Source organism: Elaeis guineensis, chromosome 12 (genome assembly GCF_000442705.2).
Source record: "Elaeis guineensis isolate ETL-2024a chromosome 12, EG11, whole genome shotgun sequence".
Classification (NCBI taxonomy): domain Eukaryota; kingdom Viridiplantae; phylum Streptophyta; class Magnoliopsida; order Arecales; family Arecaceae; genus Elaeis; species Elaeis guineensis.
Window position 1 is genome coordinate 38,609,316 of NC_026004.2, and position 144,179 is coordinate 38,753,494.

Here is a 144,179-nt window from a genome sequence, read left to right on the forward strand (position 1 = left end):
AATTTTCAGTCAGATCATGACGATAGTAAGAGCATGTCGGAATATATTTATACCCTGAATGATGGAGCAATCTGCTGGAAGAGTTCTAAGCAGCACACTGTGGCCAACTTTACTTGTGAGGCAAAATATATCGTGGCATCCGATACCGTGAAAAAATCTATGTGGTTATGAAAATTTATCAACGAGCTCAGAGTGGCACCCTCTCTTGATGGCCCTATCTTGTTGTACTGTGACAGCACTGGCACCATTGCTCAAACAAAGGAACTGAAGTCACATCAGCAGACCAAGCATATTCTGTGTTGCTACCATCTGGTCCAAAAAATCATAGATCAAGGTGACATCGACCTTCAAAAGATCGATGGAAAGGAGAACCTGGCCGACCTATTAACTAAAGCTCTTACGGTGAAGGAGTTCGAAGATCATAAAATGAAGATGGATATACGATACTGTACCAATTGACTTTAGTACAAGTGGGAGTTGTTGAAAAATATGTCCCAAAATCAACCGTCAATCTGTTGATGATTATACTATTTGATGCAATTATATATGAATTAATTAATAAAATATTTATTTGATATTTTTCATCATAAGCATGTACATCTTCTATATCGAACTTCTGTGTTATGATGAAAGTCTTTGGACTATTTTAAATTGATAAAAGAGGATTTATTATTTAGTTTTTAAATGAGTTTATGACCAAATAATATGCTATTATTAGGATAATAGACATATCAAGTGTAGGTCATTGTGTGTCATATAAGTTGTTTGTCCTCTTAATCAAGGAGTGTGGAGATGCTGGTATGGCATGTAGGTGAAATGTAAGAGTACATTTCACTGAACGTGACCAACTTTGGAGCACTCTACTGTCAAGAGTCACTCCGAAGCGATATGGATATAAGTGTCCCTCCGACCTGAGATCACCACGGTGACTTGCAAGCAACTCACTATGCTTTGGTGCTGGACTACCTAAATTTCTAATTCAGGATCGTAAGGTTTCTGAGCACAGTCAAGTACTCGTGAAGTCAGTGCGTGAGTCAAGATGGAATTGACCACTCCAAGAGATTGGAGAGAATGCTTTGTATTTCAATTTAGTAAGATCTTAGCTAGGACAATCCTTGTGAGGAGTCACAAGATTTATCAAGTTGAGATACATAATGGATGTACTATTAAGAGTTGACAGTTTAAACTCTGTCATCCTAGCATCAAAGGTCAAAAAGATGAATTATACGGTAACTATATCCAAATATATTTTTAAGTATTACTTTGCATACATTCGGCCTATCCGGATGCCGGGTATCATTGCTAGATGGTTACTCCGATTAGCACAGAAATCAGTTTCTGTGCTACCAGCTTAAGTTCGAACCTATGGGGTCACACACATTAGAAGTTCCTCTCCGATCACATGGCTAATGATAAATGGTATATTCTTGTATTTATTGATAGTATTTTTGGTAATTTATGGTGCTAACATCTTCTTAAAAATCTAATTTCATTAATAAATTAGATTTTCTTACAAAAAATAAATAATTTTGAAAAAATATGAAATTAGAATATATTTATGAAAAATAAATTAAGTAATTTAAGCATCAAAATAATAAAAAAATTTTGAAAAAATTAATGCATATTATTTTTTATTTTTCAGGAAAAAATCAAAGCAAAAATCAAGAAAATATCCTAAAAAATAAAAAATACTACCTCCGATGCATGGTGAATCAGTCGCTCGGTGTACAGAGCCAGGGTGCAGTCCATAGGAAACTTCACATGGTCCATGAGCATGGCTTATAGTGAGAGAAGGATTCTGAGCGTGATCCAATGGCTGACATTCCCGACCCAGATCCGACAGTCAGCACCCATTGTCATTTTATAAGAGGGGTTTTTGCATGATCTAATGGTCAAAAATGAATCCATCATCAGATTCGACGGTCCAGATGCATTGCCGACATTGAATAGGAATCTTCTGCATGATCGGACGGGCCAAAAATGATCCATCAAGTGATCGAACGATTGAGGATGTTTCTGACTTTGAATAAGAGATCTTTTGTGCGATCCGATAGCCAGAACTTTATCAAAACCCAAATCAGATGGCTGAGAATGAATCCAACTGAGAGAAAGATTAAAACTATAGATTTTGATCAGATCTGGGCAGTCCAAGCCTCATCCGACGGTCAAGAATATTCCTAAGGGGATTAATATGATTTCTAAGGGTTTTAGGACTCCTTTTCATATCAAAAAAATATGAAACATTCACCTATAAATAGGAGGTCCGAGAATCAATCTTGGGAGTAGAAAAAATCAGTAGAAAGTGAGGAAAAAAATAGAGAAAAAATAAAATAACTTTAGGAACCTAAGGAGAAGAAAGAGAAAAGCTGGTTCGCTCTACAGAGTATGATGGAAGAAGGAGAGGTCATCAACTATCTTTCTGACAAGGCTGTGCTGATCAACTTCAGATTCTTGTTATAATTTTATTTTTATTTTATTTTATTATTCTTTTTAAATTCTCTGTACTTGAATTTTAATTTTAATTAATGTAAAATTTATCTTTTTGCACTTTAAATTCTTGTCTTTTATTTTTATTGCAATTAGATGCTAGGATCTAGATAGTAGATCTTAGTATCAATTTATTTTATATATTTTAAATTTTTATTATTTATTTTTATTGCAAGTAGATGCTAAGATCTAAATAGTAGATCTTAGTATCTAATTTATTTTTTATACTTTTAATTTTTATTTTCTGACTTAAATTACTTTCTCTAAATTTTTTTTTTTATAAAATTAAAGATTTCAAGTTAAAATCCTAACTTCCCTATGGATTTGACCTGACTCATTATTTTTTATATATTTTTAATTTTTATTGAAGTCAAAATTTGATGGATAATCATGGTGTCCTAATGACAACATCGTGATCGTATTAATTTTTGACACCGTTATCGAAGAAGGTAAAAATTTTAATATTTAATTTCTTTGATTTTTTTATAAATATATCTTACTAACTTTTTTATTTTTTTTATCTTTGTACAGAAAAAAAAATTCAAAAAAGAGATAGAAAGCTTCCAATTTTGCTTGGTGAGATCAATCCTAACCCTAACCCTAACTATTTTTTTTAGTATTAATTACTGTATTTTTTTTAAATTAACCTAAAATTTATCCACATAAACCTAATAAAAATCACATGACAAGAGTAAAAATTTAATTATTTAGAAGCATTCATCATCTTAGATTTTCTTTTGATGATCGCTAGAGACAAGGTAAGCCTTCAAGTTTGATTAATTTCATGCATCTAATTTAGTTGCATAGAATTCTTTGTTTGAAATTGGTTGTGTATATTCATCTCAAATCAATTTAAGGGCAACATCTATAACAAGATAAAGTAGAGATTTCATAACCTTTTTTTAGCCCAAAAACAACCAAACCAGCATTCATATTAATCCAAACCTAACTAAAATCAAGTAGACGTTGACCCCTAGGATCAATTGAGTTTAGTTTGAATATTGTGGTGAAGTCAAGTACAATGTAAGTTTGGACTCACCCCAAAAACTAGCGTCTAAGGCAACAGATTACAAAGGCTCAACCTAAGTGGACTCATGGTTATTTAATTAATTCTGTTAGCTTACTTGGCTAATTTAATTGGTGTCCAAGGCAAGCAATGGGGGGACCCCACGACCCCACTTCTTACCTGACGAGTTGAAAGAAGTGAGAACAAACCCAATTTGTATTTAGGCTAAGCCATGTTAGATGTGTGCCCTAGATGCTAGATCGGCTGACACATTCCTGTACAGATCTAAGGGCAAATTTATAATTTTGACTATAAATGAATAAAAGGGTTATTCTTCTATCACATTGTGCACATTGTGTCTGTGATATATCTTTTGAGTTAGTAGGAATGTAAATTCATATTTTTAAGAGTTGAAAATTTAAGGCATGAATTTATATAACTCATAAACAGCTCCTGACCATAGGATCATCACGAGGATGGTGATCGATCCGGAAGGTTGGTGTATGATCACTTTTCTAGGGTAGATGTGTCTTGAGTCTACGGTGTGGACACACCAGAGCGAGAGTATAGGTATTCATTAAGAACGAGAGTACTGAGCGTGACCACTTCAAGCAGTCATAAGGAAGTCTACCTTCTCGTCAATGACTAGCTCGATGCTGCAGTTGTGTGTCTAGTTCTTTGACCTGAGGTGCATCGACAGTTCACCTTGAGTGTGTTATAGTTTGACTATACTATAACTTAGTCTCCTAGCCATTCAGAATCCTGAGGTGTATGTTGGCTGTAGCATATTCATTGTAGGAACTAAGTCACACCAAGATGGGATCTATCAACCTTGATAGATGAGAAGAGTAGTCCTATGACAATTGAAAGATCGAGTCCTTAAGCCCATGGCCGTGGTAGAGTGAAATAATGAAAAAAAGTTTTTCATTAAGGTTTCACATCGGACTCGGATCGATCGATTAACTCAAATGACTGATGTTGGGTTTGACGAGTTCACCTTAATCTTAATTTAGACGGGACTCATGATAGAGGAATTCAATCACACAGGTAGCTGCACCGAGAGGTTCATCTTCAGTTCTGATGGGTTGCCATCACATACTGTTAGGTGTCACTGATACATTTTGAAAGTAATTAGAATGATATTGATGATCGATCATTCTAATTATCTGAATCAGAAGAGTTCTGGTCCATCAAAAAGAGTTTCGATGATGTCGATGATGAGATCACGACATATCTCATTACCATATAGAATTGAACCTAACAAGATCATACAAATAAGGGTTAGGATCTGGATGTCATCAATTGGGCTAACCCAATTGATTTGGATAAGATCCAATTAGGTTCAAGGAAATCATGCTAGCACACGATTGAGCCTAACTTTCTCCTTGTGTAATCTTATCTGTCTCTACTGAGTCAAATATGATTTGACTCATCCAGAGAACCTTAGAAAGGTTTTTCTCAGTCTAAATGAAGCTTATCCAGCTTAGAAAAGGCTTGTCTTAATTCATGAGATGAATTTAAGATAACACCTGCTAATTCCTAGCACCTGCCAATTTTATTTTAGGACATCTATCAAAAGTTGACATATGGGTCTTAAACTGAAGAGGGCTCATTGAAAGATTTTGTAGAGTGTCCACAAGCCAAGCCACATCAAATTGGACACCATAATCAGATTATGGTGTGAGCCCAATTGGATTAAAGTGGGCACCCCAAGTGGATAAGGATTGGAGAGTCTTGATCAATTTAAACTCTTGGGCGCCATCTCTATTTGTGCTTATCCAATGTTGGCACCATCTTTTGGAGATAAGGTAGGGTTCTTATCTGATATGATCAGATGATATCACTCTACCAATCAGAATTTTTTCAAAATTTATTGGAATTTTTTGATTGGTTGAATGATGTGGCACTACGCAACATATAGGGTCTATATAAACCCTGCTGCACCTAGGGTTTCATGGAAGAAGTTGTTTTATTTACAAAACCCAATAGCTGCCACCCCCTCCCCTCTTCTCCATGTTCTCCCTGCTCTCCTTCTTCTCCTCTTCACGTCCAAAGAGTTGGACATCTATCTGGCAAAGATCCAAGGCGTGGTCACGCCTGGAACAGAAGGCTGCAGGACTTCTTCGACAAGCTGCTGCTCCAACTTCAGGAAGACTTTTGAAGATCTTCCTAATCAGATTTAGATCTAATTTTTGGAGCATAGATTTACAAAGAGAAGTTGTTCTAGATCCTACCTAAGTGGATACTGGTAGAGGCCAAGCACTTGCATGGCTACATCAGAACTTTGGGCTGTGCAGAGATCATCTAGAGGGTAATCAGATTACCCTTGAGGTATTACTTGTTTCCTCATCCCTTTAGATTTATTTTAGATTTAATATCAGATATGAAGATTAGATCTAGAGACTTAGATCTAAAATATATGTAAGATAATTTTTTTTAAATTATTCTACCTCAGATTTGATGAAATCTGAAAGATCCTATAGAGGAAAAGCGATTTTCCTCCTTCAACTGGTATCAGAGCCAGGTTGTTGGTTCTATTTCAAATCTAATTTAGATATAATTTTAATTTTTATTTATCTAATATTAAAGATTTTAGATATCACATCATATGTGACAGGATCTAAAATCAAAATATTTAAAAATTAAATCTAAGAAGATCTAACATGCATAAGATGCATGACTAGACTAGGATTAGTTGAATCCATGAATAGTCTTAAGTCTTATGTTTTAATGAGATTAAAATATGAATTAAATCTAATTTATTCTTTGTTTTTCTGATATTATGAGTATTATAATCAGATCAAAAAATAGAAAATAAAATTTTAGTTTTTTCATAAAATTGATCTGCTGCATGCCTAGACTAGTTATAGAATTGTTCTAGTAACTTGTCTAGAATAGATGTAATTTTAAATAGTTTAATTTAAATTTTATTTTTTAGATATTATATGTGATGTATCAGATCTGAAAGCAAGTTAATTAGATTAATTTTTGATACATGAGATGTATGCAAAGCATGTATTAGTTAGATCTTAAATTGTAAATGTGATATGTTAATTTAGATCTAACTAGTTTTGTAGTTAAATTTATATTTCTGATTAAGGTGTTCCTCATGGCCGTCCGGTCATAAGAACGAAGTAGGATTTTAAGACCCTCTCTTCCCATTCAATGGGGTGTTCATATGACGTGTAGGGGTGCCACGCATTCATCCTTAATCAGAAATCAAAACTTACTTTTCTGCAAAACCCTAGATCTTGAAATCCTAAGATTTATTTTACATACTTTATTTATGAACCCAAACTTAATTAATGAATTAAGCTTATAAAATTAAGTTAGGTCTAAAATTAAAAAATTTAGATCTAAGATATTTTCATAAAATTAGGTTCGGGCTTGGGTAGCTCAATTAGGTCTAGCGGTTGATCAAAACGAATCAAGAGTTGGTTAGGTGAGATCATGAAAGCTAATAATTGACCAGCCTAATAGGATTAAGTCTGGGTCAAGGTCAAATCACATTTAGATGTGACTCGATCAAGTTAAGACCTAATTTGGCTCAGTGGTTAAAGCCTGGATTGTAGGCTAACCCAATTAGTTCTGGTTTGACAATTTAGTGTCTAAGATAAGTTGGGCAGATGTGACCGACTAATTTTTAATTGGGAGCTACTCGACTCGAATGCGTTCTTGTCGAGTTAATGGCATATCCCTCCCACCGGTCTCACTTACCTGGCCATATGTGTCGACTCAGTTCTGATTAGAGGTGGCTAATAATTCGAGCTAACCCATACCACTAGGTTAGTCATAATTGTTATGACTATGTTAAGTCAAGTTTAATGAGACCTACATCAAATCTTCCTAAAAAAAATATTAAGTCTAGGTCTTCCACCATTGTGGATGTGCAGGCCCTTCCCGAGGTTGATTGTTCTCAGCTGGTTATAGTGGCTCAGTTGCATCGAGAAGACGCAACCATGTCCATTAGGCATTGGATGCTACAAATTAGAGGATGGGTTGGGCTCAATAATTCGGATATGGTGAGGGACCCAATCAGGAATCTAGTTCGTGCAAATGATGGGTCTGACTAAACTAAAGATTAGAGCAATATCCCGGACATGGTGAGCTTCGTGAATTAGAGACCAAGTTTTGGGTGCACCATGATTAGAAAATTATTGAACAAGAGTTGTCCACTCATCAGTTGACCCATCACCAATAACTGTTAGGTGAGGTGGTGAGCCAGTCGGTGAGACCGCACCACCCATTAAAAATCACTGATCACAAAGATTTTTACATCTCTACCAAGGGAGTATAGGGATCTAAGAAAATAGTGGGAACCTAATTTATTTTAAAATAAAATTCCTAAATAAATTGGTTAAGTCTAATTACAAAATCTAACTAGAAACTTTTGACTCTCTACAGGAAACATATCTGCCTCAAACCCCCTGATCAAAATACTAGACACCCACAGATTGACTGAACTCAATTTCAAGGACTAGTTGATGAACTACAGGATTATTCTGGATTTTAAAAAATTGACTCATATCTTGGATCAGGACCCACCTGCCATGCCAGCACGTCTGACTGCTGAACAGAGAGGGTCTTTGGAAAAGTGGATGGATGATGATAACAAAGCAAGGTACTACATGTTGGGTGCAATGTCTGATGACTTGCAGCGCCAACATGAGAATATTTTGACTACCTGCCAAATGTTGGCTCACCTGCAAGAGTTGTTTGGTGAACAGAGTCGTATGGCCAAGTATCAAGTCTGTCAAAAATTTTTTAAGACCAAGATGCGTGATGGGCAGTCAGTCCAAGATCATTGTTTCATAATGATCAAAGATCTTGAGGAGCTTGAGAAACTCGGTATCATCTTAGATAAGGATTTTTAGATAGATGTGATCCTTCAGTCCTTGTCCAATGCATATGGTCAGTTCATCATGAACTTTCATATGCATAAGATGCAGTGTACCTTGGCCGAGTTAATGAACATGCTGGTTACGGTTGAGCTTTCTATGAAGGGTTCAAAAGGTTCAGTTCTTATTGTGGAGCGGACTTCTTCCAAGAGAAAGTCTTTTGGAAAGAAAAAGAAGTCTGCGAAAAAGCAGATGGTGGATGGCAAGAAGAAGAAGAGGACAGAACCGAAGAAGAAGGCTGCTGATAAGGAAAAATATTTTCACTACCAATCAGACAGCCATTGGAAGCGAAACTGTCCTCAGTACCTGACCACCCTGAAGAACAAGAAGGATAGTCCTTCTGGAGGTATGCTCATTTTAGAGTCTAATCTTACGATTTCTTCTGCATCCAGTTGGGTGCTTGACTCTGGTTCTAGTGCTCATTTGTGCACTTCTATGCAGGATCTTGAGGAGAGCAGGAGGCTGAGGAATGGGGAGATGATCCTACGTGTCAGAAATGGAGCAAGAGTTGCTGTTGTGGCTGTGGGAACCTATCCTCTGTGATTACCAGTAGGATTAGATTTATTTCTTAGAGATTGTTATTATATGCCTGCAGCAAGCAGGAATTTGATTTCTGTTTCATGTTTAGCACAAGAAGGCTATGTGATTAGCTTTCATAAGGACTATTGTAATATTTTTTATGAAAATAATAAAGTTACAGATGGTTTTCTTATTAACGATCTCTATCAGCTACATATTGATGTATCTATATTTAATATTGAGCAAAATGTAAATGCCATAGGAATTAAAAGGCCTAGAGATAGTCTAAATGATAAGTATCTGTGGCACTTAAGGCTAGGTCATATAGCGGAAGACAGGGTTAACAAATTGAAGAAATCCAGGCTATTGAGTCCGTTGACTTTCAAGTCATATCTAGTTTGTGAATCATGCCTTCAAGGCAAAATGACCAAGCTTCCTTTTGTGGGACATGGGGAAAGTGCCACAGACCTACTTGCCCTAGTACATACGGATGTGTGCGGCCCATTTGATATGTCGGTCAGAGGCAACTACATCTACTTCATTACCTTTACCGATGATATGTCTAGATACAGGTATGTATTTCTAATGAAACACAAGTCTGAAGTTTTTGAAAGATTCAAAGAATTCAGACATGAGGTAAAAAAATAAACAGAAAAGCCCATTAAGGTTCTTCGATCAGATCGAGGAGGTGAATACCTTAGTCGGGAGTTTCTAGACTATCTTAAGGATAATGGCATAGTCTCTCAATGGACTCCACCTGAAACACCTCAACTCAATGGTGTTTCAGAATGGAAAAATCGGACCCTATTAGATATGGTCCATTCCATGATAAGCTTCACGGACCTCTCTGAATTTTTTTGGGGACATGGTCTCATGACAGCAATTTATGTATTGAATAGGATTTTCTCTAAAATCATTCTTACCACACCATATGAGATATGACATGGTAAGAAGCCAAGTTTGAATCATCTCAGAATTTGGGGTTGTTCGGCTCATGTCAAGAGACAGCAAGCGGGCAAGTTAGAGTTCAGGTCTTTTAGAGCTCGGTTCATAGGATATCCTAAAGAGTCATTAGGATACTATTTCTATATTTTGGAAGACCACAATGTGATTATGAGTCGAAATGCTATTTTTTTTGAAAAAGAGTTTATTCAAGATGGTGGCATCGGAAGAATAATTAAGCTCAAGGAGAATATCTCCCAAGAGCAACGAGCTAAAGAACCTGAGGAATCTTATCAATCAGAACCAGTCTTAACACAACCTGATCCACCTCATAGATTGACTAGGATTTTTCATCCTCTTGAAAGGTACTTAGGTACCATACAAGAGGATGTAGAGGAAATATTCCTCACGAAAAATGGAGCTCATGGTGATGACCCCAAGACCTATGACGAGGCGATATTAGATATCGACTTCGAGAAATGGTTAGAGGCAATGAGATCAGAAATTGACTCGATGCACTCAAACCAAGTCTGAACCTTGGTAGATCCACCAGAAGGTATTGTACCTATTGAGTGTAAATAGATCTTCAAGAGAAAGATAGATGCAGATGGAAATGTAGAGACATCTTTCTGATGAGGCAGTGCTGATCAACTTTAGATTTTTGTTATAATTTTATTTTATTTTTATTTTATTATTATTTTTAAATTATCTATACTTGAATTTTAATTTTAATTAATACAAAATTTATTTTTTTTATATTTTAAATTTTTATCTTTTATTTTTATTACAATTAGATGCTAGGATCTAGTTAGTAGATCTTAGTACCAATATATTTTATATACTTTAAATTTTTATTATTTATTTTTATCGCAAGTAGATACTAGGATCTAAATAGTAGATCTTAGTATCTGATTTATTTTTTATACTTTAAATTTTTATTTTTTGACTTAAATTATTTTCTCTAAAATTTTATTTTTTTTTGCAAAATCAAAGATTTCAAATCAAAATCTTGCCTTTTTTTGTGGATTCGACCTGACTCACTACTTTCTACGTATTTTTAATTTTTATTGAAGTAAAAATTTGATTGATAATTATAATATCCTAATGACAACATCACGATCATATCAGCTAATCTGAAGAGTCTCAGTGGATGAAGACCCTGGTGAAGAGTCCCAGTAGATGGAGACTTTGCTAAAGAGACTCACTAGATGGGGACTCCACTGAAGAGTCTCACTAGATGGAGACTCTGCTGAAGAGTCTCACTAGACTTGAACTCTATCAGTAATAGAGGATTAATTAGTAATTTGATCACTAATTAGCTTAATTTGATTGAGCATTAAAGTCTAGATCAAGTCTGATTGAATTTGATTCAATCAGGTCAGGTCTGATTAGGTTATGAGATGATCTAATCGATAAGGAAGAAATGATCCTGATTTGATTGGGTCTATGACTCAATTAATTTATTAATTTGATTAAATTTAATTAAGATTATAGGAGCCTAATTAGATTAGGTTTATCATATTTTATTTGGGTCTAATTGGAATGGATTTGAAAAAAATCTAATTGGTTAAACCCTAGAGTTCCCAATGAATAGGACTCTCTCCTTTGCGCCACCTAAATTATCTCATGCCTTTTCTCACCATACAAAATCAATTTATACATGAGAAAATCAGATAGTAACCCTTCTTTTGTCATCCATTAAGGATAGGATTTGGTTGGTTTTGATTTGAATTCAAAATTATTTGAATTTTAACTTGAAACCTTATCCCTTTCCTCCCACACATCGGCTTCTTCTAAAGGTGCCCATTGTGTGCGAGAAAAGGAAGTCTTCCCAATTGATTTTCATATCTAATTTTTTTGGTAAGTCCCTCTTTAGGTTAGATAAGATTGAGAAAAAATTAGAGTCAAATTAAAATTTAAAATAGTTTGAATTGCAACAAACTCCAGCCCTTATTTTGTATTATCTTGTTTGTGCGACAACCATAAAAAGGCCATAATTTTGTGCACTAAACTAAGAGAGCTTTTTACCCATGAGATACCAGAGAGAAAGAGGGTCGAAAATCTTTCTTTGGGGCATGAGGTTTGGGTGGGTTTCCCTCTTCCTTGGCATGAACAAAAGAGGAGATCGATCTTCTCTCGGGTGAGCGACCAGAGCTGTTCTAGGATTTTGGGTGAGAGAAAAATCATAGAGAAGAGAGTCTTCATTAGATTTTTCTCCACCATCCAGCATCTCCTCTACTCCATCTTTGACATTGGAAAGGTCTGAGGTGATCGATGTTGGGATGCGCAGGGGTTTCATCCAAGCATTTCAAAATTTTCAGCGAAAGAACATTAGATTAAACTATTTAATCTATAAATATATGTATAAGATTTGATCTTAAAACTCCTACAACTGATTCTATGACATAAATTTATATGCATAAAAATCTGAATCTAAAATGACAAGCATGTGAATCAAAAAATAGCATTTAGTAATAGATCTAATCTACCACTTTTAGGATCCAAACCCAATACCTGAGCATGGATAGTCAAACTCCATGATTGAGAATATAGATCTAAAAGTCCTCTCTGATCACTCATAACTGCATAAGCATCTGACCTTTACGAATGGTCCACATGAAGCCCCTCAAACCGATCAGCCCTCTGCAGGAGTGCTAGCTTGCGCAGCCGACTTCTAATGGCATGTCTGACTTGATCTCCTTCTTTGATCACCTTGCATCTTTTCAATGTTGAAGATGGATCAGAGGAGGATGCTGGATGGTAGAGAAAAATTAGATGAAAACTCTCTTCTCTTTAGTTTTTACCTCACCTAAGAACCTAGAACAGTTCTAGGTCTCTCACCCAAGAGGAGATTGGTCTCCTCTTTTGTTCACATCAAGGAAGAAAGAAATGTTAGATGTGTGCCCTAGATGCCAGATTGGCTGACACATTTCTATACAAATCTAAGGGCAAATTTATAATTTTGACTATAAATCAATAAATGGGTTATTCTTCTATCACATTGTGTACATTGTGTCTGTGATACATCCTTTGAGTTAGAAGGAATGATAATTCATATTTTCAAGAGTTGAAAATTTAAGGCATGAATTTACATAACTAACTCATAAACAGCTCCTGACCATAGGATCATCACGAGGATGGTGATCGATCTGAAAGGTTGGTGTACGATCGCTTCCTTAGGGTAGATGTGTCTTGAGTCTACGGTGTGGAGACACCGAAGCGAGAGTATAGATATTCATTAAGAATGAGAGTACTGAGCGTGACCATATCGAGCAGTCATAAGGAAGTCTACCTTCTCATCCACGACTAGCTCGATGCTGCAGTTGTGTGTCTGGTTCTTTGATCTGAGGTGCATCGACAGTTTACCTTGAGTGTGTTATAGTTTGACTACACCATAACTCAGCCTTCTAGCCATTCAAAATCTTGAGGTGTATGTTGGCTGTAGCATATTCATTATAGGAACTAGGTCACACGAAGATGGGATCTATCAACCTCGGTAGATGAGAGGAGTAGTCCTATGATAATCAAAAGATCAAGTCCTTAAGCCCATGGCCATGGTAGAGTGAAATAATGGAAAAAGAGTTTTTCATTGGAGTTTCACATTAGACTCAGATCGATCGATTGATTCATATGACTGATGTTGGATCTGACGAGTTCACCTTAATCTTAATTTAGTCGGGACTCATGATAGAGATACTCAATCACACAGGTAGCTGCATTGAGAGATTCATCTTCAGTTCTGATGTGTTACCACCACATACTGCTAGGTATTACTGGTAGATTTTGAGAGCAATTAGAATGATATTGATGATCGATCATTCTAATTGTCTGAATCAGAAGAGTTCTAATCCATCGAAAGGAGTTTCGATGATGTCGATGATGAGATCACGACATGTCTCATTACCATACGAAATTGAACCTAACTGGGTCACACAAATAAGAGTTAGGGTCTAGATGTCATCAATTGGGCTAGCCCAATTGATTTAGATAAGATCCAATAAGGTTCAAGGAAATCGTGCTGGCACACGATTGAGCCTAACTTTCTCCTCGTGTAATCTTTTCTATCTCGACTGAGTCAAATGTGATTTGACTCACCTAAAGAACCTTGAGAAGGTTTCTCTCAGTCTAAATGAAGCTTGTCCAGCTTAGAAAAGGCTTGTCTTAATTCATGAGATGAATTTAAGACAAGCACCTGCTAATTCCTGTCACCTGCTAATTTCATTTTAGGACATCTGTCAAATATTGACATATGGATCTTAAACTGAAGAAAGCTCATTGGAGAATTTTTATGGAGTGTCCACATGCCCAAACTATATTGAATTGGGCACCATAATCAAATTATGGCGTGAGCCCAATTGGATTAAAGTGGGCACCCCAAATGGATAAGGATGAAGAGTCCTGATTAACATAGACTCTTTGGCGCCAACCCTTGCTTGTGCTTATCCAAAGATGGTGCCAACATAGGAGAGAGGGTGGGGGTTCTTATTTGATGTGATCAGATGACATCACTCTACCAATCAAAATTTTTCCAAACTTAATTTGAATTTTTTGATTGGTCGAATGATGTGCCACTGCGCAGCGCAGCAAGGTCTATATAAACCCCATCTGCGCCTAGGGTTTTAAAAATTTTTATGAAGAACCATCAAAGCTACCACCCCCTCCCTTCTTCTCCACATCCTTCCTGTTCTCCTATCTCCCCTCTTCATGTCCAAGGAGTTGGACGTTCATCTGGTGCAAGGAAAAGGCATGGTGACACCTGGAATAGGAAGGCTGCAGGACATCTTCGACAGGCTGCTACTCCAAATTCAGAAGGAGTTCTGAAGCACTTCCAAATTAGATAGAGATCTAATTTTTGGAGCATAGATTCATGAGGAGAAGACATTTCAGGTCTTGCCTGAGTGGATACTGGTAGAGGCCAGGCACTTGCGTCGCTACATCAGAACCTCGGGCAGTGCAGAGATCATCTACAGGGTAATCAGATTACCCTTGAGATATGTCTATACTTCTCATACTTTTAGATTTAATTTTAGATTTTAAATATCAGATAATAAAATTAGATCTAATAGATATTAAATCTAAAATAGTATAGGATAAAATTTTTAAATTATTTTATCCTAGATTTGATGAAATCTGGAAGATCCTACAAAGGAAAAAGGCAGTTTCTCCTTCAACTGGTATCAGAGCCAGGTTGATGGCTCAGTTTCAGATCTAATTTAGATATAATTTTAATTTTAATTTATTTGATATTAAAAGATTTCAGATGTTACATCAGATATGATAGGATCTAAAATTAAAATATTTAAAATTAAATCTAAGAAGATCTAACATGCATGAGATGCATGACTAGACTAGGATTAGTTGAATCCACGAACAGTCTTAAGTTTTTTATTTTAATGAGATTAAAATATGATTAAATTTAATTTATTCTTTATTTTTTTGATATTATAAATATTATAATTAGATAGAAAAATAAAAAATAAAATTTTAATTTTTTCATAAAATTGATCTGTTGCATGCCTAGACTAGTTGTAGAATTGTTCCAGTAACCTATCTAGAATAGATTTAATTTTAAATAGTTCAATTTAAATCTTATTTTTTAGATATTACATGTGATGTATCAAATCTAAAAGCATATTAATTAGATCAATTTTTAATACATGAGATGTATGCAAAGCATATATTAGTTAGATCTTAAATTGTATATGTGATATGTTAATTTAGATCTAACTAGTTTTGTAGTTAAATTTATATTTTTGATTAAGGTGTTCCTCATGGCTGTCCATTCATAAGAATGAAGTAGGGCTTTAAGACCCTCTCTTCCCATTCAATGGGGTGTTCTTATGACGTGTAGGGGTGCCACACGTTCATCCTTAATCAGAAATCAAAAACTTACTTTTCTGCAAAATCCTAGATCATGAAACCCTAGGATTTATTTTATATATTTTATTTATGAACCCAAACTTAATTAATGAATTAAGTTAATGAAATCAATTTGGTCTAAAATTGAAAATTTTAGATCTAAGATATTTTCATAAAATTGGGTTCGGGCTTGGGTAGCTCAATTAGGTCTAGCGGTTGATCAAACCGAAATAAGAGTTGGTTAGGTGGGATCATGAAAGCTAATAATTGACCAGCCTAACATGATTAAGTTTGGGTCAAGGTCGAATCACATTTAGATGTGACTCGATCAAGTTAAGACCTAATTTGGCTCAATGGTTAGAGTCTGGATTGTAGGCTAACCCAATTGGTTCTGATTCGACAATTTGGTGTCTAAGGTAAGTTGGGCAGATATGACCGACTGATTTTTAATTAGGAGCTACTGGACTCGAATGCATTCTTGTCGAGTTAATGGCATATCCCTTCCACCGATCTCACTTACCTAGCCATATGTGTCGATCCAGTTTTGATTTGAGGTGGCTAACAATTCGAGCTGACCCATGCCATTAGGTTAGTCATAATTGTTATGACTATGTCAAGTCAAGTTTAATGAGAACTAAATCAAATCTCTCTAAGAAAATATTAAGTCTAGGTCTTCCACCATTGTGAATGTGCGGGCCCTTCCCGGGGTTGATTGTTCTCGGTTGGTTACAGTGGCTCAGTTGCATCGAAAAGATGCAACCATGTCCATTAGGCATTGGATGCTACGAATTAGAGGATAGATTGGGCTCAATATTTTAGATACGGTGAGGGACCCAATCAGGAATCTAGTTCGTACAAATGGTGGGTCTGACTTAACTAAGGATTTGAGCAATATTTCGGATACGGTTAGCTTCATGAATTAGAGACTAAGTTTTAGGTGCACCATGATTAGAGAATCATTGGACAAGAGTTGTCCACTCATCGGTTGACCCATCACCAATAACTGTTAGGTGAGGTGGTAAGCCAGTCGGTGAGACCGCACCACCCACTAGAAATCACTAATCACGGAGATTTTCACATCTCTACCAAGGGAGTGTAGGGATCTGAGAAAATAGTGGGAGCCTAATTTGTTTAAAAATAAAACTCCTAAATAAATTGGTTAAGTCTGATTACAAAATCTAACTAAAAATTTTTGACTCTCTACAGGAAACATGTCTGCCTCAAATCCCCTGACCAAAATATTAGACACCCACAGATTGACTGGACCTAATTTCAAAGACTGGTTGAGGAACTACAAAATTATTCTGGGTTCTAAAAAATTGACTCATGTCTTGAACCAGGACCCACCTGCCATGCCAGCACGTCTGACTACTGAACAGAGAGCGTCTCTGAAAAAGTGGATGGATGATGATAACAAAGCAAGGTACTACATGTTGAGTGCAATGTCTGATGACTTGCAGCACCAACATAAGAACATTTTGACTATCCGCCAAATGTTGGCTCACCTACAAGAGTTGTTTGGTGAACAAAGTTGTTGGTGCAAAAACCCGCTTGCACCGGAGAAGCTGGAGTCGAGGGAGTCGCGGTCGCCACCGAAACTTGCAAAGGAAGTCTAAACCGGAGGTGGGGTTGCTCCGGCAAGACCCTTCGACGCTCAAGTCAGTTCTCTGCCTCAACAAGAATGGAGTGCTCGAATAGAGAATTTAGCAGAGTTTTGAGATGAAAAGTGAGAGCTTATAGAATAACGTATCTGAGGTCCCCCTTATATAGGCGGTGGGCTCAACAGACTGATAGTGACGTTCATAACCGTCTCGTAATGGGCTGCCCACCGTCAGGAGGAATTTGCTGCGAGGAGTAGTGGAGTAGACCCGTGGCCCTCACTGCAGCGTGCCACGTGGAGTCTGCTGCAGGGAGTGGAGCGGCATCTATTGTCGCGACTTGTCAGCGGATGGGAGAATCGCGCTGCATCCGTCGCAGGAAGTGGAGCAGGATCGTGGCTGTTATTATGGCCTGCCAGGGAGTAGTGGAGCTGCGCGGGATCCGTCATAGGAAGTGGAGCAGTACTATGACCGTTACTGTAGCCTGTCAGGGAGTGATAAAGCTACGCGGGATCCGTCAAAGGAAGTGGAGCAGTGCTGTGACCGTTATCATGGCCTGCTTGGGAGTGCAGATCCGTCGATTGGAGTTCGATAGCGGTCGGAGCTGATGACGGAGCCCGGTTCCCATGGGGGTCCGGGCGGAGTTCCCCTTGAGGTTGGAGTCGTGTGCGGAGTCTGGCTCCCGTGGGAGTCCGGGCGGAGTCCCCTGCAATTAAAGTCAGGTGTGAAGTCCGGCTTCCGTAGGAGTCTGGACTGATCTTACCGGCAGTCGAAGTTGGCGACGGAGCCCGGCTCCCGTGAGAGTCCGGGCGGAGTCCCCCTTGAGGTTGAAGTCACGAGCGGAGCCCGGCTCCCGTAGGAGTCCGGGCGGAGTCCCCTGCAATTAAAGTCAGGTGCGAAGTTCGGCTCCCGTAGGAGTCCGGACTGATCTTATCGGCAGTCGAAGTTGGCGACGGAGCCCGGCTCCCGTGAGAGTCTGGGCGGAGTCCCCCTTGAGGTTGAAGTCGCGAGCGGAGCCCGGCTCCCGTAGGAGTCCGGGCGGAGTCCCCTGTAATTAAAGTCAGGTGCGAAGTCCGGCTCCCGTAGGAGTCTGGACTGATCTTACCGACAGTCGAAGTTGGCGACGGAGCTCGGCTCCCGTGAGAGTCCGGGCGGAGTCCCCCTTGAGGTTGAAGTCGCGAGCGGAGCTCGGCTCCCGTAGGAGTCCGGGCGGAGTCCCCTGCAATTAAAGTCAGGTGCAAAGTCCAGCTCCCGTAGGAGTCCGGACTGATCTTACCGGCAGTCGAAGTTGGCAACGGAGCCCGACTCCCGTGAGAGTCCGAGCAGAGTCCCCCTTGAGGTTGAAGTCACGAGCAGAGCCCGGCTCCCGTAGGAGTCCGGGCAGAGTCTCCTGCAATTAAAGTCAGGTGCGAAGTCCGGCTCCCGTAGGAGTCCGGACTGATCTTACCGGCAGTCGAAGTCGGCGACAGAGCCCGGCTCCCGTGAGAGTCCGGGCGGAGTCCCCCTTGAGGTTGAAGTCACGAGCGGAGTCCGGCACCCGTAGGAGTCCGGGCAGAGTCCCCTGCAATTAAAGTCAGGTGCGAAGTCCGGCTCCCGTAGGAGTCCGGACTGATCTTACCGGCAGTCGAAGTCGGTGACGGAGCCCGGCTCCCGTGAGAGTCCGGGCGGAGTCCCCCTTGAGGTTGAAGTCACGAGCGGAGCCCGGCTCCCGTAGGAGTTCGGGCGGAGTCCCCTGCAATTAAAGTCAGGTGCAAAGTCCGGCTCCCGTAGGAGTCCGGACTGATCTTACCGACAGTCGAAGTCGGCGACGGAGCCCAGCTCCCGTAGAAGTCCGAGTGGAGTTGTCCTGTAGTCGATGTCGGCGACAGAGCCTGGCTCCCGTAGGAGTCCGGGCGGAGTTGTCCTGTAGTCGATGTCGGCGATGGAGCCTGACTGCCGCAGGAGTTTGGGTGGAGTTGTCCTATAGTCGATGTCGGTGACGGAGCCCGGCTCCCGTAGGAGTCCGGGCGGAGTTGTCCTGTAGTCGATGTCGACGACGGAGCCCGGCTCCCGTAGGAGTCCGGGCGGAGTTGGCTTCTTGCTGAGAACTTCGGCTGTGGGTATTTTATACCCAACACCAGTCCCCCTACTTCTGAGTTTGAATTTCGAATGAAGGAAGTACAAAGAGACTGGCGCAGCCGAAGTTATCCCCTCGAATCCTGCGCACGACCGCCTCCAGATATTTTGGCATTAAATGTGCGCGTGCTGGAGTCTTTTTGAATCGGGGCGATACGAAGGGACTCTTCGAAATTCCCGCAGGTACACTGGCCCAGGTATGGTGCAATAATAGTCCTGCCAACCGTCAGCCGCTTTCATCTGCCTGCCATGGTGAGTGGGGCACGTGTCGAGCACGGGCTGGCCTGGGGGGATTCACGATCATCATAGCATCGGATCCCAGGGTCTATTTAAACCCGCGCTCCCGCTTTTGGGGCCCTTACCCTGCTTCAGAATTTTAACAGTGTCTGCCTTCCCTTCGAGAGCCCTGATTCAGTTGATATCTTCTCGAGCCATAGGCACCCTCCAAATCATCCCTGTCTTCATCCCTCTGGTCCCTCAAAGCGGTCTAGGTTAGTTCCGGCACCTTCAACCTTCTCCCCACCACTTAGGGACTTCTTTTTTGTCATTATTTTTTGTATTCCTCCGAGTTAGTTTCCTGTGACCTCTCGCCCCTCATCCGGTCCGTCTTCTTAGGGATCTTTAGAGCTCTCCTTCAAACCTACCTGAAATGTCGTCTGGCTCTTCTACTCCCTGCAGTTCTGGGTGCTCCTCCGCTTCAAACCCCCAGGTCCCTCGCTCTGCAGACGAACCTGCGTCTGGGGCTGGGCTCCGCCCGGTTTTTGCACCGGGCGCCATTCCATGTTCCTTGACTCCGGAGGAACTCCTTCTGATAAGGGTTCAGTACGGAGTTCCTCCGGAGTACGACCTGGAGCTGCCTGGCCCTTCTGACCGAGCCAGCACTCCCCCATCCGGTCATTTTTGTCTGTATCAGGAAGCGTTCCGTGCCGGACTCCGACTTCGGCTTCCTTCCTTTGTTGTTGCCCTCTTCCGCTTCTTAGACATCTCCTTGGCTTCTGTGGCCCCAAATTCTTTTAGGTTTTTGATAGGATTTCTCTTCTTTTGCCATGTAGTCGAGGTCCAACCGTCCCTCTCCCTGTTCAGGCACTTCTATACTTTCAAGCGCCATCCTTCGACGAAGGACTGATGGTACTTTTCCCCCCAGTTCGGTAAGAAGGGGTTGCTGAAAGGTGCCCCTTCTTCAATCCACAATTGGAAGGAGAAATACCTCTTCGTCCACTGCTCGACCCTGAGGCTGGGCCTGCCCCCGTGGGGCTCTCTGAGGGATTCTGTTCGTCGGGCCCCTAGTCTGGGGGAGGATGACCTCCAGGCTGCCCGGAAGCTTCTAGCCTATTCTGCTCCTTCCCTTTCCAATCTTCTGAGGGAGCAATTTCTTTTCAACATCGACCTGAGCCCTCAGGATCCTGCGAGTATTCATCTTTTCCTTTATCTTCTCTTTTCATGCCTTTCTTCTTTTTCTTTCCCTTTTTATCTCTTCTTCCTTCTCTCTCTTTTTCCCCTCTGTTTCTTTCTTCCTTTCTTTCTTTCTTTTTTTCTTTCTCTTTTTTTTTTTTTTGACTCTTGATTGATTGGTTCGCTTCTTTTTCTTCTTTCTCTTTTTTTTTTTTTTTTTTTTTTTTTAAGGGATGGACGCCGAAGCAGCGCGGATGCTTGCCAGGGGCCTCAGGGCTCACAAGAGAAAGGGCGTCGCAACCTCCGGATCGACGAAGAGGGCCAGGGCGGAGGAGTCGAGCTTGGCCGCACCTGCCCAGGTGGCCCCAGTGATTAACATTTCCTCGGATGCCGAGGCAACGGCTCCCCGGGCCTCCTCGAGGAGTCCGCCGGCTGGGGCCCCTGTTTCGAGGGTCTGCTCCACGGAGGCGCCCGTGGCCGAGAGGGGGAAGAGGAGGAAATTGATGGCCCGCAGGGTGAGTAGCCGTCGAACTGCTGCCGATGAGTCCCTCTGCTCCGAAGAGGGACTGGAGAATCTCTTCAATGACAGGGATTTGATCAGGCGGTTGATCGATGACTGCATTCTGCCCGACGTCGTCGAGAGGATCGACCGCGCCGATCCTGAGCAGCGAGCTTGGGACTCTTTGGGGTCCTTGCTTGAGGTAAGCAAATCTTTATTTACCTGGTTACTCGACCTTTGTTCTGATTCCCTAGCTGTCCTTGCAGATTGGGCACCAGCTCCTCACCAATATCGAGGTGGTGAACCATGCGAGGAGGGACATCCTCCAGGTGGAGGAGCGCTGCCAGGCCGAGGTTGCTCGCCTCCAAGCGAAGACGGCCAAAGTAGCCGCCCTCCAAGAGGCCCTGGAAAGAGAGAGACAAGCCCGGGAGGAGGAGAGGCAGACCTTGGAGGAGTCGGCGAGAAGGGCGGAGGCCGAGGTCGCCAACTTGGCTGAGCAGATTCTGGTCTTGGTCTCGGAGGCCAGAGTCCTTGCGGTAGAGGAATTCAAGGCTTCCACGAAGATGAGGGACCTGAACGTCCAATTCGGCCAGGAGGCGTTCATCAAGGGGTTTGAGCTCTGCCAAGAGAAGGTGGCCAAAAATTTTCGGAGCTCATCCTCAGCTTCCTAGGCGAGGAGTCCGAAGACGAGGCCGGTCCCTCGCCAGCCACCACCGCAATTGCAGTCCCCTCGCCGGGGATGCCGAATTCTCCAACCCCCGCCCCCGAGGTCTGAGACCTCTGGCCTTGTATTTTTATTCCATCGCAAATTTTCTTTTTTTTTTTTTTTTTTTGTCTTCAAAAAATCATCCAATCAATAAAGTTGAAATTTTTTGTCGCGGATGGCTTCTCCTCCCTCCCCTTCTTTTCCCTGCTTTTCTTCCTACGATGAATCATGCTTTGACGCTTTTGCCTTCCGATGGCAGTGTCCTGCAGAAGCACTTCCCCTGCCCCTGGGGATCCCGCTGAAGTCGACGATCCAGCGGCTGAAGAAGGAAGTTCTTCACTTGACAAAGAAGTCGAAGAAGATGGAAGGTGAGCTTCGCAGATTGAGAGAAGGTCATTCTGAAGCCACCGCGGAGGCCACCCACTTTCGAAATCTCCACGTGAAGGGGATCATGGAGTATAGCCGGAGGAAAGCGGCTTTCGCGAAGGAGCTTGATGAATGCAAGAAGAGCGCCAACGACCGAATTTAGGCTTAGGCCGCCAGGATTAGCGCCCTCAAGGTGAAACTGTCAACCGCGAAGGGGAAGATCGGCCAGCTGGAAGGAGGTTCGTCCCGACCCTTGGCCCGGGTCGACGGTGACCAGGCATGGTCGAAGAAGGTCTCCGACCTCCAGCAGCAGCTTCAAGATGCCGAAGTGAGCCACGACGTGCATCGGGCTAGCTGGCGCAGGCAGGTGGAGGAATATAAAGGGAGACTCAGGGCGACGACCGATGAAGTCGCTCATCTCCAGAGGCAGCTGGCCAGCAGGGCTCAGCTTACTTCCGCCCGAGATTTTGATGAGCTCCAGTCCTTAAGAGGAATCGTTGAAAGGATTTCAGTCGCCCTCAGGGAAAAGATAGCCGAGCTGCAACAACTGAAGATTCAACTGGCATACGAGCAGCGGGCCGTCGCGGACGCGAAGGCGGAATCCGAGGTCTTGAGGAAGAGGCGTCGAGAGGCGGAGGCCGAGAGCCAGCGACTTCATCGGGCGCTCCAGGATGCGCTGCAGAAAAGGGAAGAGCTAGAAGAAGAAATTAAGAATCTAAGGCAGTCCTGGTTGAGAGGTGGAGCAGACAACTCTAGGTCAGAAGGAGCAGAGCCTCCTTAGAGCTCTTTTCATCCTTCTATCTTTTCATGTATTTACTTTCCTTTTTGTCGTTTTGCTTTTCTTTCCTTGGCCTTCCGGGCTTTGTAGTGTGTATTACGGAAATGGAATGAAAAGGGTGTTTTGTGTTATCTCGTCTGCGCGTTGTGTTAAATTATCGTCCGCCGAACTTTTCTTGTCGTTCGATTTGTTCGATGTAGACGTCGTTGGAGAGGTGCCCAGTCGTCGATGCGTTATCTCGCCTTCCTCGTCGTACGTGGCCATGAGCCCGAGCTTGGCGGTCTGAACTCTGCATTACTTCAGGGATGTCACTGTCTTCCTGACCTATGTCGGGAGTCTTCTTAGAAGTCGGGGGTATTTGGTAGGAACTCCCCATCTCCGTTGGGACAAAGTCCTTTAGGTCTTTGGGGCGGTTCGTCCTTCATCTGTTTCCACCATGGTTCGTCACCCTTCCTTTTTAATTTTTCTCCTCTTTTTCGAGTGAGGACCCTTCCTTCACTTTTGTGGGGTTGCATAGGAGCGCGGAGGTGTCACTAGGGGGCTTTTTCCCTTCATCCGATCTTGTTGGGCGGCCGGGTTTCGTTACCGTCAGGGCGAGGTTTTCCTCCCGTTCCCGCGAGGGCATGTAAGGGTTATTGCCAGGGCGGGTGGAGTCTTCCTTGCTGCAAAAGTCATGGACGGAGCCCGGCTCCCGTAGGAGTCTGGGTGGAGTTTTCCTGGGCGTCGTGGATGGAGCCCGGCTCCCGTAGGAGTCCAGGTGGAGTCTTCCTGGGCGTCATGGATGGAGCCCGGCTTGCGTAAGAGTCCGGGTGGAGTCTTCCTGGGCATCGTGGATGGAGCCTGGCTCCCGTAGGAGTCCGGGTGGAGTCTTCCTTGGCATCGTGGATGGAGCCCAGCTCCCATAGGAGTCCGGGTGGAGTCTTCTTTGGCATCGTGGATGGAGCCCGACTCCCGTAGGAGTCCGGGTGGAGTCTTCCTTGGCATCGTGGATGGAGCCCGGCTCCCGTAGGAGTCCGGGTGGAGTCTTCCTTGGCGTCGTGGATGGAGCCCGGCTCCCGTAGGAGTCCGGGTGGAGTCTTCTTTGGCATCGTGGACGGAGCCCGGCTCCCGTAGGAGTCCGGGTGGAGTCTTCCTGGGCATCGTGGATGGAGCCCGGCTCCCGTAGGAGTCCGGGTGGAGTCTTCCTTGGCGTCGTGGACGGAGCCCGGCTCCCGTAGGAGTCCGGGTGGAGTCTTCCTGGGCGTCGTGGATGGAGCCTGACTCCCGTAGGAGTCCGGGTGGAGTCTTCTTTGGCGTCGTGGATGGAGCCCGGCTCCCGTAGGAGTCCGGGTGGAGTCTTCTTTGGCATCGGGGATGGAGTCCGGGCTCCCGTAGGAGTCTGGGTGGAGTCTTCCTAGGCGTCATGGATGGAAATTGGCTCCCGTAGGAGTCCAGGTGGAGTCTTCCTTGGCGTCGTGGATGGAGCCCGGCTCCCGTAGGAGTCCAGGTGGAGTCTTCTTTGGCATCGTGGATGGAGCCCGGCTCCCATAGGTGTCCGGGCCTTCCACTTTGCTCAAGCCAGGGCAAGGTTCTCCTCTCGTTCCCGACTTGGCTGTGGGGGCACGTTAGGGCGCTGTAAGGCCTCTCCCCCCATCCGGTCTAAAAGAACCGGGCCTTCGACTTTGCTCATGTCAGGATGAGGTTCTCCTCCTGTTCCTGACATGGCTATGGGGGCACAATAGGGCGCTGTAAGGCCTCTCCCCCCATCCGATCTAAAAGAATCGGGCCTTTGACTTTGCTCATGTCAGGATGAGGTTCTCCTCCTGTTCCTGACATGGCTGTGGGGGCGCTGTAAGGCCTCTCCCCCCATCCGGTCTAAAAGAACCGAGCCTTTGACTTTGCTCATGTCAGGACGAGGTTCTCCTCCTGTTCCTGACATGGCTGTGGGGGCGCATTAGGGCACTATAAGGCCTCTCCCCCCATCCGGTCTAAAAGAACCGGGCCTTTGACTTTGCTCATATCAGGAGGAGGTTCTCCTCCTATTCCTGACATGGCTGTGGGGGCACATTAGGGCACTGTAAGGCCTCTCCCCCCATCCGATCTAAAAGAATCGGGCCTTTGACTTTCCTCATGTCAGGACGAGGTTCTCCTCCTATTCCTGACATGGCTGTGGGGGCACATTAGGGCACTGTAAGGCCTCTCCCCCCATCCGGTCTAAAAGAACCGGGCCTTCGACTTTGCTCATGTCAGGACGAGGTTCTCCTCATGTTCCTGACATGGATGTGGGGGCACATTAGGGTGCTGTAAGGCCTCTCCCCCCATCCGATTTTGAGATAGTCAAACTTTCATGTTAGGTATGTTAAGATAGGGTTCTCCCTCGGTTCCTAACATACCTTTGTTTCAGGCGTTTGGAGGAGTCATATCCAGTCATGACAAATTGTTAAGTAGAAAGAAATTTAGATTCAAGGTGAAATCGTAAGTGATACATTTACAGATTTTTCGAGTTCCATGGTTGCGGGAGGCCTGCTCCTCCTTGAGGCCCTCTGGTGATGGAGTCGATGGTCCCGATGGGAGGCCGGTCCCCGGGTTGCTCCTCCCTTCTTGGCGGTTCAAGCTGCGGAAGGGCCCTTGGTCGATCTCCTCTACCCTCAAGCCTGCGTCGGATGAACCTGTAGAGTCGACCTCGCCGAATGAGCTCCTCGATCTCGTCCCGGAACTGGATGCATTCCTCTGTGTCATGGCCGTGGTCGCGGTGGTAAAGGCAAAACTTGTTGGGGTTGCACTTTTCGGGGTGTGTGTGCATCCTCTCCGGCCTAGAGAGCTGCTCCTTGACCTCCATCAGTACCTGGGCCTTGAGGCGTTGAGGGGGGCGTAGTTGCGAAATCTCCCTGGTGGGGAACCCCGCCGAACCACGTGATCCGGACTTCTTTGCCTGCGCACCCGGGGTAGAGTATGGGCGCGCCTGTGCCCAGGAGGGGATCGAGAACGTGGCCGGGCTTCCCTTGGCCTTTTTTCAATTGCGGGCTTACTCGAGTTTCCCGCTTGCCGTTCCCTCGCTGTCTCTTCATCCTTCATTTTGAAGGCTTCTTCTGCTCGGGCGTATCCTTCGGCCCGAGCTAGCAGATCAGCAAAATTTTTGGGGTACTTCTTCTCTAGGGAGAACAAAAGGTCGTTCTTCTGAAGGCCACCCTTCAAGGCGACCATCGTGACTGATTGGTCCAAGTTCCGGACCTCCAGCACCGCGACGTTGAAACGGTTGATGTAGGCCCGAATGGACTTTCCTTCCCTCTGCTTGATGTTGATGAGGGACTCTGAACCCTTTCGGAGGTGCTGGCTGCTGACGAAATGGGCCACAAATTGGTGGCTCATTTGATCGAAGGAAAAGATGGTACCCGATTTCAAAGCCGAGTATCAGTTCCTCGTCGCTCCCTTCAAGGTGGACGGGAAGGCCCAGCATAGGATGTCATCAGGAGCGCCGTGAAGCAACATCATCATCCGGAAGGCCTCCAGATGATCAACCGGGTCCGAAGTCCCGTCGTAGCTCTCGAACTGGGGAAGCTTGAAGTTTGGCGGGATCGGTTCCTGCATGATCATTTGAGAGAAGGGAGGGTCAGTACAAATATCCTCTCCATAAGCGGGGGGTGCATGGCAGAGTTCTTCGATCCGTCGGTTCATCTCCTGGAGCCTCTGGTCTAGGAAGTCCTCCCGGCTTCGAGTCTCAAGGGTCCTCTGGCAGAATGGGGGTAGGGATCTTTCAGGGGTGGAGTCATGGTCCAATTGAGGGCTCTCCACCCTCGGGTTCGCTTTCCCAGGAAGGATGGGGCGGCTGGCCCAGGTGGCGCACCCTGTCGCAGGATCCTGGTGTTTCGGGGACACCCTTTCCAGGCGTGCTGATGCCTGTGGCTGCTGCTGCTGCATAGCCTGCAAAGCTTCTGTGAGGCCTTTGACCTGCTGCGCCAGCAGGTCAAACTGCTCCGCATCGACCGTCACCGTCGGAGGAGGAGGAAGAGGAGGTTGAGAAACAGAAGGGGAGGCCGGAGCCTGAGATCTGGCTGCGGAGGCCATGGACCGTCGCGTGGATGCCTTGCGGGGAGGCATCGAGTAAGGATCCCGAAGGGGAGACAGGGAGTGGGTGCCGGAGGAGACGATCGGAGGTGGCTCCGTTGAGCGCTCCTTTAAGAACAAGGGTACTGCGAAGACACAACGCCCTTTTTCTAGCGCCAATCCTGTTGGTGCAAAAATCCGCTTGCACCGGAGAAGCTGCAGTCGAGGGAGTCGTGGTCGCCGTCGGGACCTGCAAAGGAAGTCTAAATCGGAGGTGGGGTTGCTCCGGCAAGACCCTCCGACGCTCAAGTCAGTTCTCTGCCTCAACAAGAATGGAGTGCTCGAACGGAGAATTTAGCAGAGTTTTGAGATGAAAAGTGAGAGCTTATAGAATAACGTATCTGAGGTCCCCCTTATATAGGCGGTGGGCTCAACAGACTGATAGTGACGTTCATAACCGTCTCGTAGTGGGCTGCCCACCATCAGGAGAAATTTGCTGCGAGGAGTAGTGGAGTAGACCCGTGGCCCTCACTGCAGCGCGCCACGTGGAGTCTGCTGCAGGGAGTGGAGCGGCGTCTGTTGTCGTGACTTGTCAGCGGATGGGAGAATCGCGCTGCATCCGTCGCAGGAAGTGGAGCAGGATCTGATCGTTATTATGGCCTGCCAAGGAGTAGTGGAGCTGCGTGGGACCCGTCATAGGAAGTGGAGCAGTACTATGACCGTTATTACGGCCTGTCAGGGAGTGATGGAGCTGCACGGGATCCATCATAGGAAGTGGAGCAGTGTTGTGACCGTTATCGTGGCCTGCTTGGGAGCGCAGATCCGTCGATTGGAGTTCGGCAGCGGTCGGAGCTGATGACGGAGCCCGGTTCCCATGGGGGTCCGGGTGGAGTTCCCCTTGAGGTTGGAGTCATCTGCAGAGTCCGGCTCTCGTGGGAGTCCGGGCGGAGTCCCCTGCAATTAAAGTCAGGTGCGAAGTCCGGCTCCCGTAGGAGTCTGGACTAATCTTACCGGCAGTCGAAGTTGGTGACGGAGCCCGGCTCCCATGAGAGTCCGGGCGGAGTCCCCCTTGAGGTTGAAGTCGCGAGCGGAGCCCGGCTCCCGTAGGAGTCCGGGCGGAGTCCCCTGCAATTAAAGTCAGGTGCGAAGTCCGGCTCCCGTAGGAGTCCGGACTGATCTTACCGGCAGTCGAAGTTGGCGACGGAGCCCGGCTCCCGTGAGAGTCTGAGTGGAGTCCCCCTTGAGGTTGAAGTCACGAGCGGAGCCCGGCTCCCATAGGAGTCCGGGCGGAGTCCCCTGCAATTAAAGTCAGGTGCGAAGTCTGGCTCCCGTAGGAGTCCGGACTGATCTTACCGGCAGTCGAAGTTAGCGACGGAGCCTGGCTCCCGTGAGAGTCCGGGCAGAGTCCCCCTTGAGGTTGAAGTCGCGAGCGGAGCCCGACTCCCGTAGGAGTCCGGGCGGAGTCCCTTGCAATTAAAGTCAGGTGCGAAGTCCGGCTCCCGTAGGAGTCCGGACTGATCTTACCGGCAGTCGAAGTTGGCGACGGAGCCCGACTCCCGTGAGAGTCCGGGCGGAGTCCCCCTTGAGGTTGAAGTCGCGAGCGGAGCCCGACTCCCGTAGGAGTCTGGGCGGAGTCCCCTGTAATTAAAGTCAGGTGCGAAGTCCGGCTCCCGTAGGAGTCCGGACTGATCTTACCGACAGTCGAAGTCGGCGATGGAGCCCGGCTCCCGTGAGAGTCCGGGCAGAGTCCCCCTTGAGGTTGATGTCGCGAGCGTAGCCCGGCTCCCGTAGGAGTCCGGGCGGAGTCCCCTGCAATTAAAGTCAGGTGCGAAGTCTGGCTCCCGTAGGAGTCCGGACTGATCTTACCGGCAGTCGAAGTCGGCGACAGAGCCCGGCTCCCGTGAGAGTCCGGGCAGAGTCCCCCTTGAGGTTGAAGTCGCGAGCGGAGCCCGGCTCCCGTAGGAGTCCGGGCGGAGTCCCCTGCAATTAAAGTCAGGTGCGAAGTCTGGCTCCCGTAGGAGTCCGGACTGATCTTACCGGCAGTCGAAGTCGGCGACGGAGCCCAGCTCCCATAGGAGTCCGGGCGAAGTTGTCCTGTAGTCGATGTCGGCGACGGAGCCTGGCTCCCATAGGAGTCTGGGCAGAGTTGTCCTGTAGTCGATGTCGGCGACGGAGCCCGGCTCCCGCAGGAGTCCGGGCAGAGTTGTCCTGTGGTCGATGTCGGCGACGGAGCCCGGCTCCCGTAGGAGTCCGGGCGGAGTTGTCCTGTAGTCGATGTCGGCGACGGAGCCCGACTCCCGTAGGAGTCCGGGCGGAGTTGTCCTGTAGTCGATGTCGGTGATGGAGCCCGGCTCCCGTAGGAGTCCGGGCGGAGTTGTCCTGTAGTCGATGTTAGCGACGGAGCCCGGCTCCCGTAGGAGTCCAGGCGGAGTTGGCTTCTTGCTGAGAACTTCGACTGAGGGTATTTTATACCCAACAAGAGTCATGCGGCCAAGTATCATGTCTGTCAAAGACTTTTTAAGGCTAAAATACGTGATGAACAGTCAGTCCAAGATCATTGTTTGACAATGATCAAGGATCTTGCGGAGCTTGAGAAGCTCGGTATCATCTTAGATAAGGATTTTCAGATTGATGTGATCCTTCAGTCCTTGTTCGATGCATATGGTCAGTTCATCATGAACTTCCATATGCATAAGATGCAGTGTACCTTGGCCGAGTTAATGAATATGCTGGTTACGGCTGAGCTTTCTATGAAGGGTTCAAAAGGCTCAGTTCTTACAGTGGAGCAGATTTTTTTCAAGAGAAAATCTTTTGAAAAGAAAAAGAAGTCTGTGAAGAAGCAGAAGGTGGATGGCAAGAAGAAGAAGACAGAACCATAGAAGAAGGCTGCTGATAAGAAAAAATATTTCCACTACCAATCAGACGACCATTGGAAGCGAAACTGTCCTCAGTACCTGGCCACCCTGAAGAACAAGAAGGATGGTCCTTCTGGAGGTATGCTCATTTTAGAATCTAATCTTACGATTTTTTCTGCATCCAGTTGGGTGCTTGACTCTGATTCTAGTGCTCATTTGTGCACTTCTATAAAGGATCTTGAGGAGAGTAGGAGGCTGAGGGATGGGAAGATGATCCTATGCATCGGGAATGGAGCAAGAGTTGCTGCTATGACTATGAAAACCTACCCTTTGCGATTACCATTAGGATTAGATTTATTTCTTAGATATTATTATTATGTGCCTGCAGCAAGTAGAAATTTGATTTCTATTTCATGTTTAGCATAAGAAGGCTTTGTGATTAGCTTTCATAAGGACCATTGTAACATTTTTTATGAAAATAATAAAGTTACAGATAGTTTTCTTATTAACGGTCTCTATCAGCTACATATTGATGTATCTGTATTTAATATCGAGCAAAATGTGAATGCCGTAGGAACTAAAAGGCCTAGAGATAGTCTAAATGATAGGTATCTGTGGCACCTAAGGTTAGATCATATAGCGAAAGACAGGATTAACAAATTAGAAAAATCTGGGCTATTGAGTCCGTTGACTTTCGAGTCATATCCAGTTTGTGAATCATACTTTCAAAGAAAAATAATCAAGCTTCCTTTTATGGGATATGGGGAAAGGGCCACAGACCTACTTGCCCTAGTACATACGGATGTGTGCGGCCCATTTGATGTGCCGGCTAGAGGCAACTATGTCTACTTTATTACCTTTATCGATGATATGTCTAGGTACGGGTATGTATTTCTAATGAAACATTAGTCTGAAGCTTTTGAAAGGTTCAAAGAATTCAGATATGAGGTAGAAAAATAAATAGGAAAGCCCATTAAGGTTCTTCGATCAGATCGAGGATGTGAATACCTTAGTCGGGAGTTCTTAGACTATCTTAAGGATAATGGTATTGTCTCTTAATGGACTCCACTTGGAATGCCTCAACTCAACAGGGTTTCAGAATAGAGAAATCGGATCCTATTAGATATGGTCCATTCCATAATGAGCTTCACGAACCTCCCTGAATTTCTTTGGGGATATTGTCTCATGACAGTAATTTATGTATTGAATAGGGTTTCCTCTAAAACCGTTCCTACCACACCATATGAGATATGGCATGGTAAGAAGCTAAATCTGAATCATCTCAGAATTTGGGATTGTTCGGCTCATGTCAAGAGACAGCAGACAGACAAGTTAGAGTTCAGATCTTTTAGAGCTCAGTTCATAGGATATCCTAAAGAATCATTAGGATACTATTTTTATATTCTGAAAGACCACAATATGATTGTGAGTCCAAATGCTATTTTTTTTGAAAAATAGTTTATTCAAGATGGTGGCATCAGAAGAATAATTAAGCTCAAGGAGAATATCTCCTAAGAGCAATGAGCTAAAGAACCTGAGGAACCAAATCAATTAGAACCAGTCCTAACACAACCTCTTCTACCTCATAGATCGACTAGAGTTTTCCATCCTCCTGAAAGGTACTTACGTACCATATAAGAGGATATAGAAAAAATGTTCCTCACGAAAAATGGGGCTCATGGTGATGATCCCAAGACCTATGACGAGGCAAAATCAAATATCGACTCTGAGAAATGGTTAGAGGCAATGAGATCAGAAATTGACTCGATGCATTCAAACCAAGTCTGGACCTTGGTAGATCTACCTAAAGGTATTGTACCTATTGGGTGTAAATGGATCTTTAAGAGAAAGATAGGTGCAGATGGGAATGTAGAGACGTTCAAGGCTAGGCCCGTAGCGAAAGGTTATAGTCAGCGTGAAGGCATTGACTATCAGGATACCTTCTCGTCGGTAGCCATGCTAAAATTCATCCGCACATTGCTTGCTGTTGCAGCCAATTTCGATTATGAAATATGACAGATGGACATGAAAATGACATTCTTAAATGGACATCTTGAGGAAGATATCTATATAGAACAGCCACTTGGTTTCACATATAGTGATGATGATCACAAGGTTAGCAAGCTGCAAAGGTCCATTTATGGACTTAAGTAAGCATCTCAGAGCTGGAATACTTGTTTCAATGATGTGATCAAAACTTTTGATTTCATCAAGAACGAGGAGGAACCATGTATGTTCAAAAGGGTCAGTGGGAGCGCAGTTGTCTTCCTCGTATTGTATGTAGATGACATTCTCCTAATTGAGAATGACATTCCCATATTGACCTCAGTCAAAGTATGGTTGTCTAAGGAGTTCTCTATGAAAGATCTAGGTGAGGCATCCTTTATACTGGGTATTAAGATCTATAGAGATAGACCAAATAGGATGCTTGGACGTTCACAGAAGATGTACATAGAGGAGGTGCTAAAAAGGTTTAGCATGGAAAACTCCAAAAGAGGTTTAATATCCATTAGACATGACATTCATCTCTCCAAGAAGATGTGCCCTAGCACACCTGAGGAGATTGAACGCATGAGCAAGATCCCTTATGCTTTAGCAATAGGGAGCCTCATGTATGCCATGCTATGTACATGACCTGATATAGCCCATGCTGTGAGTGTCACAAGCAGATATCAGTCGAATTCAGGCAAAGAGCACTGGACTTCTGTGAAATATATCCTTAAGTACTTGAGAAGGACTAAGAATATGTTTCTAGTCTTTGGAAATGGAGAACTCCAGATTTAGGGATATACAAACTCAGACTTTATGTCTGATATAGATAATCAAAAGTTGACATTTGGTAGTCTGTTCATTTGCAATGATGGTGCAGTCAGCTGGAAGAGTTCCAAGCAGACGGTGATTGCTGATTCCACCATGGAGGTAGAGCACATTGCTACATCAGAAGCTATGAAGGAGGCATTCTGGTATAAAAAGTTTGCCGTAGAGCTTGGAGTGATGTCATCGGATGCCATACCTCTTTACTGTGACAATAACAGCGCCATAGCCCTAGCTAAGGAGCCAAGGTCTCATCAGAAGTCCAAGTACATCGAGTGGCGATTCCATTTGATCCATGATTACCTCGAAAAGGATTATGTCGAGGTCAAGAGGGTCGACTCCACAGACAATGTGGTAGACCCGCTGACTAAGCCATTGGGCCAGCAACAGATTGAAGCCCACCTTGAGAAGATGGGATTTAGATATGTAGCCAATTGATATTAGGTCAAGTGGGAGTTTGTTAGATGTGTGCCCTAGATGCCAGATTGACTGATACATTCCTGTACAAATCTAAGGGCAAATTTATAATTTTAACTATAAATCAATAAATGAGTTATTCTTCTATCACATTGTGTATATTGTGTCTGTGATACATCATTTGAGTTAGTAAGAATTTCAATTCATATTTTCAAGAGTTGAAAATTTAAGGCATGAATTTACATAACTAACTCATAAACAGCTCCTGACCATAGGATCATCACGAGGATGGTGATTGATCCGAAAGGTTGGTATACGATCGCTTCCTTAGGATATATGTGTCTTGAGTCTATGATGTGGAGACACCGAAGCGAGAGTACAGATATTCGTTGAGAATGAGAGTACTGAGCATGACCATATCGAGCAGTCATAAGGAAGTCTACCTTCTCGTCGATGACTAGCTCGATGCTGCAGTTGTGTATCTAGTTCTTTGACCTGAGATGCATCGACAGTTCACCTTGAGTGTGTTATAGTTTGACTACACCATAACTCGATCTCCTAGCCATTCGAAATCCTGAGGTATATGTTGGCTGTAGCATATTCATTGTAGGAACCAGGTCACACCAAGATAGGATCTATCAACCTCGGTAGATGAGAGGAGTAGTCCTATGATAATCGAAAGATCAAGTCCTTAAGCCCATGGCTATGGCAGAGTGAAATAATGAAAAAAAAGTTTTCCATTGGGGTTTCACATCAGACTCGGATCGATCGATTGATTCATATGACTGATGTTGGGTTTGACAAGTTCACCTTAACCCTAATTTAGTCGGGACTCATAATAGAGATACTCAATCACACAGGTAGCTGCATCGAGAGGTTCATCTTCAGTTCTGATGTGTTGCCACCACATACTACTAGGTGTCACTGATAGATTTTGAGGGCAATTAGAATGATATTGATGATCGATCATTCTAATTATCTGAATCAGAAGAGTTCTGATCCATCGAAAGGAGTTTCGATGATGTCGATGGTGAGATCATGACATGTCTCATAACCATACGAAATTGAATCTAACTAGGTCACACAAATAAGGGTTAGGGTCTGGATGTCATGAATTAAGCTAGCCCAATTGATTTGGATAAGATCCAATTAGGTTCAAGAAAATTGTGCTAGCACACGATTGAGCCTAACCTTCTCCTCGTGTAATCTTTTCTATCTCGACTGAGTCAAATATGATTTGACTCACCCAAAGAACCTTGAGAAGGTTTTTCTCAGTCTAAATGAAGCTTGTCCAGCTCAGAAAAGGTTTGTCTTAATTTATAAGATGAATTTAAGACAATCACCTGCTAATTCCTGTCACCTGCCAATTTTATTTTAGGACATCTGTCAAATATTGACATATGGGTCTTAAACTGAAGAAAGCTCATTAGAAGATTTTTGTGGAGTGTCCACATGCCAAAACTATATTAAATTGGGCACCATAATCAGATTATGACGTGAGCCCAATTGGATTAAAGTGGGCACCCCAAATGGATAAGGATGAAGAGTCCTGATTAACATGGACTCTTTGGCGCCAACCCTTGCTTGTGCTTATCCAAAGATGATGCCAACATAGGAGAGAGGGTGGGGGTTCTTATCTGATGTGCTCAAATAACATCACTCTACCAATCAAAATTTTTTCAAAATTAATTAAAATTTTTTGATTGGTCGAATGATGTGGCACTGTGCAGCGCAGCAGGGTCTATATAAACCCTGTTTGCGCCTAGGGTTTTAAAAGTTTTTGTGAAAAACTATCAAAGCTGCCACCCCCTCTCTTCTTCTCCACATCCTCCCTGCTCTCCTATCTCCCCTCTTCATGTCCAAGGAGTTGGACGTTCATCTGGTGCAAGAAAAAGGCATGCTGGTGCCTGGAACAGGAAGGCTGCAGGATATCTTAGACAGGCTGCTGCTCCAACTTCAGAAGGAGTTCTGAAGCACTTCCAAATCAGATAGAGATCTAATTTTTGGAGCATAAATTTATGAGGAGAAGATATTCCAGGTCCTACCTGAGTGGATACTGGTAGAGGTTAGGTTCTTGCGTGGCTATATCAGAACCTCGGGCTGTGCAGAGATCATCTACAGGATAATCAGATTATTGATAAACACTTAATTTAAGTCATTTAAAGCAGAAAATTATATTTAATTTATTTTATTTATTAAAAATTTGATGCTTCTTTTTATATTTTACAGGAAAGATGATCGTCGATACAAAGAGTCCGATTCATAGATAAAAAAGACTCAAGTTTGAAGAAAATTAGACTTAAAACAAAATTTAAATAAAAGAAGGATGCATACATGTGGGGAAATTCAGTGCAGGGGTAAAATGGTAATTTTAAAATTTTTTCAAAATCATAATTTTATAGCAGAAAAATATTAATTAATCTAATTAATTAACATAAATTTATCCTACACTAGGATCTAAATATGATATATAGCATGCATGCATTTAAATTTGAAATTCGAATTTGAACAATAAACACTTTATTGTAATGTGTTTAGAACACAATACCTTTGTGCGGATAGTAGATCGCCGCAATCTGATCACCATCGAGAGAGTCTGATCATCGCGATGTAGCCACAGCATGTCTGGCCTCTACGGATCGTCCACACGAAGCTCCCGGTCTGATCGACTCCTCACGAGTGCTAGCTCGTTGTAGAGCCCTTTTGACAGTCGATGCTGATCGAACTCCTTTGATCGATGTCTGTTGATTCTTCGGATGCTCTGAATCATCAACAGACATGCTTGTGAGGATGTTGAAGATCTTCCTGAGATTTTGTGGGCTCACGACACTCGTAGCTCACTTTCTCACTTCCCGAACCCCAGGCTAAAACTCTAGGGAACTCACTAGAAACCTTGCACCCACTTTTCTTTCTTTTTTTTCCTTTTCTCTTGGAAGGATATGGACTTCCTTCTCATGCACAAGACTTTTCACACCCCAGAATTTTTCTCCAAAAATCTTCTTATTGCATGCCCCACTCTTCTCCTCCTTTTATAACAACGTCAAACGTCTTATCCAAAAGAAAAGATAAAGATGAGTAATTGCACATTTGAATTCAAATCAAATTTTGAATTCAAATGGACACCAAATCATCCCTTATCCACTAAAGGCGTGAGGTGTGGCTTAAATTGTGCATGGAGTGATTGCATGAGAAAACTTTTCTCATGTAATAAATGGGGTGTAAAATAAAGGATAATGTGCAAAGATTGATTGCCCATTCAAATTCAAACTTTATTTTGAATTTGAATGGCCAACCAATCATCCTTATCCATTCATATGGCACATTAATGTGGGGTGTGGAGAGGGCTTTGCATGAGAAAAAAATTCATGAGAAGTTCCTTCTCATGAATTCAAATGGGTGCAATGGAAGTGAGGTGGCGCATGGAGATTGGGTCAAGGTGGTTTAATTATTTAAACCAACCTAATTGAACCAAATAAGTTAGGTCCAATTAGACTAATTTAAACCCAACTTAATTAGGCTTAATAAAATCCTAATTAAATCAGGAATTGACTAAGCCCAACCCCCGATCAAATCAGGGACCAAACCATCTTGACGATTAAGTCAACTCTTAACCTAATCGGGTCAAACCCAACTGAATCCAATTCAATTGGACTTGATCCAAAAATAATTACTCAATCAAATTGAGTTAATTAGTGATCAAATCACTAATTAAACCTCTCATAAATATTGAGTCCAAATCCGATGGGCAATCAGGCATCAGAATTCATCGATATGTAATCCAGATCGAAAAGTCCCAACCAGTGGGACTCTTGACCCCGGTACCCATAATGTGTGGAACTCGTGATTAGAGAATCCTGATTCTCGATCATTGAGTCCCAAATATGTAGGATTCTATATCAGCCATCAGATCAGATAGGAACCTCTAATGTGTGTGACCCCGCAGGTTCAATCCTAAGCCGGTAGCACAGGAACCAATTCCTGTACTAATCGAAGTGACCATCTAGCAATGGTACCCGACGTCCAGATAGATCGAATAGTCACAATCGCAACACTCAGAACCTACATGAATATGGTTACTATATAATTCATCCTTTTGACCCATGTGTTTAGGATAACTCAGGGTTAAACTGTCAACCCTGATCAGATCATCCGAATCGTGCTCAACTCAAATAGTCCTGTGACTCCTCACAAGGACTACCCTGGCCAAGGTTTTGCTAAATTGAAATATGACTGTACACAGCTCCTAAACTGGAGTGGTCAATCCCATCTTGACACACGCACCGACAAGTCAAGTACTTGACTACACCCAGCAGCCTTCCATCACTGAATTAAAAATTCAGGTAGTCCAGTGCCTAAGTGCAGTGAGTTGCTTGCAAGTCACCGTGGCAGTCTCAGGTCGGAGGGATATTTATACCCATATTCTATCAGAGCAAATCTTGATAGCAGAAATAGTTCTGGAGTCGGTCACGTTCAGTGCAGATGTACCCTTACATCTCACCTGTATACCATACTAGTGTCTCCACACTCATTGGTTAAGAGGACAACCAACCTATATGGCACACAACGACCTATGCTTGATAAACGTTGTCATCCTTGGTAACAACATATCATTTGGTCGCGAACAGATTTAAGGACTAAACGATAAATCTTCCTTTGTCGAGTCTAAAAAGTCCTAAGGACTTCACCACAACATAGGAGTTCTTTAGAAGATGAAATATTTTGTGATGAAAAAATACCAAAATAATTTTTATTAATTCATAATTCATGTACAAATACAAAAATGAGTACAACCATCAACAGGCTGACGATTGGCTTTGGGACACTATTTCCAACAATCTCCCACTTGTCCAAAAGCCAATCGATGCAGTATCTAATACCCATCTTCGACTTGTAGTCATCGAACTCCTTCACCGCAATGGCTTTAGTGAATGGATCGGCCAGGTTCTCCTTTCCATCGATCTTCTGAAGATCGACATCATCTCGATCCATAATTTTCCGGATGAGATGGTAGCGGCACAGAATATGCTTCGTTCACTGGTGTGCCTTTGGTTCCTTCGCCTGAGCAATGGCTCCAGAGCTGTCACAGTAGAGCAGAACTGGACCAACAAGGGAGGGTGCTACTCCGAGCTCGGTGATGAATTTTTTTAGCCACACCACTTCTTTGGCAGTATCTGATGCAGTGATATACTCCGCCTTGCAAACTGAATCAGCCACTGTGTGCTGCTTGGAACATTTCCAGCAGATAGCCCCACCATTAAGGGTAAAAATAAATCCCGACACACTTTTGCTGTCATCGTGATCAGACTAGAAACTAGAGTCTGTAAACCCTATAAGTCTCAAGTTTGATTCACCATAAACAAGCCACTGGTCTTTAGTATTTTTTAAATACTTCAGGATAGTTTTAACAACCTTCTAGTGATTCTCCCCTGGATCAGATTGGTATCTACTCACTATCCCTAGTGAGTATGCCACATCTGGTCGTGTACATGTCATGGCGTCCATGATAGATCCCACTGCCGAAGCATATGGAATCCTACCCATACGCTCTCTCTCTTGAGGTGTTGTCGAACAATCCCTCTTCGAGAGAGAAATTTCATGGCCTATTGGAATATAGCCTTTCTCAAAATTCTCCATGCTGAACCTCTTCAGCATAGTATCAATGTACGTGGACTATGATAAACCAAGCAATCTTTTAGATCTATCCCTATAGATCCTCATCCCTAGGATGTAGGAAGCTTCTCCCAGATCCTTCATGGAGAACTGTGACGACAGCCAAATCTTTATTCCCTGTAATGCAGGGACATCATTCCCGATTAAGAGAATGTCATCCACATACAATACAAGAAATACTACTACTGGACCATTAGCCCACTTATAAATGCATGGCTCTTCTCCGTTCTTAACGAAGCCATACGTCTTGATCGTCTTATCAAAATGTATGTTCCAACTCTGTGATGTCTGCTTAAGTCCATAAATGGACCTCTGTAGCCTGCACACCTTAGACTCATCTGTGGATGTGAATCCTTCAGGTTGTATCATATACACCTCTTCATCCAACTCTCCATTTAGGAAAGCTGTCTTCACATCCATCTGCCAGATTTCATAGTCTAGATGGGCAGCTATTGCAAGCATAATCCGAATGGATTTGAGCATTTTCACAGGAGAAAATGTCTCGTCATAGTCTATACCATAACGTTGACGATATCCCTTGGCAACCAGATGGGCTTTATAGGTTTTCACCATTCCGTCTGCGCCTCTCTTCCTCTTGAAGACCCACTTACACCCTATGGGTTTTACTCCTTTGGGTGAGTCAACCAATGTCCACACATCGTTGACCTTCATGGACTCCATTTCGGATTTCATAGCCTCTAGCCATTTCTCAGAGTCAGGTCTCTACATTGCATCCATGTAGGTGATCGGATCCTCATCATTTTCATCATGTTCGATAGGATCGTCGTCCCGGACCAAGAAACCATAGTATCTATCTGGTTGATGTGGTACTCTACCAGATCGCCTTAAGGGTGCTTGAACAATGGGCTCCGGATCTGATCTAACCAAATCTGGTTCAGGTTCAGCAACTTGTGTCGATTTTTCTACCTGCTGAACTTTGTCAAGTTCGACCTTAGAGGCAACAGTCCCTTCACCAAGGAACTTCTTTTCCAAAAAGATTGCCTTAAGGCTGACAGACACTTTTTACTCATCAGCTAGGTAGAAATAATACCCTTTGGTCTCTTTTAGGTACCCTATAAAATTATACTTGTCAGACCTAGGTCCAAGCTTATCTGTAATTAAATATTTAACATAAGTCGGACACCACCAAACCCTAAGGTGCGAGAGTACTGGCTTACGTCCTATCCATATCTCATATGGCGTTTTGGTTACAGACTTACTTGAAACTCTATTTAGAAGGTAACAAGCCAATTCGAGTGCATATCCCCAGAGGGAGATGGACAGACCAGCAAACCCCATCATGGATCAAACCATGTCCAACAAGGTCCGATTCCTCCTTTCAGATACATCATTATGTTGTGGTGTTCCAGGAGGAGTCCACTGAGAGAGAATCCCATTCTCCCCAAGATATGTCAGAAAATCATTGGAAAGGTATTCACCTCCTCGATCAGATCGAAGAGTTTTAATACACTTTTCAGTTTGTTTTTCTACCTCATTTCGAAATAGTTTGAACATTTCAAATGACTCTGATTTATGCTTCATTAAATAGACATACCCATATCTCGATAGGTCGTCTGTGAAGGTTATGAAGTAGAAATATCTACCTCTTGCACTTGAGCTCATGGGTCCACATACATCAGAATGTACCAAACCCAAGAGTTCACTGGCTCGCTCACCTTTTCCAGTAAAAAATGATTTGGTCATTTTACCAAGAAGATAGGACTCAGAGGTTGGAAGTGATGCACAATCACCTACTTCAAGAATTCATTCTTGAGCCAACCTGTTTATCCTATTCTTATTGATATGACCTAGCCTACAGTGCCAAAGGTAGACTTCTGACACATTATCTATTCTAGGGCATTTACCGAAGGTTTGAACCATATTAATAGGTTGTGATAGAAAGTAAATTCCATTATTAAGTTGTCCAACAAACATTGTAACACCATTCAAAATGATATTACAAATATTTTCTTTTATTAAAAATTGATAACCGTTCATGGCCAAAAGGCCTACAGAAATAATATTTAATAAAAAGCTTGGACAATAGTGACATTCACTCAGAATTACGTTTCGAGAATTGATTACAAGGTTCATGATTCCTAATGCTAGAACTGGAACTTTGCTTCCATCTCCAACGTTCAGGAATCTATCACCTTCATCAAATCTCATACTGACCTACAGACCCTGCATCGAATTGCAAATATGATAACGACTTCCGGTATCCAATACCCAGGCATTAGTATCACAAATGGAAAAGTTGCAAGGTGTTATCATATAAGTACCTTGCTTTTTCTTCGGCCTGTTCGGATCCAGGGAGGCAATGTATAGAGGGCAGTTCCTCTTCCAGTGCCCCTGCTTCTTGCAAAAGAAGCGCTCCGCCTGGCTCTGATCGGGCTTGCGCTTCTTGGTCTGACCCTGTGCAGACATCCCAGCATGCAGCTGCACCTTCTTATTCTTCTTCTTCTTGTTCTTCTTCTTTCCTTTCTTAAAGGGTCGACGATCAGAAGAAGACCCTCCCACAACATTCATCGACTCCTTATGGAGCTGGTGATCCTTCTCAAAGTTCTGCAGCAACCCTAACAAGTCGTGGTAGTTCACTGCAGGCTTTGTCATCCAAAAATGAGTAAGGAAGGGGAGGAAGGACATGAACAATGAATTAAGGATCGCATCCTTACCGAGCTACTCGTGCAGGGGGAAATCCAGTTTACTTAGGCACTCAATCATTTCGATCATGTACAGTACATGATCAGTGACTGAGGCTCCATCCCTCATCCGAGCATTGAAAATGGCACAACTAGTTTTGTGCCTTTCAACATCGTCAGGCGTGCCAAAAGAGTCGTTCAATATTTGAAGCATCTCCTGTGGCTGGGCGTTCTCGAACCTGCGGCTGAACTCATCATTCATTGCCGCCAGCATAATGCATCGAACGGTGGGGCGATCATTGAACCACTTCTAATAAGTGTCTCAGACCATCCCTCTAACGTTCGGGGCTGGCTCCTCAGGTGTCAGATCCGTTACTATATAAAGGATCCGCTCATGCTCAAGGACAATTTTTAATTTTTGATACCAGCTATCGAAATTAGGTCCCATGAGCTTGTCATTATCTAATAATGATCGGAGGCACAGGGTAGTGGCCATACATAAAGAAAAACTAGACCTCTATTAGTACATAAATTATAAATACTAAAGACTTGGACTTTAGTCTAAAATTTCTCTCAGTATTTTTACGAACTGGTAGCCTCAACCTCCAATTCGTTAATTCCTTAGTGGGTACTAGAATCCACACAGACTACACACGAGCCCAACTTTGGTTGGTCAACCCATGTGCATCTATGGGTAGGTTCATAACCAGTTGTTTCTCTAAACAACTTCTAGTAATTGATTTTGCCCCAGACCCTAATCAGTAGGCTTTGGCCTCCACTGAAAAGATCTGGTTAGGTCCAACCATTAACATGATTTGATTTGGTGAATCGGACCAATAAATGATCAGGCCCGACTTTGGCCGGCCAACCTGATCACCATCAGAAAGGCTAAAACCAAATTATCATATTATGAATGATAATTCCATTAGTCAATAAGCACCAGGCCTTTGGGCCTCCAATGATTATTAAACTAGTGGACTCATTATCACTCACTTAATGGGAGGCTATGACTTAGTTATCAATATAACTTAATCATTTTTAGGGACCTAATAATTTTTGAGAATTTTATTAAAAGATAGATGAGAAGAAAATATCCGACCAATTTCAATCCTCCCACTGACTTCACCAAGTCAGATTAAAAAAGATTTAATTAAAGCTGGCATTAGGAGTACCTAAATCAGTCAAACTGATTTACCTAATGACATGGGTGAGCCCTAATCACAAAGTGATCTAATCAAAACCTAATTCACCAGGTTGGTCAGGTAAGTGAGATCAGTGGTAGGGATATGCCATTAACTCGTCAGAGATCGAATCACTGCGAGTAGCTCCCGCTTAAAAATCACTGGTCAAACTGCCAAACTTACCTTAGACACCAATCGATTTATTAGTTTTAATTTGATCAACTTAGTAAATAGGGTTCCACCGCATAGCCATGAATTAAGTCCATCTTGGTCTAGTTAAAGACATGGACCCATTCAACTACAACTATTGGAGTTGAGTCTAGAGTATCCTTGACCTAATCTAATTCAACTTTTGATTAGATTTGACCAATTACTCTAATTTAGTCCATTTCTTTAAGCTAACCTTAGGTCTAACCCAATTATGGACCTAATCCATCTAACCCATTGATCCACAAGTTTATGCAATTGTCTTAGGTCTTAATTCACAATTCTAGACCTACTAGACAATACTTAATTCTTTTAATTAAGTATTTGGATTGATGGGTCAGGGTTTGGCATTTCAAAAATAATTTTCAAATTTGAAAGGTTTTATTTTCTGTTCACCAAATATGTTAACTCATTTCACAAATAGATCAGCACATTTCATAAATAGCAATCCTATTGCTAATTACATAACAGAAAATAACTCAATCAAAATAAATCATAAATATTCTTTTAGATCTAATCTAACACATTCATGATAAATTTTATAATTGAACCTTTACAATTAATTTTTTTCACTGCTTCATCTGCATGGGATATAATTACAGCAGCACCTCCACCGCCATAGGAGACCCTATCGAATGGAAGGAGAGGGCCTTAAAACCCTACTTTTCTCCTATGATCGGACGGCCATGGCAACCAACCCAATTCGATTACTTACTACTTGGATCAAGTATATCTAAATATACCAATTTTAAAATTTAAATTTCAAATTTTAAATTTTAAATTTTGAATTTCAAATTTCAAACAAATTTCAAATTTCAAATTTTAAATTTTTGAACTTCAAATTTTGAATTTAAAATTTTGAATTTAAAATTTGAAATTTCAACCAAATTTTAAATTTTAAATTTTAAATTTTGAATTTTAAATTTTGAATTTTAAATTTTTAAATTTTGAATTTCAAATTTCAAAATTCAAAATTTAAATTTTAAATTTTAAATTTTTGAATTTTGAATTTTGAACAACTTTCAAATTTCAAATTTCAAATTTTAAATTTCAAATTTTTGAATTTTGAACAACTTTCAAATTTCACATTTTTGAATTTCAAATTTCAAATTTAAACTTTTAGATTATAACTTAATCTACGCATGTAAATATATATATCATATCTAAGAACCCACTCTGATACTATTTATGGGAAAATTCAGTGCAGGGGTAAAATGATAATTTTAAAACTTTTTTAAAATCATGATTTTATAGTGGAAAAATATTAATTAATCTAATTAATTAACATGAATTATCCTACACTAGGATCTAAATATGATATATAGCATACATGTATTTAAATTTGAAATTTGAATTTGAACAATAAACACTTTATTGTAATGTGTTCAGAACACAATACCTTTGTGCGGGTAGTAGATCGTCGCAATCTGATCATCGTCGGGAGAGTCTGATTATTGCGACACAGCCACACAACATGTCTGGCCTCTGTGGATCATCCACATGAAGCTCCCGATCTGATCGACTCCTCACGAGTGCTAGCTCGTTGTAGAGCCCTTTTGACGGTCGATGCTGATCGAACTCCTTCGATCGATGTCTGTCGATTCTTCAGATGCTTCAGATTATCAACAGACATGCTTGAGAGGATGTTAAAGACCTCCCTGAGATTTTGTGGGCTCACGACACTCGTAGCTCACTTTCTCACTTCTCGAACCCCAGACTAAAACTCTAGGGAACTCACTGAAAACCTTGCACCCACTTTTCTTTCTTTTCTTTCTTTTTCTCTTGGAAGGATATGGACTTCCCTCTCACACAAAAGACTTCTCATGCCCCAAAATTTTTCTCCAAAAATCTTCTTATTGCACGCCCCACTCTTCTCCTCCTTTTATAACAACGTCAAATGTCTTATCCAAAAGAAAGGATAAAGATGAGTAATTGCACATTTGAATTCAAATCAAATTTTGAATTCAAATGGACACCAACTCATCCCTTATCCACTAAAGGTGTGAGTCGTGGCTTAAATTATGCATGGAGTGACTTCATGAGAAATCTTTTCTTATGTAATAAATGGGGCATAAAAAAAGGGATAAAGTGCAAAGATTGATTGCCCATTCAAATTTAAACTTTATTTTGAATTTGAATGGCCAACCAATCATCCTTATCCATTCATATGGCACATTAATGTGGGGCGTGGAGAGGGCTTGGCATGAGAAAAAAATTCATGAGAAGTTCCTTCTGATGAATTCAAATGGGTGCAATGGAAGTGAGGTGGCGCATGGAGATTGGGTCAAGGTGGTTTAATTATTTAAACCAACCTAATTAAACCAAATAAGTTAGGTCCAATTAGACTAATTTAAATCCAACTTAATTAGGCTTAATTAGACTTAATAAAATCTTAATCAAATCAAAAATTAACTAAGCCTAACCCCCGTTCAAATCAGGGACCAAACCATCTTGACGATTAGGTCAACTCTTAACCTAATCGGGTCAAACCCAATTGAATCCAATTCAATTGGACTTGATCCAAAAATAATTACTCAATCAAATTGAGTTAATTAGTGATCAAATCACTAATTAAACCTCTCATAAATATTGAGTCCAAATCCGATGGGCAATCGGGCATCAGAATTCATCGATATGTAACCCTGATCGAAAAGTCCCAACCAGTGGCACTCTTGACACCAGTACCCATAATGTGTGGAACTCATGATCAGAGAATCCTGATTCTCGATCACTGAGTCCCAAACATATAGGATTCTACATCAACCATCAGATCAAATAGGAACCTCTAATATGTGTGACCCCACAGGTTCGAACCTAAGTCGGTAGCACAGGAACCAATTCCTGTACTAATCGAAGTGACCATCTAGCAATGGTACCCGATGTTTGGATAGATCGAATAGTCGCAATCGCAACACTCAGAACCTACATAAATATGGTTACTATATAATTCATCCTTTTGACCCCTGTGTTTAGGATGACTCAGGGTTAAACTGTCAACCCTGATCAGATCATCCGAATCGTGCTCAACTCAAACAGTCCTGTGACTCCTCACAAGGACTATCCTGGCCAAGGTTTTACTAAATTAAAGCATGACTGTACACAGCTCCTAAATTAGAGTGGTCAATCCCATCTTGACACATGCACTGACAAGTCAAGTACTTGACTACACCCAGCAACCTTCCATCACTGAATTAAAAATTCAGGTAGTCCAGTGCCTAAGTGCAGTGAGTTGCTTGCAAGTCACCGTGGCGGTCTCAGGTCGGAGAGATATTTATACCCATATTCCATCGAAGCAAATCTTGACAGTAGAAATAGCTCCGGAGTCGGTCACGTTCAGTGTAGATGTACCCTTACATCTCCCCTGTATGCCATACCAGTGTCTCCACACTCATTGGTTAAGAGGACAACCAACCTATATGGCACACAATGACCTATGCTTAATAAACGTTGTCATCCTTGGTAATAACATATTATTTGGTCGCGAACAGATTTAAGGACTCAATGACAAATCTTCCTTTGTCGAGTCTAAATAGTCCTATGGACTTCACCACAACATAGGAGTTCATTAGAAGATGAAATATTTTGTGATGAAAAAATACCAAAATAATTTTTATTAATTCATAATTCATGTACAAATACAAAAATGAGCACAACCGTCAACAGGCTGACGATTGACTTTGGGATACTATTTTCAACAATACGGTATTATAGAAAATGAAGATACTATGCAAGGAACCCAAAAAGGATATAGACATCATTTTAAAGAAACAAAAGTTTCTTTTTGTAAAGGAGTGTAAACAGTTAATGGGTTCACGCGGAAGGAGCGCACGGGCGGATGCGCGGGCACGGGCGTAGGCGGACGTGCGGGCGCGGCATCATGGCATCGAGCACGGCATCGCGGCATCGGGCACGGCATCGGGCATGGCAACACGGGCGCACGGGTTCGCGGGGAGTTTGGCAAGGCGGACACAATGGCGAACAGAGGGATCTTAAAATTAAAGGAAAAAATTTAATACTTGAAAATATTTCAAGAAGAAGAATTTGTATTTTCTTTATCTGCTTGTGATCTTTTTATCTCATCCATTCATCTTGTAGTCCTTAGTATTTTCTTTAGTCCCACATCAGAAAATCATGTAAAACTCCTCCCTCCTAACACCTATAAAAAGGCTTTTGTACTCTCATTGGAGGGGGAGTCCAAAAATTCTTCTAGAGCCTTGTATAGAGGAAGAAAAAGGGACTACTCCATGAGCAGCTAGGCTAGCAGTCTCGAAAGTGGAGAAGAAATTTTGTAACGACATAGAGTGGGTTTATTGTTCTAAACTTTCTTGTATTTCTTTATATGCAATAAAGATTATACTTTTTATTTAAATTGTCATGAGTTCTTTATTTGCTCTCTTTCATATGCTTTTATTTATGCTTTCCTATTAGATTAATATTAGGAACAACTTTTACTTTCCGAAGATGCACCATGATCTACGGGTATGGGGCGTGCCGAGGAAAGAAGAATTGTTTACCTAGTATTTTCCAGAGACGTGCCATGATCTACGTGTATGGGGCGTGCCGAGGAAAGATAGGTATTTTTTCTAAGATTAATCACATCTATTTAAATATAAAAAAAAGAGATACAACTCTACTAGTGCAAAATTAATTCAAAACTCCCGAGCTCTTTATTTTTTAATTACATCAATTTTAAGATAATTTATTTTTTAAATCAAAACAATGCATCTTTCTTTTATTTTGCAATCTCAACTTAGCCCAAGGTCCCTGAGGATACGATCTCGACTCATCCTACCTACGTAGTGAGTAGAGTTATTTTTGGTGCTATCAACGACTACGCATCAAATTTTGGCACCGTTGCCGGAGACCTTGGCACGGTTGAATTAAAAAAAAAAACCACTGACATTTCATAACATTTAACTAAAATAGCGTAACCTCAAATATAAAAATTTTTAATTTGATTGGACACCTTGTTTCTTTGCATTGCATCTCCATAATTAACTTTAAGGGTGCAACCCATTAACTAAGATAAGGTGGAGATTTGATCACCCTTTCTTAGCCCACAAATCACCCCCTTGCATTTGCATAACCTAGACCTTAATCTAAAATTAATTAGACGTTGACCCCTAAGGATTTCGAGCTCATTAGGATAAGTGACCCTGAGAGTTGAACCAGGTTAGACTTGGTCAGCTAGCAGGTGTCTAGGCAAGTGGTTTGCGGGATGATTGGGCTCGAAGGAAGGTGGTTTTTAATTGGTTCTGTTTGCTGACCTGGCCAATTTAATTGGTGTCTAAGGAAAGCAACGGGGGGACTCCCACCATTCTTACACTTATCTGGCCAGTTGGTTGGTCAAGCTCCGACTTGGAGGGCTTGAAGGCTAACTACAGTTAGGAGCTGTCTAGAACTAGGATAACTTTAAGATAGAGAGTCCACTGTGTGCTAACTTGATTGTAATTAAAATCTAACCACAACTAATTCTTCTATTAGTTTTAGGACTTCTTAGAATCTCTTCTTTAGAACTCTTTTCTCTCTTCTCTTCTCCTCTTAAAATAATAATAATAATAATAATAATAATAATAATAATAATAATCCTTAACAGACTAGGATAGTCCTATATAGATCTTTTAGTTGCATGTTAGGTCGACGATCATTAAAACCCAACTTGCAACCATTAGACGAGGAATTAGAAAAGACTCTTAGGACTATCTGAGTTAGAAACATGGCTGCACCTGGTGAGGCTAATCCTCCACGCCCATTGAGAGAATATTTCACTCCATCCTCGTATACCTACTCTCCATACATTCAAGCACCTCCAGTAGAAGCTACCCAATATGAGATTAAGTCTAGCATTATTCAAATGTTGCCATCATTCTATGGACTTAGTAACGAGGACCTATACAAACACTTGGATGAATTTCTTAAAATTTGTTCCACAATAAAAGTCCAAAACTTCTCCGATGATGCACTTAGGTTGAAACTGTTCCCCTTCTCACTTAAGGACAAAGCCAAGCATTGGTTAAACTCCTTAGACTCTATAACCATTTCAACTTGGGAACATCTTCAGAGAGAATTTCTCAAGAAATACTTTCCAATTGGAAAAACAAATCAAATAAGAAAAGCTATCACTAGTTTTTCCCAATTGGAGGGTGAGTAGATACCAGTCCGATCTTGGTGAGAACCACTGGAAGGTCATAAAGATCATCCTTAAGTATTTGAGAAATACTAAGGATCAGTGGCTTATCTATGGAGAATCTGACTTAAAACTTGTGGGGTTACTGACTTCAATTTTCAGTCAGATCATGATGACAGTAAGAGCATGTCGGAATATATTTATACCCTGAATGGTGGAGCAATCTGCTAGAAGAGTTTTAAGCAGCACACTGTGGCCAACTTTACTTGTGAGGCAAAATATATCGTGGCATCCGATGCTGTGAAAAAATCTATGTGGTTATGAAAATTTATCAACGAGCTCAGAGTGGCACCCTCTCTTGATGGCCCTATCTTGTTGTACTATGACAGCACTGGCGCCATTACTCAAACAAAGGAACTGAAGTCACATCAACAGACCAAGCATATTCTGTGTCGCTACCATCTGGTCCGAAAAATCATGGATCAAGGTGACATCGACCTTCAACAGATCGATGGAAAGGAGAACCTGGTCGACCTATTAACTAAAGCTCTTGTGGTGAAGGAGTTCGAAGATCATAAAATGAAGATGGATATACGATATTATATCGATTGACTTTAGTACAAGTGGGAGTTATTGAAAAATATGTCCCAAAATCAATCATTAATCTGTTGACGATTATACTATTTGATGCAATTGTATATGAATTAATTATTAAAATATTTATTTGATATTTTTCATCATAAGCATGTACATCTTCTATATCGAACTTCTGTGTTATGATGAAAGTCTTTGGACTATATTAAATTGATAAAAGAAGATTTATCATTTAGTTCTTAAATGAGTTTATGACCAAATAATATGCTATTATTAGGATAATAGACATATCAAGTGTAGGTCATTGTGTGTCATATAAGTTGTTTGTCCTCTTAACCAAGGAGTGTGGAGATGCTAGTATGGCATGTAGGTGAAATGTAAGAGTACATTTCACTGAACGTGACCAACTTCGGAGCACTCTGCTGTCAAGAGTCACTCTGAAGTGATATGGATATAAGTGTCCCTCTGATCTGAGATCACCATGGTGACTTGCAAGCAACTCACTATGCTTTGGTGCTGGACTACCTAAATTTCTAATTCAGAATTGTAAGGTTTCTGAGCACAGTCAAGTACTCGTGAAGTCAGTGCATGAGTCAAGATGGAATTGACCACTCCAAGAGATTGGAGAGAATGCTTTGTATTTCAATTTAGTAAGATCTTAGCCAGGACAATCCTTGTGAGGAGTCACAAGATTTATCAAGTTGAGACACATAATGGATGTACTATTAAGAGTTGACAGTTTAAACTCTAAGTCATCCTAGCATCAAAGGTCAAAAAGATGAATTATATGATAACTATATCCAAATAAATTTTTAAGTATTGCTTTGCATACATTCAGCCTATCCGGATGTTGGGTATCATTGCTAGATGGTTACTCCGATTGGCACAGAAATTAGTTCCTGTGCTACCAGCTTAAGTTCGAACCTATGGGGTCACACACATTAGAAGTTCCTCTCCGATCACATGGCTAATGATAAATGGTATATTTTTGTATTTATTGATAGTATTTTTGATAATTTATGGTGTTAACATCTTCTTAAAAATCTAATTTCATTAATAAATTAGATTTTCTTATAAAAAATAAATAATTTTGAAAAAATATGAAATTAGAATATATTTATGAAAATAAATTAAATAATTTAAGCATCAAAATAATAAAAAAATTTTGAAAAATTTAATGCATATTTTTTTTTTATTTTTCAGGCAAAAATCCAAGCAAAAATCAAGCAAAATATCCTAAAAAATAAAAAATACTACCTCCGATGCATGGTGAATCGATCGCTCGGTCTACAGAGCCAGGGTGCAGTCCATAGGAAACTTCACATGGTCCATGAGCATGGCTTATAGTGACAGAAAGATTCTGAGCGCAATCCAATGGCTGACATTCCCGACCCAGATCCGACAGTCAGCACCCATTGTCAGTTTATAAGAGGAGTTTTTGCATGATCTAATGGTCGAAAATGAATCCATCATCAGATTCGACGGTCCAGATGCATTGCTGACTTTGAATAGGATTCTTCTACATGATCGGATGGCCCAAAAGTGATCCATCAAGTGATCAAATGGTTGAGGATGTTTCCGACTTTGAATAAGAGATCTTTTGTGCGATCCGATAGCCAGAACTTTATCAAAACCCAGATCAAATGGCTGAGAATGAATCCAACTGAGAGAAAGATTAAAACTGTGGATTTTGATCAGATCTAGGTGGTCCAAGCCTCATCTGACGGTCAAAAATATTCCTAAGAGGATTAATATGATTTCTAAGGGTTTTAGTAATCCTTTTCATATCAAAAAAATATGAAACATTCACCTATAAATAGGAGGTCCGAGAATAAGTCTTGGGAGTAGAAAAAATCAGTAGAAAGTGAGGAAAAAATAGAGAAAAAAATAAAATAGCTTTAGGGACCTAAGGAGAAGAAAGAGAAAAGTTGGTTCGCTCTACGGAGTATGATGGAAGAAGGAGAGGTCATCAACCATCTTTCTGACAAAGTTGTGCTGATCAACTTCAAATTCTTATTGTAACTTTATTTTTATTTTATTTTATTATTCTTTTTAAATTCTCTGTACTTGAATTTTAATTTCAATTAATGCAAAATTTATTTTTTTGCACTTTAAATTCTTGTCTTTTATTTTTATTGCAATTAGATGTTAGGATCTAGATAGTAGATCTTAGTACCAATTTATTTTATATATTTTAAATTTTTATTATTTATTTTTATTGCAAGTAGATGCTAGGATCTAAATAGTAGATCTTAGTATCTAATTTATTTTTCATACTTTTAATTTTTATTTTCTGACTTAAATTACTTTCTCTAATTTTTTTTTATAAAATCAAAGATTTTAAATCAAAATCCTAACTTCTCTATGGATTTGACCTGACTCACTACTTTTTATATATTTTTAATTTTTATTGAAGTCAAAATTTGATGGATAATCATGGTGTCCTAATGACAACATCATGATCGTATCAATTTTTGACACCGTTATCGGAGAAGATAAGAATTTTAATATTTGATTTCTTTGATTTTTTTATAAATATAGCTTACTAACTTTTTTATCTTTTTTATCTTTGTACAAAAAAAGAGAAAAATTCAAAAAAGAGATAGAAAGCTTCCAATTTTGCTTGGTGAGATCAATCCTAACCCTAACCCTAACTATTTTTTTTAGTATTAATTACTGTATTTTTTTTAAATTAACCTAAAATTTATCCACATAAACCTAATAAAAATCACATGACAAGAGTAAAAATTTAATTGTTTAGAAGCATTCATCATCTTAGATTTTCTTTTGATGATCGCTGGAGACAAGGTAAGCCTTCAAGTTTGATTAATTTCGTGCGTCTAATTTAGTTGCATAGAATTTTTTATTTGAAATTGGTTGTGCGTATTCATCTCAAATCAATTTAAGGGCAACATCTATAACAAGATAAAGTAGAGATTTCATCACCTTTTTTTAGCCCAAAAACAACCAAACCAGCATCCCGTATTAATCCAAACCTAACTAAAATCAAGTAGACGTTGACCCCTAGGATCATTTGAGTTTAGTTTGAATATTGTGGTGAAGTCGAGTACAAAGTAAGTTTGGACTCACCCCTAAAACTAGTGTCTAAGGCAACAGATTACAAAGACTCAACCTAAGTGGACTCATGGTTATTTAATTAGTTCTGTTAGCTTACTTGGCTAATTTAATTGGTGTCCAAGGCAAGCAATGGGGGGACCCCTACGATCCCACTTCTTACCTGGCGAGTTAAAAGAAGTGAGAACAAACCCAATTTGTATTTAGGCTAAACCATGTTAGATGTGTGCCCTAGATGCCAGATCGGCTGACACATTCCTGTACAGATCTAAGGGCAAATTTATAATTTTGATAATAAATGAATAAAAGGATTATTCTTCTATCACATTGTGCACATTGTGTCTGTGATACATCCTTTGAGTTAGTAGGAATGTAAATTCATATTTTTAAGAGTTGAAAATTTAAAGCATGAATTTATATAACTCATAAATAGCTCCTGACCATAGGATCATCACGAGGATGGTGATCGATCCGGAAGGTTGGTGTACGATCGCTTTCCTAGGATAGATGTGTCTTGAGTCTATGGTGTGGAAACATCGAAGCGAGAGTATACATATTCGTTGAGAATGAGAGTACTGAGCGTGACCACTTCGAGCAGTCATAAGGAAGTCTACCTTCTCGTCAATGACTAGCTCGATGCTGTAGTTGTGTGTCTAGTTCTTTGACCTGAGGTGCATCGACAGTTCACCTTGAGTGTGTTATAGTTTGACTATACCATAACTCAGTCTCCTAGCCATTCAGAATCCTGAGGTGTATGTTGGCTGTAGCATATTCATTGTAGGAACTAAGTCGCACCAAGATGGGATCTATCAACCTCGATAGATGAGAGGAGTAGTCCTATGACAATTGAAAGATCGAGTCCTTAAGCCCATGACCATGGCAGAGTGAAATAATGAAAAAGAGTTTTCCATTAAGGTTTCACATCGGACTCGGATCGATCGATTAACTCAAATGACTGATGTTGGGTTTGACGAGTTCAACTTAACCCTAATTTAGTCGGGACTCATGATAGAGGAATTCAATCACACAGGTAGCTACACCGAGTGGTTCATCTTCAGTTCTGATGGGTTGCCACCACATACTGTTAGGTATCACTGATAGATTTTGGAAGCAATTAGAATGATATTGATGATCGATCATTCTAATTATCTGAATCAGAAGAGTTCGGGTCCATCAAAAAGAGTTTCGATGATGTCGATGATGAGATCAGGACATGTCTCATTACCATACAGAATTGAACCTAACTGGATCACACAAATATGGGTTAGGATCTGGATGTCATCAATTGGGCTAACCCAATTGATTTGAATAAGATCCAATTAGGTTCAAGAAAATCGTGCTAGCACACGATTGAGCCTAACTTTCTCCTCGTGTAATCTTTTCTGTCTCTACTGAGCCAAATATGATTTGACTCATCCAGAGAATCTTAGAAAGATTTTTCTCAGTCTAAATGAAGCTTGTCCAGCTTAAAAAAGGTTTGTCCTAATTCATGAGATGAATTTAAGACAACATCTGCTAATTCCTAGCACCTGCCAATTTCATTTTAGGACATCTGTCAAAAGTTGACATATGGGTCTTAAACTAAAGAGGGCTCATTGGAGGATTTTTGTAGAGTGTCCACAAGCCAAGCCACATCAAATTGGGCACCATAATTAGATTATGGTGTGAGCCCAATTGGATTAAAGTGGGTGCCCCAAGTGGATAAGGATTGGAGAGTCTTGATCAATTTAAACTCTTGGGTGCCATCTCTATTTGTGCTTATCCAATGTTGGCACCATCTTTTGGAGATAAGGTGGGGTTCTTATCTGATATGATCAAATGATATTACTCTACTAATCAAAATTTTTCCAGAATTTATTGGAATTTTTTGATTAGTTGAATGATGTGGCACTACGCAGCATATAGGGTCTATATAAACCCTGCTGCACCAGGGTTTCATGGAAGAAGTTGTTTTATGCACAAAACCCAATATCTGCCACCCCCTCCCCTCTTCTCCATATCCTCCCTACTCTCCTTCCTCCCATCTTCACGTCCAAAGAGTTGTACATCCATCTGGCAAAGATCCAAGGCGTGGTGACGCCTGGAACAGAAGGCTGCAGGACTTCTTCGATAGGCTGCTGCTCCAACTTCAGAAAGACTTTTGAAGATCTTTCTAATCAGATTTAGATCTAATTTTTGGAGCATAGATTCATAAGGAGAAGATGTTCTAGATCCTACCTGAGTGGATACTGGTAGAGGCCAGGCACTTGCGTGGCTACATCAGAACCTTGGGCTGTGTAGAGATCATCTACAGGGTAATCAGATTACCCTTGAGGTTTTACTTGTTTCCTCATCCCTTTAGATTTATTTTAGATTTAATATCAGATATAAGGATTAGATATAGAGACTTAGATCTAAAATATATGTAGGATAATTTTTTTTTAAATTATTCTGCCTCAGATTTGATGAAATCTGAAAGATCCTATAGAGGAAAAGCGATTTTTCTCCTTCAACTGGTATCAGAGCCAGATTGTTGGTTCTATTTCAAATCTAATTTAGATCTGATTTTAATTTTTATTTATTTAATATTAAAGATTTTATATATCACATCAGATATGATAGGATCTAAAATCAAAATATTTAAAAATTAAATCTAAGAAGATCTAACATGCATAAGATGCATGACTAGACTAGGATTAGTTGAATCCATGAATAGTCTTAAGTCTTATGTTTTAATGAGATTAAAATATGAATTAAATCTAATTTATTCTTTATTTTTTTTATATTATGAGTATTATAATTAGATCAAAAAATAGAAAATAAAATTTTAGTTTTTTCATAAAATTGATCTGCTGCATGCCTAGACTAGTTATAGAATTGTTCTAGTAACTTGTCTAGAATAGATTTAATTTTGAATAGTTTAATTTAAATTTTATTTTTTAGATATTATATGTGATGCATCAGATCTGAAAGCATGTTAATTAGATTAATTTTTGATACATGAGATGTATGCAAAGCATGTATTAGTGAGATCTTAAATTGTATATGTGATATATTAATTTAGATCTAACTAGTTTTGTAGTTAAATTTATATTTCTGATTAAGGTGTTCCTCATGGCCGTCCGGTCATAAGAACAAAGTATGATTTTAAGATCCTCTCTTTTCATTCAATGGGGTGTTCATATGACGTGTAGGGGTGCCACCCATTCATCCTTAATCAAAAATCAAAACTTACTTTTCTGCAAAATCCTAGATCTTGAAACCCTAGGATTTATTTTACATGCTTTATTTATGAATCCAAACTTAATTAATGAATTAAGCTTATAAAATTAAGTTAGGTCTAAAATTAAAAATTTTAAATCTAAGATATTTTCATAAAATTGGGTTCGGACTTGGGTAGCTCAATTAGGTCTAGCGGTTGATCAAATCGAATCAAGAGTTGGTTAGATGGGATCATGAAAGCTAATAATTGACCAGCCTAATAGGATTAAGTCTGGGTCAAGGTCGAATCACATTTAGATGTGACTCGATCAAGTTAAGACCTAATTTGGCTCAGTGGTTAAAGCCTGGATTGTAGGCTAACCCAATTAGTTCTGGTTCGATAATTTAGTGTCTAAGGTAAGTTGGGCAGATGTGACCGACTGATTTTTAATTGGGAGCTACTCGACTCGAATATGTTCTTGTCGAGTTAATGGCATATCCCTCCCATCGGTCTCACTTACCTGGTCATATGTGTCAACTCAGTTTTGATTAGAGGTGGCTAATAATTCGAGCTGACCCATACCACTAGGTTAGTCATAATTGTTATGACTATGTTAAGTCAAGTTTAATGAGACCTAAATCAAATCTTCCTAAAAAAAATATTAAGTCTAGGTCTTCCACCATTGTGGATGTGCAGACCCTTCCCAAGGTTGATTATTCTCGGCTGGTTACAGTGGCTCAGTTGCATCGAGAAGACGCAACCATGTCCATTAGGCATTGGATGCTACAAATTAGAGGATGGGTTGGGCTCAATAATTCGGATACGATGAGGGACCCAATCAGAAATTTAGTTCATGCAAATGATGGGTCTGACTAAACTAAGGATTGGAGCAATATCCCGGACACGGTGAGCTTCATGAATTAGAGATCAAGTTTTGGGTGCACCATGATTAGAGAATCATTGAACAAGAGTTGTCCACTCATCGGTTGACCCATCACCAATAACTGTTAGGTGAGGTGGTGAGCCAGTCGCTGAGACCGCACCACCCACTAAAAATCACTGATCACGAAGATTTTCACATCTCTACCAAGGGAGTATAGGGATCTGAGAAAATAGTGAGAACCTAATTTATTTTAAAATGAAACTCCTAAACAAATTGGTTAAGTCTAATTACAAAATCTAACTAGAAACTTTTGACTCTCTATAGGAAACATATCTGCCTCAAACCCCCTGACAAAAATACTAGACACCCACAGATTGACTGAATCTAATTTCAAAGACTGGTTGAGGAACTACAGAATTATTCTGGATTTTAAAAAATTGACTCATATCATGGATCAGGACCCACCTGCCATGCCAGCATGTCCGCCTGCTGAACAGAGAGCGTCTCTGGAAAAGGGACGGATGATGATAACAAAGCAAGGTACTACATGTTGGGTGCAATGTCTGATGACTTGCAGCGCCAACATGAAAACATTTTGACTACCTGCCAAATGTTGGCTCACCTGCAAGAGTTGTTTGGTGAACAGAGTCATATGGCCAAGTATCAAGTCTGTCAAAGATTTTTTAAGACCAAGATGCGTGATGGGCAGTCAGTCCAAGATCATTGTTTGATAATGATCAAGGAACTTGAAGAGCTTGAGAAGCTCGGTATCATCTTAGATAAGGATTTTCAGATTGATGTGATCTTTCAGTCCTTGTCCAATGCATATGGTCAGTTCATCATGAACTTTCATATGCATAAGATGCAGTGTACCTTGGCCGAGTTAATGAACATGCTGGTTACAGTTGAGCTTTCTATGAAGGGTTCAAAAGGCTCAGTTCTTACTGTGGAGCGGACTTCTTCCAAGAGAAAGTCTTTTGGAAAGAAAAAGAAGTCTGCGAAGAAGCATAAGGTGGATGGCAAGAAGAAGAAGACAGAACCGAAGAAGAAGGCTGCTGATAAGGGAAAATATTTCCACTGCCAATCAGATGGCCATTTGAAGTGGAACTGTCCTCAGTACCTGGCCACCCTGAAGAACAAGAAGGATAGTCCTTCTGGAGGTATGCTTATTTTAGAGTCTAACCTTACGATTTCTTCTGCATCCAGTTGGGTGCTTGACTCTGGTTCTAGTACTCATTTGTGCACTTCTATGCAGGGTCTTGAGAAGAGCAGGAGGCTGAGGGATGGGGAGATGATCCTACGCATCGAAAATGGAGCAGAAGTTGCTGCTATGGCCATGGGAACCTACCCTCTATGATTATCATTAGGATTAGATTTATTTCTTAGAGATTGTTATTATATGCCTGCAGCAAGCAGGAATTTGATTTTTGTTTCATGTTTAGCACAAGAAGGCTATGTGATTAGCTTTCATAAGGACTATTGTAATATTTTTTATGAAAATAATAAAGTTAGAGATGATTTTCTTATTAACGATCTCTATCAGCTACATATTGATGTATCTGTATTTAATATTGAGCAAAATGTGAATGCCATAGGAATTAAAAGGCTCAGAGATAGTCTAAATGATAAGTATCTGTGGCACTTAAGGCTAGGTCATATAGTGGAAGACAGGGTTAACAAATTGAAGAAATCTAGGCTATTGAGTCCGTTGACTTTTAAGTCATATCTAGTTTATGAATCATGCCTTCAAGGCAAAATGACCAAGCTTCCTTTTGTGGGATATGGGGAAAGTGCCACAGACCTACTTGCCCTAGTACATACGGATGTGTGCGGCCCATTTGATGTGCCGGTCAGAGGCAACTACATCTACTTCATTACCTTTACCGATGATATATCTAGGTATGGGTATGTGTTTTTAATGAAACACAAGTCTGAAGCTTTTGAAATGTTCAAAGAATTCAGACTTAAGGTAGAAAAATAAACAGAAAAGCCCATTAAGGTTCTTCGATCAGATCGAGGAGGTGAATACCTTAGTCAGGAGTTTCTAGACTATCTTAAGGACAATGGCATAGTCTCTCAATGGACTCCACCTGGAACGCCTCAACTTAATGGGGTTTCAGAATGGAAAAACCAGACCCTATTAGATATGGTCCACTCCATGATAAGCTTCACGAACCTCTCCGAATTGTTTTGGGGATATTGTCTCATGACAGCAATTTATGTATTGAATAGGGTTCCCTCTAAAATCGTTCCTACCACACCATATGAGATATGGCATGGTAAGAAGCCAAGTCTGAATCATCTCAGAATTTGGGGTTGTCCGGCTCATGTCAAGAGACAGCAGGCGGACAAGTTAGAGTTCAGGTCTTTTAGAGCTCGATTCATAGGATATCCTAAAGAGTCATTAGGATACTATTTCTATATTTCGAAAGACCACAATGTGATTATGAGTCAAAATGCTATTTTTCTTGAAAAATAGTTTATTCAATATGGTGGCATCGGAAGAATAATTAAGCTCAAGGAGAATGTCTCCTAAGAGCAACAAGCTAAAGAACCTGAGGAATCTAATCAATCAGAACCAGTCTTAACACAACCTCTTCCACCTCGTAGATCGACTAGAATTTTTTATCCTCCTGAAAGGTACTTAGGTACCATACAAGAGGATGTAGAGGAAATGTTCCTCATGAAAAATGGAGCTCATGGTGATGACCCCAAGACCTATGATGAGGTGATATTAGATATCGACTTCGAGAAATGGTTAGAGGCAATGAGATCAGAAATTGACTCGATGCACTCAAACTAAGTCTGGACCTTGGTAGATCCACCTGAAAGTATTGTACCTATTGGATGTAAATAGATCTTCAAGAGAAAGATAGGTGCAGATGGGAATGTAGAGACATTTAAGGCTAGGCTCGTAGCGAAAGGTTATAGTCAGCGCGAAGGCATTGACTATCAGGATACCTTCTCGCCCGTAGCCATGCTAAAATTCATCCGCACATTGCTTGCTGTTGCAGCCTATTTCGATTATGAAATATGGCAGATGGACATGAAAACGGCATTCTTAAATGGACATCTTAAAAAAGATATCTATATGGAACAGCCGCTTGGTTTCACATCCAGTGATGATGATCACAAGATCTGCAAGCTGCAAAGATCCATTTATGGACTTAAGCAAGCATCTCGGAGTTGGAATACTCATTTCAATGATGTGATCAAAATATTTGGTTTCATCAAGAACGAGGAGGAACCATGTGTGTTTAAAAAGATCAGTGGGAGTGTAGTTGTCTTCCTCGTATTGTACGTAGATGACATCCTCCTAATTGGGAATGATATTTCCATGTTGACCTCAATCAAAGTATGGTTGTCTAAGGAGTTCTCTATGAAAGATCTAAGAGAGGCATCCTTTATACTGGGTATTAAGGTCTATAGAGATAGACCAAATAGGATGCTCGGACTTTCACAGAAGATGTACATTGAGGAGGTGCTAAAGAGGTTTAGCATGGAAAACTCCAAAAGAGGTTTATTGCCTTTTAGACATGGCATTCATCTCTCCAAGAAGATGTGCCCTAGCACACCTGAGGAGATTGAATGCATGAGCAAGATCCCTTATACTTCGGCAATAGGAAGCCTCATGTATGCCATGCTATGTACACGACCTGATATAGCCCATGCTGTGAGTGTCACAAGCAGATATCAGTCGAATCCAAGCGAAGAGCACTGGACTTCTGTGAAATATATCCTTAAGTATTTGAGAAGGACTAAGATATGTTTCTAGTCTTTGAGAATGGAGAACTCCAGATTCAAGGATATACAGACTCAGACTTTATGTCTGATATAAATGATCGCAAGTCAACATTTGGGAGTCTATTCATTTGTAATGATGGTGCAGTTAGCTGGAAGAGTTTCAAGCAAACGGTGATTGCTGATTCCACCATGGAGACAGAGTACATTGCTGCATCGGAAGCTGTGAAGGAGGCATTCTGGTACAAAAAGTTTGCCGCAGAGCTTGGAGTGATGTCATCAGATGCCATACATCTTTACTACGATAATAATGGTACCATAGCCCTAGCTAAGGAGCCGAGGTCTCACCAAAAGTCCAAGCACATCGAGCGGCAATTTTATCTGATCCGTGATTACCTCGAAAAGGATTATGTCGAGGTTATGAGAGTCGACTCCACAGATAATTTGGCAGACCCGCTGACTAAGCCATTGGGCCACTAAAAGATCGAAGTCCACCTTGAGAAGATGGGACTTAGATATATAGCCAATTAGCATTAGATCAAGTGGGAGTTTGTTAGATGTGTGCCCTAGATGCCAGATCGACTGACACATTCCTGTACATATCTAAGGGCAAATTTATAATTTTGATTATAAATGAATAAAAGGGTTATTCTTCTATCACATTGTATACATTGTGTCTGTGATACATCCTTTGAGTTAGTAGAAATGTAAGTTCATATTTTCAAGAGTTGAAAATTTAAGGCATGAATTTACATAACTAACTCATAACGGCTCCTGACCATAGGATCATCACGAGGATGGTGATCGATCTGGAAGGTTGGTGTACGATCATTTTCTTAGGATAGATGTGTCTTGAGTCTATGGTGTGGAGACACTGGAGCGAGAGTATAGGTATTCATTGAGAACGAGAGTACTGAGCATGACCACTTTGAGTAGTCATAAGGAAGTCTACCTTCTCGTCAATGACTAGCTCGATGCTGCAATTGTGTATCTAGTTCTTTGACCTGAGGTGCATCGATAGTTCACCTTGAGTGTGTTATAGTTTGACTACATCATAACTCAATCTCCTAGCCATTCAGAACTTTGAGGTGTATGTTGGCTGTAGCATATTCATTGTAGGAACTAGGTCGCACCAAGATGGGATCTACCAACCTCGGTAGATGAGAGGAGTAGTCCTATGATAATTGAAAGATCGAGTCCTTAAGCCCATAGCCATGGCAGAGTGAAATAATGGAAAAGAGTTTTCCATTAAGGTTTCACATCAGACTCGGATCGATCGATTAACTCATATGACTGATGTTGGGTGTGACGAGTTCATCTTAACCCTAATTCAGTCAGGACTCATGATAGAAGAACTCAATCACACAGGTAGCTGCACCGAGAGGTTCATCTTTAGTTCTGATGGGTTGCCACCACATACTGCTAGATGTTACTGGTAGATTTTCGAAGCAATTAGAATGATATTAATGATCGATCATTCTAATTGTCTGAATCAGAAGAGTTCTGGTCCATCGAAAGGAGTTTTAATGATGTCGATGATGAGATCATGACATGTCTCATTACCATACAGAATTAAACCTAACTAGGTCACATAAATAAGAGTTAGGATCTGGATGTCATCAATTGGGCTAACCCAATTGATTTGGATAAGATCCAATTAGGTTCAAGAAAATTATGCTAGCACACGATTGAGCCTAACTTTCTTCTCGTGTAATCTTTTCTGTCTCTACTGAGCCAAATATGATTTGACTCATCCAGAGAACTTTAGAAAGATTTTTTTTAGTCTAAATGAATCTTGTCTAGCTCAAAAAAGGTTTCTCTTAATTCATGAGATGAATTTAAGACAACACCTGCTAATTCTTAGCACCTGCCAATTTCATTTTAAGACACTGTCAAAAGTTAACATATGGGTCTTAAACTGAAGAGGGCTCATTGAAGGACTTTTATGGAGTGTCCACAAGCCAAGCCACATCAAATTGGGCACCATAATCAGATTATGGTGTGAGCCCAATTGGATTAAAGTGGGCGCCCCAAGTGGATAAGGATTGGAGAGTCTTGATCAATTTAAACTCTTGGGCGCCACCTCTATTTGTGCTTATCCAATGTTGGCACCATCTTTTGGAGATAAGGTGGGGTTCTTATCTGATATAATTAGATGATATCACTCCACTAATCAAAATTTTTCTAAAATTTATTGGAATTTTTTGATTGGTTGAATGATGTGGCACTGTGCAGCATACAGGGTCTATATAAACCCTGCTGCACCTAGGGTTTCATGGAAGAAGTTATTTTATGCACAAAACCTAATAGCTGCCACCCCCTCCCCTCTTCTCTCCATCTTCCCTGCTCTCCTTCCTCCCCTCTTCACATCCAAAAAGTTGGATGTCCATCTGGCAAAGATCCAAGGCGTGGTGATGCCTAGAACAGAAGGCTACAGGACTTCTTCGACAGGCTGCTGCTCCAACTTCAGGAAGACTTTTGAAGATCTTCCTAATCAGATTTAGATCTGATATTTGGAGCATAGATTCATGAGGAGAAGACATTCTAGATCCTACCTGAGTGGATACTGGTAGAGGCCAGGCACTTGCGTGGCTACATTAGAACATCAGACTATGCAGAGATCATCTACAGGGTAATCAGATTACCCTTAAGGTATTACTTGTTTCCTCATCCCTTTAGATTTATTTTAGATTTAATATTAGATATGAAGATTAGATCTAGAGACTTAGATCTGAAATATATGTAGGATAATTTTTTTTAAATTATTCCATCCCAGATTTGATGAAATCTGGAAGATCCTATAGAGGAAAAGCGGTTTTCCTCCTTCAAGCCATTCTACATAGAATTGTTAGGTCCAAGAAATCTGTAGGTGTCTAGGTTTAATTATCTGCTAACTTGATTACAATTAACACTCAACCACAACTAATTCTTTCCATCTTTCATCTTTAGGTCTAGGGCTTTCTTAAGGATCTCACCTTTAGAACTTCTCTTTTTCTTTCTCTTCTCTTTTCCTTTCTCCTTCTTCTTAAAAAAATAAAATTTTAAAAAAAAATCTGAGCCACACATATTAGGGTTTGCACTGGTAGATGCATGATATAATTTTTTTATTCTGACCTAGTTAAACCTAATCCTAAAATTGAATGACTGATCCATGTTAAACATGATCATTAAATGGCTAGAAATTCTAAGAACCACCTAGGTAGATGAAGGAATATTTTATTTCTTCCACCTATAATCCATCGATGTTCCCATCATTCTATGGGATCAAATATTCTGACTCTAGTCTTGAGGTCGATTTGAACCTGCTAGCCCAAAAATTAGATAAAATCGATCTTATAGATAAATGCCTAGCCTTAGGTCTACAATCTCCTACATAATACACAATACCTCCTAATTATCAGGAGATTTGTTTTATCTGTGCTAGTCTAGCCCATTATGTTAGTGAATGTCCTACGGCTGCACAGTTTCCACCTTTCATCCTAGAGCAAGTTCAAGTTGCTCAAGGTTACTCCAATCCTGTCAATGACCCATTCTTAAATGCATATAACCAAGATTGGAGGAACCACCCTAATTTTTCTTGGAGATCCCAACAGACTCAGGCTAAGACCCAAATTTTTTTTGTGCAGAACTTTCAAAATAGGCCCTAATACCAAAATTAAGCCTATAATAGTGGTCAGCCTAGTCAGCCTATCCAACCATCCTATTACAATCAGTCTTCATACCCACCTTCTCAATAGATTAATCTAGTCGATGATAGGTTTAGCCAACTTCAACAAATGATTATGACCCAACAGCAATCTCTCATCAGGCTAGAAGTACAAATAGGTCAATTGGCTGAGTTTTTTATGAGGAGAGAACTAGATCAATTATCGAGCCAACAAAAATTGAATTTTAAAAATGACTCATCCATCCACCAACCACCTGGATCTAGTTATCAATCTATTGTCCCATCTAAGAATCCTCAATTTGAAAATGATAAAATAATCTCTGAGCTTAAAAGTGATAGGATTCTTAAGGACCCATACCAAGATCAGGTGAAAAAGGCTAGTACTGATGCTAGCCAAAAAGAGAATTTACAAGAAGAGATTAGTACTGAGACTAATCCGATAGAAGAACCTGAGCCTAAAATTGATACTGAGAAGTGAGCGGATGAGCTACCTGAGATATATTCATAAAAAGTTCTATTTTCTTCAGCCTTAAAAGTTAGTTCTTCTTCTTTAGAATCACCATCCCCTCCAGAATTGAAATCATCCTCAGTCACACTTGAGAATACATGTTTAGAATCAAATGGCATCCTTTCAGTACCCATTGCATCGAACTTAACTCCTAAACTAAATACTCAATTTATAAGCATTATAGAAAAACAAATAGGAGAAATTCTCAACAAACAAGGGTCTGAGAATTATCTTACTACAATTAAAAATGGGGATGTAAATTTTTTTTTGAAGATTGATAATAAAATATTAAAATTTATCAAGGACCATCTTCTTGAGATTGGCAATCCAAAACCATTGAAATTTATCAATCTAATATTTGACATAGGATAGGTAAGAATTGAAATGGTCTGGCTGAAGATGGTAAACTTAGTGCTTCCTGAGAGGCAACCCAATTTTTTAGTTTCTATTTTTAGCTTTTACTTTTTTTTTATATTTTGTTTAGATTAATCAAGTCCTACTTAGTATCTTTTGTAGGGATCTGAAGATAATCTTGGCTAAGTTGGAGAGAGAATCAATTTTGAAAAGACTTCTGGATCAAGTGATATCTCTTCTTTTCTTTCTCTTTGCATGCACCCTTCATTTTTTCTACTCCATTGAGGATAATATCAATTAAGTTGGGGCGATAATAAAACTTTTTAAATTTTTAAAGTCCTCAAGTAAGTTAATATTTAGTATTTAAGCACTTGATTATACTTAAAAATTAAGTTAAACTAAATATTTTTTAAAAAAAATTAATGTACAGATCAGAGAGTTTATGAGATATTGAGAGATCAAGTATTAAGAAAACTCAATAAAGAGTTAAGTTTAAAACTTAAACAGTTTTCTTTGAGTATTTCTAAATTTTTTTACCAGCATCAAAGAAGAGTTAACTTTTTATGGGCTTGTGTAGGGTAACTATATGTTTCTTCATATAAAAATTAAAAAAAAAAAAGAAAAGTTTTTAAGTAATTCATACTGAGTAATCAGGCCTCTTTGCCTAAGCAAGCATTGAGTTTCGCATCAAAAGATATGAAGGGCAAAGAAGCTTTGTTGTAAAGCTAGTTTTAACTCATAGCCTGTTTGATTCGAGCAAGTAGGTCCGAGGTTGTTCTATACCTAGTGCCCTAAAGCCGTCTGATTTGGGAGTCATTGGCTGAAAGCTCACTATATGGGTCAAATAGAAAGCTTAAAGGGTTAAGACATTCAATAGTGATATAATATTTAAAAAAAAGAGAGAGAAAAAAAAGAGTTCAATAAAAGAAGAATGAAAGTAACAATATACTTATCTATATGAAGGAGATAAAGGTAGCAATAATTTGGAAATGTTCATAAAAAATTTAGTGTCCTTATTTTAACTCTTACATTGATTAGTATTAATACCCCAATGACATACCTCACTCATGCTCTATTGAATATCACTGGCCTTTTTGAAAATTATTTGATAAAAATTAAAATTTTAAGTTAAACGATACTTAATTCTAAATTTTTTCTTTACTCGAAGATGAGTAAAGTTCAAGTTGGGAGATGTGATAAATGGTATATTTTTATATTTGTTGAAGATATTTTTGATAATTTTTGCTGCTAACATCTTCTTAAAAACTTAATTTCATTAATAAATTAGATTTTCTTATAAAAAAAAATAATTTTTAAAAAATATGAAAATAAAATATATTTATGAAAAATAAATATTAATTTAATTGGGTAATTTAAGTATCAAAATAATGAAGAATTTAATACATAATTTTTTTTATTTTTCAGGCAAAAATCAGAGCAAAAATCAAGCAAAAATATCCTAAAAAATAAAAAATATTACCTTCAGTGCACAGTGAACCGGTCGCTCGGTCCACAGAGCTAGGGCACGGCCTACAGAAAACTTCACGCGGTCCACGGATGTGACTCACAGTGAGAGAAGGATTCTAGGTGTGATCCAATGGCTGACATTCATCCCGACCCAGATCCGACGGTCAGCATCCATTGTCGATTTATAAGAGAGATTTTTACACGATCCAATGATCGAAAATGCATCCATCATCAAATCCGATGGTCCAAATATGTTGCCGATTTTGAATAGGATTCTTTTGCATGATTTGATGGCCCAGAAGTGATCCATCAAGCGATCGGACGGCTGAGGATATTTTCGACTTTGAATAGGAGATCTTTTACGTGATCCAACGACCAGAACTTCATCAGAACTCAGATCGAACGACTGATAGAAGGATTAAAATTATGGATTTTGATCAGATCTGGGCGGTCCAAGCCTCATCCGATGGTCAAGAATATTTTTAAGGGGATTAATATAATTTTTAAGGATTTTAAGACTCTTTTTCCTACCAAAAAAATATAAAAAATTTACCTATAAATAGGAGGTCCGAGAATAAGTCTTAGGAGTAGAAAAAATCAATAGAAAGTAAGAAAAAAAATGGAGAAAAAAATAAAATAGCTTTAGCGACTTAAAGAGAAGAAGGAGAAAAATTGGTTTGCTCTACGGAGTACGACGGAAGAAGGAGAGATCATCAACCATCTTTCCGATAAAGCTGTGCTGATTAACTTTAGATTTTTATTATAATTTTATTTTTATTTTATTTTATTATTATTTTTAAATTCTCTATACTTGAATTTTAATTTTAATTAATGTAAATTTTATTTTTTTATACTTTAAATTTTTATCTTTTATTTTTATTGTAATTAGATGCTAGGATCTAGTTAGTAGATCTTAGTACCAATTTATTTTATGTACTTTAAATTTTTATTATTTATTTTTATCGTAAGTAGATACTAGGATCTAAATAGTAGATCTTAGTATCTGATTTATTTTTTATACGTTAAATTTTTATTTTCTGACTTAAATTATTTTCTCTAAAATTTTATTTTTTTTTTGCAAAATCAAAAATTTCAAATCAAAATCTTGCCTTCTTTGTGGATTCGACCCGACTCACTACTTTCTACGTATTTTTAATTTTTATTGAAGTCGAAATTTGATTGATAATTATGATATCCTAATGACAACATCATGATCATATCAGCTAATCTGAAGAGTCTCAGTGGATGAAGACTCTGGTGAAAAGTCCCAGTAGATGGAGACTTTGCTGAAGAGACTCACTAGACGGGGACTCCACTGAAGAGTCTCATTAGACGGAGACTCTACTGAAAAGTCTCACTAGACTTGAACTCTATCAGTAATAGAAGATTAATTAGTAATTTGATCACTAATTAGCTTAATTTGATTGAGCATTAAAGTCTAGATCAAGTCTGATTGAATTTGATTCAATTTGGTCAGGTCTGATTAGGTTATGAGATGATCTAATCGATAAGGGAGAAATGATCCTGATTTGATTGGGTCTATGACTAAATTAATTTATTAATTTGATTAAATTTAATTGAGATTATAGGAGCCTAATTAGATTAGGTTTATCATATTTTATTTGGGTCTATTTGGAATGGATTTGAAAAAAATCTAATTGGTTAAACCCTAGAGTTCCAAATGAATAGGACTCTCTCCTTTGCGCCACCTAAATTATCTCATGCCTTTTCTCACCATACAAAATCAATTTGTACATGAGAAAATCAGATAATGACCCTTCTTTTGTCATCCATTAAGGATAGGATTTGGTTGGTTTTGATTTGAATTCAAAATGATTTGAATTTTAACTTGAAACCTTATCCCTTTCCTCCCACACGTCGGCTTCTTCTAAAGGTGCCCATTGTGTGCGAGAAAAGGAACTCTTCCCAATTGATTTTCATATCTAATTTTTTTGGTAAGTCCCTCTTTAGGTTAGATAAGATTGAGAAAAAATTAGAGTCAAATTAAAATTTAAAATAGTTTGAATTGCAACAAACTCCAGTCCTTATTTTGTATTATCTTGTTTGTGCGACAACCATAAAAAGGCCACAATTTTGTGCACTAAACTAAGAGAGCTTTTTACCCATGAGATACCAGAGAGAAAGAGGGTCAAAAATCTTTCTTTGGGGCATGAGGTTTGGGTGGGTTTCCCTCTTCCTTGGCATGAACAAAAGAGGAGATCGATCTTCTCTCGAGTGAGCGACCAGAGCTGTTCTAGGATTTTGGGTGAGAGAAAAATCATAGAGAAGAGAGTCTTCATTAGATTTTTCTCCACTGTTGCCTAGCTATGCAACCCAAGAGGGGGGGTGAATTGGGTTTTAAAAAATTTTAGGCTTAACTAATTACTTGTAAAAAATTATATATCAAAAGCTTGATGAATGAAGAGAGATACTTTGGTTTGAGATTAATTACTTAAAACAAGAATGCAAGGATATAATGGAGAATTAGAGAGAAACAATAAAGCATGCCACAAACACAATGATTTATAGTGGTTCGGTGCCAACCTTGCACCTACGTCCACTCCCCAAGCTCCTACTTGGGAATTCCAATCCACTAAACTTTGTATTCAACCCGAATACAACCGTCGGAAACTCCGACACTAGCTATCCCAAGCTAGTCCACTTGTTTCCCGGGTACAAGCCGACCCACACACTCCGATTTCAGGTTCGGATCAACCTTTCCTTGTTTTGGAAACCCTCCAAAACAAAAACAATTGCTCACAAGATAAACTCAGTTTAGAGCACAAATTAAGTACAAGAATAGCTCCTTAAGTGAGCGAATATAACAATAAATACGCTTTACTCAAATGAAGAAGCCCTTCTTGGATTTCCTCAAAGTGGATGAGAGATGAAGTAAATGCTTGAGGAGTTGGTGAGCTTGATTGAAGGCTTCTTGAAGGCTGTAAATGAGCTCTTGAATGAGGTTGAGAAGTTGGCTTGAGAAACTCTCTCTTGAATGCACTTGAATGCCCTCTTGAATGCTCTTGATTTTCTCTTTTCAAATCACTTGAATGCCTCTTGGATATTTGGATCTCCCTTCTTTTTGTTTTCCACCTTTTGAAACCTTTATAGCCTTAAGAGACAAGGGAAAACAAACTAGGCAGAAAAAGAGCCGTTAGAGCACAAAAAGCAGCATTAAAAAGCAACCAAATCTGGCCAAAAACTAGCCGTTACAGGCAAATCCTGACATATGAGTCGACTCATGAGTCGACTCATGCCTCAAGGGTCGACTCATGAGTCGACCTCTGTTGCAAAGTCCAGAGATTGGGTTTCTGGATTTTCTTGGCCCAAAACAGCAGAGGTCGACTCATGAGTCGACTCATGCCTTGTGGGTCGACTCATGAGTCGACTCACAGGTCATGCCAAGCCAGAAAACCAGCGTGCCATGGCTAATCTTTGCGTGCCAATCAGCTCATAGTTTCATGAGTTGACTCATGAGTCGACTCATGAACTTCAAACCTTCATAACTCCAAAAATATAAGTCCAAAAACCATGAAACTTTCACCAATAGATGACATATCATTTGTTCTACACGATGATGCTATCAAATCAGAGTTTTGATGAAATTACGATTTTGCCCCTGTAGAGCATAAGGTCTTTTTCACATAAAAATTATTTGTATCCCTTCCAACTGTTTTGTAGTCATCAAAATCAATCTAGGAGCAACAATCTCCCCCTTTTTGATGATGACAAAACATTTGAACAAAAGCATTTATATGAATCATGAATTTCAAAAGATTGCATTTTAGGTGCATATGCTTGAAAAAAGTATGATTCTTTTGGCATGTGAAACAAATGGTTATATGCATAAGTAGTTTGCCCATTTGCTTAAAGATTGGAAGATATGCTCATTGGATTATTGTCTTGGTGTTAGAGCAGAAAATTTGATTTTATTATCAGAGCAAACTGTATTTTAAAAAATTTTCTCAATTCTCAAAACTAGTCATGTGTGCCAAAGCATATTGAATAGTTGATTTGGAAAGAGTATTAGATCATTTAAGTTTAAGATGTATCAGAGCAAGAGAAATGAAAATCCTGCAATGTATCAGTGTAGGGAAAACAATTTTACAAAGTATCAGAGAAAAATTTTGCAAAGTATCAGAGTAATAAAAACAGTTTTTCAATGTATCAGAGTAAAATTGAGTAATGTATCGGAGTAGTAAAAAAAATGTCAAAGTATTAGAGTAATGTATTCAATATATCAGAGTGGGTTTGGAATTTGAAAGCCTATCAAAGCATATTCAATGGTTTACAGCAAATCAGAGTATGAGTAATTTTAAAAGGTACTTATTTGCAGTATATTTACCATTTGTACTTAAAATTGTCAATGTATTAATTTCTCATAATTTGTAGTGTTTGCTTTTGATGGATTTCTTTGTGTTTAATTTCTCCCCCTTTTTGACATCATCAAACAAGGTTAAGTCCTTTTTTTTTTTTTTTTTTTTTTTTTTGAAGCATTCTTTAATTTCTCCTCTTGTAGGGTTTGCTCCCCCTTAATGAAGCAACTATTAACAGCAATCATAAAATGATAATACCATAAAGAGAAGACAATATTTCACAAAAGAGAATATATGACCAAAGTAAGATAATCATCATTCCATAAGTAAAGCCATAATTGTTTCAGTACATAGATTGTAACATAAAAAGTAACATACAAAGTCAACTAGCTCATGTCAATACATGGCCCCAAAAATACAGATCCTAGAGAGGACTAAACACTAAGACCTAGGATCTAGAAATGATCAATGATCAGAATCATCAGAAATGTGATAAGGATCAGATGGATCTGGATCTGAGATGCGTCCTCGACCCCGTCTGCCTCTGGCATGAGAGGAAGAACTGGCACGAGCAGGCGAATGGGAGGAACTGGGTGGCTGAGAACGCTGAGAAGCTAGGGACTGAACTGAAAGGGTAAGTCTGATGGAGTCAAGTACAGTCAGTGCCCTGGAGACAGCCTGGAGAAGTGCAGTGAACTGAGTAGTAGCTTGCTCACTTGATCCTCTGATCTCCTTCCTCAGCAACTCATAACCGCCCTCAAGAGCTCCTCTGAGTCTGCCGACCTCTGCAGTGAGATCAGTGACCTCAATCGAAGACTCCTGAGGCTGAGGGTGTGCCAAATCGAAGACCTGCCCCTGTAACTCGAGAACTCTACCAGTCAATCTCAGAACAGTGTCCTCAAGCTGCTGAATCCTCATGGACTGATCTGCCATCATCTGATATACTGTGGAGATGTGGGGAGTCAAAGTCTGATCAGTAGAAGTAGCCCCTGGTACAAATGAAGTACTGCTCATCTGACTCGACATCAAAGAGACCATACGCTGTGCAATCCGCTCAATCTGATAATCGGACAGTGTGAACTCTGGCAGAGGTGCTCTGCTCTCTGGCTGATGCACAGGTGTGGGTATCCTGGTAAACTCAGAAGGGCCAGCCTCTGCATCTGGAAAGAACTGTATATCTGGTGAAGCTGCCCTGAAGTCATGAACAGGAGATGATGGACCTTCTTCTTCTTCAGCTCTGACTTCTGCTGTATCCTCAGCTCTTTCTTCTGCTCTCTCTTCTGCTCTTTCTTCTGTTCTTTCCTCAGCTCCCCTTATCCAACCACCACCACTTTTTGTGAACCCCATTCGATGCAAGGTGTGTAGGTTGAAGGTATCAACATGAGACAGTTTGGTGGGAGCCTCCCCCTCACAACTAACTCCAAACCTCCTGAAAACTCTAGTCAGGGCCATACCATAAGGCAAATGTGCCTTAGATCTGTTCAGAGTCTCTCTCATGGCCTCTATCATAAGTGCTGGGAGGTTTAGGGGGGTTTCTGTGATAATGTGAAACATAATGCATATGTCCCTGCCTGACAGAAGATCGTGCCTACCACTCCTAGGGAAGAAAAGTTTTGTGACCATTTGATGTAAGATTCTCATTTCTATAGGTAAAATCTTGGCCTCTAGTTTATTCAAATTCCCTTGGTAGGTTCCTCCAAGTATAACACTTATACCTTCTTCTTTCACGGGGAGTTCCATGTATGCATAACCTTCACTAGGTAAGTGTAAAATCTCCCCTAAAATGACAGGATCCAGACAGATATCAATCCCTTTCACAGTTGAAGTTACTGACCCATTTCCATAAATAAGATTCTGATAAAACTCCCTAACAAGGTCAACAAAGGTGACTTCTTTGAGTGAACAGTAAAAGCTCCATCCCTGAGTTTTGATCTTACTTGCTAAAGAAAATCCCTCACTTTCAAAGAACCGGAAGTCAATGTTTTTCCCGGTTTCTACTTTTCTATCTGAGAGAGGGTTCTTACTGGGAGTTTGAGAAGACTGTGAAGGACCTTGAACTGAATCTGGAACGGGAGCAGAGGTGGACTGTGCCGCTTGTCTTTTCCTTCTGACACTTTCTTCAAGTTCCCGGACAGACTTTCTCCTTTGGGGAAGTTTCATTTTTGGTGCCATACCTTCTTCAATAGCAGGCGAGGAGACTTGAGGAGCAAGTGAAGGAGTGGAGGAAGGATTATAAGAGAGTGATTTGAGGTTTTGGAGGAGAGAATGAGTGGATTTGAGAGGGACGGTGGAGTGCTAGGGCACGCTCCAACCGTGAAGAACAAGGGAAGAGGTCACAAAAGAACCTTTCCCGGAGTGGCTATTTGCGGTGGAGAGGAGGCGGGGGAGTTCCACTAGCTCAAGCCTAGGAAATGGAGCAAATGGGAGAAGGGAGAATGGATTTCGGAAGGAGGAAGACGAGCATGAGGGTCGGCTCACGAACAGTAATTCAACATATAAACCCTTCAGCCCGTTGGAAGTTGCTGGGAATTACAAGTTTGCCATTGAGTCGACTCATGGGGGTCGACTCATGAAGTTCAGAAAATCAGGAAAAATATGAATAAATTCCAGAAAAATTTGAATTTTGGGGAGAAGGAGTTTAGCTCTAAGATGAGTTTTTAGAATGAAAAACTTGAGCTTTTGGGACCAAGAAAGGTGTTGAAAATTGAGGTCTTAGGAGATTTTGACCATAAATCATTGGAATTTGAGAAATAATTCAGGCAAATGGATCAAGAATTCCTAGATTTCTCCTAATTTCACAGAATCTATCCTCACTAAGGGCCTTTGTAAAGATATCAGCTAATTGATTTTCGGTGCAAACATATTCAAGAATTATATTTTTGTTTTGAACATGTTCTCTTATGAAGTGATGTCTTATTTCAATATGTTTGGATCTTGAGTGTTGAATAGGATTTTTAGATAGATTTATGGCACTTGTGTTGTCACATCTTATTGGTGTTTCATTAAGTTTAATTCCAAAGTCTTCGAGTTGTTGCTTAATCCACAAGATTTGAGCACAACAACTTCCGGCTGCAATGTATTCGGCCTCAGCCGTAGACAGTGCTACCGAATTTTGTTTCTTGCTAAACCATGAGATTAGGTTAACTCCAAGAAATTGACAAGTTCCACTTGTGCTTTTTCTATCTAGTTTACATCCAGCAAAGTCAGCATCAGAATATCCTAATAAATCTATTTGTGAGTCCTTAGAGTACCATAACCCTAAAGTTTGAGTACCATTTAAGTATCTAAGGATTCTTTTAACAGCATTCAAATGAGATTCTTTAGGATTAGATTGATATCTAGCACATAAACAAACACTAAACATGATATCAGGCCTACTTGCAGTTAAATATAATAATGATCCAATCATGCCTCTATAGTATTTTAAGTCTACACATTTACCTTCATCATCCTTGTCAAGCTTACATGAGGGACTCATTGGTGTGCCAATGGGTTTGGAGTTCTCCATTCCAAATCTTTTGAGTAGTTCCTTGGTTTACTTGCTTTGGGTGATGGAGATTCCCTCTCTTGATTGTTTGATCTGGAGTCTGAGGAAGAAGGTGAGTTCTCCCATCATGCTCATCTCGAACTCTCCCTGCATAAGCTTAGCAAAGTCTTGACAAAGGGATTCATTAGTAGACCCAAAAATTATGTCATCAACATAAATTTGTATAACTAACATATCATTTTGATTTCTTTTGATAAAGAGGGTTGTATCTACATTACCTCTTGAAAAACCATTACTTAGTAAAAATTTGCTTAGTCTATCATACCATGCTCTAGGTGCTTGTTTTAATCCATATAATGCCTTATTTAATTTAAAGACATGATTAGGAAAGGCATGATTTTCAAATCCAGGGGGTTGTTCTACATAAACTTCTTCAGCAATAAATCCATTTAAAAATGCACTTTTAACATCCATTTGAAACAATTTGAATTTCATAAAGCAAGCATATGCAAGTAGAAGTCTAATGGCTTCTAATCTAGCTACTGGTGCAAAGGTTTCATCAAAATCAATCCCTTCTTCTTGATTATATCCTTTAGCAACCAATCTTGCTTTATTTCTAATTACATTACCATGCTCATCTAATTTGTTTCTAAAGACCCATTTTGTGCCAATTATTGAACAGTTTTTAGGTCTTAAAACCAAAGTCCAAACATTATTTCTATCAAATTGATTAAGTTCCTCTTGCATTGCATTAATCCAATTATGATCTTTTTCAGCTTCTTCAATAGTTTTAGGTTCAAAATGAGATACAAAAGCACAATGATTAAACACATCTCTAAGTGAAGAGCGAGTTTTTACACCATGCATAGGATCACCAATAATTAACTCCTTAGGATGGTTGTGAACATACCTCCATTCCTTGGGTAGGTCAATTGTACCTTGAGGTTGTTCTTGAATTTTCTCACCTATCTCATCTTGTTTGTCTTCTTGTTCCTTGTCCTCTGGAGTGGCTGAATCTTTCAGAGTGATCTCCTTCATACCTTCTATTAATGGATCTGCATCATCAACACCCTCATTCTTCCTTGAAGGAAGATCGTTAGATTCATCAAAGACAACATGAATGGACTCCTCAACTACTAAAGTTCTTTTATTAAAAACTCTAAAAGCTTTACTAGTAGAGGAGTAACCCAGAAAGATTGCTTCATCTGATTTTGCATCAAATTTACCAAGTCTTTCCTTACCATTATTTAATACAAAACATCGGCAACCAAAAACATGAAAATATGCAATATTTGGTTTTCTTCCTTTCCAAAGTTCATAGGGGGTTTTCTTAAAAAATTGTCTAATTAAAGCACGATTTAAAATGTAACATGCTGTGTTAATAGCTTCCGCCCAAAAATATCTTGGAAGGTTGCTTTCACAAAGCATGGTACGGGCCATTTCTTCTAAGGTTCTATTTTTCCTTTCAACTACCCCATTTTGTTGGGGTGTTCTAGGAGCAGAGAAGTTATGGCCGATTCCATTCTCATCACAAAATTTTTCAATGTTTTGGTTTTCAAATTCAGTTCCATGATCACTTCTAATATTTTGAATTGAAAATCCTTTTTCATTAGTGACTTTTCGATGAAATTTAGTGAAAATATGAAAAGTTTCATCTTTGTGTGCCAAAAAGAAAACCCAAGTAAAACGTGAATAATCATCTATTATTACAAAACCATATCGTTTTCCTCCTAGACTTGTGGTTCTAGTTGGTCCAAATAAATCCATATGCAAAAGCTCTAATGGTCTAGAAGTTGAAACAATATTTTTGGATTTAAATGAAACTCTAGTTTGCTTACCTAGTTGACATGCATCACAAATCCTATCTTTTTCAAAATTCAATTTAGGCAAGCCATGAACTAATTCTTTCTTAATTAATTTTGAAAGAGAATGCATGCTAATGTGAGCAAGTCTACGATGCCAAAGCCAACTAGTCTCATTAACTTTAGCATTTAAGGATACTAGGCATTGCATGTCTAATTTGGCTAAATCATTTAGATCTACCATATAAACATTGCCATGTCTATGTCCTATAAATTTGATGCCATCATTAATAGGACTAGTCACAATACAAACAGATGATTCAAAAACTACTTTATACCCTTTATCACAAAATTGACTAATGCTAAGTAAGTTATGCTTTAAACCTTTAACTAACAAAACATTTTCAATATATTTGGAGGGAGTGATACCAATGTTACCTATCTCGATGATCTTTCCTTTGCCATTATCTCCAAAGGTGACCATCCCTCCATCCTTAGCATCAAGCGTGATGAATTGTGATTCATCACCAGTCATGTGTCTCGAGCATCCACTGTCCAGATACCATTTTCTGTTTTCTCCATGGGATGCTAGACACACCTGCAAACAAATATCAAGTTTTTGTTTTAGGTACCCAAGCTTTCTTGGGTCCTTTTTGGTTAGTCAAGATGGTTCCTTTTGGAACCCATATTTTCTTTACAGTTATGTTTGCACAAGTGTAAGATTTATGTCCTATTCTACCACATTTAAAACAAGTAGTATTGGTAGACTTGTTACTTGAATAATTTACATAAATATTTTTCAGATATTTTTGTTTCTTTAAGGGGTTATAGCCAAGTCCGGCCTTATCATATACGGCCTTTTGATTTTCAAGAATCATATTTAGTTTGTTTGAACTTAAGGTGAATTTATCTACTATAGGTTTCAGCTTATTTATATCATTCTTTAGGCTTTGGTTCTCTTAAAGCAAAGTAGATTTTTCAACTGAAAGATTTTCTGCTTGTTTTACTAAAGACTGATTTTTCAGTTTTAGTTCTTTATTTTTCATTCCTAGTTTCTTCAATTCATCAATTAAATCATTGAAGGCTTCATGCAATTCTTCAAAAGTAAAATCACTAGGGGTTTCAGAATTTACCTCATTATCGTGTGCCATAAGGCACAGGTTGGCTTGTTCTGTTGAGGTCTCCTCATCGGAGCTTGAGTCGTCGCTCGCACTCCATGTGGCCATCATTGCCTTCTTTTTGAACTTTTTGGGACCTTTCTTCAATTGTGGACATTCGGATTTGAAATGCCCCGGCTTCTTGCACTCATAGCATATAAGGGGTTGATCTTTTTCTTTCTCTTTGCTTTGTTCCCCTTTTGTGAAAGGTCTCTTTCTCATCCCCTGTTTCCTCTTTCTTAGGAACTTCTTGAATCTTCGGGTGATGAGTGCCATTTCTTCATCCTGTTCTTCATCTTCTGTATCGTCAGTTTCTTCATCAGGAGAGGCTGTGGATTTGAGGGCAATGGTTCTCTTCTTTTTGACTTCATCCTCTTGATGTTGCTTCATGCTAAGCTCGTGAGTCATCAAGGATCCAAGAAGCTCTTCTAGAGGTAGAGTGTTCAAGTCCTTTGCTTCTTGGATAGCAGTCACCTTGGCTTCCCAGGTTCTTGGCAATGACCTGAGAATCTTCCTTACAAGTTCACTGTTAGTATAAGATTTGCCAAGACTCTTCAAACCATTAATTATATCAGTAAAGCGAGTAAACATAGCAGTTATGGACTCATCATGCTCCATTTTAAATAACTCATATTTATGTACAAGCATGTTTATTTTAGACTCCTTTACTTGATTTGTTCCCTCATTGGTTACTTCTAACCTATCCCATATTTCTTTAGCAGATGCACAGGTAGAAATGCGATTAAATTCATTTGCATCAAGTGAACAGTAAAGAACATTCATAGCTTTAGCATTTAACTGTGCCAATTTCTTATCAACCTCATCCCATTCTCTTTCGGGTTTGGTTGACTCCTCACCATCTATTATCTTGGTGGGTGTGTGTGGACCGTTCACTATGATACTCCACATATCATAGTCTAGTGCTTGTATGAAAATCTTCATCCGAGCTTTCCAATAGGTGTAGTTAGACCCATTGAAAAGTGGAGGTCGGTTGGTAGATTGCCCCTCGGCTAGAGAAGTGCCGACGTGGGTTGCCATAGATCTTTGGCTCTTTGATTGTTAGATCAAAGAAGGGCTAGAGCACCGGGCTCTGATACCACTTGTTGCCCAGCTATGCAACCCAAGAGGGGGGGTGAATTGGGTTTTAAAAAATTTTAGGCTTAACTAATTACTTGTAAAAAATTATATATCAAAAGCTTGATGAATGAAGAGAGATACTTTGGTTTGAGATTAATTACTTAAAACAAGAATGCAAGGATATAATGGAGAATTAGAGAGAAACAATAAAGCATGCCACAAACACAATGATTTATAGTGGTTCGGTGCCAACCTTGCACCTACGTCCACTCCCCAAGCTCCTACTTGGGAATTCCAATCCACTAAACTTTGTATTCAACCCGAATACAACCGTCGGAAACTCCGACACTAGCTATCCCAAGCTAGTCCACTTGTTTCCCGGGTACAAGCCGACCCACACACTCCGATTTCAGGTTCGGATCAACCTTTCCTTGTTTTGGAAACCCTCCAAAACAAAAACAATTGCTCACAAGATAAACTCAGTTTAGAGCACAAATTAAGTACAAGAATAGCTCCTTAAGTGAGCGAATATAACAATAAATACGCTTTACTCAAATGAAGAAGCCCTTCATGGATTTCCTCAAAGTGGATGAGAGATGAAGTAAATGCTTGAGGAGTTGGTGAGCTTGATTGAAGGCTTCTTGAAGGCTGTAAATGAGCTCTTGAATGAGGTTGAGAAGTTGGCTTGAGAAACTCTCTCTTGAATACACTTGAATGCCCTCTTGAATGCTCTTGATTTTCTCTTTTCAAATCACTTAAATGCCTCTTGGATATTTGGATCTCCCTTCTTTTTGTTTTCCACCTTTTGAAACCTTTATAGCCTTAAGAGACAAGGGAAAACAAACTAGGCAGAAAAAGAGCCGTTAGAGCACAAAAAGCAGCATTAAAAAGCAACCAAATCTGGCCAAAAACTAGCCGTTACAGGCAAATCCCGACATATGAGTCGACTCATGAGTCGACTCATGCCTCAGGGGTCGACTCATGAGTCGACCTCTGTTGCAAAGTCCAGAGATTGGGTTTCTGGATTTTCTTGGCCCAAAACAGCAGAGGTCGACTCATGAGTCGACTCATGCCTTGTGGGTCGACTCATGAGTCGACTCACAGGTCGTGCCAAGCCAGAAAACCAGCGTGCCATGGCTAATCTTTGCGTGCCAATCAGCTCATAGTTTCATGAGTTGACTCATGAGTCGACTCATGAACTTCAAACCTTCATAACTCCAAAAATATAAGTCCAAAAACCATGAAACTTTCACCAATAGATTACATATCATTTGTTCTACACGATGATGCTATCAAATCAGAGTTTTGATGAAATTACGATTTTGCCCCTGTAGAGCATAAGGTCTTTTTCACATAAAAATTATTTGTATCCCTTCCAACTGTTTTGTAGTCATCAAAATCAATCTAGGAGCAACATCCACCATCCAAAATCTCCTCTACTCCATCTTTGACATTGGAAAGGTCTGAGGTGATCGATGTTGGGATGCGCAGGGGTTTCATGCAAGCATTTCAAAATTTTCAGTGAAAGAACATTAGATTAAACTATTTAATCTATAAATATATGTATAAGATTTGATCTTAAAACTCCTACAACTAATTCTATGATATGAATTTATATACATAAAAATCTGAATCTAAAATGACAAACATGTGAACCAAAAAACAACATTTAGTAATAGATCTAATCTACCACTTTTAGGATCCGAACCCAATACCTGAGCATGGATAGTCAAACTTCATGATTGAGAATATAGATCTAAAAGTCCTCTCTAATCACTCATAGCTGCATAAGCATCCGATCTCTACGAATGGTTCACATGAAGCCCCTTAGACTGATCAGCCCTCTGCAGGAGTGCTAGCTTGCGCAGCCAACTTCTGATGGCATATCTGACTTGATCTCCTTCTTCGATCACCTTGCATCTTTTCAATATTGAAGATGGATCAGAGGAGGATGCAAGATGGTAGAGAAAAATTAGATGAAAACTCTCTTCTCTTTAGTTTTTACCTCACCTAAGAACCTAGAACAGTTCTAGGTCTCTCACCCAAGAGGAGATCGGTCTCCTCTTTTGTTCACATCAACGAAGAAGGAAATGTTAGATGTGTGCCCTAGATGCTAGATTGGCTGACACATTTCTATACAAATCTAAGGGCAAATTTATAATTTTGACTATAAATCAATAAATGGGTTATTCTTCTATTACATTGTGTACATTGTATCTGTGATACATCCTTTGAGTTAGAAGGAATGACAATTCATATTTTCAAGAGTTGAAAATTTAAGGCATGAATTTACATAACTAACTCATAAACAGCTCCTGACCATAGGATCATCACGAGGATGGTGATCGATCTGAAAGGTTGGTGTACGATCGCTTTCTTAGGGTAGATGTGTCTTGAGTCTATGGTGTGGAGATACCGAAGTGAGAGTATAGATATTCATTGAGAATGAGAGTACTGAGCGTGACCATATCGAGCAGTCATAAGGAAGTCTACCTTCTCATCGATAACTAGCTCGATGCTGCAGTTGTGTGTCTAGTTCTTTGATCTGAGGTGCATCGACAGTTCACCTTGAGTTTGTTATAGTTTGACCACATCATAACTCAGCCTCCTAGCTATTCAAAATCCTGAGGTGTATGTTGGCTGTAGCATATTCATTGTAGGAACTAGGTCACACCAAGATGGGATCTATCAACCTCGGTAGATGAGAGGAGTAGTCCTACGATAATCAAAAGATCGAGTCCTTAAGCCCATGGCCATGACAGAGTGAAATAATGGAAAAAGAGTTTTTCATTGGGGTTTCACATCAGACTCAGATCAATCGATTGATTCATATGACTGATGTTGGGTTTGACGAGTTCACCTTAATCCTAATTTAGTCGGGACTCATGATAGAGATACTCAATCACACAGGTAGCTGCATCGAGAGGTTCATCTTCAGTTCTGATGTGTTGCCACCACATACTGCTAGGTGTCACTGGTAGATTTTGAGAGCAATTAGAATGATATTGATGATCGATCATTCTAATTGTCTGAATCAGAAGAGTTCTGATCCATCGAAAGGAGTTTCGATGATGTCGATGATGAGATCATGACATGTCTCATTACCATACGAAATTGAATCTAACTGGGTCACACAAACAAGAGTTGGGGTCTAGATGTCATCAATTAGGCTAGCCCAATTGATTTGGATAAGATCCAATTGGGTTCAAGGAAATCATGCTAGCACACGATTGAGCCTAACTTTCTCCTTGTGTAATCTTTTCTATTTCGACTGAGTCAAATGTGATTTGACTCACCTAGAGAACCTTGAGAAGGTTTCTCTCAGTCTAAATGAAGCTTGTCTAGCTCAGAAAAGACTTATCTTAATTCATGAGATGAATTTAAGACAAGCACCTGCTAATTCCTGTCACCTACTAATTTCATTTTAGGACATCTGTCAAATATTGACATATGGGTCTTAAACTGAAGAGAGCTCATTGAAAGATTTTTGTGGAGTGTCCACATGCCAAAACTATATTGAATTGGGCACCATAATCAAATTATGGCACGAGCCCAATTGGATTAAAGTGGGCACCCCAAATGGATAAGGATGAAGAGTCCTGATTAACATGGACTCTTTGGCGCCAACCCTTGCTTGTGCTTATCCAAAGATGGTGCCAACATAGGAGAGAGGGTGGAGTTTCTTATCTGATGTGATCAGATGATGTCACTCCACCAATCAAAATTTTTTCAGAATTAATTAGAATTTTTTGATTGGTCGAATGATGTGGCACTGCGCAGTGCAGCAGGGTCTATATAAACCCCATCTGCGCCTAGGGTTTTAAAAATTTTTATGAAGAACCATCAAAGCTGCCACCCCCTCCCTTCTTATCCACATCCTCCCTACTCTGATATCTCCCCTCTTCATGTCCAAGGAGTTGGACGTTCATCTGGTGCAAGGAAAAGGCATGGTGACGCCTGGAATAGGAAGGCTGCAGGACATCTTCGACAGGCTGCTGCTCCAACTTCAGAAGGAGTTCTGAAGTACTTCCAAATTAGATAGAGATCTGATTTTTAGAGCATAGATTCATGAGGAGAAGACATTCTAGGTCCTGCCTGAGTGGATACTGGTACAGGACAGGCGCTTGCGTGGCTACATCAGAACCTCGGGCAGTGCAGAGATCATCTACAGGGTAATCAGATTACCCTTGAGATATGTCTATACTTCTCATACTTTTAGATTTAATTTTAGATTTTAAATATCAGATAATAAAATTAGATCTAATAGATATTAGATCTAAAATAGTATAGGATAAAATTTTTAAATTATTTTGCCCTAGATTTGATGAAATCTGGAAGATCCTATAAAGGAAAAAGGCGGTTTCTCCTTCAACTGGTATCAGAGCCAGATTGATGGCTCAGTTTCAGATCTAATTTAGATCTAATTTTAATTTTAATTTATTTGATATTAAAAGATTTTATATGTCACATCAGATATGATAGGATCTAAAATTAAAATATTTAAAATTAAATCTAAAAAGATCTAACATGCATGAGATGCATGACTAGACTAGGATTAGTTTAATCCATGAACAGTCTTAAGTTTTATATTTTAATGAGATTAAAATATGAATTAAATCTAATTTATTCTTTATTTTTTTGATATTATAAGTGTTATAATTAGATCAAAAAATAGAAAATAAAATTCTAATTTTTCCATAAAATTGATCTGCTGCATGCCTAGACTAGTTGTAGAATTATTCTAGTAACTTATCTAGAATAGATTTAATTTTAAATAGTTTAATTTAAATCTTATTTTTTAGATATTATATGTGATGTATCAGATCTAAAAGCATGTTAATTAGATCAATTTTTGATACATGAGATGTATGCAAAGCATATATTAGTTAGATCTTAAATTGTATATGTGATATGTTAATTTAGATCTAACTAGTTTTGTAGTTAAATTTATATTTCTGATTAAGGTGTTCCTCATGGCTGTCCGATCATAAGAACGAAGTAGGACTTTAAGACCCTCTCTTCCCATTCAATGGGGTGTTCTTATGATGTGTAGGGGTACCGCACATTCATCCTTGATCAGAAATCAAAAACTTATTTTTCTGCAAAACCCTAGATCCTGAAACCTTAGGATTTATTTTATATATTTTATTTATGAACCCAAACTTAATTAATAAATTAAGTTTATGAAATTAATTTGGTCTAAAATTGAGAATTTCAGATCTAAGATATTTTCATAAAATTGGGTTCGGGCTTGGGTAGCTCAATTAGGTCTAGCGGTTGATCAAATCGAAACAAGAGTTGGTTAGGTGAGATCATGAAAGCTAATAATTGACCAGCCTAATAGGATTAAGTTTGGGTCAAGGTCAAATCACATTTAGATGTGACTCGATCAAGTTAAGACCTAATTTAGCTCAATGGTTAGAGTCTGAATTGTAGGATAATCCAATTGGTTCTGGTTCGACAATTTGGTGTCTAAAGTAAGTTGGGCAGATATGACCGACTGATTTTTAATTAGGAGCTACTGGACTCGAATGTATTCTTGTCGAGTTAATGGCATATCCCTTCCATCGATCTCACTTACCTGGCCATATGTGTCGATCCAGTTCTGATTTGAGGTGGCTAACAATTCGAGCTAACCCATGCCATTAGGTTAGTCATAATTGTTACGACTATGTCAAGTCAAGTTTAATTAGAACTAAATCAAATCTCCCTAAGAAAATATTAAGTCTAGGTCTTCCACCATTGTGAATGTGCGGGCCCTTCCCGGGGTTGATTGTTCTCGACTGGTTATAGTGGCTCAGTTGCATCGGAAAGATGCAACCATGTCCATTAGGCATTGGATGCTACGAATTAGAGGATGGAATGGGCTCAATATTTTAGATACAGTGAGGGATCCAATCAGGAATCTAGTTCATACAAATGGTGGGTCTGACTTAACTAAGGATTGGAGCAATATTTTGGACACGGTTAGTTTCTTGAATTAGAGACTAAGTTTTAGGTACACCATGATTAGAGAATCATTGAACAAGAGTTGTCCACTCATCGGTTGACCCATCACTAATAACTGTTAGGTGAGGTGGTGAGCCAGTCGGTGAGACCGCACCACCCACTAGAAATCACTGATCACGGAGATTTTCACATCTCTACCAAGGGAGTGTAGGGATCTAAAAAAATAGTGGGAGCCTAATTTGTTTAAAAATAAAATCCCTAAATAAATTGGTTAAGTCTGATTACAAAATCTAACTAAAAACTTTTGACTCTCTACAGGAAACATGTCTGCCTCAAACCCCCTAACCAAAATATTAGACACCCACAGATTGACTGGCCCCAATTTTAAGGACTGGTTGAGGAACTACAGAATTATTTTAGGTTCTAAAAAATTGACTCATGTCTTGAACCAGGACCCACCTGTCAAGCCAGCATGTCCGACTACTGAACAGAGAGTGTCTCTGAAAAAGTGGACGGATGATGATAACAAAGCAAGGTACTACATGTTGGGTGCAATGTCTGATGACTTGCAGTGCCAACATAAGAATATTTTGACTACCTGCCAAATGTTGGCTCACCTATAAGAGTTGTTTGGTGAACAGAGTCATGCGGCCAAGTATCAAGTCTGTCAAAGACTTTTTAAGGCTAAAATACGTGATGGACAGTCAGTCTAAGATCATTGTTTGACAATGATCAAGGATCTTAAGGAGCTTGAGAAGATCGGTATCATCTTGACAAGGATTTTCAGATTGATGTGATCCTTCAGTCCTTGTTCGATGCATATGGTCAGTTCATCATGAACTTCTATATGCATAAGATGCAGTGTACCTTGGCCGAGTTAATGAACATGCTGGTTATGGCTGAGCTTTCTATGAAGGGTTCAAAAGGCTCAGTTCTTACTGTGGAGCAGACTTTTTCCAAGAGAAAGCCTTTTAAAAAGAAAAAGAAGTCTGCGAAAAAGCAGAAGGTGGATGGCAAGAAGAAGACAAAATCGAAGAAGAAGGTTGCTGATAAGGAAAAATATTTTCACTATCAATCAGACGGTCATTGGAAGCGAAACTGTCCTCAGTACCTGGCCACTCTGAAGAATAAGAAGGATGGTCCTTCTGGAGGTATGCTCATTTTAGAATCTAATCTTATGATTTTTTCTGCATCCAGTTGGGTGCTTGACTCTGATTCCAGTGCTCATTTGTGCACTTCTATAAAGGATCTTGAGGAGAGCAGGAGGCTGAGGGATGGAAAGATGATCCTACGCATCGAGAACGGAGCAAGAGTTGCTGCTATGACCGTGAAAACCTACCCTCTGCGATTACCATTAGAATTAGATTTATTTCTTAGATATTGTTATTATGTGCTTGCAGCAAGTAGGAATTTGATTTCTGTTTCATGTTTAGCACAAGAAGGCTATGTGATTAGCTTTCATAAGGACCATTGTAATATTTTTTATGAAAATAATAAAGTTGCAGATAGTTTTCTTATTAACAGTCTCTATCAGCTACATATTGATGTATCTGTATTTAATATCGAGCAAAATGTGAATGCCATAGGAACTAAAAGGCCTAGAGATAGTCTAAATGATAGGTATCTATGGCACCTAAGGTTAGATCATATAGCGAAAGACAGGACTAATAAATTAGAAAAATCTGGACTATTGAGTCCGTTGACTTTCGAGTCATATCCAATTTGTGAATCATACTTTCAAGGCAAAATAACCAAGCTTCCTTTTGTGGGACATGGAGAAAGGGCCACAGACCTACTTGCCCTAGTACATACGGATGTGTGCGGCCCATTTGATGTGCCGGCTAGAGGCAACTATGTCTACTTTATTACCTTTACCGATGATATATCTAGGTACGGGTATGTGTTTCTAATGAAACACTAGTCTGAAGCTTTTGAAAGGTTCAAAGAATTCAGACATGAGGTAGAAAAATAAATAGGAAAGCCCATTAAGGTTCTTCGATCAGATCGAGGATGTGAATACCTTAGTCGGGAGTTCTTAGACTATCTTAAGGATAATAGTATAATCTCTCAATGGACTCTACTTGGAATACCTCAACTCAACGGGGTTTCAGAATGGAGAAACCGGACCCTATTAGATATGGTCCATTCCATAATGAGCTTCACGAACCTCCCTGAATTTCTTTGGAGATATTGTCTCATGACAGCAATTTATGTATTGAATAGGGTTTCCTCTAAAACCATTCCTACCACACCATATGAGATATGGCATGGTAAGAAGCCAAATCTGAATCATCTCAGAATTTGGGGTTGTTCGGCTCATGTCAAGAGACAGCAGACGGACAAGTTAGAGTTCAGATCTTTTAGAGCTCGGTTCATAGGATATCCTAAAGAGTCATTAGGATACTATTTTTATATTTCGAAAGACCACAATATGATTGTGAGTCCAAATGCTATTTTTCTTGAAAAATGGTTTATTCAAGATGGTGGCATCGGAAGAATAATTAAGCTCAAGGAAAATGACCCCCAAGAGCAACGAGCTAAAGAACCTGCGGAACCAAATCAATTAGAACCAGTCCTAACACAACCTCTTCCACCTCGTAGATCGACTTGAGTTTTCTGTCCTCCTGAAAGGTACTTAGGTACCATACAAGAGGATATAGAGGAAATATTCCTCACAAAAAATGGGGCTCATGGTGATGATCCCAAGACCCATGACGAGGCGATATCAGATATCGACTCCGAGAAATGGTTAGAGGCAATGAGATCAGAAATTGACTCAATGCATTCAAACCATGTCTGGACCTTGGTAGATCCACCTAAAGGTATTGTACCTATTGGGTGTAAATGGATCTTCAAGAGAAAGATAGGTGCAGATGGGAATATAGAGACGTTCAAGGCTAGGCTCGTAGTGAAAGGTTATAGTCAGTGCGAAGGCATTGACTATCAAGATACCTTCTTGCTTGTAGCCATCTAGGAGAGAATTGGATTCTCTCTTAGTGGATTCTTTTTCAAAACACAGTGTATCTGAAAGGAGAAGTTGAACTTTGTTAGACATAATTCAATCCATGATAGGATTCACTAATCTGCCTGTTCTAGGATTGTGCTCTTGTGTGATTACTTGTTTTACTCTGAAAATATACTGAGTAAGTCTGTTGTGCAGATTTCATATGAGATATGGATCGGGCGTAGACCTAGACTCTCTCACCTTTGGGTTTGGAGTTGATCGGCCTATGTCAAAGGTTTGCATACAGATAAACTTGGTTCATGGTCCAATAGATGTTTAAGGGTTACTAATTCTATCATGCTGAAGAACATAAGATGCTCATCAGTAGTAGGGCATTCTTTTTGGAAAGGAGTTCCTTAGAGAAGGAACTGATGCCTATCAAGTTGAACTTGAAAGTTTGACTGGTAGAAAATGAACCAACATAATCTAATAAACCTACAGAACCGGATTTGATTAGATCAAACTCGGGGCCCATTAAAGTAAACACAATGTAGTGGTCTAACTCTGAGAAGTGGCTTGGAGCCATTAAATCTAAATTGAAATCCATGGAAATCAATAGTGTATAGACACTAGATAATTCACCTGAAGGGATAAAACCCATTAGGTGTGAATAGATTTTTCAAAAGGATCAGAGTAGCGTAAACGGAAAGGTGGAGACCTATAAAGCCCATTTTCGCTATTATCCCAGAGTTAGAACATACGCTTTGAACATATGTCTTTGTTATGAACAAAGAGGAACCCTGCATTTATAAGTGGGCAAAATATTTTGTAGTGTTATTCCTTGTGTTGTTTGTGGGTGAAATTCTCTTAATCGGGAATGACATTCCAGCATTGCAAAGAATAAAGATTTGGGTGTCATCTAATTTCTCTATATACAAGACCAGATATGGTATACTCACTAATTGTAGTGGATACCAGTCTAATCTAAGTAAGAACCACTGGAAGACTGTATTGACAATCCTTAAGTATTTAGGAAATACTAAGGTCCAGTGACTCAATATGAAAATATTGACTTTAAACATGTGGATGTTTCGATTTTAGTCAGATCAAGATGACAACAAGAAAGTATCGGATCATACCCTAATTGTAGGAGCAATCTACTGGAAAGGTTTCAAACAGGATACTTTAGCCTACTAAGTTAGTGATGTAGAGTACATCGTAGCATATGATGCTGCCATGTAAGCTGTGTAGTTGCTGAGCTTCATTAGCAGGTTGGGAGTGGCACCCTCCACTGATGGTCTAGTTCTATCGTAGCACTGGAGCCATAAATCTGGCTAAAAAACTGAAGGACCAGCATACTCTGTATTGCTATCACTTTTGATTTTAGATTAGGGTGACATCGATTTTTGGAAGATCGATGAAAAAGGAAAACTTGACCGACCCATTTGCTGAGGCCTCGAAACTACGAAGTTCAACGAACTCAAGTGGAAGATAGGATATTTGATATCATTTTGATTGGCTTTAGTACAAATAGGAGTTGTTGGAAAATGTATCCTAAAGTTAATCATCTAAGTGGTAGATGATTGGAATTAGTATATGAATTATCTAATAACAATAGTTATTTGGCAGATTCATCATAAAAGTTCTATCTTTCTTAAATGTACTCCTAAATTATGATAAAGTCCATAGAACCATAATCAATCGATAAAGAAAGATTTATCGGATGGTTCTTAAATAGTTCACGACCAAATGATAAGTTATTAATAAGGATGATAACTTATCAAGTGTAGGTCACTGTATGACATATGCATTGGTTGTCCTCGTAACCAAGTGGTGTGGAGACACTGGTATGGCATCCAGGTGAGATGTAGGAGTACATCTGCATTGAATGTGACTAATGTAACACTCTACTGTCAAGAGTAGTTAACTAAGATCAATGGGTATAAATATCCCTCCGACCTGAGATCACCACGGTGACTTGCAAGCAACTCACTGTGCTTTGGTGTCGGACTGCCTATATTTTTAATATAGGTTCGAAAAGTTTTTGGGTATAGTCAAGTACTTGTGAAGTCGGTGTGTGAGTCAAGATGGGATTGACCACTCCTAATTAACTCCAGGAAGAGAATATCTCGCTGTGTTTCAATTTAGCAAAACCTAGGCCTGGGTAATCCTCGTGAGGAGTCACGGAATTTGCAAAATTTTGAGACACAATAGAGATAACTTATATGAGTGATTGACAGCATACTTGAAGTCGTCTTGAGCATTATTAATCAAAAGGATGAATTATACGATAACCATGGGTCAGGATTCTTAGAATGTTGCTTTGCATACATTCGACCTATCTAGACGTCGGAAACCATTGCTAGATGGTTACTTCGACTGGTACAGAAATTGATTTCTATACTATCAGCTTAGGTTTGAACCTATAGAGTCACATACATAAGAGGTTGTAACCTAATCAGATGGTTAATCGACTATTGAAAATCATTCTAAGGTTAAACAATCAATGTGATTGATATTTGACCTAGTGCAAGTGTTGCTGGAGGATCATTAGCAATTAGATTGCTAATTAGCTCATTCTGATTGAGCAATTAGACTGAGATCAAGTCTAATTGAATATGATTCAATTATAATTGGTTTGGATTTAATTAGATTAAGTCTAATTGGTTTATTGGATAAGCCAGTTGCAAGGGAGAACAAGTCTCTGTTTGACTAGGACTTGTATGCATTTAATTTCTAATTAAGTTAGGATTTAAATTAAATATGATTTAATCTGGTTTAATTAGACTCCTAGTTGGACTAGGATCATCATTAATTAGGTTACAATTAATTTAAATTAGGTTCAAAGTATTTGACCTAATCTAAATAAAAATCTTAGTTAGATTAGGATTCCATCTTCTCTTGCGCCACCTAAGAAAATCAAAGCCCACACCCACTAATTAATTCTAGATAATTTTTCTATGATTTTTACATCTAAGGGAAGTAATCTCACACCACTTATTCTAAAGATTTGAATCAGATTTGATCTAATTCAATATAAAAATTAATTTGATTCATTGTGGAAAGTGGTTTAGTCTATTTCTCTTTTTGAAAGAGTCCCTCTTCACAAGGACTCTTCCCTCCCTCTCTTGCGCCAACTTCCCCCATGTTTATCCTTTTTTTTGTTGCCCCTTTTGTGGTTATTTTTATGCTATCCACAAAATAAATGAGATATGGGGCGTCCAAGAGTTGGATGCCCCAAGGACTCCTTGTTAGACTAGGTCTTATGACCTAGTCTGCCATATAAAAGGAGGCCGCGCCATATGCCATGATATAGTAGTCAAAAATTCATGGAAAATTGAAATAATTACTAGAAGAGAATGGGAAAGACTTGAGAGGTTTTAGGCACCAAAATCCATAGAGGAGAGTCCTCTAACAAGAGATCAAAGGTTGATGTCTTGTAGAAAAGAAAGGTAAAAGAGAAGATTATCTTTTCTTATTATTTTTTCCTTTCATATTAATATCTCTTTGTTTTATATTTTTTTATATGATAAAAAATCTAAAAGAGAAAGAGAGATGGCATGATGAATTCATGCTCCAAAGAGTTGGAGCATGGTGATCTTATTTTGGACATAATATGATCATGTTCTGATGGAAGAAGAAGAAGAAAAGAAGGTATTTTCTTAAGGTTTCTTTTAGAACCCTTCTTCTCCATAAATCATGAGATTTTTCTATGAGAAAAATCAGATATCATAATATCTAAAAACTAAAAAAATATCAAGAGAAGATGGTCTTCTCATGTCCTAGCATAGAGATGCTTTCAGGATATCAATTGTTGATGTACTGAAGGAGAAGATCTGTCTTCTCTTAGGATCCTTTTCTATTAAATATTAATTTTGATTTTAGGGAGGTCAAAAGATTTGACTTCTCCCTTATTTCTCCTCATATTCTTCATCTCTTGGAATGTTCAAGAGATCCAAAGAATATTTTTTAGATTAACCATCCGGAGGGATCTGCAAGAAGCTAGCACTTCGAGTGGATCTTCGTTCGACGAACCTCCAATTTTGTTGCAGCCTCGTGTGGATCACCTGTAGAGGTCGGACGTGATGTGGTTCTGAAGGCAATAAAGAAAATCAATCATGGAGTTCTTAACCCGCATGAAGGTAAGAGATTTGATCTCTTCTTTTATCTAGATATGATCTAGGTTTCAGATCTGAAACTATTTTAGATCTAGGGTATTGATTTGATCAATACCAAATCTTTTATTTTCTGATTTATAAATATAATATGATATATTATAGGTTCTAATTGTAGGGTTTAATAATTTTATTACATATATTTATAGATTAAATTATTTAATTTATATGTTTCGCTATGTTATATTTCAAAAAAGTTTTGAAATTCATGCATGAAACTGAAGGAAAAACCACCTTTTTCCCTGTAGGATCTTCCAGATCTAATGAGATCTGGGGCATAATATTTTTTTAAAAAAATATTTTACTTTATTTTAGATCTAAGGTCTATTAGATCTGATTCTTATTATCTAATATTTAATCTAAAATTAAATCTAAAACTTGAGGATTAGAGAAATATCTCTAGGGTAACTAGATTACCCCATAGATGATCGCAGCAACGCCCCGGTTCTAAAATAGCCACATAATCATCTAATCTCTATCGATATCTACTCAAGAAAGATCTAGACCATCTTCTCCTCACAAATCTTTGCCCCAAAAATCAGATCTGGATATGATCTGGAAGATCTTCAAAAGATCTTCTGAAGCTGGAGCAGCAGCTTCTCCACAAATCCCTGTAGCCTTCTGATCAGGGAGCCACCACGCCTTGGACAAGCACCAGATGGATGCCTAACTTCTTGGACGTGAAGAGGGGAGAGAGAGGACCAGAAGGGATATTGAGAAGTGGAGGGATATCAGGCTTTTCCTGGGTATTGAGTAGAGATTCTCAACCCTAGGCGCAGACAGGGTTTAAATAGACCCTGCTGCGCCATGCAGTGTCACATCATTCGACCAATCAGAAAATTTTAATTAATTCTGAAAAAATTTTGATTGATGGAGTGATATTATATGATCATATCAAATAAAAACCCCACCAAACCATCATACTGTTGGTGCCAACACTGGATAAACACAGTGAGATTGGCACCCAACAGTTTGAGTCGATCAAGGCATAGAGTCCTCATCTCATGGGACTCTATCCTTATCCACTTGGGGGCACACCCAATCTAATCTTAGCACCCACTTTGAGGCCTAATTTAGCAAGTGGACACTCCACAAAAACTCTCCAATGACCTCTTTCCAAGTGGCCTTCAGTTCAAGATCCATAAGTCAACATTTGACCGATGTCCTAAAATGAAAATGGCAGGTGACAGGAATTGGCAGGTGTTGTCTTAAATTCATCTCATGAATTAAGATAAGACTTTTTTGAGCCAGACTGACTGCAGTCAGACTGAGAGAAACCTTCTCAAGATTCTCTGGGTGAGTCAAATCATATTTGGCTCAGTCGAGATGAAAAAAATTGCACGAGGAGAAAGTTAGGCTCAATCGTGTGCTAGTATGATTTCCTTGAACCTAATTGGATCTAATCCAAATCAATCGAACTAAGCTAGCTCAATTGATGACATCTAGATCCTAACTCTTATTTGTGTGACTCAATTAGGTTCATTTTCATATGGTAATGAGACATGTCGTGATCTCATCATCGACATCATCGAAACTCCTTTCGATGGACCAGAACTCTTCTGATTCAGACAATTTAGAATGATCGATCATCAAGATTATTCTAATTGCTCTCAAAATCTATCAGTGATACCTAGCAGTATATGGTGGCAACCCATCAGAAATGAAGATAAACCTCTCAGTGCAGCTACCTATGTGATTGAGTTCTTCTATCATGAGTCCCGACTGAATTAGGATTAAAGTGAACTCATCAAACCCAACATCAGTCATATGAATCAATCGATCAATCCGAGTCTGATGTGAAACCCTAATGAAAAACTCTTTTTCATTATTTCACTCTACCATGGCCATAGACTTAAGGACTCGATCTTTCGATCATCATAGGACTACTCCTTTTATCTACCGAGGTTGATAGATTCCATCTTGGTGCAATCTAGTTCCTACAATGAATATGCTACAGCTAACATACACCTCAGGATTCTGAATGGCTAAGAGATCGAGTTATGGTGTAGTCAAACTATAACACACTCAAGGTGAACTGTCGATGCATCTCAGATCAAAGAACTAGACACACAGCTGCAACATCAAGCTAGTCATCGACGAGAAGGTAGACTTCCTTATGACTGCTCGAGGTGGTCACGCTCAGTACTCTCATTCTCAACAAATACCTGTACTCTCGCTCGGTGTTTCTACATCGTAGACTCAAGATACATTTACCCTAAGAAAGCGATCGTATACCAACCTTTCAGATCGATTACCATCCTCGTGATGATCCTATGGTCAGGAGCTATTTATGAGTTAGTTATGTAAATTCATGCCTTAAATTTTTAACTCTTGAAAATATGAATTAACATTCCTACTAACTCAAAGGATGTATCACAGACATAATATACACAATGTGATAGTAGAATAACTCTTTTATTCATTTATAGTCAAAATTATAAATTTGTCCTTAGATTTGTACAGGAATATGTCAGCCAATCTGGCATCTAGAACACACATCTAATAGAAACCCTGCACCTTTTCCAACATTATTTGCATGACATTAGTTATTTTATTTATGAGGTATTATATTTTATCATTTACTGCATCATATTTTTATGATTATGATAAACTCTATGGATTAAGACAATAATTTTAGGGCCATGACGAGATCATGCCAGTAAGATCTAAAATCTTGATAGTTCCAATCTAAAATATTCTCAATCATTGGATCATCTAGTCAGAAATCGATGATGTCGGTAAGACTAGTACATCCTATGTATGCTCGATAGAGAGAGTGATTGATCTCACAATCACTTATGTGGTGACACTTATTAGAAAACTAGATAGACAGCATGTGTAGATTTTAAAACTTTAAAAATAGACAGTGAAAATAAATCGGATTAAACTCTTTAACCCCATATGTAAGATATCAGATCTAAACCTATCCAAGCCCAAAGAAAGTACATATTATTAATCTAAAATTTAAAAAAATTTTATGAGATCAGATCTCATTATCTTTGTGTAGGTAGAAATTCATCGCTATTGATGATCTCAGATTCATAAAAAGTTGAGCCGCACACGTGTTCGACCTTTACGGATATCCACCCAGATCGATCTTAAACTTTTTCTTCTCATATGAGATTCTCCTTTTCAAGAAGAACCTTGGCCTTGAAGACTTTGATCAATTCCTTTGATCTTAACTATGAGATTAACTCTTTAATTTGCAGCCTTCTTCTTCTTCTCCTCGATCCTTGATCTCTAAGTCACCAAAACTTTTTCTAGGCATGTGGAAGAAAGAGCACCCAACTTTTGGGCATGAAAATGAAGAAAATGATGAGAGGAGGTATGAAGATAGAGAGAGGAAGAGTTTTGTTGATCAAAAATTTATTCTATGAAACCCTAGAGACCACCCTTTATATATAGACACTGCCCTGATACATATTAGGAACCCAATCAACTTAAAAAGGTAGATTTTTATCTCATAAGAATCTTCTATCTTTTAAATCTGATTTATGCCAAATAAAATTAGATATAAATGATAATTAATCAACCCTTTTAAGTATGTACAATAAGCATCTATGGAATACATGTCAGGTGGTTGGGGCGCCAAGAGTTGGCACCCCACAAAAGGACCTCTAGCCAAAAGAGATGGGGCATGGACCCCACTCTCTCTCCTCCATGCCATGACACATAAGAGGGGGTGGGCCCCTCTAGGATATGGTACCCAATAATTTTCAAAAAAAAAAAGATGCGCCACATATTCTTCCATCCATTCTACATGCATACTTAGAGATAATTAGGAGATAAAGAAGAGAAAATATTAAGATAATTATGCCAACTAATTAACTTAATCAAATTTTCTTGGGCTCACAATTAAGAGCCCAATTAAATCTAAATAAATTTAGATTAGATTCAAGGCTATGGACTTGATCAAATTAAAGTTTTAAGAAAAATTAGGTTTAACTATGTGCTAGCATGGTTCTTATAAACTTAACAGGATTTCAATAAATCCTAATCCAATTGAAACTTCATAAGCCCTGTTGGTGCAGAATTTTACCGATGTCGGAGAAGCTGGAGTCAAGGGGATCACGACCGCCGTCGGGACCTGCAAGAAAAGTCTAAACTAGAGGTGGGGATGCTCCGACAAGACCCTCCATGCTCAAGTCAGTATTCTGCTTCAACAGAAATGGAGCACTCGATTTAGATTTTTAGCAGAGTTTAGAGATAATACTTAGAGCTTAGCGGAGAACGTATCTCGGGAGTCTTTTTTATAGATGAGAGAGTGTAACCAATTGACAGCGACATCTGTAACTGCCTGGTAATGGGCCGTTCGGGGCCATGTGGAGTTTGTTACAGGGAGTGGAGTGGTGTTTGTTGTTGCAACTTGTCAGAGAGTGGTGGGGCCACATGAAGTTTGTTACAGAGAGTAGGGTGGTGTCCATTGTCGCGACTTGCCGGAGAGTTCGGGCCAGACAGTTGAAGCTCGGTTGGAATGTCTGGTGGAGCAGAATAGCTCTCTGTCTCAGCAATCTAAGAGAAGCTCGGATGTTTTTGAGGTTACTGACGGGTTAACTATTGTTGGATGCCTTAGGTGTTGATACCACAGACAGAAGTCATCTGCTATAGAAGTCCGGACAGAAATTTTTTATTGGAGAAATTCAGTTGGAGTCTGATTGCTAGAGAAGTCCGTTTGGAATTTATCTGATGTAGAAGCTTGTCTGAAGACTGTCCACTAGAGAGGTCCGATTGCATGAGGGATCCGACAGAAGGTCGATCGATAGTAAAATTTGGAAGGTATTATGGAAGTTCGTTCGCTAGAGGAGTTTGGAGAGAATTTGTCTGTTGGAGGGGTCTGGTCATCACTGTTAAAGTCCGGTTGGCACTGTTGAAGGTTGATGGCTGGAGAGATACGAAAGACATCAGAGACAGTCGGTCACTGTAGAAATCCGACTGTTGGAGCCTGTCCGTTGTAGAAGTTTGTTTGGAATCCATCCGCTGTAGAAGTTCAGATAGAGTCCGGTTCTTACAGAAGTCCAGAAGGAGGCCGTTTACTGTAGAAGCTCAGATGGAGATCGGTTGCCGTAGAAGCCCGGGTGGAGACCGCTTATTGCAGAAGCTCGACTGAAGTCTGCTTACAATAGAAGTTCGGACGGAATTCGCTTACTGTTGAAGCTCGGATGAAATTTGGAAGGTGGTCGACCACTGTAGAAACTTGGATGGAGTCTGATTACTGTAGAAGTCCTACTATTGGAGAAGTCCGGACATTGACGAAGTCCAGAAGAAGCTCGAAGTAAAGTTGATCGTGATAGGAGAAAGTTTGGAAAAGATTTGGAGAATAGTCGATCATTGTAAAAAATCGACTGATAGTGAAGCCCAGAGAGCATTTGGAGCAGTCTGATAGACGACTGAAGGAGCTCATTATTGAAGAAGTTCAAAGGGTACGATAGGAGTTTGTCCATTGGAGGAGTCCGGAGGACACCATGGAAGGTCGACTGCTGGAGGAGTCTGGATGGTAATGTGGAAGCTCGAACGGTCGGAGAAGTTCAGAAAGACACCGTACAAGGTCGAAAGCTGGAAGAGTCCTGGGAGGGTTGGCCTCTTATGAACTTTAGTTCGGCTTTCGAATGAAGGAAGGATGGAGAATTTTTCATAGCCGAAGTTGCCCCCTTGATTTTCATACTCGATTGTTTACAGATATTTTGGCATTTGGCACGCCAGTGATGGAGCCTTTTCAAATTAAGGCGACCCGAAAAGATTTTTTCAGAATTCCTGCTGGAGCGTTGCCCCAGGTATGGTGCAATAATGATTCTGTCAGTTGTCAGCTGTCTGCCACGATGAATGGGATACACGATAATTGTAGATCGGCCAAAAGAGATCTGCAATCATTATTGCGCAGGACCCTGAGGTCTATTTAAATCCATCCTCCTCCTTCAGGGGTTTCACCTTGTCTAAGATTTTTCTTCGGTCCCCTCTTCTTCTCCGAGAGCTTCGTCATCCTCCAGCATCCTTCGTGGTCTTAGGCGCCCTTCAGGTTGACCTCTGTTGCTCATAGATTGATTTTGATGATTACAAAGTAGATTGAAGGGATACAAATAATTTTAAATTGAAAAAGTCCTTATGCTCTTCAGGGGCAAAATTGTAATTTCACTAAAATCCTAATTTAATAGTATCATTTGGTAGAACAAATGATTAGTAATCTATTGGTGAAAATTTCATTGTGTTTGGACTTATATTTTTGAAGTTATGAAGGTTTGAAGTGCATGAGTCGACTCATGAGTCAACTCATGGCACTATGAGCTGATTGGCACGCAAAAATTTCCCTTGACACGCTAGTTTTCTGGCTTGGCACGATCTGTGAGTCGACTCATGAGTCGACCCACAAGGCATGAGTCGACTCATGAGTCGACCCCTGCTGATTTGAGCCAAGAAATTCCAGAAACCACATCTCTGGTCTTTGCAACAGAAGTCGACTCATGAGTCGACTCCTGAAGCATGAGTCGACTCATGAGTCGACCCCTGCGGCGGAAATCGTCCACAACGGCTATTTTTTTGCCCATTTTAATTTTTTTTTATGCTTCCTAAAATTGCTCTAACGGCTCTTTATCTGCCTAAATTGTTTTCTCTTGTTTCTTATTGCTATAAAATGTTTCAAATGGTGAAAGAAATTGCAGATCAAAAAGAAGAGATCAAACCAATATACAAAAGGATCCAAAATCTACACGAGAAAGTCTGAGATCAACGAAATACCCAAAAGAAAAAGAGAGAGGATCCACAATATACAAGAGAGATTGTGAAAGAGAAAAGCAAGGGCATTCAAAGAGAGGATCTTTCAAGCATATTGTTCAACCTTGATCAAGAGATCTTTCAAAGCCTTCAAGAAGTTCTCAATCAAAGATCATCCTCTTCTCAAGCATTCATTCAAGCGTTCATCCACCTTGAGAAAATCCAAAAAGGGGTTTCTTCATTTGAGTAAAGTATTTTTATTGTTATATTCGCTCATTTAAGGAGCTATTATTGTATTAATTTGTGCTCTAAGCTATTTTACTCTTTGTGAGTATTTATTCTTGTTTTTGGAGGATTTCCAAAACAAGGGAAGGTTGATCCGAACCTGAAATCGGAGTGTTTTGGGTTGACTTGTACCCGAAAAACAAGTAGACTAGCTTGGGATAGCTAGTGTCAGAGTTTTCAACTTTTGTATTCGGGTTGAATACAAGTATAGTGGATTGAAATTCCCCAGTAGGAGCTTGGGGAGTGGATGTAGGTGCAAGGTTGGCACCGAACCACTATAAATCTTTGTGTTTATGGTGTGCTTTATTATTTCTCTTTATTTCTTTATTATATCCTTGCATTCTTGCTTTAGGAAATTAATCTTGATTTAAAGTCTTTGTTCTCATTCATCATAAGTAATTAATTAAGCCTAAAATTTTTAGAAACCCAATTCACCCCCCCTCTTGGGTTGCATAGCTGGGCAACAAGTGGTATCAGAGCCCGGTACTCTAGCCCTTCTTTGATCTAACAATCAAAGAGCCAAAGATCTATGGCAACCCATGTCGGTACTTCTCTAGCCGAGGGGCAATCTACAAACCGACCTCCACTTTTCAATGGGTCAAATTACACCTATTGGAAAGCTCGGATGAAGATATTCATACAAGCACTCGACTATGATATGTGGAGTATCATAGTGAACGGTCCTCACACACTCACCAAGATTATAGATGGTGAGGAGTCAACCAAACCCGAGAAAGAATGGGATGAGGTTGATAAGAAATTGGCATAATTAAATGCTAAAGTGATGAATGTTCTTTATTGTGCACTAGATGCAAATGAATTTAATCACATTTCTACTTGTGCATCTGCTAAAGAAATATGGGATAGGTTAGAAGTAACCCATGAGGGAACAAATCAAGTAAAAGAGTCTAAAATAAACATGCTTGTGCATAAATATGAATTATTTAAAATAGAGCATGATGAGTCCATAACTGCTATGTTTACTCATTTTACTGATATAATTAATGGTTTGAAGAGTCTTAGCAAATCTTATACTAACAGTGAGCTTGTAAGGAAGATTCTCAGGTCATTGCCAAGAACTTGGAAAGCCAAGGTGACTGCCATCCAAGAAGCAAAGGACTTGAACACTCTACCTCTAGAAGAGCTTCTTGGATCCTTGATGACTCATGAACTTAACATGAAGCAACATCAAGAAGATGAAGTCAAAAAGAAAAGAACCATTGCCCTCAAATCCACAGCTTCGCCTGATTATGAAACGGATGACTCTGAAGATGAAGAACAGGATGAAGAGATGGCACTCATCACCCGAAAATTTAAGAAGTTTCTAAGAAAAAGGAAACAGGGGATGAGAAAGAAGTTCACAAAAGGGGAACAAAGCAAAGAGAAAGAGAAAGATCAACCCCTTATATGCTACGAGTGCAAGAAGCCGGGATATTTCAGATCCGAATGTCCACAACTGAAGAAAGGTCCCAAAAAGTTCAAAAAGAAAGCAATGATGGCGACTTGGAGTGCGAGTGATGACTCAAGCTCCGATGAGGAAACCTCAACAGAACAAGCCAACCTGTGCCTTATGGCACACGAAAATGAGGTAACTTCTGAATCCACTAGTGAATTTATTTTTGAAGAATTGCATGAAGCATTCTATGATTTAATTGATGAATTAAAGAAACTAGGGAAGAAAAACAAAGAACTGAAATTGGAAAATCAGTCCTTAGTGAAACAAGCTGAAAACCTTTCAATTGAAAAATCCACCTTGATTCAAGAAAATCAAAACTTAAAGAATGAAATTAACAAGCTGAAACCTATAGTAGATAAGTTCACCTTAAGTTCAAACAAACTAAATATGATTCTTGATAATCAAAAAGCTGTATATGATAAGGCTGGACTTGGGTATAACCCCTTAAAGAAACAAAAATTTCTGAAGAATATTTATGTAAATTATTCAAGTAACAAGTCTACAAATATTACTTATTTCAAATGTGGTAGAATAGGACATAAATCATACACATACCTTATTAACAAATATGCAAACACAACTACAAAGAAAATATGGGTTCCAAAAGGAACCATTTTGACTAACCTAAAAGGACCCAAGAAAGCTTGGGTACCTAAGACAGAAACTTGACCTTTGCTTGCAGGTGTGTCTAGCATCCCAAGAAGGAAACAGGAAATGGTATCTTGACAGTGGATGCTCGAGACACATGACTGGTGATGAATCATAATTCATCACGCTTGATGCTAAGGATGGAGGGATGGTCACCTTTGGAGATAATAGCAAAGGAAAGATCATCGGGATAGGTAACATTGGTATCACTCCCTCCAAATACATTGAAAATATTTTGTTAGTTAAAGGTTTAAAGCATAACTTACTTAGCATTAGTCAATTTTGTGATAAAGGGTATAAAGTTGTTTTTGAATCATCTGTTTGCATTGTGACTAGTCCTATCAACGATGGCATTAAATTTATAGGACATAGGCATGGCAATGTTTATATGGTAGATTTGAATGATTTAGCCAAATTAGACATGCAATGCCTAGTATCCTTGAATGCTAATGAAACTAGTTGGCTGTGGCATCGTAGACTTGCACATATCAGCATGCAATTCTCTTTCAAAATTAATTAAAAAAGAATTAGTTCTCGATTTGCCAAAATTAAATTTTGAAAAGGATAGAATTTGTAATGCATGCCAATTAGGTAAACAAACTAGAGTTTCGTTTAAATCCAAAAATACTGTTTCAACTTCTAGACCTTTAGAGCTCTTGCATATGGACTTATTTGGACCAACTAGAACCACTAGTCTAAGAGGAAAACAATATGGCTTTATAATTATAGATGATTACTTTCGTTTTACTTGGGTTTTCTTTTTGGCACACAAAAATGAAACTTTTCATACTTTCACTAAATTTCATCGAAAAGTCACTAATGAAAAAGGGTTTTCAATTCAAAATATTAGAAGTGATCATGGAACAGAATTTGAAAATCAAGATTTTGAAAATTTTTGTGATGAAAATGAAATTGGCCATAACTTCTCTGCTCCTAGGACACCCCAACAGAATGGGGTAGTTGAAAGGAAAAATAGAACCTTAGAAGAAATGGCCCGTACCATGCTTTGTGAAAGCAACCTTTCAAGATATTTTTGGGCGGAAGCAATTAACACAGCATGTTACATTTTAAATCGTGCCTTGATTAGACAATTTTTAAAGAAAACCCCCTATGAACTTTGGAAAGGAAGAAAACCAAATATTGCATATTTTCATGTTTTTGGTTGTCGATATTTTGTATTAAATAACGGCAAAAAAAAACTTGGTAAATTTGATGCAAAATCAGATGAAGCAATCTTTCTAGGTTACTCCTCCACTAGTAAAGCATTTAGAGTTTTCAACAAAAGAACTTTAGTAGTTGAGGAGTCCATACATGTTGTTTTTGATGAATCTAACGATCTTCCTTCAAGGAAGAATGAGGGTATTGATGATGCAGATCCACTAATAGAAGGTATGAAGGAGATCACTCTGAAAGATTCAGCAACTCCAGAAGACAAGGATCAAGAAGACGAACAAAATGAAAGAGGTGAAGAAATTCAAGAACAACCTCAAGGTACAATGACCTACCCAAGGAATGGAGGTATGTTCACAACCACCCTAAGGAGTTAATAATTGGTGATCCTATGCATGGGGTAAAAACCCATTCTTCACTTAGAGATGTAGTTAATCATTGTGCTTTTGTATCTCATCTTGAACCTAAAACTTTTGAAGAAGCTGAAAATGATCATAATTGGATTAATGCAATGCAAGAGGAACTTAATCAATTTGAAAGAAATAATGTTTGGACCTTAGTATCAAGACCTAAAGATTATTCAATAATTGGCACAAAATGGGTCTTTAGAAACAAATTAGATGAGCATGGAAATGTAATTAGAAATAAAGCAAGACTGGTTGCTAAGGGATATAATCAAGAAGAAGGAATTGATTTTGATGAAACTTTTGCACCTGTTGCTAGATTAGAAGCTATTAGACTTCTACTTGCATATGCTTGCTTTATGAAATTTAAATTATTTCAAATGGATGTTAAAAGTGCATTTTTAAATGGATATATCGCTGAAGAAGTATATGTAGAACAACCCCCTGGATTTGAAAATCATGCTTTTCCTAATCATGTCTTTAGATTAAATAAAGCTTTATATGGATTAAAACAAGCACCTAGAGCATGGTATGAAAGGCTAAGCAAATTTCTACTAAATAATGGTTTTACAAGAGGTAATGTAGATACAACCCTATTTATTAAAAGAAATCAAAATGATATGCTAGTTATACAAATTTATGTTGATGACATAATTTTTGGGTCTACTAATGAATCCCTTTGTCAAAACTTTGCTAAGCTTATGCAGGGGGAGTTCGAGATGAGCATGATGGGAGAACTCACCTTCTTCCTCGGACTCCAAATCAAACAATCAAAAGAGGGAATCTCCATCACCCAAAGCAAGTACACCAAGGAACTACTCAAAAGATTTGGAATGGAGAACTGCAAACCAATTGGCACACCAATGAGTCCCTCAAGTAAGCTTGACAAGGATGATGAAGGTAAAAGCGTAGACTTAAAATACTATAGAGGTATAATTGGTTCATTATTATATTTAACTGCAAGTAGGCCTGATATCATGTTTAGTGTTTGCTTATGTGCTAGATATCAATCTAATCCTAAAGAATCTCATTTGAATGCTGTTAAAAGAATCCTTAGATACTTAAATGGTACTCAAACTCTAGGGTTATGGTACTCTAAGGACTCACAAATTGATTTATTAGGATTTTCAGATGCTGATTTTGCTGGATGTAAATTAGATAGAAAAAGCACAAGTGGAACTTGCCAATTTTTTGGAGTTAACCTAATCTCATGGTTTAGCAAGAAACAAAATTCAGTGGCACTGTCTACGGCTGAGGCCGAATACATTGCAGCTGGAAGTTGTTGTGCTCAAATCTTATGGATTAAGCAACAACTTGAAGACTTCGGAATCAAACTTAATGAAACACCAATAAGATGTGATAACACAAGTGCCATAAATCTATCTAAAAATCCAATTCAACACTCAAGATCCAAACATATTGAAATAAGACATCATTTCATAAGAGAACATGTTCAAAATAAAAATATAATTCTTGAATATGTTTGCACTGAAAATTAATTAGCTGATATCTTTACAAAGGCCCTTAGTGAGGATAGATTCTGTGAAATTAGGAGAAATCTAGGAATTCTAGATCCATATGCCTAAATTTTTCTCAATTTCCAAGATTTGATACTTAGAGCTCAATTTCCAACATCTATCCTGGTCCCAAAAGCTCAAGTTTATCATTCCAAAAACTTATCTTTGAGCAAAACTCTTTCTCCCAAAATTTCAAATTTTTTTGGAATTTATTCACACTTTTTTCTGAATTTCTGAACTTCATGAGTCGACCCCCATGAGTCGACTCAATGGCAAACTTGTTATTTCCTCAAACTTCCCATGGGCTCATTGTTTTTATACTGGATCCCTGTTCGTGAGACGACTCATCTTCTCATCGTCCTCCTTCCAAAAGCCGTCTTCTCCAATTCTTTTTGCTCCAAATCCAAGGATTTATTTTGAGGCAATTCTCCCTCCTCCTCTCCACCAAAAATCGCCTCCTTGGAAAGGGATTTTTTGTGCTTTCTCGCATTGTTTGGCGCGGTTGGAACGTGACCTAGCACTTCACCGATCTTCCCAAATCCACTTCTTTACTCCACCAAAATCCCTCTTCACTCTCTTGTGATCCCTCCTCCACTCAACTCAAGTCTCCTTGCCTGCTACTATATTGAATATGGCTCCAAAGATGAAACTTCTCCAAAGAAGAAAGTCAATCCGTGAGCCTGAAGAAATTGTCCGAAAGAAAAGGCATGCTCAGTCTTCCACTGATCCCACTCCAGTTTCAGTATCTGCTCAAGGTCCCTCTCAATCCTTCCTAAGCCCCAGTGTGAATCCTCTTTCTGATAGAAAAGTCGAAACCGGGAAGAATATAGATTTTCGGTTCTTTGAAAAAGAAGGTTTTTCTTTTGCAAGTAAGATTAAAAACCAAGGATGGGAATTCTACTGCTCCCTTAAGGAAGTCACCTATGTTGACCTAGTTAGAGAATTCTACCAGAACCTACATTATGGAAATGGGTCAGTGACTTCAACAGTCAAGGGAATTGATATCTGCTTGGATTCTAGGATATTGGGAGAAATACTTCAGTTGCCTAGTGAAGGTTACTCTTATATGGAACTCCCAGTAAAAGAAGAGGGGATCAAAATTATTCTAGGAGAAACTTATTCAGGAAGTTTAAACAAATTGGAAGCAAAGATTTTGTCCATTGAGATGAGGATCCTGCATCAGATGGTAACAAAGCTCTTCTTTCCTAGGAGTGGTAGGCATGACTTACTTTCCAGCAGAGATGTATGTATTATGTTTCATGTCATCACTCAGACCCCCCTGAACCTCCCTGCACTTATGATAGAGGCCATGAGAGAAACTTTGAACAGATCCAAGGCACACTTGCCTTATGGTATGGCCCTTACTAGAGTATTTAGGAGGTTTGGAGTTAGCTGTGAGGGGGAGGCTTCTACTAAACTCTCTCATGTGGACACTTTCAACCAACACACCCTGCACAGAATGGGATTTACAAAGACTGATGGTGGTTGGATCAAGGGATCTGAGGAGAGAGTTGAGGAAAGAACTGAAGAGAGAACTGAAGATAGAGCTGAAGACAGAACTGAAGGCAGAGTAGAAGAAGAAGGTCCATCATCTCCTGTCCATGACTTCAGGGCAGCATCACCAAATATCCAGTTCATTCCTGATACAGAGGCTGGCCCTTCAGAGTTTACTAGGATGCCCACACCAGTGTATCAGTCAGAGAGCAGAGCACCTCATTCAGAGTTCAGACTGGCTGACGATCAGATCAAGCATATATCACAGCGTGTGGCTTCTTTGCTGTCTAGTCAGTGGAGTAGTACTTCTTTTGCACCAGGAGCCACCTCTTCTGATCAGACCATTACTCCCCACATCTCCACTGTGTTTCAGATGATATCAGATCAGTCCATCCGGATCCAGCAGCTTGAGGACACAGTCTGGAGATTGACTGGCAGAGTTCTAGACTTGCAGGGGCAAGTCCTTGCATTGGCCCATCCCAAGCCACAGGAGTCAACTATTGAGGTTACAGACCTCACTGCAGAGGCTGGCAGGCTCAGAGGAGCACTAGAAGGTGGATATGAGTTACTGAGGAAAGAGATCCGAGGATCGAGTGAGCATGCAACCACTCAGTTCACTGCTCTACTTCAATCTATTTCCAGAGCACTGAACGTACTTGATTCTATCAGACTCACCCTTTCTGTTCAGTCCTTAGCCTCTCAGCGTACTCAGCCACCCAGTTCATCTTGCTCTCCTGCTCGTGCCAGAGGCAGACGGGGTAGAGGACGCACTTCTGATCCATCAGCTTCTCATACCATATCTGATGACTCCGATCCATGACTTGTCTTGATCATTATTAGATCCTAGGAGTTAGTGTTTTGTTCTAGGATCTGTATTTTGGGGCCATGTATTGACAATTAGCTGGTTGATTATTTTAAGAACTATGTAATGAAACAATTATGATTTTAATGGAATCATCTTTTACTTATATTTCTACCTTTTGTAATGATGTTGATCATATTTTGGTTATATATATTCTCTTTGTTGAAATATTGTCTTCTCTTTGTTGTTGTTTGCTGTTAATAATTGCTGTATTAAGGGGGAGCAAACATCTGTGATTAACTCTAAAGGGGGAGAAATTAAAGAATGTTTCAGAAAAAAGGAGAAGTTAACCATGTCTGATGATGTCAAAAAGGGAGAGAAATTAAACAAAAAGCAACTCATCAAAAGCAAAACCCTAAATTATGAGAAAAAGGGGGAGAAATTAAACAAAAAGCAATTCAATTATGAGCAATTAAAGAAAAAGCAACTCATCAAAAGCAAAACCCTAAAAGCAAAACCCTAAATTATGAGAAATTTGGAATCAAACAGAAATTAAACAAAAAGCAATTCAATTATGAGCAATTAAAGAAAAAGCAACCCATCAAAAGCAAAACTACAAATTATGAGAAATTAATGAATGAATTGAAGAATTTAAAGAACAATATCAAAAGTACAATGCTAAGTACAATGCAATTATGTAACTTTTAAATTACTTCTTTACATATGCTCTAATTTATTTTAAAAATTTTAAATATGCTCTGATACACTTCAAAATTCTAACTTGCTCTGATACATCTTTTGAAATTTTATTTACCTTGATACATCTTAAGAAATTTAACTTACTCTGATACATCTTAAATTTTTTTTTAACTTACTCTGATACATTATTTTCTCTGATACATTATAAAATTTGCTCTGATACATTTGCTCTGATACATTGTAAAATTTTTTCTGATAATATTGTAAAATTATTTTTCTTGCTCCGATACATTGCAAAATTTATTTTTCTCTTGCTCTCATATATCTTAAACTCAAAATGAGCTAATACACTTTCAAAATCAACTCTTAAACATGCTTTGGCATACATAATTATTTTTTGTATCAAAAGCAATTAAAGCACATAATTAATTTTTGCTCTGATGCTAAAACTAAAATCAAATGAAAATAAGCAAATTTTCAAAATACAACTTGCTCTGATAACAAAAACAAGTTTTCTGCTCTAACACCAAAATCACATATTCCAATGAGCATATCTTCAAATCTTTAAGAAGATGGACAAACTATTTTTGTATATGATCTTTTATATTACATGCCAAAAGAATCTTACTCTTTTCAAGCATATAAATGTATAATGCATTCTTTTAAAATTATTGATTCACATAAATGCTTTTGTTCAAATATTTTGTCATCATCAAAAAGGGGGAGATTGTTGCTCCTAGATTGATTTTGATAATTACAAAGCAGATTGAAGGGATACAAATAATTTTAAATTGAAAAAGTCCTTATGCTCTTCAGGGGCAAAATCATAATTTCACTAAAATCTTAATTTGATAGTATCATTTGGTAGAATAAATGATTAGTAATCTATTGGTGAAAATTTCATTGTGTTTGGACTTATATTTTTGAAGTTATGAAGGTTTGAAGTGCATGAGTCGACTCATGAGTCAACTCATGGCACTATGAGCTGATTGGCACGCAAAAATTTCCCTTGGCATGCTAGTTTTCTGGCTTGGCACGACCTGTGAGTCGACTCATGAGTCGACCCACAAGGCATGAGTCGACTCATGAGTCGACCCCTGCTGATTTGAGCCAAGAAATTCCAGAAACCACATCTCTGATCTTTGCAATAGAAGTCGACTCATGAGTCGACTCCTGAAGCATGAGTCGACTCATGAGTCGACCCCTGCGGTGGAAATCGTCTGCAACGGCTATTTTTTTGCCCATTTTAATTGCCTTTTATGCTTCCTAAAATTGCTATAACGGCTCTTTATCTACCTAAATTGTTTTCTCTTGTTTCTTATTGCTATAAAATGTTTCAAATGGTGAAAGAAATTGCAGATCAAAAAGGAGAGATCAAACCAATATACAAAAGGATCCAAAATCTACACGAGAAAGCCTGAGATCAATGAAATACCCAAAAGAAAAAGAGAGAGGATCCACAATATACAAGAGAGATTGTGAAAGAGAAAAGCAAGAGCATTCAAAGAGAGGATCTTTCAAGCATATTGTTCAACCTTGATCAAGAGATCTTTCAAAGCCTTCAAGAAGTTCTCAAACAAAGATCATCCTCTTCTCAAGCATTCATTCAAGCGTTCATCCACCTTGAGAAAATCCAAAAAGGGGTTTCTTCATTTGAGTAAAGTATTTTTATTGTTATATTCGCTCATTTAAGGAGCTGTTATTGTATTAATTTGTGCTCTAAGCTATTTTACTCTTTGTGAGTATTTGTTCTTGTTTTTGGAGGATTTCCAAAATAAGGGAAGGTTGATCCGAACCTGAAATTGGAGTGTTTTGGATTGACTTGTATCCGGGAAACAAGTAGACTAGCTTGGGATAGCTAGTGTCGAAGTTTCCGACTTTTGTATTCGGGTTGAATACAAGTATAGTGGATTGAAATTCCCAAGTAGGAGCTTGGGGAGTGGATGTAGGTGCAAGGTTGGCACCGAACCACTATAAATCCTTGTGTTTGTGGTGTGCTTTATTGTTTCTCTTTATTTCTTTATTATATCCTTGCATTCTTGCTTTAGGAAATTAATCTTGATTTAAAGTCTTTGTTCTCATTCATCATAAGTAATTAATTAAGCCTAAAATTTTTAGAAACCCAATTCACCCCCCCTCTTGGGTTGCATAGCTGGGCAACAACCTCCATCGCCTTCGCTGCCCTCTTGCACCTCTCGGACCAGCCTAGGTTAGTTCTGTAACCCTTCTTTTTCTTGCTATTCTTCCATTTTTCTTTCTCTGCATTCTGCCCGTTTAGTTTCTCCGCGAGTGCCTTGTTTTCTATTTTTTTAAATTTTTTCGAGATTTTCATTTGATTCAAAATGTCCTCCAACACTTCCTCCTCTAGCAGTTCTAGGAGTTTGTCTGTTCCAGCCCCCCAAAATCCTAGTACAATAGATGAATCCACACTTAGGATCGAACCTCATCCGATCTTTGTACCAGACACCATTCTCAGCTCTTTGACCCCGAACGAACTCTCACTGATTAGGATTCAGTATGGGGTTCCTTCGGAGTATGAGCTTGAGCTTTTCGGGCCAACTGACCGGGCTAGCACTCCTCCCTCTGGCCACTTTTGCTTATACCAGGAAGCCTTCCGCATCGAGCTTCGACTTCCACTTTCATCTTTTGTTGTTGCTCTTTTTTGCTTTTTGAACATTTCTCTAGTTTCTGTAGCGCCGAACGCCTTTAGGTTTCTGATAGGATTTCTTTCCTTCTGTCATTTAGTTGAAGTCCGACCAACTCTTTCCTTGTTTAGAAACTTTTATATCTTTAAGCATCACCCCTCGTCAAAGGACTGGTGGTACTTCTCCCTCCAGTTCAGTAGAAAAGGGTTACTGAAAGGTGCCCCCTCTTCTATCCACAACTGGAAGGAGAGGTACTTCTACATTCGATGCCCGACCTTGAGGCTGGGGTTGCCCCCCTGGGGCTCCCTGAGGGACTCCATCCGTCGGGCTTCTAGCTTGGAAAAGGATGACCTAGAAGCCTCCAATAAACATAAGACTTATCCAGCTCCTCTCCTCTCTGACCTTCTGAAGGAGCAACTTTTATTCAATGTCGGCCTGAGCCCTTTCAACCCTACCGATATTTTTTCTTTCTCAAGTCATTCACTGCTTCCTCTTTCTCTTATTCTATTTCTAAGCTGTGCCAATTTTTTTTTTTTTATCACAGATATGGATGCAGACGTAGTTTGGATGCTAGCCAAGGGTCTCAAGGCCCACAAGAGGAAAGGCACCACCACTTCTGGGTCGGCGAAGAAGGTGAGGGTAGAGGAGACAAGCTCGACCGTGCCTGTCCAGGCGGCCATTGCCATTGACGCCCCCTCTGACATCGAGCCCGCAGTCCCCGAAGCTTCTTCAAGAAGCCCTCCGATCGAGGTTCCCGCTCCAGAGTCTCATCCTGAGGAGGCATCGGGGGCCGAAAGGAGGAGAAGGAAGAAGACGTTGGCCCGCAAGATCCATAGCAGCAGGACTGCCATCGAGGGGTCCAACGGCTTTGAAGAGGATCCGGGGGAGAATCCCTTCAACAACAGAGATTTAATAAAAAAGTTGGTCGACGGGTGCATTTTGCTCGAGGTCATCCACAGGATCGTCCATGCCGATCCTGAACAGCGGGTTTGGGACTCTCTGGGGTCCTTTCTTGAGGTAGGCCAATTTACTTTTTTCTTCCTTTTGCTTCTTCGCTTAGTTCATTCCTTAACTTTCATATTGACTTCCTGGCTGCCCTTGCAGATTGGACACCAACTTATCGCCAACACCAAGGCAATGAACAATGCAAAGAAGGAAGTAGCCCAGGCGGAGGAAGGCCGCCAGGCTGAGGCTGCCTGCCTTAAAGAGAAGGTCGTCAAAGTCGTGACTCTCCAAGAGGCACTCCTGAAGAAAGAACAAACTTCGATGGATTTGAAGGCTGCCTTGGAGGAGGAAAGAAGGAAGGCAAAGGCCGAGGTCTCCAAGCTGAAGGAGCAGATCCCAACCCTAGTCTCGGAGGCAAGGGCCCAAGCAGTGGAGGAGTTCAAGACCTCCTCCGAGATAAGGGATCTGAATGTCAAGTTTGGCCAGGCCACCTTCATCAAAGGCTTCGAGCTTTGCTACGAGAAGGTGGTCAAAAAGTTTCCTGAACTTGACCTCAGCTTCCTGGATGAAGCATCTGACGATGAAGCCGGACCTTCCGAAACTGCTGCCGGTCTCCCTCCAGCCGGGACCTCTTCAACTGCCGCAGCCACCGTGACCGACCTTCTGGGGGCGCCAAGCTCTTCCACTTCTACTCCAGAGGTGCGAGATCTTTAACTTTATACTTTTTCTTTGTTATAATCTTTTTTTGTACTTAAGAATTATTCAATCAATGAAATCGGATTCCTCTTTATAGAGAGCTCCTTTTTCTTCATCTACTTCCTTTTTCTCTTTTTTTTTTCTTGCAATGATTTGCGTTGTGACGCTCTTGTTTCTCGATAACAGTACCCTGTCGAAACTCTTTCCCTACCGCAGGGGATTTCTTTGAAGTCCATGGTCCGAGATCTGAGAAGAGAAGTTTGTCACCTAACGAAGAAATCAAAAAAGATGGACGACAAACTTCACAGGCTGAGGAAGTGCCATTTAGAAGCCACCATGGAGATTTCTCACCTTCGGAACCTCCACAAAAAGGGCTTCATGGACTACACCCGAAAGAAGGCCAACTTTATGAAGGAGCTCGAGGAACTCTAGAAATACACCAGCGATTGATCTTGGACTCAGGCCTCCAAGATCAGCTCCCTCGAGGTTGAGTTGACAGCCACACGGGAGAAGATCAGCCAATTGGAAGGGAGCTCGAGCTCGTCCTGGCTTATAACTCAGGCCGACCACAGCTAAGACTGGTCGAAAAATTTTTTCGACCTCCAGAAGCAGCTACAGGACGTCGAGATGAACTACAACACTCACCGAGTTGGCTGGTGCGGACAAATAGACAACTACAGAAGGAGGCTCAAGATGGCAACCGATGAGGTTGCTCACCTTCAGAAGTAGTTGTTCGAAAGAGCCCAGGCTGTTTTGATGCAAGGCTCCGATGAGCTCCAATCCTTGAGGGGAACTATGGAAGAATTATCCGTAACTCTTGGTAAGGAGAAGGTCAAACTGCAGCGGCTAAAAATTCAGCTGGCCTATGAGCAGCAGGCGGTCAAGGATGCGGAAGCAGAGTCTGAAGTTCTGAGGAAGAGGCTTCGAAAATCGAAGGGTGAAAGCCGGCGGTTTCACCAAATGTATCGGGAGATGCTGTTAAGGAAGAAGAAATTGAAAGAAGAAGTTGAGAACTTAAAGCAATCTCTGATAATGGCTAGAACCGAGAGTTCGAAGTCAGAAGAAGTCGAGCTTCCTTAGAGCTTCTTTAACCTTTTGTTCCATGTATTCTTTTCTTTTCTTGTTGTTTTTCTTCTCTTTTTTTTTTTGGCCTTCAAAGGCTTTTGTAATGCTCTCTCTACTAATGAAATGAAAAAAAAATTTCTTATTACCTTGTCTATTCTTGCTCTGAGTTGTCGTTTCTCGAGCTTCTCTTGTCTTTTGTCTTATTCGATGTCAATATTGTTTGAAGGTTCCTGATCATGTCGTATTGATTCGCCCTTTTTGGTCATGACTGAAGGTTTTTTTGAGGCCATTCGAATTCGATGCTTTCTCTCAGTGTTCGAGCTCGAGGCTCGAACTTCTCATTACTTTGAAAAAGTTTATTTTCTCCTGCTAGTGTAGGGTTCCCCCTTAGAGACTGAGGATTTTTGGCAAGAGTTTTCTTTCTCGTTGAGATGAGGTCCCTTATGTCTTAGATGTAGTTCGTTTTTTCCTTATCTCTGACGTAGCTTGTCGCTTTTTCTTTTTCTCTCCCTCTTTTTTTTTATGTTTGGGCGAGGGTTTTTCCTCTGCTCCTAACGGGGTTGTAGAGGTGTAGAGGAGCCATTGAGAAGATTTTTTTCCTCATCCGGTCTTAGACGATTAGGTCTTCGTTTGTGTCAGGACAAGGTTCTCCTCCTATTTCTGACACAATCAATTTCAGCTTATGTTAGGATGAGGTTTTTCTCCTGTTCCTAACAGGGCTATGGGGGCACATAAAGGCCTTTGTGAGGGCCTCTCCCCCCATCTGGTCTTTTAATAATCGGGCCTTTGACTTTGCTTATGTTAGAATGAGGTTCTCCTCCTGTTCCTAATATGGCTGTGGGGGTATATAAGGGCCGTTGCAAGGACCTCTCCCCTCATCCGGTCTCTTAATAACCGGACCTTCGACTTTGCTCAAGATAGGATGAGGTTCTCCTCCTGTTCCTAACATGGCTATGGGGGTGCATAAGGGCCGTTGTGAGGGCCTCTCCCTCCATCCGATCTCTTAATAACCGAGCCTTCGATTTTGCTCATATTAGGATGAGGTTGTCCTCCTATTCCTAACATGACTGTGGGGGTGCATAAGGGCTGTTATGAGGGTCTCTCCCCCCATCTAGTCTCTTAATAATCGGACCTTCGACTTTACTCATGTTAGGATGAGGTTCTCCTCCTGTTTCTAACATGGTTGTGGGGGCGCATAAGGGCCATTGCGAGGGCCTCTCCCCCCATCCGATCTCTTAATAACCGGATCTTCGACTTTGCTCATGTTAGGACGAGGTTCCCCTCTTGTTCCTAACACAGCTGTGGGGGTACATAAGGGCCGTTGCGAGGGCCTCTCCCCCCATCCGATCTCTTAATAATCGGACCTTCATTTGTGTCGGGATGAGGTTCTCGACTTGTTTCTGACACACTTAGTTTCGATTATCTGAAGGAGCTACTCCCTGTCGTTATAAGCTCATGCCAAAAAAAAAATATGCGAATATGGAACTTTTATTTAAGGCAAAGTTATCGGTAATACATTCATAAATTTTTTGAATTCCATGGTCGCGGAAGGTTTGCTCCTCCGAGCTCTTTTAGATAGTATGTTCCGGACCGAACTACCTCCCTGACTTCATACGGGCCTTCCCAGTTTGGGCCAAGTTTTTCTTGGTTCTGAGGTTGTGAAACAGTGGCTCGCCGAAGTGCTAAGTCCTCCATTCTGAAGGCTTTGCTCTTGACCCAGGAGTTTTAGTAGCAGGCTGCTTTCTACTTGTAGGTTGCCATCCGAACTTGAGCTGTTTCCCACTTTTCTTCTAACAAGTCGAGGTTGGCCTTGAGATCTCGTGAGTTGTGTTACTCGTCGAATGCCATGACTCGCACCGACGGAAGCTTGAGTTCAATTGGGATAACAGGTTCTGTTTCGAAGGCTAAGGCAAAGGGGGTCTCCCCCGTGGGCAATCTTTGGGTAGTTTGGTATGCCCATAATACATGATAAAGCTCGTCTGTCCAAGTTTCCTTTGCTTTTTCAAGTCTCGCCTTGATTCTTTGCAACAGAGTCCTGTTAGTCACCTCGACTTCACCATTTGCCTGCGGATGGGCTACTGACGTGAAGTTATGGGAGATGTTTAAGTCCTCACAAAATTCAGCAAACCTTGATCTAGCAAACTGTCGCCCATTATCAATAATGAGAGTTCTAGATAAGCCGAACCTACAAATGATTGACTTTCGGATGAAGTCCTGCACTTTAGCTTCTGTGATTTTTGCCAAAGGTTCGGCTTCGACCCACTTGGTGAAGTAGTCAATTGCCACCAGCAGAAACTTTCACTATCCGAACGCCATAGGAAAAGGTCCAAGGATATCCATTCTCCATTGTGCAAACAGCCATGGGGCACTCAAAGGTGTAAGTTCGGAGGTGGGCTGTCTTTGGATATTCGCATATCTCTGACGCTGATCACACTTTCTGACATATTCAATGGAGTCATGGTACATTATAAGCCAATAATAACCTTGTCGGAGCAGTTTGTGGGATAAGGATCTGGCCCCCAGGTAACTTTCGCAGACTCCTTCATGTACCTCCCACAAGGCAAAGTCAACTTTAGAAGACCGGAGATATTTCAAGAGGGGCAAAGAGTACTACCTCTTGTAGAGCTTGCCCTCATAAAGGATATATCAGGAGGCCTGGTTTTTGAGCTTCCGAGCTTCTTTTGCATCATGGGGAAGAACCCCATCTTTAAGGTATGCAACCAGTGGGTCAATCCAGCTGGGTTCATGGCTGATCTCTATTACAAGCTGTGGTTCTTCTGTGCTTGGACATTTCATAACCTCGAAGAGGACTTCCTTGGATAGTTCAGTCGGAGCCAGTGTAGCCAACTTGGAGAGAAGATCGGCCCTGGTATTTTCTGCTCTCAAAATATACATGATGTCAAAGCTACCAAAGGCAGGGATGATCTCTTTTATCTTTTTGAGATACTTGACCATGCTATCCTCCCGAGCTTCATAGTTTTCGCTGACTTATCCCACCACCAATTGAGAGTCATTGTAGACTTGGAGCCGATCTACTTTTAATTCTTTAGCGATCTTCAGTCCTGCAATCAGAGCTTCATATTCTGCTCTGTTATTTATCGCAGAGAATTCAAAGTGCAGTATGTACTCTGTGATAATTCCTTCCAGATTGACCAAGATCAGGCCCGCACCCGTGTTTGACACATTGGAGGAACCGTCCATGTAGAGGGCCCAAAAACCATCAGGGAGATCTGTTCTTTTCTCAGAGGAGTTCGGCTGGAGCCCTGGGTTGTTAGCTTCACCTCATTCAAGTTCGGCCTCTTCCACGATAGTGCATTCCACTATGAAGTCGGCCAATATCTTGGCTTTTATCGTCGGTTGAGGTCAATAGTTGATGTCGAATTTCGTGAGCTCGACCGCCCATTTTGCTATCCTTCTGGAAGCATCTGCTCGATGCAGAACTATCTTGATCGGCTGGTCGGTGAGTAGTATTATGGTGTGCCCTTGAAAGTAAGGTCAGAGCCTTCGGGCTGCAATCAACAGGACGTAAGTTAGTTTTTTTAATTTAGTGTACCTGGTTTCGACATCTCTCAATACTCGACTTATGTAATAGATCGACCGTTGAATTTTTGCTTCTTCCTTAACCAGAACTGCTGCGAGAGTCACAGGGGAGACCGCCAGGTATAAGAACAACTCCTTTCCAGGTTCGGGCTTTACCAATAGCGGAGGTGAGCCAAGGTAGTTCTTCAATTCTTCAAACGCTTGCTGACATTTAGTGGTCCAATAGAAGTTCTTCGGCTGCTTGAGAGTCTAAAAGAAAGGTAGGCACCGTTCGGCCGACCTTGAGACAAAGCGATTCAGAGCTGCTACTCTCCCAGTAAGGTGCTAAACTTTCTTTATTAACTTCAGGGCGGTCATTTCCTGGATGGCCCGAATCTTTTTTGGATTTGCTTTGATCCCATGCTCCGATACCATAAAGTCCAAGAATTTTTCTGAGGTTACTCCAAAAGTGCACTTGGTTGGGTTGAGCTTCATCTTGTATTTTTGGAGGGCGCTAAAGGTCTCCTCAAGGTCGGCGACATGGTTCATTGAGGATTTGCTTTTTACAAGCATGTCGTTCACGTAGACCTCCATGTTGTGGCCGATCTGCTCTTTGAAGATCTTGTTCACCAGTCGTTGATAGGTCGCCCCTGCATTTTTGAGGCCAAAAGGCATGACCCTGTAACAGAAAAGACCATGGTCAGTAATAAAAGCAGTCTTTTCTTCATCCTCTGGTGCCATCCTATTTGATTGTAGCCGGAGAATGTATCCATGAAAGTAAGAAGCTCATGGCCCAAGGTTGCATCCACTAATTAATCAATTCTGGGCAGAGGGTAACTGTCCTTTGGGCAGGCTTTATTCAGCTTTTTGAAGTCTATACACATCCTCCACTTGCCGTTCACCTTCTTGACAAGAATCACATTGGAGACCCAGTTCGGATAGTTGACTTCTCTGATGAACCCGACTTTCAGTAGTTTATCAACTTCCTCAGCTATTGCCTTCTGCCTTTCCAGTGCATGACCTCAGATTTTTTCCTTCATCGGTCGATGTTTGGGATCAACAGCTAGACGATGTTCCATGACTTCCGCATCAATCCCCAGCATATCCGTCGGAACCCAAATAAAAATATCTGCATTCTTTTAAAAAAAATTGATGAGCTGTGTCCGTACCTCTTCCCCCAGGTTGGAGCTGATCTTCACCACATGCCCTTCATTCCCATCATTCAAAGGAATTGAGACAAGATCTTCAATTGGCTCACCCCGTTCTTCAGCAAGGTCATCGCGGTTGTCTAATCCATCAACCAGACAGGGGTCAGACTGACCATTTCTTGGTAAGGATATGTTATAGCAGTGTCTTGCCAGGACTTGATCTCCTCTGACCTCTCCGACCCCTTGGCTTGTAGAAAATTTTAATTTCAAATGGTAGGTCGATACTACAGCTCGGAGGGCGTTGAGGCCAGGTCGGTCGAGTATTGTGTTGTAGGCAGACGGCGCCCTTACTATCAGAAAATCCACTTGCACTCTAGATTATTTCGGGCACCGACCTGCAACTACGGTCAAAGTTATTACTCCTTTCACTGGCACAGCATCGCCAGTGAACCCTACCAATGGGGAGCTTATCGGCCCTAATCGATCATCCGAAATGGATATTTTTGAGAATGCATCATAAAACAAAATATTGATCGAGCTTTCATTATCAACAAGAATGTGGCATAGATCATAGTCAGTAGTATTTAAAGAAACTACGATCGCATCATTATGGGAGAATTGAATCCCCTGGGTATCTTCTTCAGTAAAGGTTATAGATTCTTCAATCCTCTGCCATTTGGGCGGTCCGGCCGATCCACTGGTTGCTCTCCATCGGGGTCCTTCAGAGATGGTGTTGATGATCCCGATTAGAGGCCAATCTTCAGGCTGTTCTTCCCTCCTTGGTGGCTCTGGTTGTGGTAGGGCCCTCGATCGATCTTCCCTACCTTCAGGCTGGCATCAGATGAATCTATTGAGCCGATCTTGTCTGATGAGCTCCTCGATCTCATCTCAGAGCTGAATACACTCCTCCGTGTCGTGGCCATGGTCACGATGATAGAGGCAGAACTTATTAGGGTTACACATCCCAGGATGTGTGCGCATCATTTTTGGCCTTGGCAGCTACTCCCTGATCTCCATCAGCACTTGAGTTTTTGGAGCATTAAGAGGGGCGTAGCTGTGGAATCTTTCTAGGGGAGAGCTCCGTCGAACTCTACAGTCCAGACTTCTCTGCCTATGACCTCAGGGGAGAGTTTGGATACACTTGTGTCTGAGGGGAGTTCGAGAATGTGGCCGAGCTTCACTCGGCCCTTTTTCAGCTGCAGGCTTGCTAGAATCACCCGCCTGTCACTCCTTCACGGCCTCCTCATCCTTTAGCTTGAAAGCTTCCTTTGCCCGAGCATATCCTTCGGCCTGAGCCAGTAAATCAGCGAAGTCCCTGGGATACTTCTTGTCTAGAAAAAATAGAAGGTCATTCTTTTGATGACCGCTCTTCAGGGCGGCTATTGCAACTGATTGGTCCAAGTTTCGAACCTCCAATGCGGCAGCATTAAAACGGTTGACATAAGTTCAGATGGATTCTCTCCTTTTGCTTGATGTTGATGAGGGACTCTGAATCTTTTTGGGGACGTCGGCTGCTGATGAAATGAGCCACAAACTAATGGCTCATTTGATCAAAGAAGAAGATAGTACCCGACTTCAGTGTCGAGTACCAATTTCTTGCTGCTCCCTTCAAGGTAGATGGAAAAGCTTAGCACAGGATGGCATCTGGCACGCCATGAAGTAGCATCATTGTCCAGAAGGCCTCCAGGTGGTCAACTGGATCCGAGGTCCCTCGTAGTGCTCAAATTGAGGGAGCTTGAAGTTCGACGGGATCAGTTCCTGCATAATCTTTTGAGAAAAAGGAGGGTCAGTACAGATATCCTCACCGTAAGCAGGGGGAGCATGGTGGAGCACCTCGATTCGTTGGTTCATCTCTTGGAACCTTTGATCTAGGAGATCCTCTTGATCATGAATCTTGTGGGTCTTCTGGCAGAATGATGATAGGGACCCTCTGGGGGTGGAATCATGATCAGACAGAGGGCTCTCCACCTTCTGCTTCCCCTTTCTGAGGGATACAGGGCGACTGGCCCAAGTAGGCTACCCAATTGTCGAATTTTGAAACTCCGACGATGCTCTTTCCAGCCACACAGATGCCTGCGACTGCTGCTGTTGCTGCATGGCCTGCATCACTTCGATGAGGCCCCTGACCTGCTGAACCAGCAAGTCGAACTGCTCCATGCCGACTGCCATTGTCGGAGGAGGAGGATCCTAAGAAACTGGAGATGAGGCTGGAACTGGCAGATCTTGCTGAGATCTAGCCATGGAGGTCGTAGATCGCCTGGTGGATACCTTTCAGGGAGGCATCAGGTTGGAATCTGATCGGAGAAGAAGAAGATGTCGAAGAAGATGATCGGAGAAGTCCTGTTGAGTGCTCCTTTAAGAGCAAGGGTCCTACGAAGACACAACCCTTCCTCTAGTGCCAATTCTATTGGTGCAAAATTTCATCGATGCTGAAGAAGCTGGAGTCGAGGGGATCACGGTCGCTATCGGGACCTGCAAGGAAAGTCTAAACCGGAGTTGGTGGTGCTCCGGCAAGACCCTCTGATGCTCAAGTCAGTATTCGGATTCGGATTTTTAGCAGAGTTTAGAGATAGTACTTAGAGCTTAGCGGAGAACGTATCTGGGGGGCCTCTTTTATAGACGAGAGAGCGTAATCGACTGACAGCGACGTTCGTAACTGCCTGGTAGTGGGCCGTTCGGGGCCACGTGGAGTTTGTTACAGGGAGTGGAGTGGTATTCATTATCGCGACTTGTCGGAGAGTGGTGGGGGCACATGGAGTTTGTTACAGAGAGTGGGGTGGTGTCCATTGTCACGACTTGCCGAGGAGTTCGCGCCAGACGGCTGAAGCTTGGTTGGGACGTCTGTGTAGGGTTTCAGAGTGGGCATGCACAGTGGAAACATAATGGATTTCAAAATATTAATAAAGAAATATTAAATATTAAATCCTTAAACCAGTATCTCCTTGATGATTAACAATCATATATAACATAAATTCAAGATTAAATTTAAGTTATAGAAGAATACCTGCAGCGCTTAATCCAAATTTCGACAGAACCTCCACAAGGCGCCCAAGTGTTCGCCCTCCAACGGTGATCCACACAGGGCTATGATCAGGACACCAACTCTTTGAGATGATTTCTCCTCCAAAATTCTCACTCTGAGAATTTTCTTGAACACCAGGACCTCAAGACGCTCTTCTTCTTCTCCTAGCCTTCCTATCCCTACTTTTCTTCTCTCCTTGTCTTCCTTAATTCTCTTCCTAGACTCTTGTCCTAAAATTGGACTTATCCTTTCTATTTTTGGACTTGTCCTAACAAGAGAAGGAAGAGACTAATTGGACAATAGGGAGAGGATGTTAGAAAGAAAGGAGGAATCAAAAATCTAAATGAATCCAATCCCTCGGCGCACCCCCCTTTAAATACTTAGCGATGGGTTGCCTTCGGGAATTTTTCGCACCCCTTCCACGCGCCATCTCACATCCATCAGAAAATCTCACAACTCCTGATGATTACTCATGCCTATCTAGAAGTTTTTGACACATGGCAAACATCGGGAAAAATCCAAGAGACGCTTCATGCAGAAGGACTCTTCGGAACATTTTTCTCGATGATTCTTCGATGAGTCACATAGCTTCGCATGGCATAATTTTTTTCCACCACCCATCAATGTAATTTTGTCCATCCAATGGCCAAACATTAAGGCTCTAACATGAGAATGTTGTGGAAAAAAAAAAAAGTGATGTGACAAATGGGTTAGAGTCCTTCACAAGTTGGACTCTTGGTCAGGCGCATGGATCAGGCTGACAGGATTTTCAACTTCAATGAATTTCCACGATTAAACCAAAAATAATTTTAACTTCAAAAAAATTATTGATTCTCAAAATAAAGTTAGGAATCATCCAAAAATTTATTTCATCATGGAACATAGGATAAGCTCGAGGATGAGGCATCCAATCTCATGGGATGCGAAAACTATTTCTGCACACAAAAACTGCACCCATGCACAAGAAAAATTCTTGACTCATGGAGAATTGGTTTCCTGGCTCTAAATTTTTGGTACATGTAGAAAAGGGCTGAACCAACGCAAATCCAAAATTGATTCAAATTAATTTGGCTTTAATTAGCCCAATCTGGAATCAATTTTAAACCCGATTTGAAACAAGGAGCTAGTTTTTTGCAACATGTGCTAGCATGTCAATTTTCCAAACATGATCTAATCCAATTAGACCCCTGATCAATACCCTTTGTGTGTGACCCATTGTGTTCCATATTTAGCCAGAAATAGGTCTGAGTTCAAGTTGATTTGATTTGATTAGAATTTAATCTAACCGATCTAGATCCAATCGAGCTAACCCGATTTCAGCAATTAAAACTCTTTCTAATTGGTGATTGAATTAAACTCTTTAATTCGATCAAACTCATAAGACAAGATTGACGTCTAGCAACGTATCATGTCTACCTGGAGGATATAAAATTTTTGATAAAAATATCAAAAATACCCTTCAGTGGAAAGTTATCGTGCAATTTGATCCTGCGATCTCCCTGCACCCCGAATATGACTCTGGATATGGAATGATGTCAAATCCAATATCATACTCATATTTCTCTCAATCTTGTATGATGATTTAATTAATAAAATATTAAAAACTGTTTCTAATTTTTATTTTATTTTGATCAAAGGCTTCCTGAATCATCAATCGATCAAAACAAGTAGGATGTGATTTCCTCTTACCAGGAGTGATCGATTCCATGTTGACCTATTCACAACCTCCATACACATTCTACCATATCTAGAACACCCCGTACATGACTAAGTCATGAATGAGTATGAACCAAAAAATATGGATTCATGTATACAAGGTTCTATGGTAGTCTCAGGTCAAAGGATTACATGCACAACTCCCACTATAAGAAAACATCTCTTGACAGGTAAGTAAATTCCATAAGATGTTTCTTAAGTCGGATCAATTCAGTGAACTCATTCTCTGATGAGCACCCACTTCCTTGTATTAGTGTCTCACACAAGTGGCATATGAGATCTGCCACCCTCTCCATCGAGCATACATAGAAAGTGCTAATCTATCTGGAACATTGATCTCCTACTCAATGCTCCTATGACTAGGAATATTCTAAATCAGGATTTTTAAGATTTTAGATCTCATAGGTATGATCTCATCATAACCCTAAACCCATTTTCCTGATTTATGGAGTTCATCATAATCATTACTAAAGTAAGATGCAACATATGATGAAAATGCCTTTTATTATTTAAAGAGTCAATACATAAGTCTGAAAGATTACAAGGAAAATCCATCAAAATATAAATTTCGATTGGCTTGTAGGGCATATTCCTTTCAATCTCCTACTTGCACTAAAGCCAATCGCCCTTATATTTTATCCCCATACAATCGAGATGGCGATCGAACTGCTGCTATGGTAGAGCCTTAGTGAATGGGTCTGCTATGTTATTCTTTGTTTCTACTCGTTCAATGACAACATCTTGTCTTTCGATTATTTCACGAACGAGATGGAAGCATCTTAAAATGTGCTTGGATTTATGATGAGACCTTGGCTCCTTTGCTTGAGCAACTGCTCCAATATTATCACAGTAAAGTAGTACTGGATTCTTAATCTCAGGAACGACACCCAACTCAGTGATGAACTTCTTCATCCAGACAGCTTCCTTGGCAGCTTCACTTGCAGCTATATATTCTGCCTCAGTGGTTGAGTCAGCTACAGTCTGCTGCTTGAAACTTTTTCAATTAACAGCTCCACCATTAAGAGTAAAGACATACCCTGAAGTGGACATACTATCATCAGGGTCTGATTGGAAACTAGAGTCAGAATAACTTTCTAGTTTTAAATCAGATCCTCCATATAGTAAAAAAAATATCTTTAGTCCTTCTTAGGTACTTAAGAATATTTTTCACTGTTTTCCAATGATCTTCTCCTGGATCAGCCTGAAATCTACTAACTATGCCTAAGGCATAGGCAACATCAGGCCTAGTACATAGCATAGCATACATGATCGACCCTACTGCCGAAGCATAGGGAATAGAACTCATTCTATTTCTCTCTTCCGGTGTTTTAGGAGACATCCTTTTAGAGAGATGTATGCCTTGACTCATGGGTAAATAACCTCTTTTACTTCCATCCATGCTAAACCTCTTTAGCACTAAGTCTATGTACCTGGATTGGGACAAGCCTAACATCCTCTTACATCTATCCCTATAGATCTTTATACCTAGTATATAGGATGCTTCACCCAAATCCTTCATGAAAAACTTACTTGATAGCCATATCTTGACCGATTGTAACATTGGGATATCATTCCCAATAAGAAGTATGTCATCCACATATAAAACTAAAAAGATAATGGCACTCCCACTAGTCTTCTTGTATACACAAGGTTCATCCACATTTTTGATAAAGCCAAACTCTTTGACTGTAACATCAAATCGGATGTTCCAACTCCTCGAGGTCTGTTTTAATCCATAAATAGATTTCTTAAGCTTGCATACCTGATTTTCTCTCCCTTTTGAGACAAACCCTTCTGGCTGAGACATGTAAACCTCTTCCTCAAGATAACCATTAAGGAAGGTGGTCTTCACATCCATTTGCCAATTCTCATAATCATGGTATGCTGCTATTGCAAGCATAATCCGTATAGATTTGAGCATGGCAACAGGTAAAAATGTTTCATCATAATCAATACCCTATTTTTGCCTGAAATCTTTGGCTACTAATCTAACTTTACAGGTTTCAACTTGGCCATCCACTCCAATCTTTTTCTTATAGACCCATTTGCATCCAATAGGGGTCACACCCTCTGGTGCATCAACCAAAGTCCACACTTGGTTGGAATACATGGAGTCAATTTCGGATTTCATAGTCTCTAGCCATTTGTCTGAGTCCCTTCTCATGATGGCTTCCGTATAGGTCAAAGGTTCATCATTCTCAATGATGTGGGCTTCATTATTCTCAATAACGAACCCATACCTCATAGGTACATTTCGCACCCTATCTGACCTTCAAAGAGAAGGTGTACTTTGTGTTTGTACTTCATTAATGGATATTTTTGGTTAAGGATCATCTTGTGCTTGCATTTGTAGGTCTTAAACTTCTCCAAGTTCAATTTTCTTCTCACTGCCTCTTTTTAGGATAAACTCTTTTTCCATAAAAGTGGTATATTTACTGACAAACACCTTATGTTCAGTAGGATGGTAAAAGAGGTATCCTATACTCTCTTTAGGATAACCTACAAACAAGCATTTATCTACCCTAGCACTCAGCTTATGTCCAAAATTTCTTTTAACATAAGCTGGACAGCTCCATATCTTAAGATACTTAAGATTAGGCTTTTTTTCTCTCCATATCTCATATGGAGTGCTTGGTACAAATTTTGAAGGTACTCTATTCAAGATATAGACAGCTGTTTCTAGGGCATATCCCCAGAAAGAAATTGACAAATCTGTAAGGCACATCATGGACCGCACCATATCTAATAAAATGCGATTCCTCCTTTCTGCTACACCATTTAGCTGTGGTGTATAGGGAGGGGTCCATTCTGAGAGAATTTTATTTTCTTTAAGATGATTTAAAAATTTATTGGATAAGTATTCTCCTCCTTGATCAGATCGAAGGATTTTAATATTTTTTCCAGTTTGTTTCTCGACCATACTTTGATACTCTTTAAATTTATCAAAGGCTTCGGACTTGTGTTTCATAAGATACACATATCCAAACCTAGATAAATCATCAGTGAACATTATAAAATAAGAGTATCCTCCTTTGGCTTCTGTTGTCATAGGACCACATACATCAGTATGTACAAGTCCTAATAACTCACTTGTCCTTTCTCCATGTCCACTAAATGGAGTCTTAGTCATTTTTCTCATAAGACAAGATTCACAAGTACCTAATGATTCATAATCATAAGGATCAAAGAACTCTTTTTTGTATAACTTGTTAATCCTTGTCTCACTTATATGACCAAGTCGACAATGCCAAAGTAAAGTATTATTCAACTCTTCTCTCTTTCGCTTTTTACTTTCATTAATATGGAAAACATTGTCATTAGATAGAATTAGAAGACCATTATTAATAACGCCATGACAGATAATTTCATTAAAAAAAGAAATTGAGCAACTATTGCTCTTTCCATTTATTTCATAACCTCATTGCAATAGTAACGATACAGAAATAATATTTCTAATGATCTTAGGCATATAATAACAGTTTTCTAGCTCTAAGATCTTTCCAGAAGGTAACTTTAACATATATGTCCCTACAGCCTCTGCTTGGATTGACTTTCCTCCAGCGTCGTAGAGCTCGAAGTCACCCTTTTTCAGCACTCTAAAGTTCTGCAGTCCCTGCAATGACTTGCAAATATGAGAACCGCAGGCAGTATCCAATACCCAAGAGTCTGAATTGGAAGAACTTAATGACAAAATTGTATGTATCTCATACATACCTTTTGGTGCATCGCTTGCACCTGCCTTTATAGTTGCAAGATATAATTTGCAATTTTTTTTTCGGTGTCCTGCCTTACCACAGTGAAAGTAGGTACCCTGTCCAGAGATTTTCTTTTCCTTCTTCTTCATCTTGCCACCCTTAGGATTCAGTGCTTTCTTTGAACCCTTAAAACCTGACTTCTTCTTAGAAGTTTTACCCACAAGAAGAAGTGGAGCTTTTTCTTTCTTAATATGGCTCTCAGCTGTCTTAAGCATATTTAACAACTCAGATAAGGAGGTATTCAGTTTGTTCATATGATAGTTCACAACAAACTGAGCGAAGGACTTGGGAAGAGATTGCAGGATCAAATCCTGACTTAATTCTCCATCCATCACAAAACCAAGTTGACCCAATCTAGTGATTAGATCAATGACCTTCAGGACATGGTCTTGTATGGATGATCCCTCAGTCATTCTAGCATGGAATAACTGCTTAGATATCTCATATCTAGCAGTTCTACTCTATTCTCCATACAACTCCTTAAGATTGAGGAGTATGGATTGAGTATCCATGCTCTCATGCTGCCTCTACAACTCATTGCTCGTAGAGGCCAGTATGATGCACTTGATAGTCAAACTGTTATTCTTCCACATCCTGTATGTGGATACCTCCTCTTCTGTGGCATCATCCCCAACCTCTTGTGGTTCAGGGATGTCAAGAATATAGGAGAGTTTCTCCTGAGTGAGTATGATCTTTAAATTCCTCAACCAGTCCACATAATTGGGACCGGTCAACTTGTTGGAATCTAAAATTCCTTGCAATGATAGTGAAGATGCCATTTATAAAATTTAATCTACAATAATTAAAGAATATTACATAAGCAAACAACTTATATTAACTCATACTATTAAATAAGATCTTTAGATTTAATTGTACCTCCCACTATTTTATCGAACATCATAACCCTCTACTATGATGAACGAGACATATGTTATATTTATCTTAGTGGGATTGAGATCCTAATTTCTCATAATGATTTTATGTTAACACAACAAACCCTTATGAGTTCATAGGTAGGAAACTCTTTCCAATTGCATCTCATGCAATTTTCAATATTATATCTTGACCTCTAAAATATTATTAGCCTTGTGTTAACACAACAAGCTATAATATTTTAGTTAAGTTAGACCCTTCATTTCAATACAGTCAAATTCTAATATAACTGCCCTTATGTTAACACAACAAAGCAGTATATTCAAAATTGCCGTAAGCATCTTCTACGCACCAGGATTATGTTATATCAATCCTTATGACAAGCCTCATGTTAACACAACAAACTAGCCATAGTTCATGATGTAACATTAACCTAGCATGAAGGAAGGCCCTTAATAGTATTTTCAACATTAGGGTTTTTCAATATCAAGATCGCTTAATCAAATTGGCCAGGTAAGTAAGGTGGGGGTCCCCCCGTTGCTTTCCTTAGACACCAATAAATTGACCAGGTCAGACAACAGAACCAATTAAAAAACCACCTATAGCACTTTCCTAGACACCAATTGATCAATTGATCAAGAATTGGTTAACCCATAGTTGCATATCACTACCACTTAATATAATTTTCTAATTGGGGAATTTCATGAGTGACTTCACTGCAATCGGGATGCTGCGCATCTTTTATTTGGTATAATGCACATTCTAACTACATAATACCCATTTATGTATCAACATTAAAATTTTCTACATGTGCAAGTGTAACATATGGACATTCATCATCCTAGGACAACCTTGCAGCATAATCCCGTTATGCTAGGACAACCTTATGTCAAGATGATAAAGTGGTGAATGATATATGTATTATTTCATATCATCATATAAAAGCATAAATTATTTTATAGTATAAATCATACTATGGATCACATAAATATTATGTATATATGACTGAACCAAACAAGGCCGGCTCTGATACCACTGTAGGGTTTCAGAGTGGGCATGCATAGTGGAAACATAATAGATTTCAAAATATTAATAAAGAAATCTTAAATATTAAACCCTTAAACTAGTATCTCCTTGATGATTAACAATCATATATAACATAAATTCAAGATTAAATTTAAGTTATAGAAGAATACCTGCAGTGCTTAATCCAAATTTTGGCAGAACCTCCACCAGGCGCCCAAGTGTTCGCCCTCCAACGGTGATCCACACAGGGCTATGATCAAGACACCAACTCTTTGAGATGATTCCTCCTCCAAAATTCTCACTCTGAGAATTTTCTTGAACACCAGGACCTCAAGATGCTCTTCCTCTTCTCCTAGCCTTCCTATCCCTATCTTTCTTCTGTCCTTGTCTTCCTTAATTCTCTTCCTAGACTCTTGTCCTAAAATCAGACTTGTCCTTTCTATTTTTGGACTTGTCCTAACAAGAGAAGGAAGAGGCTAATTGGATAATAGGGAGAAGATGTTAGAAAGAAAGGAGGAATCGGAAATCTAAATGAATCCAATCCCCCGGCACACCCCCTTTAAATACTTAGCGATGGATTGCCTTCGGGAATTTTTCGTGCCCCTTCCACGCACCATCTCACATCCATCAAAAAATCTCATGCCTCCTAGTGAATACTCATGCCTATCTGGAAGTTTTTGATACATGTCAATCATCGAAAACAAATCCAAGAGACTCTTCATGCAGAAGGACTCTTCAAAATATTTTTCTCGATTATTCTCTGATGAGTCACGCAGCTTCGCATGGCATAATTTTTTTCCACCACCTATCAATTTAATTTTGTCCATCCAATGGCCAAACATTAAGGTGCTAACATGAGAATGTCATGAAAAAAAATTTAAATTAAAAAGTGTCGTGACAAATGGGTTAGAGTCCTTCACAAGTTGGACTCTTGGTCAGGCACATGGATCAAGCTGACAGGATTTTCAACTTCAATGAATTTCCACAATTAAACCAGAAGGAATTTTAACTTTAAAAAAATTATTGATGCTCAAATAAAGTTAGGAATCATCCAAAAATTTATTTCATCATGGAACATAGGATAAGCTCAAGGATGAGGCATCCCATCTCATGGGATGCGAAAACAATTTCTGCACACAAAAACTGCACCCACGGACAAGAAAAATTCTTGACTCATGAAGAATTTGTTTCCTAGCTCCAAATTTTTGTTACTTGCAGAAAATGGCTGAACCAACTCAAATACAAAATTTATTTGAATTAATTTGGCTTTAATTAGCCCAATCTAGAATCAATTTTAAATCCGATTTGAAACAAGGAGCTAGTTTTTTGCAACATGTGCTAGCATGTCAATTTTGCAAACATGATCTAATCCAATTAGACCCCTGATCAATACCCTTTGTGTGTGACCCATTGGGTTCCATATCTAGCCAGCAATATGTCCGAGTTCAAGTCGATTTGATTTGATTAAAATTTAATCTAACCGATCTAGATCCAATCGAGCTAATCCGATTTCAGCAATTAGAACTCTTTCTAATTGGTGATTGAATTAAACTCTTTAATTTGATCAAACCCATAAGACAAGATTGATGCCTAGCAACGTATCATGTCTACCTGGAAGATATAAAATTTTTGATGGAAATACCAAAAATATCCTTCAGTGGAAAGTTATCGTGCAATTTGATCCTGCGATCTCCCTGCACCCCGAATATGACTCTGGATATGGAATGATGTCAAATCTAATATTATACTCATATTTCTCTCAATCTTATATGATGATTCAATTAATAAAATATTAGAAACTCTTTTTAATTTTTATTTTGCTTTGATCAAAGGCTTCCTGAATCATCAATCGATCAGAACAAGTAGGATGCGATTTTCTCTTACCAAGAGTGATCGATTCCATGTTGACCTACTCACAACCTCCATACACATTCTACCATATCTAGAACACCCCGTATATGACTAAGTCATGAATGAGTATGATCCAAAAAATATGGATTCATGTATACAAGGTTCTATTGTAGTCTCAGGTCAAAGGATTACATGCACAACTCCCACTATAAGAAAACATCTCTTGACAGGTAAGTAAATTCCATAAGATGTTTCTTAAGTCAGATCAATTCAGTGAACTCATTCTCTAATGAGCACCCACTTTCTTGTATTAGTATCTCACATAAGTAGCATATGAGATCTGCCACCCCCTCCATCGAGCATACATAGAAAGTGCTAATCTATCCGAAATATTGATCTCCTACTCAATGCTCCTATGACTAGGAATATTCTAAATCAGGATTTTTAGGATTTTAGGTCTCATAGGTATGATCTCATTATAACCCTAAACCCATTTTCCTGATTTATGGAGTTCATCATAATTATTACTAAAGTAAGATGCAACATATGATGAAAATGCCTTTTATTATTTAAAGAGTCAATACATAAGTCTGAAAGATTATAAGGAAAACCCATCAAAATACAAATTTCGATTGGCTTGTAGGGCATATTCCTTTCAGTCTGGTAGAGCAGAATAGCTCTATGTCTCAGCAATCTAAGAGAAGCTTGGATTTTTTCGAGGTTGCTGACGGGTTAACTGTTGTTGCGTGCCTTAAGCATTGATACCGCAGATGGAAATCATCTGCTGTAGAAGCCCGGACGAAAACTTTCTGTTGGAGAAATCTGATTGGAGTCTGATTGCTAGAGAAGTCCATCTAGAATTTGTCTGATGTAGAAGCTTGTCTGAAGACTGTCCGCTGGAGTGGTCCGGTTGCATGAGGGATCCGACAGAAAGTTGACCGATAGCAAAATTTGGAAGGCATTGTGGAAGTTCGTCCGCTGGAGGAGTTCAGAGGAAATTTGTCCGTTGGAGGGGTCTGATCGGCATTGTTGAAGTCCAATTAGCACTGTTGAAGGTTGATGGCTGGAGAGATATGAAAGACATCGGAGACAGTCGGTCACTGTAGAAATTCGACTGCTGGAGCCCGTCTGTTGTAGAAGTTCATCTGGAATCCATCCGCTGTAGAAGTTCGAACGGAGTCCGATTCTTACAGAAGTTTGGAAGGAGGTCATTTACTATAGAAGCTCGGATGGAGATCGATTGTCGTGGAAGCTTGGGTGGAGATCGCTTATTGCAGAAGCTCGGCTGAAGTCTGTTTGCAATAGAAGTTCGGATAGAATTCACTTACTGTTGAAGCTCGGATGAAATTCGGAAGACAGTCGACCACTGTAGAAACTTGGATGGAGTCTGGTTACTGTAAAAGTCCTATTGCTGGAGAAGCCCGGACATTGACAAAGTCTGGAAGAAGCTCGGAGTAAAGTTGATTGTGACAGGAGTAAGTTTGAAAAAAATTCGGAGAGTAGTCGATCACTGTAGAAAATCGACTGATAGTGAAGCCTAGAGAGTATTTGGAGCAGTCCGATAGACAACTGAAGGAGCTCATTATTGGAGAAGTCTAGAGGGTATGATAGGAGTTCATCCGTTGGAGGAGTCCGGAGGACACCGTGGAAGGTCGACTATTGGAGGAGTCTGGATGGTAATGTGGAAGCTCGGACGGTCGGAGAAGTTCAGAAAGACGCCGCACAAGGTCAGAAACCGGAAGAGTCCTGGGAGGGTTGGCCTCTTACGAACTTCGGCTGGGGTTATTTTATACCCAACAAGCCCAATTGATAAATTCGAGATTAAATCTCTTAATATGTGACCCCATAGATTTCATTCTACCTAGTTGTGGGATATATTATGATCCCTATCATAATATCATTGTAACTCATTTCGATGGATTAGAATATTTCTAATTCTACCCTTCGAGGGCCATCGATCATCAAGATGATGCTCGATGAGTCTCACAATCTACCAGTGATACCTAGCAATATATAGTGGCAACCCAGTAGGATGAAAGTATGAATTCTTAGGTACAGTTATCGTATGATTCAATTCTTCTATCATGAATCCCGACTTGATGGAGGTCATGGAGAGCTTGTCAGATCCCATCGTCAGTCATATGCTAGATTGACTCGATCGAGTTTATTTATGAATCTCGTGAAAATTCTTTTTCAGTATTCACACTTGCTTTCTGAACTCAGTCTCACAAATCGCATAGGACTTCTTTTTTTCTACCAAGATCGATAGATCCCATCTAGGTGTATCCAACTTCAAACAGTGAATCTGAACCTACTGAAGCTGTTGCCCAGCTATGCAACCCAAGAGGGGGAGTGAATTGGGTTTCTAAAAATTTTAAGCTTAACTTATGACTTATGAGAAATGTTTGACAAAGCTAAATAAATATGGAGAGTAAAATTAAATCAAGACTAATGGCTAAGAGCAAGAATGCAAGAGAATAATGAAGAGTTAAAGAAGAGCAATTAGACACACCACAAACAAAAAGATTTATAGTGGTTCGGTGCCAACCTTGCCCTACATCCACTCCCCAAGCTCCTACTTGGAAATTTCAATCCACTAATCTTGTATTCAACCCGAATACAAACGTCGGAAACTCTGACTCTAGCTATCCCAAGCTAGTCCACTTGTTTCTCAGGTACAAACCAATCCAATACACTCTGATTCAAGGTTCGGATCAACCTTCCCTTGTTTTGGAACCCTTCCAAAACAAAAACAATAACACAAATAAAGTATAACAATGAATAGCACAAAAAAAGCTCCTTTAATGAGCGTATGAGACTTTAAATACTCTTTACTCAAGAAGAAGACCCTTTTTGATTTCCTCAAGGTTGTTGGAGACTAGAATGTGCACTTGAGAAGTTGGTGAGCTTGGATCAAAGGCTTCTTGAATGCTTTGAGTGAACTTTTGCTTAGAGCTGAAAAGTTTGCTTGAAATCCCTTTTTCAAAATCTCTCTTCTTGATTCTTCTCTCTTTTTCTTCTTCTTTTCTTCTTGTTGATTTCCACCTTTTTGTCTCTTTTATAGCTTTAAGAAATAGTGAAAAATATTTTAGGCTGAAAAAGAGCCGTTAGACCACATTAAATGAGTATTAAAAGCATTTAAAATGAGTTAAAAACTAGTCGTTGCGGAAAAATCCCATCACAGGGGTCGACTCATGGGTCGACTCATGCCTGGGGGTCGACTCATGGGTCGACCTCTGTGGAAGAACATCAGAAAATAAGGTTCTATAATTTTTGGCCTAAAAACAGCAGGGGTCGACTCATGGGTCGACTCATGCCTTGGGGGTCGACTCATGGGTCGACTCACAGGTTGTGCCAAGCCAAAAAATCTGCGTGCCAAACAGCTCATTGTCATGAGTTGACTCATGGGTCGACTCATGATTTTCAAACATGCTTATCTTTCAAAATACAAGTCCAAAAATAATAAAATTTTCACCAATGGATCACAAATCTTTTGTTCTATCATTTGATACTTTCAAATCAGGGTTTTGATAAAATTATAATTTTTCTCCTGAAAAGTAATAAGTCTTTTTCAAGTGAAAATCATTAGTACTCCTTCAACTGCTTTGTAATCATCAAAATCAATCTAAGAAGCAACAATCTCCCCCTTTTTGATGATGATAAAATATTTGAACAAAAGCATATATATGAATCAATGAGCATGAATTTCAAGGAATGAAATGCATTATAGGTAGTTTGAAGATAAATAAGAAATTTACTACCAACTTATAAGTGTATTTGCTTGAAAAGAAGATTGATTCTTTTGGCATGTGATACATGTGCCCATTTGCATAAACAATTTGTCTATTGCTTAATGATTTGAAAATTTGCTCATTTGATTATGTGATTCTGGTATCAGAGCAGAAAATTTATTTTTGTTATCAGAGCAAAGCAGAATTTACCTTAGGATTTGAAAATTGCGTGTTTAAAAATATCTCATTTGCTTGTTTTTCAATTTTCTTAACATCTTGAAAATTCGCTCATTCTCATTTGATTATTTAATTTTGGTATCAGAGCATGTTTAAAAATTAAGTGTATCAATGCATGTCTAAGAATTAATTTTAAAGTATATCAGAGCATGTCAAATTTTAAGTGTATCAGAGCATGTCTAAGAAGTAATTTTAAAGTTTGATACTTTTCTTTAATTTCTCCCAATCCACTCATTTTATTTTTAAGTCTTTTATCAATCTTGCTTTTGATATTTTTCTTTAATTTCTCCCCCTTTTTGACATCATCAAACATTGTCAACTCCCCCTCTTTTTTTGAATACATTTTCTCTCTCTCTTTTTATTTCTTCAAACTTCTTGTGCTAATCATTAATGTTTACTCCCCCTGAATACAGCAATCATAAAACAAAATATGCCATTAAGTACCATAGATATGAATTAGCAACAAAGAAAAGATGTATAATCAAAAGATAATTGATACCATTACAAAGAGTAGATATATAATTAAAAGATGATTGATACCATAGTTGTTTCAATACATATTCCATAATATAAAAGTCAACTAGTTAACATAATTACATGGCCCAAAAGATAGATCCTAGAATGAAACAAAAGACAAGGCTAACTACAAGGATCTAGTAGAACTCATGACTCTATGGATCAGAATCAGATGTATCAGAGATGGGGTGGGGAGATGATGGATCACGACCAAGAGCTCATCCTCTACCCCATCTGCCTCTGCCACGAGTGGAGGTGCTGGCACAAGTAGGCGGGCGAGATGATCCTGAAGGCTGAGAGGCCATAGACTGGACTGTAAGAGAGAGCTTGATGGAATCAAGAACGTTCAGAGCTCTCGAAATAGACTGAAGCAGTGCAGTGAACTGTGTAGATGCATGCTCACTAGAGCCTCTGATCTCTCTCCTCAAGAAATCAAATCCACCCTCCAATACACCTCTGAGTCTGCCAGCCTCCGCAGTTAAGTCTGTGACCTCAATAGTGCACTCCTGTGGCTGAGGATGGGCCAGAGCTAATACCTGCCCCTGTAGGTCAAGTACTCTCCCAGTCAGTCTCAAAATGTAATCCTTGAGCTGCTGAATCCGAACTGACTGATCTGAGATCATCTGAAATACAGTGGAGATATGGGGGATCAAGGTCTGATCAGATGCATCTAATGATGTGGATCCCGGTGCAAATGCAGAAGTGCTCCACTGACGAGAAAGCAAGGAAGCCACACGTTGAGAAATCTGCTCAATCTGATCATCAGCCAATCTAAACTCTGAGGGAGGTGCTCTGCTGTCTGGCTGCTGAACTGGTATGTGCCTCCTGGTGGACTCTGAAGGGCCAGCCTCTGGATCTGAAACAAACTGGATGTCTGGAGATGCTGCCCTGAAGTCATGGAGAGGTGATGAGGGACCTTCTTCCTCAGCTCTGTCCTCAACTCTGTCCTCAGCTCTCTCCTCAGCTCTTTCTTCTGTACCTTTGATCCAACCACCATCAATCCTAGTGAATCCCATGCGGTGCAGAGTGTATTGGTTGATGGTGTCAGCATGAGAAAGCCTAGCAGATGCCTCCCCCTCAAAGCTAACTCCAAACCTCCTGAATACTAGTGTGAGGGCCATACCAAAAGGCAGATGTGTCTTTGATCTATTCAGTGTTTCTCTCATGGCCTCAATCATTAAAGCAGGGAGGTTTAAGGGGGTTTGGGTGATCACATGAAATATTATACATATATCTCGGCCAGAGAGGAGGTCATGTCTACCACTTCTTGGGAAGAAAAGCTTTGTCACTAATTGATGTAGAATTCTTATTTCAATTGACAAGATCTTGGCTTCTAATTTATTTAGACTTCCCGAGTAGATTTCTCCTAAAATTACATTGATCCCTTCTTCCTTCACTGGGAGTTCCATGTTAGAATATCCGTCACAGGGCAAATGCAGAATCTCTCCCAAAATAATAGGATCTAAGCAGATATCAATTCCCTTAACAGTAGAAGTTACTGTTCCATTGCCATAGTGCAGATTCAGATAAAACTCTCTAACCAAGTCTACATATGTAACTTCCTTGAGAGAACAGTAAAATCCCCAACCTTGGTTTTTGATCTTTGACCCAAAGGAGAAACCTTCTTTTTCAAAGAATCTGAAGTCCACATTCTTGCCGGTTTCTACCTTTCTGTCAGAGAGAGAGATTTTGCTAGGGCTAAGAGGAGACTGAGAGAGACCTGGTGCAGACGCTGAAGCCGGAATGGGAGCAGAGGAGGTCTGAGAAGCTTGCCTTTTCCTGCGGATGCCTTCTTCCAGCTCACAGACTGATTTTCTTCTTTGAGGGAGTTTCATTTTTGGGGCCATTCTCACCACAAGAGCAAGCAAGGAGACTCGAAAGATCAAATGGGTGAGGAGAAGGAGGGTTATTAGAAGGTGGAAAGGGATTTTGGCGGAGAGAAATCATGATTCTGAGAAGAACGGTGGAAGCTAGGGCACACTCCAACCGCTTCAATCAAGGGAGAAAGATGCGAAAAGCTCCTTTCCCAAGGAGTGATTTGAGGTGGAGAGGTGATGGGAGAATGATCTTGGGCTAAATCCTTGGTTTTGGAGAGAATGAAGATGAGGACGACGAGTCGTGGAGGGAGGAAGACGAGGAAGGAGGGGTCGGCTCATGAACGGGCTTTTGGTTAAAAAAGAAGTGAACCCGTGGGATGATGGCCGAAAATTTCAAATATGCCATTGGGTCGACCCTAGGGGGTCGACTCATGATTCATAAAATTTCAGAAAAAATATGAATAAATTCCGAAAAAATTCAAAATTTTGGGAGAAGAATTTTTGCTCAATGACAAGTTGTGAGAATGATAATCTTGAGCTTTTAGATCCAAGAGAGATGATGAAAATTGAGCTCAAAGAAATTTTGACGTCGATTCCTTGGAATTGGAGAAACATTTAGGCAAATGGATCAAGAATTCCTAGATTTCTCCTAATTTCACAGAATCTATCCTCACTAAGGGCCTTTGTAAAGATATCAGCTAATTGATTTTTAGTGCAAACATAGTCAAAAATTATATCTTTGTTTTGAACATGTTCTCTTATAAAATGATGTCTTATTTCAATATGTTTAGACCTTGAATGTTGAATTGGATTTTTAGTAAGATTTATGGCACTAGTGTTATCACATCTTATGGGTGTTTCATTAAGTTTGATACCAAAGTCTTCGAGTTGTTGCTTAATCCACAAGATTTGAGCACAACAACTTCGGCTGCAATGTATTCAGCCTCAGCCGTAGACAGTGCTATCGAATTTTGTTTCTTGCTAAACCAGGAGATTAGGTTAACTCCAAAAAATTGGCAAGTTTCACTAGTGCTTTTTCTATCTAATCTACATCCAGCAAAATCAGCATCTGAATATCCTATTAAGTCAATTAATGAGTTCTTAGAGTACCATAATCCTAGAGTTTGAGTACCATTTAAATATCTAAGGATTCTTTTAACAGCATTCAAGTGAGACTCTTTAGGATTAGATTGAAATCTAGCACACAAACAAACACTAAACATGATATCAGGCCTACTTGCAGTTAAATATAGTAGAGATCCAATCATACCTCTATAGTATTTTAAGTCTACACATTTACCTTCTTCATCCTTGTCAAGCTTACATGAGGGGCTCATGGGTGTGTCAATTGCTTTGGAGTTCTCCATTCCAAATCTTTTGAGTAATTCCTTGGTGTACTTGCTTTGGGTGATGGAGATTTCTTCCTTTGTTTGTTTGATTTGGAGTCCGAGGAAGAAAGTAAGTTCTCCCATCATGCTCATCTCGAACTCCCCCTGCATGAGCTTAGCAAAGTCTTGACAAAGAGATTCATTAGTAGACCCAAAATTAATGTCATCAACATAAATTTGTATAACTAACATATCATTTTGATTTCTTTTAATAAAGAGGGTTGTGTCTACATTACCTCTTGTAAAATCATTATTTAGTAAAAATTTGCTTAGCCTATCATACCAAGCCCTAGGTGCTTGTTTTAATCCATATAGAGCTTTATTTAATTTAAAAATATGATTAGGAAAAGCATGATTTTCAAAATCGGGGGTTGTTCTATATAGACTTCTTCAGCAATATATCCATTCAAAAATATACTTTTGACATCCATTTGAAATAATTTAAATTTCATAAAGCAAGCATATGCAAGTAGAAGTCTAATGGCCTTTAATCTAGCAACAGGTGCAAAGGTCTCATCAAAATCAATTCCTTCTTCTTGATTATAACCTTTAGCAATCAATCTTGCTTTATTTCTTATTACATTTTCATGTTCATCTAATTTGTTCCTAAAGACCCACTTTGTGCCAATTATTGAATAATTTTTAGGTCTTGATACTAAAGTCCATACATTATTTCTTTCAAATTGATTAAGTTCCTCTTGCATTGCATTAATCTAATTATAATCATTTTCAGCTTCTTCAATAGTTTTTGGTTCGAGATGAGAGACAAAAGCATAATGATTAAATACATCTTTAAGTGAAGAACGAGTTTTTACCCCATGCATAGGATCACCAATAATTAACTCCTTAGGGTGATTGTGAACATACCTTCATTCTTTGGGTAGGTCATTTGTACCTTGAGGTTGTTCTTGATGTTCTTCACCTCCCTCATCCTGTTTGTCTTCATGTTCCTTGTCATCTTGAATTGTTGAATCTTTCAGAGTGATCTCCTTCATTCCTTCTATAAGAGGATCTGCATCATCAACACCTTCATTCTTCCTTGAAGGAAGATCGTTAGATTCATCAAAGACAACATGTATGGACTCCTCTACTACTAAAGTTCTTTTGTTAAAAGCTCTAAAAGCTTTACTAGTGGAGGAGTAACCAAGAAAGATTGCTTCATCTGATTTTGCATCAAATTTTTCAAGTCTTTCTTTACCATTATTTAACACAAAACATCGGCAACCAAAAATATGAAAATAAGCAATATTAGGTTTTCTTTCTTTCCAAAGCTCATAGGGGGTTTTCTTTAAAATCTGTCTAATCAAAGCACGATTTAAAATGTAACATGCCGTGTTAATTGCTTTCGCTCAAAAATATCTTGGAAGGTTGCTTTCACATAGCATGGTACGGGCCATTTCTTCTAAGGTTCTGTTTTTCTTTTCTACTACCCCATTTTGTTGGGGTGTCCTAGGAGCAGAGAAGTTATGGCCAATTCTTTTTTCATCACAAAAGTTTTCAAAGTTTTGATTTTCAAATTCAGTACCATAATCACTTCGAATATTTTGAATTGAAAATCCTTTCTCATTAGTGACTTTTCGGTAAAATTTAGTGAAAATATGAAAAGTTTCATCTTTGTGTGCCAAAAAGAAAACCCAAGTAAAATGAGAGTAATCATCTATAATTACAAAACCATATCATTTTCCTCCTAGACTAGTGGTTCTAGTAGGTCCATATAAGTCCATATGCAAAAGCTCTAAGGGTTTAGAGGTTGAAACAACTTTTTGGATTTAAATGAAACTCTTGTTTGTTTACCTAGTTGGCATGCATCACAAATTCTATCCTTTTCAAAATTCAATTTTGGCAAACCAAGAACTAATTCTTTCTTAATTAATTTTGAAAGAGAATGCATGCTAATGTGTGCAAGTCTGCAATGCCAAAGCCAACTAGTCTCATTAATTTTAGCATTCAAGGATACTAGGCATTGCATATTTATTTTGGCTAAATCATTTAAATCTACCATATAAACATTACCATGTCTATGTCCAATAAATTTAATGCCATCATTAATAGGACTAGTTATAATGCAAACAGATGATTCAAAAACAACTTTATATCCTTTATCACAAAATTGACTAATGCTTAGTAAATTATGCTTTAAACCATCTACTAACAAAATATTTTCAATGTATTTGGAGGGAGTGATACCAATATTACCTATACCGATGATCTTTCCTTTGCCATTGTCTCCAAAGGTGACCATCCCTCCATCCTTAGCATCAAGAGTGATGAATTGGGATTCATCACCAGTCATGTGTCTCGAGCATCCACTGTCAAGATACCATTTCCTGTTTCCTCCTTAGGATGCTAGACACACCTGCAAGCAAAAGTCAAGTTTTTGTTTTAGGTACCCAAGCTTTCTTGGGTCCTTTTTGGTTAGTCATAATGGTTCCTTTTGGAACCTATATTTTCTTTACAGTTGAGTTTGCAGACTTGTTAGAGAATCAAGTGTATGACTTATGTCCTATTCTACCACATTTGAAGCAAGTAATATTAGAAGACTTATTGCTTAAAGAGTGTACATAAATATTTTTCAGATATTTTTGTTTCTTCAAGGGGTTATAGCCAAGTCCAGCCTTATCATACACGGCTTTTTGATTTTCAAGAATCATATTAAGTTTATTTGAACTCAAGGTGAACTTTTCAACTAAGGGTTTTAACTTGGCAATTTCATTCTTTAAACTTTGATTTTCTTGAAGCAGGATAGATTTTTCAATTGAAATATTTTTATTTTATTTCAATAAAGATTGACTTTTCAATTTTAGATCTTTGTTCTTCATCCCTAGTTTCTTTAATTCATCAACTAAATCATAAAAAGCTTCATGTAATTTTTCAAATGTAAAGTCACTAGGAGTTTCGGATATTACCTCACTTTCGTGTGCCATAAGGCACAGGTTAGCTTGTTCAGTCGAGTTTTCCTCTTCGGAGCTTGAGTCATCACTCGCACTCCAAGTGGCCATAATGGCCTTCTTCTTGTACTTCTTGGGACCCTTCTTCAGTTGTGGGCATTCGGATTTGAAGTGTCCCGGCTTCTTGCATTCGTAGCAGATAAAAGGTTGGTCTTTCTCTTTTTCTTTGCTCTGTTCCACTTTTGTGAATGGCCTCTTCCTCATCCCTTGTTTCCTTTTTCTAAAAAATTTCTTGAATCTTCGGATAATGAGTGCCATCTCTTCATCCTGTTCTTCATCTTCAGTGTCATCAGTTTCTTCATCTGGTGGAGCTGTGGATTTGAGGGCAATTGTTCTTTTCTTTTTGACTTCTTCCTCTTGATGTTGCTTCATGCTTAGCTCATGAGTCATCAATGATCTAAGAAGCTCTTCCAAGGGTAGAATGTTCAAGTCCTTGGCTTCTTGGATGGCGGTCACTTTGGCTTCTCAAGTTCTTAGTAAGGACCTGAGAATCTTTCTTACAAGCTCACTGTTAGTATAGGACTTACCAAGACTCTTTAAATCATTTATAATATCAGTAAAGTGAGTAAACATTTCAGTTATGGACTCATCATGCTCCAATTTAAATAATTCATGTTTATGCACAAGCATGTTGATTTTAGACTCCTTTACTTGATTGGTTCCTTCATGGGTTACTTCTAACCTATCCCATATTTCTTTAGCAGATGAGCAAGTAGAAATTGATTAAATTCGTTAGCATCAAGAGCACAATAAAGAACATTCATTGCTTTAGCATTTAATTGGGCCATTTTTTTATCAACCTCATCCCATTCTTTCTAAGATTTGGTTGATTCCACTCCATCTATAATTTTAGTGGGTGTGTGAGGACCGTTCACTATGATACTCCACATATCATAGTCGAGTGCTTGAATGAATATTTTCATCCGAGCTTTTCAATAGGTGTAATTAGACCCATTGAAAAGTGGAGGTCGGTTGGTGGATTGCCCCTCAGCTAAAGAAGTGCCGACTTGAGTTGCCATAGATCTTTGGCTCTTTGATTGTTTAGATCAAAGTAGGGCTAGAGCACCGGGCTCTGATACCACTTGTTGCCTAGCTATGCAACCCAAGAGGAGGGGTGAATTGGGTTTCTAAAAATTTTAAGCTTAACTTATGACTTATGAGAAATGTTTGACAAAGCTAAATAAATATGGAGAGTAAAATTAAATCAAGACTAATGGCTAAGAGCAAGAATGTAAGAGAATAATGAAGAGTTAAAGAAGAGCAATTAGACACACCACAAATAAAAAGATTTATAGTGGTTCGGTGCCAACCTTGCACCTACATCCACTCCCCAAGCTCCTACTTGGGAATTCCAATCCACTAATCTTGTATTCAACCCGAATACAAACGTCAGAAACTCCGACTCTAGCTATCCCAAGCTAGTCCACTTATTTTTCAGGTACAAGCCAACCCAATACACTCCGATTCAAGGTTTGGATCAACCTTCCCTTGTTTTAGAACCCTTCCAAAATAAAAACAATAACACAAATAAAGTATAACAATGAATAGCACAAAAAAAGCTCCTTTAATGAGCGTATGAGACTTTAAATACTCTTTACTCAAGAAGAAGAAGACCCTTTTTGATTTCCTCAAGGTGGTTGGAGACTAGAATGTGCACTTGAGGAGTTGGTGAGCTTGGATCAAAGGCTTCTTGAATGCTTTGAGTGAGCTTTTGCTTAGAGCTGAAAAGTTTGCTTGAAATCCCTTTTTCAAAATCTCTCTTCTTGATTCTTCTCTCTTTTTCTTCTTCTTTTCTTCTTGTTGATTTTCACCTTTTTGTCCCTTTTATAGCTTTAAGAAATAGTGAAAAATATTCTAGACTGAAAAAGAGCCATTAGACCACATTAAATGAGCATTAAAAGCATTTAAAATGGGTTAAAAATTAGCCGTTGCGGAAAAATTCTGTGACAGGGGTCGACTCATGGGTCGACTCATGCCTGGGGGTCGACTCATGGGTCGACTCATGCCTGGGGGTCAACTCATGGGTCGACCTCTGTGGAAGAACACCAGAAAATAAGGTTCTGTAATTTTTGGCCTAAAAATAGCAGGGGTCGACTCATGGGTCGACTCATGCCTTGGGGGTCGACTCATGGGTCGACTCACAGGTTGTGCCAAGCCAAAAAATCTACGTGCCAAACAACTCATTGTCATGAGTTGACTCATGGGTCGACCCATGATTTTCAAACATGCATATCTTTCAAAATACAAGTCCAAAAATAATGAAATTTTCACCAATGGATCACAAATCTTTTGTTCTATCATTTGATGCTTTCAAATTAGGATTTTGGTAAAATTATAATTTTATCCCTGAAAAATAATAAGTCTTTTTCAAGTGAAAATCATTAGTACTCCTTCAACTGCTTTGTAATCATCAAAATCAATCTAAGGAGCAACAGAAGCCAACATATACAGCAAGGACCCAAATGGCTACGAATCAAAAAAATGTGTAGTCAAATCCAAAAATCTCACTGTGAATAGCCAGTGATACCACAAGTCAAAGGACCACTCATACTACTGCAGCATCAAGAAGACCACTTATGAGTGAGTAGACATCCATGTGGTTCTCGTGTTGGTCACGTTCAATGCAAGTTGTGTTGGGAATAGTATCCCAAAGTCAATCATCAGTCTGTTGATGGTTGTGCTCATTTTGTATATGTACATGAATTATGAATTAATAAAAATTATTTTGATATTTTTCATCACAAAATGTTTCATCTTCTAATGAACTCCTATGTTGTGGTGAAGTCCTTAGGACTATTTAGACTCGACAAAGAAAGATTTATCGTTTAGTCCTTAAATCTGTTCACGACCAAATGATAAGTTGTTACCAAGGACAACAACGTTTATCAAGCATAGGTTGTTGTGTGCCATATAGGTTGGTTGTCCTCTTAACCAATGAGTGTGGAGACACTGGTATGGCATACAGGTGAGATGTAAGGGTACATCAGTACTGAACGTGACCGACTCCGAAGCTATTTTTGCTGTCAAGATTTGCTCTGATGGAATATGGGTATAAATGTCCCTCCGACCTGAGACCACCACGGTGACTTGCAAGCAACTCACTGCACTTAGGCACTGGACTACCTAAATTTCTAATTCAGTGACAGAAGGCTGCTGGGTGTAGTCAAGTACTTGACTTGTCGGTGCGTGTGTCAAGATGAGATTGACCACTCTAGTTTAGGAGCTATGTACAGTCATGTTTCAATTTAGCAAAACCTTGACCAGGGTAGTCCTTGTGAGGAGTCACAAGACTATTTGAGTTGAGCACGATCGGATGATCTGATCAGGGTTGACAGTTTAACCCTGAGTCATCCTAAACACAAGGGTCAAAAGGATGAATTATACAATAACCATATTCATGTAGGTTCTGAGTGTTGCGATTGCGACTCTTCGACCTATCCGATCGTCGGGTACCATTGCTAGATGGTCACTTCGATTAGTACAGAAATTGATTCCTGTGCTACCGACTTAAGTTCGAACCTGCGAAATCATACACATTAGAGGTTCCTATCTGATCTGATGGCTGATGTAGAATCCTACATGTTTGGAACTTAGTGATCGAGAATCAGGATTCTCTGATCATGAGTTCCACACATTATGGGTACCGGGGTCAAGAGTCCCACTGGTTAGGACTTTTCGATCAGGGTTACATATCGATGAATTCTGATGCTCGATTGCCCATCAGATTTGGACTCAATATTTATGAGAAATTTAATTAGTAATTTGATCACTAATTAACTCAATTTGATTGAGTAATTATTTTTGGATCAAGTCCAATTGAATTGGATTCAGTTGGGTTTGACCCGATTAGGTTAAGAGTTGATCTAATCGTTGAGATGGTTTGGTCCTTGATTTGATCAGGGGTTGGGCTTAGTCAATTCCTGATTTGATTAGGATTTTATTGAGCCTAATTAAGCCTAATTAAGTTGGGTTTAAATTAGTCTAATTGGACCTAACTTATTTGGTTCAATTAGGTTGGTTTAAATAATGAAACCACCTTGACCCAATCTCCATGCGCCACCTCACTTCCATTGCACCCATTTGAATTCATGAGAAGAAACTTCTCATGAATTATTTCCTCACGCCAAGCCCTCTCCATGCCCCACATTATGTCCCATATGAATGGATAAGGATGATTGGTTGGCCATTCAAATTCAAAATAAAGTTTGAATTTGAATGGGCAATCAATCTTTGCACCTTATCCCTTTTTTTACACCCCATTTATTATATGAGAAAAGGTTTCTCATGAAATCACTCCATACACAATTTAATCCATGCCTCATACCTTTAGTGGATAAGGGATGAGTTGGTGTCCATTTGAATTCAAAATTTAATTTGAATTCAAATGTGCAATTACTCATCTTTATCTATTCTTTTGGATAAGATGTTTGATGTTGTTATAAAAGGAAGAGAAGAGTAGGGCATGCAAGAAGAAGATTTTTGAAGAAAAATTTTGGAGCGTGAGAAGTCTTGTGCGTGAGAAGGAAGTCCATATCCTCCAAGAGAAAGGGAAAGAAAAGAAAGAAAAGTGGGTGCAAGGTTTCCGGTAAGTTCCCTAGAGTTTTAGCCTGGGGTTTGAGAAGT